The sequence below is a fragment of the Eptesicus fuscus genome, chromosome 11 (genome assembly GCF_027574615.1).
Source record: "Eptesicus fuscus isolate TK198812 chromosome 11, DD_ASM_mEF_20220401, whole genome shotgun sequence".
Taxonomy (NCBI): domain Eukaryota; kingdom Metazoa; phylum Chordata; class Mammalia; order Chiroptera; family Vespertilionidae; genus Eptesicus; species Eptesicus fuscus.
The window spans coordinates 10,850,507-10,994,685 of NC_072483.1; the positions used below are offsets into that span (position 1 = coordinate 10,850,507).

At 46.2% G+C, this 144,179-nt stretch overlaps 2 protein-coding genes across 4 annotated transcripts in view; one reads left to right on the forward strand and one right to left on the reverse strand.

Annotated features, from left to right (window-relative positions):
• The first annotated feature begins 10,391 nt into the window (after positions 1-10,391).
• On the forward strand, positions 10,392-102,145 carry CCDC93 (coiled-coil domain containing 93). Of its 2 annotated transcripts, XM_008143458.3 has the most exons (24): positions 10,392-10,571; positions 15,437-15,550; positions 17,015-17,109; positions 22,995-23,106; positions 28,017-28,115; positions 28,887-28,943; positions 32,898-32,998; positions 41,555-41,591; positions 44,039-44,131; positions 44,423-44,473; positions 45,310-45,396; positions 67,026-67,142; positions 74,469-74,531; positions 80,224-80,297; positions 81,438-81,519; positions 82,395-82,466; positions 83,753-83,806; positions 85,350-85,412; positions 88,631-88,739; positions 92,646-92,728; positions 94,760-94,797; positions 96,861-96,945; positions 98,708-98,821; positions 101,759-102,145. In XM_008143458.3, the coding sequence occupies exons 1-24, from the start codon at positions 10,530-10,532 to the stop codon at positions 101,810-101,812; spliced, it is 1,896 nt and encodes a 631-aa protein (XP_008141680.1). In that variant the 5' UTR covers positions 10,392-10,529; the 3' UTR covers positions 101,813-102,145. The 2 variants fall into 2 exon arrangements, with proteins under 2 accessions (XP_008141680.1, XP_054579199.1); XM_054723224.1 differs by lacking the exons at positions 92,646-92,728; positions 94,760-94,797; positions 101,759-102,145 and having other exon boundaries at positions 98,708-98,790.
• A 36,647-nt stretch (positions 102,146-138,792) lies between these two features.
• DDX18 (DEAD-box helicase 18) overlaps positions 138,793-144,179 on the reverse strand; it is an 18,428-nt gene continuing 13,041 nt past the window's right edge. The window contains exons 11-14 of one of the 2 annotated variants that reach the window (XM_028148130.2): positions 143,294-143,407; positions 141,937-141,993; positions 141,432-141,609; positions 138,793-140,407 (exon numbers count right to left, since the gene is read on the reverse strand). In XM_028148130.2, the coding sequence (XP_028003931.1) occupies positions 140,265-140,407; positions 141,432-141,609; positions 141,937-141,993; positions 143,294-143,407 (492 nt within the window). In that variant the 3' untranslated portion in view covers positions 138,793-140,264. The remainder of the gene's footprint in view (positions 140,408-141,431; positions 141,610-141,936; positions 141,994-143,293; positions 143,408-144,179) is intronic. The other variant, XM_054723153.1, reaches the window with a different exon arrangement.

Sequence of the window (144,179 nt, forward strand, 5' to 3'; positions counted from 1 at the left end):
GCACCGAACCAGGGGACCTCAGGCCACACACCCCATCCCAGCGCCAGTCCAGGGGACCTGAGGCCATGCCCCGGCCTGGCGGGGCTTGACGGGGGACCTCAAGGTGCACCCCCCATTCCGGTGCTGGGCCGGGAGACCCAAGGCTGCACCCCCCACCCAGCGGGGCTTGACAGGGGACCTGAGGCTGCAGCCCTCTCCCAGTAAGGGTTGAAGAGGAACTTCAGGCCACACCCCTCCACCTGGCAAGGCTTGACTGGGGATCTCAGGCCATGTCCCCCACCTGGCGGGGCTTGATGGGGGACCTCAGGTCATGCCCCCTGCCCTGACACCAGGCCGGGGGACCTCAGGCCGTGCCTCCCTCCCTGGCCCAGGCCAGGGGACCTCAGGCCACACCCTCTGCCAAGCAGGGCTTGACGGGGGACCTCAAGACATGCCCCCTGCCCTGGTGCCAGGCTAGGGGACCTCAGTCCATGCCTCCCACCCTGGCACTGGGCCAGGGGACCTGAGGCTGTGCCAGGGGACCTGAGGCTATGCCCCCCACCCAGCGGGTCTTGACGGGGCCCTGAGGCTGTGCCCCTGCCCAGTGCCGGGCCAGGGGACCTGAGGGTGCGTCCCCTAACCAGTGGCGCTTGACGGGGGTGGGGCCGGCCGGGTCTGTGTCTCACGTGATTTCAAGGCGTGCATGGGTGGGTGGGGACTTGACTCTGGGTCCCGCGGTGTACCCCAGACTCTGACAGGAGGGAGATTTTCATATACATTTTACTAATTTTCTTTCATCTCTGACACTTCTATTATAGAGAAAGGGCAAATAGGAATATTAAAATATTTCCTCTAATTAATTCCTTTTCAATGTAAACGAATTTCATGCACCAGGCCACTAGACTATATATATAAAGAAGTAATATGCAAATTGGGCCTGAACACCATAATGGTCATGGCCAACTCAGGAGGGGGGGCCAGGATCAGCCCCAAGCCTGAGAGAACAACACGCAGGGGGGCAGCCTGGCTCCCAGCAGCCCCACGGCCACAGCCCAGGTCTGCTGGGGCCCAGAATGAAGACAGACACAAACGTGTAGGGGGACCTGGCCCCCAGCAGCCCCTGAGCAGAGGCAGGGGGGCATGTCCAAGCCTCCACCACTGCCCAGCCCCAGCAGCCCTGGATCGGAGGCAGGGGGTTGTGCCCAAGCCGCTGCCGCCGCCTGGCCCAGCAGCCCCAGATCAGCCCACAGAGGGAGGCCAGTGGCTTAGGCCCGCTCCCTAAGCCATCAGTAGGACATCCCCTGAGGGCTCCCAGACTGTGAGAGGGGGCAGACTGGGCTGTGGGGACACACACCCCCCCCAGTGCACGAATTTCATGCACCGGACCTCTAGTGTTATATAAATGTAGATTATTTCAAAGTGCATTTCCTGAGTCATTGCTTCCTTTCCCTCCATTTTCAGACAGTGGAAGGGTTGGATTCCAATTGTTGCCATTTACCAAGCCCCATAATATGTACGGCAGTAGGAGTTGCAAATCTTGTCACTGCGGAACAATTTCTACAGACCAAGGGCTGACTTGACTCCAGTGATAGCACAGCATGTTTAACAAATAATGTTTCTTTAAGCCCTCTTATTGCTCTCACTGTGCCTAGGTGAAATCCAAGCCCCTTCCCATGGTCCCCAGGGTCCTGCCTGGACCTGGCCCCTCCACCTCTGCTCTCTGCACTCGAGCCCCCAGGCCCACCCACTCCTCCTGCTTTGCCCACACAGGTCCTTCAGCCTGCAACGCTTCCCCCACTCACAGCCTCACTCTTCCTTGACCCCAGGTCTTATATCCTTGTAGAAGCTGTCACTGACTTCCCATTCAAATTATTGCTACTGCTCCTCTCTCATCCAGGTTTCAACTTGTCATTAATGACACTTATTTCAACATACAGTCATACAATTTTTGGTATCAACTGTGCACATTCATCCACAGCTCCATTTTGTCCCTTTTCAGGCAGAGGATTAAAGCATTTGGAGGAACAATACTTTCTTGTTCTGTGTATTAGTTAGGTTGTGCTGTAATGACAGTGCTTAGCAAACACTCTCCAAATCTCAGTGATCACAATAAACACTGATATCCCACTCATGAGTCTGGCTTGGCTGGGTTTGGGCCTTTTCTCTCACATATGGTTCTCATTCAAGGGCCTCGGCAAGGTTGTAGTGGTTGCTTGGGTATGTTCTTGTGATGGATGGGAAGAACGTAAGAGAGTGAAGGAAACACATAACAAAAGGCTCTTAAAATATCTGCCCCAAACTGGTATAATATCATATCTTCCCACATTCCTCTTGCCAGAGCAATTCTTATGACTCAAAGTCAATGTAGGACACTTGATATCCATAACAAATGTTGGGTGCTAGATGTTGGTAATACCTCCCAGTCACTCTGAAAACTCCAAATGCCCCTTGGGTGCTGCATCAGTCCCCCTCCCCCAATGAGAACCCTTCTCAGTGCCTGGCACACAGTGGGCCCTCAATGAATATTTGCTGAAAAATTAACTTTGCCAGTTTGCCCTCCAGAATCCTTGCAAAAACTTAATGACTAGGAGTGCTATGGTGTTAATTCAATGTTCTTAAAACATTACTTCTTCCACGTAAAAAGGTACCTAATTTTAACTTTTTAATGTAAGGCTGAGAATCTGCTTTTTAAAAATATTTAGTGACAATTTCTTTTAGGTATTCTCTGTTCAAGTCTTTTACCGTATTTTCCGGCATATAAGATGACTTTTTAACCCAGGAAAATCTTCTATACGCCCAGTTGTCTTATACGCCAGAAAATACGGTACTCATTTTTCTATTAATTTTTTCCTCATTTGTAATAACTCGTCACAGATAATGAATATTTTTCCAGTTTGTCTTTTAAATGTTTTAAATGACTTTTTGACAGGCAAGCATTGCTAATATTTAGATAGCCTCATCTCTCATCCTTTTCTTTCATGGCCTGCTGCAGTGAATATTTTTACCGATAACACACTATAATGTATTTAACTATTTCCTTTTTATGGGCTATTTACATAGTTTCCAGGTTTTTCTCTCTTAGATAACATTGTGATGAAAATCTTTGTACATAAATACTAAAAGTGGAATTATCATATCCAGGGATAGCATTTAGGTTCTTGATACATTTAACCAAATCACGATTGAGATTCTCCTCTCTAGGCCCCATGGCCTAGATCTCTCCACCCCAGGATCCACACCCGGATCTTCACATCCTAGATGCCCACACTCCACATCTTGCTGACGAGGTCCTTCCTGGCCAGCCTTATATAGCAGCAGGCAGGGTGAGAGGGATGAGAGTGGATTTGGAGGGGCTGAGGGAAGACATCCGGACATCCTTCTGCCTGGAGTGCTTTTCCCTGAGACACTCCCGTGGCACCTTCTTGGGATTTAGGTCTCCCCTCAATCCTGAGAGTCTTTCATCTAAAGGAGCCTCTGATTTCAGCTACGCCCTATCACATTACACTGGTTTGGTTTTTTCCTACAGAGCACTTATTTCTACCCAACATTATCTTATTAATTTACATGTTTAATTTGTATCAGTAATTATCTTGTCTGGTTCGGTGACTGCAGTATCTCCAGCGCAGAGAGGTGTGGTTCTCAAACTGGCTGCTCAGGGGAATCACCTGTGCAGTTTTAATATTCACTCCCCCTCAATAAAAAGTGTGTCATAAACTTTTACTGTTTGAGAATGGATTGGCATACAATTAAGAATTTGCAGGAAGAACTCTTTTAACTTAAGGACTCTTAGTTTGCTTATGAATTTTAAATTTTGTGTGCCACTGTGCTCTATAAGGAAACATTATAGTAATGAGGTTACTGTTCACTACTGCATTGCCCAGGGTATATGTCTCCCGTATTGGTTTACACACTGAGTGGCCAGATTATTATGATCTCTGAACACATAATAATCTGGCCACTCAGTGTATATCCTATATAATAAAAGGCTAATATGCAAATTGTCCCCTCGACCAGGAGTTCGACTAGCAGGCAGGCCAGCCAACTGCCCACGTCCCCTCCCCATGGCCAGGCTGGCCGGATGCCACCCATGCACAAATTCATGCACCGGGCCTCATACACACACACACACACACACACACACACACACATACACACACACACACACACTGAGTGGCCAGATTATAATGCGTTCAGAGTTCATAATAATCTGGCCACTCAGTGTATATAAACAATACATATTGTCTTATGTATAAAACAATATATTTCAAAGAAAAAATAAATTTTATGTTCCTCCCCAGATCAATTAAATCAGAATCTCTGGGGGGTGGAACTCAGGCAATGGTAGCTTTTAAAGCTCCCCAGGTGATTCTAACATACAGCCAAGCTTGAGAGCCAATGACATAGAAGGATCTCAGAATACCTGTTGGATGAATGGGTGGGTGGATGATAGATGAATAAAAGGACATTGTAAATCAGAAATGTGGGGCTCTAGTCCCAGCACTGCCACTAACATAATATGTAACCTAAACTATGTCACTCCGCTTTTCCAAACACCCATAATTGTACTACATGCCTCCTGAAGTCCTCTCCTGCTCCAAGACCTCATGATTCCCCTCCTTAGTCACAGCAAGAGCCCGGAATGAAAGGACCAAGAGAAACAGGAGGAGAGAATGATTGAGACTATAGTAAACTTCCTCCAGGATAAAGGTGATCCTAACAGGAAGCTCTTTACTATGGCACCCTTTACACAGGAAGAAAAGTATCTGTGAGGTTCCTGAGAATCTTGCACTTAGAAGAACAACACATACCTCTGTGCTGGATGTGCAGAGGAGGGACAGGGGATCCCTCATCCCCAAATATCTCACCAGGGAGGCAACATGTGTGTATGGATACCCGGAGCCAGGAGAGAAGGAGAGAGATGCATTTATCTAAGAGAGTCCTCACAAACCTACATTGTCTCCAAGGTTGTGTGGGGTTTCTCTCTCAAAAGTGGGCTGCCCAAGCATTCTTGAGTTGTTTTGCTGGGATCTTAGGAAAAAAACAAAACATGCTGTCAACTCAAGTCTGCTACTGTGACCTTACACAGAAAGTTAAGGGGACAGTTTCTTATTGGGAAAGCTAGCTGCTCATGTTTTTTTTTTTTGGAAACAATGCAGAGGCATTTACAATATGGGACTCCTGTGTAGCCTACCGAGTCCTATTATTCTTTAAGCTCTATTCCCTGGGCTGCTTTATATACAGCTATTTAGGCTTGCCTGCTATGTGAGATTGTGCTACCTGTCCCTAGGCATCAATACCTGTCTGGTCATCCAACAGTGTCTACAAATTATCACCCTCCACTCTCCCTCATTCAATACCATTTCAAGGAAGGACAATTTTAATATTACAAAAAATAACACATTTGGGGAGTTATGAAAGTGGATTCCTTAGAAATTGAGTTTCATTGGCTTCACAATGGGTGGGAGCAAGCGGTCATTTCTATTTCATCATTTTGTTGTTGTTAATCCTCACCTGAGGATATTTTTCCATTGACTCTTTTTTTAGACAGTATGCAAGGGAGGAGGAGAGACAGAGAGAAACATCAATTGGTTGCCTCCCGCACATGCCCCAACCAGGGCCAGAGATCAAGCCTGCAGCTGAGGTATCGGCCCTCACCGAATCAAACCCGGGCCAGCGCTCCAACCACTGAGCAAAACTGGCTAGGGCTCATCATTTTTTAACACACATAAAACTAACATAACAGAGTTCCCATCTCAACAGCTTAATTTGCATATTCAATTTTTTTTAACCCTTGGTGTCTGGTGGAGGTGGCACACAGTTTGGGGGGGGGAGCAAGTATTGATTTGAGAGAGCGAGCAAGATATCGATCTGGGGAAACCAAGATGGCGGCATAGGTTGAACACCTAACCTGCAGCCTGGCACAACAATTTCAAAAATACAACTAAAAGTCAGAACGGACATCATCCAGAACCACAGGAAAGCTGGCTGACTAAAATGCCCACAACTAGAAGGAAAGAGAAAACCACAGGGAAAATCAGAGGAGCCGTAGGAGCCTGAGGTATGGAGACACGGGCGGAGACACGAGCACGCGCACGTGCGGGGAGGACGGAGCCGCAGAGGACGGGGCGGCTGACGGCCTGGCCGGCGTTCTCTAGCGGGAAGGAGATAAAAGCTCCAGATTGCGCTGAACCCCAGCTCCGACTGCACTGAACCCCAGTTCCGGGCGAGACCCTGGGAAGCCAGGTGCATGCTGGGGGAATCTGGGCTGTGGGGCGGAGGCACAGAGGAGCGGCAAAAGGCAGAGCTCCGGAGGTGCGCACGGGAATGCGTGCAGAGGACGGACTGTTGCCTGTGCCGCTGAATTGCCCTGGCGGGGAGGAGACAGGGGCTCCGGACCGTGCTGAACCCCAGTTCGGGCTGAGCTGGGCCCCGGTTCCGGGCGAGACCCTGAGAAGCCAGGCTCATGCTGGGGGAACCTGGGCTGTGAGGCGGAGACGCAGGGGAGCGGCGAAAGGCAGAGCACCGGAGGCGCGCACATGAATGCGAGCAGAGGATGGTCTGTTGACTGTGCCGCTGGATTGCCCTGGTGGGAAGGAGACAAAGGCGCCAGACTGCGCTGAGCCCCAGTTCCGACTGCACTGAACCCCAGTTCCGGGCGAGAATCTGGGAGTCCAGATTCATTGGGGGAGAGACTAGACTGTTTGGCGGCGGTCGAAGCTCCAGGGCGCCTTTCTCTCAGAGGTGCTTGCAGGGAGTACAGAGGGACACTGAGACCCAGGAACCTCATAGGGCGGGGCTGACGGGAAGCCAAGGCTGTAGGCTCCACCCTGAAACTCCGCCCCATCCAAGCTGAGCACAGAGGCTTTTACAATTTTGCAAGTCTAGTTGAATAAGGCGGTCTCCCGGTGTAGACACAGCTGATCCTCACAGCCAATTGGACTGGAGATCAAATCCTCCCAGTGTACCAACAGCAATCAAGGCTTAACAACACCAAGACTTTGCACTCAGCCCACAAAGAGGGGTACCAAGAGCGACCACCTAGGGAGATTGGGGAAGCTGAGCTACCGGCCCCTATAGGTCACTGACCACACAAAGCCACTCCATCAACATAGGGAGGCAGCCAAAAGGTGGAGACACCGAAGCAGGTCACAAATAGAAGGGATGAAGGAAAGTAAACTAATGGACAACACAGTGTTCAGAGCCACATTTATAGGGTTGCTTGGGAGTCTTCTGGAGGACCAAGATGGCAGCGTGGGGCGGATACCTGATTGTTGCCTACCACAACAATTTTGAAACTACAGCTGGAGGGCAGAGCGGACACCGTCCAGAGCAATGGCCGGGGGAATTGCTGAGAAGGAATTGACCGATGGGAGTTGGGATCGGGAAGACGAGGCCCTGCTGGGTCCCGGATCCGGGTGCACTCGCCTGGCGACTGGTCGCTGCTGAAGGCCCAAGTGCCACCACAGCGACCTTGGACCAGCCCGCCGCCGTGCACCGGGCGCACCGGAGCTTCGCCGAGCCCGCCACCCAGCGAGTTCCGCGGCAGCCGCCCCGGAGCTTTGAGAAAATGGCCAAAGGAATTGCTGAGAGGGAATTGACCGACAGGAATTGGGATCAAGAAGACGAAGCCCCGCAGGGTCCCGGGTCCGGGTGAGGCCGCGCGCCCCTGGGTCCGGGCGAGGCCACGCGCCCCTGGATCCGGATGAGGCCGCATGCCCCTGGGTCCGGGTGAGGCTGGGTCCCGGGTCCGGGCGAGGCTGCGTGCCCCTGGGTCCGGGTGAGGCCATGCACTCCTAGGTCTGGGGGAGGCCACGCGCCCCTGGGCCCAGGTGAGGCTGGGTCCCGGGTCTGGGTGAGGCCGTGCGCCCCTGGATCCGGGTGAGGCTGGGTCCCGGGTCCAGGTGAGGCCGCGTCCCTGGGTCCGGGAGAGGCTGGGTCCCGGGTCCGGGCAAGGCTGCGTGCCCCTGGGTCTGGGTGAGGCCATGCGCCCCTGGGTCCAGGTGAGGCTGGGTCCTGGGTCCGGGTGAGGCCGTGCGCCCCTGGATCCAGGTGAGGCCGTGTCCCTGGGTCCGGGAGAGGCCACGCACCCCTGGGTCCGGGTGAGGCCACATGCCCCTGGGTCTGGGTGTAGCTGGATCCCGGGTCCGGGTGAGGCCGTGCGCCCCTGGATCCGGGTTAGGCTGGGTCCTGGGTCCGGTTGAGGCCACGCGCCCCTGGGTCCGGGTGTAGCTGAATCCCGGGTCCGGGTGAGGCCGTGCGCCCCTGGATCCGGGTGAGGCTAGGTCCCGGGTCCGGGCGAGGCCGCACGCCCCTGGGTCCAGGTGAAGCTGGATCCCAGGTCCGGATGAGGCCGTGCGCCCTTGGATCCAGGTGAGGCTGGGTCCCGGGTCCGGGTGAGGCCATGCGCCCCTGGGTCCGGGTGAGGCCACGTGTCCCGGGGCCTGGGTGATGCTGGGTCCCAGGTCTGGGTGAGGCCGCGCACCCCTGAGTCCAGGTGAGGCCATGCGCCCCTGGGTCCGGGCGAGACCAAACCAGAGGGAGTCGGACCTGCATTACCACCATTTGTCCACCATCCAGAGCTGAGGGGTCAGTGCCGACATGTACACATAAGGAACTGGTGGACATTGAAATTGGGTCTCAAAAGAACTGTTGGTCCAGAAAGAAACTTACTACAGACTGATTCATTTGCCTGTCAGCATAACTATTATTGCTCGTCTTACATTCGGTTCTTATAAGTATATTTCTAGTAACACATGATATCACTCATCTAGGGGAAATGATGAACAACATAGACTGATGAACAAGAACAGACCCAGAAACAAGGAGGCATCGATCCGACTGTCGGGCCTCAGAGGGAGGCTAGGGGAGGGTGGGGGGAGGGTGGAGAGATCAACCGAAGGACTGTGTGCATGCATACAAGCCTAACCAATGGTTAAGGACAACAGGGGGGTGGGGTGGGGGATGGGAATGGGGGGATGAGGACAAATATGTGACACCTTAATCAATAAAGAAATAAAAAAATAAAAAAAGATATCGATCTGTTGTTCCACTTATTTATGCATTCATTGGATGGTTCTTGTATGTGCCCTGACTGGGGATCCAACCCGAAACCTGTTATCAGGAGGACATTCTAACCCAGTGAGCCACCCAGTCAGGGCTGGTGGCACAAAGTTTTGTCAGCAATATTTGCGAACTACATTTAAGAAGGAAATGGCCGTGCATAAGGTTCCAGAGACATCTCTGTTCGGTCAGGATAAACTCTAGGAGCACAAAAGGCATGAATTTCTTCAAGGACAAACACTTACCGAATAACCACTTGGAAAGCAGACAGGAAGCACACACGCACACACACACAACACACACACACACACACAAACCTTTTTGATCTCAAGCTCAGAGTCTCACACTCCTGCCCCTCCCCAAAGGCTCACAGGGAAGCATCCAAAGTTTTCACGTGCAGCCGTGACCGGGTGGCTCAGTTGCTTGGAGCTCCTCCTGTACAACAAAAGGCCACGGGTTCAATTCCGGTCGGGTGGCAGGCACAAGGGAGGCAGCCAGCTGATGTTTCTCTCTCATCGATGATGTTCTTTCCCCCCTCTCCCTAAAATCAATTTTTAAAAACGTTTTCAGATGCCATCGCTTTCTTCATCACTAAGAAGAAGAGGAAGAGAAGGAAGAGAAGGAGAAGGAGGAGGGGGAGGAGAAAACGCTGGAGAAGCCATAACGGAGCAGGTGCAGTGGCTTGTAGCCAGGAAGACAACTCGTTTACAAAGCTGCCATCCTCTGGGATACACAAGGGGTGCATCATGTAAGTGATGTGGCAGCTAAAATGACCTCAACACTGGAGTCGCATTTTCGAGAAGACCTTCACCAGAAGCTGAGGTAGTGGGGAGTGGGATGGGGGCACATTATCCCCGACGAGTTTTCTTGGGGAGCACGATGCACTGGCTCAGGCGTTAGGGAGGCAGCAGGCGTGAGGAAAGCGTTTTCGGGGGCTCGGCTCCTGGTCCGCATGTGAGAAGTCTGTCCAAGTGCGCGATTACGACGGGCAGCCGGTGCTGAGCTAGAGCCCGGCGCGGTGTGGAACCCCACGCTCTGACTCTGACCCCGAGCCAGGCGGCTCCCGAAGTCAGGCTGACGGAGAGAACCGAACCCGCTTGATTCATGCCCCTGAGAAGCAGAGAGGAGACCCAGGATGAAAAGTGTCCCCGATGCGGGAAGAGGCCCTTTTATAAAGCTTCTTGGAGGGAAATGCAGAACCCCGTTGCGCGGTCAGCCTCCGCCGCGCGGGACTCAACTCCGCTGCCCCCAGTCCCGCCTCCACCAGGGCCGCCTCGCGCAGGCGCAGTCGCAGCGCGCCGCGTTCCCGCCCCAGCGCGCATGCTCACCGGGCCAGGCGCTCCAGACCCGCGGCGGCGGCGGCGGCGGCGGCGACGGCGGAGGAAGTGGCCGCTTTGCACTCCACTTCGGTAGAGGCTTCGCGGCGGGGGACAGCCTCCTCCGGCCTCTCCGCGGACTTTGGTGCCTCCACACATCAATCCACTCGGATTATGGGGCTGCCCAGGGGGCCGGAGGGCCAGGGTCTCTCAGAGGTAGGAGTCCCTCTTCCTTACACGTCGGGTGCCCGAGAGAGGGCCAGGCCGCGCCGGGCGCCCCGCCCCCTCCCTCAGGTGCGCCCCGCGGGGAGCGCCGGCCCGTCTGTGGGGCGCTATCTGGTCCTCCCGCGGGGGAGGGCCCCGCCTCTCCCGCTCGGGGTAGTAGTTACCGGACCCTCGACGCCGCAGGGCTCGCCCGGAGCCCGGGGCTGCTGCGCCATGAGTCACGAGATGTGCTTTGGGACGGTCCGGGCTCGGGTTGTGCAAAGGGCGGTGACCTTCTGGGGCCTCCCGCCGCCTTGCGGGGGCCGGGAGGCCAGCCCACCCGCCTGTGTCTGGGGGGATGCCCCCCGCGGAGACATTTTGGGAGCCGTTCCCGCTGTAGGTCGTGTCCGGCGGGGTCTGCTGCGTGGCGGGGACCCGGCACCGCGGGATCGGTGCCGCTTCAGCGGAAGGTAACGGGTGCCTTTCCTTCCAGAGGCGTTTGTTACTGAGCACGGACTGAGTCTGGGGGCAGGATAACCAGTGGTTTCCGGATTTCCACGTTGGCTGGGAATAAAGGGGAAGTGCATTTCCTTCGGGGTGCAAATGTCACTGAGCTCGGTGGTTTACATCTGCCTTCTCTTCCAGTTGATTTACTCGAAAGCTAGTTTATCACATTCTTGAGAGAAATGGAGTCCGCGCCGCCCCCCTGTCCGCTCCTAAGGTTCTGAAGCAGGCCTTTGGCCGGAGACTGATTTCTGGACACAGGAGCGGCTCCTTCGCTCTTAGCTGCCCCCATTCTTGCTTCTCTGCTCCCCTGCCCCTAGGCCCTTTCATGTCCCAAGTACCCGCTAATTGCGCACAAAAGCCGGGGATACCGTGATGAGAGGATGGACTTGGCTGTCAGTGTGAGTTCCCAGAGTGCAAGTCCGTTTTGTTGTTGTCTTAGGAAATCCTAACAAGTGTAATGTCAGAGCCCTCATATCAGGTAAAACCTTCCACATGCGTTGCTTTGATGGAGCCAGCAATTTGTGAATATCGGGTTCTGTACTGTGATATTTTATTTGACATTTCTTTTTTGCCACTTCTTTATTCCAGGATGTCATCAAGTTTTTGCCTGGCCTTTGGCTGTAGAATCCTGTCTTATCTCCCTGGTTCTATCTTAAATTCTTCTGATTCAGTGTCCCACTACCAGTGGGGATTTTTCTAAAATAAACTTCGTTTAACCCTGCTCTAACTGCAGGGTCTTATTTGTCACTTTTCCAAGAGACTAGGACAGTTCTTGGCAATTAGGAGGCAGCCAGGGTGACTATAAAATCAAGTTATCATTTAGTTCAAAGACTAGTGCATATACTCTGTGTGATTAAGCTGTTACTAGTCCTATTAACTCATTAACGTCAGTTTTTTAAACCGTTTACGGTATGGAGGATATGCAGAAAGCTGGACTTGGTCCTGCCCTCCACCTTACATGAACTGCAATACAAGGCAATTGGAAATTTAATGTGCCTGGTTGAGGAGCTCAGTCATTCATCTTTACCAGAATTTTAAGCATTTGTGGGTGTTTTTTTTTTTTTTTTAACAAATTGGATGTATTAACCAATCTGGTGGCTTTTTATGGCTTCAGAGGGCATTCTTTCATGCTCTTTTCTATTTTGTGTCAGTGTTAATCTCTGAAATGAATTTGAAGTCTTATTGGCATTATCCATTCAGTGTCTTGTGCCAAAAAGTTATTTCGCAGGTTATATTGCAAAAGTACTTCTCTGCCCTAACTGGTTTGGCTCAGTGGATAGAGCATCAGCCTGCGGACTGAAAGGTCCCAGGTTCGATTCCAGTCAAGGGCACCAAAAAAAAAAAAAAAAAAAAAAGTACCTCTCTATTCCGGGGGTGAGTGGTTGGGAAGCATGGGCCATGCATCTTCCATGGGTGCTCCTTAGGTAGCAGTTGAAGCAGGGATGATTGTCCCACGATGTTCTGTCCTCTTCTTAGAAGTGTTTTTATGATAAATGATGACTGAACAAATGAAGGCTACCTGTCTTACATCCCAGGAGTTTGAAGAAAATACTTGTATGTGTCCTCCCATTTCCCCCCTGCTCTACCTTTGTGAACCATGACTGCTCTTTACCTTCTCTTCTGTTTGAGTTTCACCCATCACAGATCTGTTGCCAAGGAAGAGAGGGTGTGAATAATTAATATTACCTTATTTATACATGTCCACTAATAGGTGGTGAATGCTAATCTTCAAAATATTGGACAGGCTGGACCAGGGTCATCTGAGAGTTAAGTTAAATGATTACTAGTGTATGGTTGTCACCTCCACCCCCATTTCAATGCATTAACAGTCACTTTAATAATTCCTTGTTCAACTAATATCCGTATGTTAATAAGTATACTCCCTTTTTTAGCAGTTTGTACTTCAAAATAAACTTGACTTTCCATCATCAGTGTCATGACTATTAAAACATTTTGCTCATACGTGAATGGCTTAGGTCATGCACTTTAGGTAATGATTGAGCATGTCATTCTATAATAAGTGTGTTTTTGAAGCCAAAATGCTGTTTCATAACAGAGGAGTAAATATGGGTGAATATTATGGGTCCTTTCCTGAAACAGCTAATATAATAGTCTAATTGGAAAGATAGGCATGTTCATTAACACCAGGCATGTCACTCAAAAGAGGCTGTTACTTAATTGTATGAATGACAGAATATAAATAAAATATAAATGCAGAGAAATGGGTATTTCAGGCTGTATTTGCCGGCTTTGGCAACAAATAGGAGCTAGAATTTGCTGATGTTTGTTCGTCATCAGAGGATATTAAGAGAAGGAGGTTGGTCATAGCCATGTCAGGATTGTCGTGGGGGGAGGTGAAGGATGAAGCTGAAAAGATAGGTTGTAGCCAAAAATCAGGATGCCAAACTAAGACATTTGGACTTTATCTTATAGACAGTGTATGATGCATTAATGTTGAGGGCTGGGGGATGAGCTAACGAGGTAATGATGTAAAAGCTGTGATTTAGGAATGAATGAACAAGACAGATTACCAGAGAAGAAAGATTGAGAGGCAGTTGCAATAGTCCTGGCATGAAGTATAAATAAAAAGGAAGGGAGGATTAATGTGAGATGCTTAGTAAAGAAGATTTAACAGGTATTGTTGAGTAAGAGAGTAGTCCCAAGTGGTGGGTACAAAGATTTGAACCAGAATAATTTGGTGGTGTTTTATAGAGACGGTTGGCTTTTTATTTTCGGCAGTGACGCAAGAGAGGAAAGGGACACAGTTCATTAAAATAAATGGAGGCAAAAGTATTAAAATATTTTGATAAATTTAACTTGTAAATAAACACCTGGTAGTGAAGATAGGATATACCAGGTGGGGCAAAAGTAAGTTTACAGCTGTGAGTACACGAAACACAGAGTTTATTCTTGTATTATTATTTATTGTATTATTTTCCATACCAACAACTGTAAACCTACTTTTGCCCCACCCTGTAAATTTAACAATTTTTTATTATATCACGTACTAGAGGCCCGGTGCACGAAAGTCGTGCGTGGGTACGGTCCCTAAGCCTAGCCTGCGATTAGGGCCATCTTCTCCAGCTGCTGGCAGTCAGCCCTGCCCCCACTGCCACCCACCTGGGTTCCCAGTTTGCCATTGGGCAATTGAAACCTGACTGCCAGGGGGCGAGGGACCAAGAGGTTGGCCAGTCCCGCCCATTCGTGACCCCCCTCTGTGTGTGGGGCGACCGGTGGGGCAGGGGCCTTGGCCTGGCACTGCCTGCATCCCCTGCCACCCACCCCAGGGTCCCCGTTCGCCATCAGGGGATCAGAGCCTGCCGGCCGGGGGAAGGAACCAAGAGGTTGGCCGTTCCCACCCGCCTGCCAGCCCTACCCCAGCCAAGGTCGCCCTCTGTGTGTAGGGCGACCGGCGGAGTGGGGGTCTTGGCCTGGCACCACCCGCATCCCCCGTCACCCACCCTTGGGTCCCCATTCACCATCGGGCAATCAGAGCCTGTGGACTGGGGGGAGGGACCAAGAGGTGGTCAGTGCACCTCATAGTGACTGGTCGAGCGGTCATTCTGGTCGTTCTGCCGTTATGGTCGCTGGGCTTTTATTATATAGGATATTAGGTGATTTTATTATTTTTAAGGCAGTCCTGTTATATGGCAGTAATCACCCTTTAGTATTTCTGAGTTGAAAGCCTTCTTTATGTTTGTCTTAGAGAACAAAAAGAGAAGTGTGGAGAGGCATACATATTTGAATTCTTTGTTCTTGACCCTCTTTAAAATAATATGGACCAAAATGAGTATGAAGTTAAAAAAAAATAAAAACCACCTTGTTCCTCTTGTAAGGAATTTATAATCTAGTTGAGAAACCTGTAAAGTACACCATGTCTTAGAGAACAGGGTGGTAGCATGCCTTAACCTTCCTTTCTCTGGATTCCTTCAGCACCAGGTAAATAGGCTATGCTACCTGTGTCTTCTGCCCTCACCTATGATGATTAGAAGAGACACCTGGGGAGTCTCTTCTGTGAAACTCTGGTGGCAGCACTGTGGGCCATGCGCCTTCATGACTGCAATGGTATAGCCCCGTGGTCGGCAAACTGCAGCTCGCGAGCCACATGCGGCTCTTTGGCCCCTTGCTTGTGGCTCTTCCACAAAATACCACAGCCTGGGCGAGTCTATTTTGAAGAAGTTTAAGTTTAAAAAATTTGGCTCTCAAAAGAAATTTCAATCGTTGTACTGTTAATATTTGGCTCTGTTGACTAAAGAGTTTGCCGACCACTGGTATAGCCAATGTCACCTGACAATGTTGTGGTATCAGGAGATAAATCTGGTGTTTCTGTATTCAAGGTAGCTTTTACAGCTTTTCACCTTTTGTTTTAGGTAGAAACAAGAGAAGATGAAGAACAAAATGTCAAGTTAACTGAAATTCTGGAGCTCTTGGTTGCAGCTGGGTATTTCAGGGCAAGAATTAAAGGCTTGTCACCTTTTGATAAGGTAAGAGGACATATTTCTAACTATTAGTCCATTTTTTTGTCAGGATGGCATGGTTAACTATGGAAAGGAAGAAGAGATTGTATTTTTCCTTTCTCCATGTCCATGTTTTCATTTCTTCCTTATTCAGATTTATTATGGAAGTGTTTCTTATTAAAAGAAAATAATAATATATCAGTAGACACACTTTGAATTCCTTTTCTATGCATGAAACTTTGGGAAATGCAAATAAGCTAATGAAATAGTTCTTCATTTCAAGGAACTTACAGTTTGGGTGGGAAGATAAAACTTACGTAAAATAAAATAATCTGAGTTAATAAGGAGCCATCCCAAATCAGTGTGTTCACAGACAATTTTCAGGTTTCCTGTGGATGGATGGTAAATGCTTAGTTTGGAGGAGGGAGAAGTCACTATGGGGTGAGGTTTAATTCAGCAGAATCTTGAACAATTATTATGCTCAATGCATAGTAATAGGTGTTGAGGGCACAGAGGTAAGACAGACACCCTGTATTCAAAGGCCTTGACTTCTATAGCATAGGGAAAGGAGACAAGTATACCAACATGCATAGAATAAGTGGCATAATGCAGTAAGTACTACTGCAGTGAACTGTATTCTAGTACAGAAATGAATCATCCAGATCAGACAGGACAGGCCAGGAAAGCTTCCTGGTGGAAAAAAGTGTTGAGTGCTCCAGCGGGCCACAGTTCTACCTTCACATAACAGAATCACTGCATTGTTTCAGCACACAGATGTCTAGGCCTCACCCACTGAAATTCTGGTCATGTAGGTCTGGGCTGGGGCCTGGAATCTGTATGTTATTAGGCATTTCACATGGGTCTAAGCACAGCCAGAAGTAAGATTCTTTTTTTTTTTTTAATTTCAAAATGGATTTTTAGCCTTAGTCTCATTTGCATTTCAAAGAAATCATGTGGGGAAAGTAGAGCAAGAATTCACATCTCCTTTAAGTAGATGAAAAAAATTAGAGATATGAAAATAAAGTAATGAGCCACAAAATGTCAGTTTTGCTACTCATGTGTCTGGTCTATTAAACAGATAATCTCTCTGTAATCTAGCACTACTCAAAACTGGTTTAAGACTTCTCTCACCTAAGAATTAATGTCTGTCTCCTTCAGTATAAAGTAAGTCTATGTCCATTTAGTAATAAAAGTCACTTTCTCAGTCACACTAGCCACATTTCAAGTGCTCAGTAACCACATGTGGCTAGCAGCTGCTGTATTGGACCGTGCAGGTTCAGAACATTGCCATCATTGCAGAAAGTTTCATCCAGCAGTGCTATCTTAGATGAATTGTAGTTGATGATGTCAGGACATACATACTCTCTCTAACAATACATAATTTTGTATGTTTATTGAGTCTGTAAAATATATTTATATTTTGACTACCTTTGACTTCTTCCCCTCTCCCCAAGCTAGAAAGAGAAAACACGTATTTTCTTTGTCTTGCAGGTGGTAGGAGGAATGACTTGGTGCATTACCACTTGCAACTTTGATGTAGATGTTGATTTGCTCTTTCAAGAAAACTCTACAATAGGTCAAAAAATGTAAGTTGTTAGGGTTTGCCATGGAAGAGCCAAAAAAAGAAGAGAGTAACTTTTGAGTGCCTACTATGTGCCAGAAGTTGTGCTAGACACTGTACTATTTTAATTTTCATTACAACAGGTAATATTGCAGTTATAGATTACAAAATGGACTGAAATAAACCAAGTAGCATATACAGGTAGCATATACTAGGTATACTGGTTAATAATGATGGATTTTGTAATCAAAGAAAACACGATAATTTCAAGAGAAACATCAAAAGTGCTTTATTGAAAGTAATGTCCATCGCTAGCTACACATTTCCCCCATCTTTCAGGTAATTTGTGGATACTGTCCCAGTAGAACTTTTCTTGTTTTGAGGCAAACCATTCAGAAACCCAATTTTCCACTTCTTTGTACGTTTTGAAGTGCTACTCAGAAAGTGCGTGTGCCATCAATGGGAACAAGTGGTAATCTGAAGGAGCAAGGTCTGATGAATATAGCGGGTGGGTTAATACTTCCCAGGCAAGACCTTTTAGCATGTCTTTAACTGGTTTTGAAGTGTGTGATGGTGTGTCATCATGAAGCAAAATTACTTTGCCGTGTCTTCTGGAACATTCTGGTCGTTTCACAATCAAAGCGTGGTTCAAATTGATTATTTGTTGTTGGTAGCGATCAGTAATAATGGTTTCACCTGGTTTTAGAAGCTCATAATACACCACACCTTCCTGATCCCACCAAACACAGAGCATTGTCTTCTTTCTGAAGCGATGTGGCCTTGAAGTCGATTTTGATGGTTGACCTGGATCAACCCATGATTTTGTGCGTTTGGGATTCTCAAAATAAGTCCACTTTTCATAGCCAGTCACAATTCGATGCAAAAAAGACTTTCTTTCATGCGTTGAAGCAACATTTTATTGATGACTTTTTGGTTTTCCATTTGTCTTTCATTTGGTTGATGTGGCACCCATTTTCCTTCCTTTAAAATCTTTCCCATTGTTTGTAAATGATCAGAAATTGTTTGCTGAGCAACGTTTAATGTTTCTGTAAGTTGTTTTTTAGTTTGACACGCATCTTCATCCAATAATGCTTGTAATTGTTGGTCTTCAAACATTTTCGGTTGACCTGGACGTTCTTTGTCTTTCACATTGAAATCATTACTTTTAAAGCATTTAAACCAACGTTCACAAGTATTTTGAGATGGAGCATGTTCACCATAAGCTTCCCAAAGTATACGATAACTTTCTCTTCAAAATAAAGTAATGAATTAAAACTTCCCGCAAATGCTCTTTTTTTGGCACGAAATTCGACATTTTTAAGTGTAAAAATATCTATGATGTTAACACCTTCAGCAAATTTGACATATGAAGTTTTGAAGCTGGCTGTCAATACAACAAAATAGCATACATATCAAATCACATATATATCAACATATGTGTAACTCCATCTATTGAAAAAAAAATCCGCATTATTAACTGGTACACCTAGTAAGAGTCATTTCAGTGTTCAGGCTATTTCTAACACTTTTTAAAAAACTTTTTTCCAGTTTTATTGAGATATAATTGACACATCACAGTGCATTAGCTTAAGGTATACAACATAATGCTTTGAGCTTATATACACTGTAACATAATACCACAACAAGTTAACATCCATCATCTCACATAGATATAAATTTTTCCTCCTTATGATAAGAACTTTTAAGATCTCTCTTAGCAACTTTCAGATATACAGTGTAGTGTTGATAAAATAGCATGCTATACATTATATCCCCAGAACTTATTTATCTTATAATGGAACTTTGTATCTTTTGACCACCTTGACCCATTTCATCCACCTTTACCTCTGCTAAGCACCAATCTGTTCTCTCTTTCTATGAGATCGATTAAGAAAGACCACATAGTATTTGCCATTCTTTAACTTAGCACAGCGCCCTCAAGGCTATCCATATTGTTGCAAATAGCAGGATTTCTGTCTTTTTTATGGCTTAGTAACATTTCATTGTATGTATATACTACATTTTCTTTATCCATTCATCTGTTGGATTACTTAGGTTATTTCTATGTCTTGGCTATTATAAATAATGCTGCAATGAATATGGGGGTTCACATAATTCTTCGAGATAGTGATTTTCTTTCTAATATATACACAGAAATTGAATTGCTGGATCATATGATAGATCTAGTTTTAATTTTTTGAGGAACCTCCATATTGTTTTTCCATAGTGGCTAGTCGTACCAATAGTACACAAAGTTTCCTTTTTCCCCACATCCTGCCAGCACTTGTTATCTCTTTCCTTTTTTCTTTTTAATATATTTTTATTGATTTCAGAGAAGGAAGGGAGAGGGAGAAATAGATAGAAACATCAATGATGTGAGAGAATCATTGATCAGCTGCTTCCTGCATGCCCCACACTGGTTGTAGTTTGGGGTCCCAGCCACATTTTGACTGGTTATAGGGCAATCTGTAACCTTATTCAAACGCATAAATCTGTACCACTAGAGGGAGCTTTTCTCCTACTGAACCAAAAGATAAGGAAACCAAAAGATAAGAGGAAAGATGGCCCCCACATGTATAAATAGTTAAAACCTGCCTGGACAAGGAGACAGAGCCATTGGTAATCATTTTCATTTGCTAAGCTTGGAGTTGGAGAGCAGAGCCAATTAAGCACCCATTTCTTCCCCTCTCAAGTTTCAAGGTATAGAAGTCTTATAGAGATAAAAATAAAATTTATCAGAGAGAGAGCCTTAGATGATGCCAAATGGGTTTGTTAATATTTCCCTACTAAATTATTCAGTTTGAGCCCCAGGAACAGCTGGACCATGGGCTGCCCCACTGGGGCAGGGCACATATCTCATGGCAGAAGGAAGCACGTGACCCATAAGCTGCTCAGAAAGGAGGGGCTACAGGAGTGGCTGGGCCATTTGACAATTTTCTTTCATATCTCAGACCTTTTGGATAAATCACACCTCCTGTATGATTCCATTCTGTGAGGTGAATATTCCTTACCTTCTGTGCATGTGTCAGTAGAGTATCAGTCTTAATATTTTTCTCTTAACATTGCGCTTGATATTATTACAGATCAGTGGAGCTGGGATGTGGCTATTTCCCTCTGCAGTTTTAACCTTGATCCCACCTTGTGTAGCTACTTTCTGTATATAAATGTTTTTGTAGTGTGTTCTCCAGGGACCGTTCCCTGGGGAGCTATTTAGCTTTTGTCCCTAGATTACTTAGTTCCTACCAAGACTGAGGAGGTGAAACATACTAAGGGAACATAAGTAAGACAATAATTGCTCTCACCCAGGCCTGAGCTAGATTTTGGTCTTAAGAATGTCTGTTTCCTGGAAAGGATTATGGAACTGCAGGAAGATAAAGTTGTACAAGATTTATTTGAACCGGGAACACTTCTGGTGGACCCAAAACTTACTGAATATGAAGCAACTGGTAAGACCTGGTGACCTCATTGTCCATTAGCAAAGAGTCCTATACTTGTAGACAAGGCCACAATCCTATTTTATAATAGACAAATATGCAAATTGACCATACCTCCGACACGCCCACAAGCCATGCCCACAAGCCACGCCCACTATCCAATCAGAGCAAGTATGCAAATTAACCCAAACCAAGATGGCTACAGCCACAGAGAGCAAGGTTTCCTAGGTAACAGAGGAAGCCAAGCTTTCTGCCAGCCGTTGCAGGCCTAAGTCTCCACTCAAGCTACAAAGTTTCAATTATAGAAGGTAAACAAATTCAAACAAATGGCGGCAGAATGGAGCTTGAGAGAGCAGGCCAGGGTTGCTGCCGGCAACAGAGGAAGCAAAGCTTTCCGCACACCCTGGCCGGGCCCACCCGCTTAAGGCAACAAAGTTTCAATTATAACCCCAACACAAATGGCTGCCAGCCGGCCTCAGAGGGAGCCCCAGGCTTGGCTCTGCTCCAGGCTACAAAGTTTCAATTGTAGAAGGAAAATAAATTCCAGATACCAGGGCCTCTGCTTGCATTGCCAGGGTGCATGACCGGCCTGAAAACCACCACAGGCCCCTCACTCAGGCCGCCCCACGCCCCAAGGGAACCCCACCCTGATCAGGGACACCCTTCAGGGCAAACCATCTGGCCCCCATCCCTGTACCAGGCCTCTATCCTATCTAATAAGAGTAATATGCAGATTGACCATCACTCCAACACACAATATAGCTGCCCCCATTTGGTCAAAGATCTTGCCCCCATGTGGACACAAGATGGCCACCACAAGATGGCCAGCAGGAGAGGGCAGTTGGGAGGCACCCGGCCTGCAAGGGAGGGCAGTTGAGAGGGACCAAGCCTGCAAGGGAGGGCAGTTGGAGGTGATCAACCCTGCAGGAGAGGGCAGTTAGGGGTGACCAGGCCGGCAGAGAAGGGAAGTTGGGGGCAAACAGGCTGGCAGCAAAGTGGTTAGGGGTGATCAGGCTGGCAGGCAGAAGCAGTTAGGGGCAATCAGGAAGGCAGGCAGGCAAGCAGTTGGGAGCCAGCAGTCCTGGATTGTGAGAGGCAGGCAGAAGCGGTTAGGGGCAATCAGGAAGGCAGGCAGGCAAGCAGTTGGGAGCCAGCAGTCCTGGATTGTGAGAGGGATGTCCGACTGCCCGTTTAGGCCCGATCCCTAGGATCGGGCCTAAACGGGCAGTCGGACATCCCTCAAGGGGTCCCAGATTGGAGAGGGTTCAGGCTGGGCTGAGGGACAACCCCCCTCCGTGCACGAATTTCGTGCACCGGGCCTCTAGTATTTGCTATAACTGGCTAAGATTTTTTTTAAGGTTCTTAAATGGGGATATAACCTAAACTATCCATGTAGGCTGAGCCAAAAGCCCCATTTCTCTATATGGTCCCTTCAGGCCCATGCCTTGTAACTGTTTCTCAAGCTTCCTGATCTGTGTACCATGGCTTTGGGGTTTAGCAGAACCACTAAATAACCTTTATTCACTCCTCTGATTCAATTATGATAGACAAAGATTGTTGGAGATCAAATATCGTCTGATTAGAGAAGGAGGCTTAAATCTGTGGTAAAATGGACTTCTACACAAGTCCCTCTATCACTCCTGCCAGAAAACTGTCCCAACCAGGCCCTGTTTGAACGGAAAAACCTCTCCAGCAGGTGGAGGTTTACCTCCTGACTGAGATAAGAATGCTTCTAGACCTGGGAGCCTGATTCTTCCCCTCCTATTCCCAGAGCCTCTTAGGAGGAAGACTGACAGTAAGGTGTTAGAGAGAGATCAGTGTCCCTCAGGAGAAGTCGGAAATTTCTCTCTGGAAAAAAAAGAGTGAGGATGCATGCTTCTCTCAAATCTACCATGGATTTTAGAGTATCAAAAAATTAAAGGCTACTTTTTATTTTAAAAATACTTTTGTACCAGAGTAGAGAACTCCCAACTTTTTCTTGAGCTTGTGGCACCATGTTTCATCTTATTCTGGACCTGGCACAATTCTAGTAATTATTTCTTGCCTGACGTTTACAACAATTTTTTAAATGTGTAACCCAGTGGTTCCCAGACTTTTGGAAAAAGTATGTCAGTAAAATGAAATGTAAAAGAACATAGGGTACTGATAACTTTTTATTTTACCATGTAACAGTGTTAAAAAATAATAACTACTATTTCAAACATCACCATGATTTCATAAAGAATCAAAATATTTTAATATAAAAAAGTAGGAAGCACACAGTTTAGAATAAAGGATGAAGGCAGTTTTGTGGCCTTACATGCACACATCTAAATTGTGCTTATTTTTCCTAATTTTGCAGTCAGCCAGGAGAAACTTGGTCATGGTCTGGCATTGAGAAGCCTCAGATTTTTCTGGAATGCTGCCCAGACTTGAGAGATGTCATAAGAGCCACTTAGTGTGTTCTCACTCTTTGCTTGTTGTTTTTTCCAAATAGAGCTCTATCAGAAAAAATTGTCTCTGTTCTGCCAAGAATGAAGTGTCCACACCAGCTGGAGCCTCACCAGATCCAGGGGATGGATTTTATTCACATATTTCCCGTTGTTCAGGTGAGAGTCTCGGTGTGGTTCCTTGTCCTCTGAACGTTGAATTCCTGTAACAGGTCTGACTCCTAGACTGCCTGGCCTAGATCCTGGATTTAATGGGTGTGGTGTGGATTTGGTGGCAGCAGAACATGATGTTTCCTGATGTCATCCTCAGAAGGTCGCTGGTACTCCTCCTCCCCTAGTTTCTCACTGTCACCTGATCTCTGAATGTCCCCATTAGTTGCTTTTCATTGACCTTTTGGTAAAGATAAGACGCCACAGCCCCCATGCTCTGGTCACTTCCGACCTACCCAGCCTTATTCCTTGCTTTCCTTTGTTCTTTCTTTTTTAGTTCCTCTGACTTTCAGATTTTCTCATAGTTATTATGCTTCCTCCTGTCACGGGCCTTTCCCCCCAAGTTGGAAAGCTCTTCCCTTTTCTTCTTTTCTGTTTAATTCATACTTATTCAGACCTCATTTCCACCAAGCCTCCTCAAGAAAGCTACCTCTGACCCAATAGTCTAGAACATGTTCCTGCCATATCCATTCATATGGCCACATTCCCTTTCTTTACAGGAATAACCCTTACTGTAGTTTGTACCGTGTATATTCAAGTGTGTGATTATTTATCTGTCTCTCCATCCAATTGAAATCTTCATGAGGGCAGGCACCATGGCTGATTGCTCACTGTTGTGCTTCCAGCACCTCATGGACTGTCTGGCACTTTGTAGGCATTCAGTCTTACTTGATGACTAAATGTCTGTCGGGAGGCTTATGATCACCTCAGTTTTTCCCCAGGACTCTGTGATTAAGTGGTTCGTGCTATACAGCTCCCTGTATTCTCTGCAGTTCTTGTGTGCCTCCCCTCCAGGCGCTTGGAAAGAGGAGGAGCAAAGGGACTCACCTTTGTTGCCTGTGCTGTGAACAGTGCTTTGCATCTGATCCTGATAGAGTCTTTGAAGCTTCTGTTATAATCCCAGTCTAACATTTGAGGACAGTGAGACTCAGAAAGGGTAATTGATTTGCCTACAGGCAGAGTAGCAAAGCAAAGGTTCCAATCTAAAGGCTCTGTCTCCAAGCCTTGTACTTTCCCACTCCATCCATGCAGCCGGCAAGGAGAAAGCCATGCAGCTTTGGCTAAAAACATCTTCTAAGTCTGTGTCAAGGTTATATAGTTTAGGTGCATGGACTCGAGATTTCCTGGGTTCAAATCTTGGCTCTGATGTGTGATCTTAGGCAAAGACTTAACTTTGTTAAGTAGAAATAATAATATACCTACTTGATAGGGTGAGAATTATGTTACTTTGTGTAAAGCACTTGGCTGAAGGACTGGCCCAATTTAGTAAGTGCTTTAAATAAGTATTATATAGTTGTTTCTGTTGTTATTACTGTTACTGGGAATCTTCCCTGCATTAGACTTCAAATCACATACCATGAAATTTGTAAATTTGAGCCTAAGACTTGTACTCAAAATTTGATTTGTATCTTTGGTAGACTTTTGTCTCTCTGATTCAAGGAAAGGATACCTAATTCTTTTTGTGAAAACAAAGTAAAGACCCTGTGTTGATTGTTACTAAAACACTATTACGCTGTGAAGTTGTTGCCTTTCCCACCCCCAGAAGCCTGTATTTCTAGTGATTAGATCTACTCAACCATCTGCTGGAACTTTGAGGACAAAAAATCTAGTCCAGATGTGAGAAGGGATGAAAGGGAAGTGCTCTTCTCTAGTTTGGGCATTTGAGTGTCTGAATGAACAGTTCCGTTTTGTGAGTAGAATGCTGGAGAGCTTTCTGTCTTGATATGAGAGCCTAGGCTAGTGATTACTAGATTTCTTCATTTCATGGACCTGTAAAATTTAAAAGCAAAAATGGAGGTTGACTGACAGTTGCACCTGTATTTTTCCAGGTAAGTATGCTTTCTTCTTTTTTTTAATCCTCACCTGAGGATACTTTTTTCACTGATTTCCAGAGAGAGGGAAAGGCAGAGAGAAACATCGATGTGAGAGGAACACATGATTGGTTGCCTCCTGCACAGGCCCAACCAGGATCTGGGGCCAGGCCGGTGTGGAGTCTGCAACTGAAGTACATGCCCTTGACTGGAATTGAATCTGGGACCCTTCAGTCTGCAGGCCAACACTCTATCTGCTGAGCCAAACCAGCTAGGGTAGGCAAGGATGCTTTTTAAACTAATAACTGCCTTACTTTGATTATCATTTCCTAGAAGAAGTATCATTTAACCCCAATCTCAGACTAAGAACAAGTCTTCAAATTTAATACCTTTAGCATTATGAAAAACTCACCACATGCCTATAGTGTTTTCCTGTTTTGCTGGTGACCAATGAAAGAACAGTCATAGACCATTGATTGGGAACCATTGAATTCATTGTCTGTGATTCTAGAGGCTCACTCCCCACATTCACATAGGGAAGCTATAGTAGTAATGCATTCTGAATGCTAGCCAAGAGGAAAACCATCTAACTTCCAGCCACTGTTAGTTCTAGGTCACATCTTTTATCCCATAAGGACATGTGAATCCTGTGAGGGTAGGTATTTTTTTCTAATGGTTGGTCTGTGGCAGAGCTTGGTTGTCTAAGAAGTTCCCTCCATAATCCTTCATACTGGGAACTCCAAAACAGAGCATTCAGTTCTCTCAGGGAATCCTATAACTCAACAGGCTTTACTTTCCTTATCTGATCACACTCTCCAGGATCCAGCCACGTAATAACTCCAGTATAGATCTGATCAATAGAGGTAAATCTGAATAAGAAACATGTATGAAAGGCCAGAAACTGGCTCTCCCCATCTGAAGGAAATCAGAGCAAAATTGAGTTGAGGAAGAGTCAGCCTCCTTAGTTATCCTGGGCCATGGTGTTGCATGGGATTCGGGTAAGAGACTAGAGTAATTCTGAATGCTGTCTGACCTTCTGCCCTCCTTCTGGATTTTAGTCATTACCTGAGGTCATTGTTTGGAGTAATGGAAATAAATGGAAGATACTAACAAAAGAATATTCCTCATACAGTTACTTGCAGCTACCCCTATCCTGGGCAGCTTCCTAAACATTTACTTCCTAAATGTGACCTTTACTTGAGCTGGCCCCCTCAGTGAGCAAGCATTCTTTCCAGCCCTGTGGGAACAGCTTGTCATATGCTATGTCTCCACTTTCTTAGGTAGCTAAATTTTGCCAAGTTTGGCTACGCCCTTGGGGAAACTCAACTGTTATCCAAGAACTGCTTTTGAGATGTAATAGCTTGCTCTGGAAAGAGAATGACAACCCTGACAGATGGGATCCCTTTCCATAATATTCTTTAGTAATAAAGAGAATGAATGAAGAGCCAGGGCAGGAGAAGCGAAGGCCCTTTTTTGCTCTTTCGCTTCTTACCTAAGAGCACCTGGATCTTCCGAAGGTTATGGGGTGTGGGTGTGTGCATGTGTGTGTTAATTAACTGGAGTTTTAAGTAGGGAAAAATGAAGAGCAGCTACTTCTGCATATCAGCTCATTAGAACTGGGAAACATCCTATATAATAAAGAGGTAATATGCAAATTGACCATCACTCCAACACAAGATGGCCACCCCCATATGGACACAAGATGGTTGCCACAAGATGGCCAGCAGGGGAGGGCAGTTGGGAGGGACCAGGCCTGCAAGGGAGGGCGGTTGGAGGCGATCAGGCCTGCAGGGGAGGGCAGTTGTGGGTGACCGGGCCAGCAGGGGCGGGCAATTGGAGGCGACCAGGCCTGCAGGGGAGGACAGTTAAGGGCGACCAGGTTTGCAGGGGAGGACAGTTAGGGGTGACCAGGCCTGCAGGGGAGGACAGTTGGGGGCGACCAGGCCGGCAGGGGAGGGCAGTTAGGGGCAACCAGGCTGGCAAGGGAGGGCAGTTAGGGGCAATGAGGCCGGCAGGGGAGTGGTTAGGAGGTGATCAGGCTGGCAGGCAGAAGCGTTTAGGGGCAGTCAGACAGGCAAGTGGTTCAGAGCCATCAGTCCTGGATTGTGAGAGGGATGTCCGACTGCCCATTTAGGCCCGATCCCAGGCCTAAACGGGCAATCGGACATCACTCGAAGGGTCCCAGATTGGAGAGGGTGCAGGCTGGACTGAGGGACACACTCCCACCCACTCCCACCCCCACCCCCGTTCCGTGCATGAATTTCGTGCACTGGGCCTCTAGTTTATAAAAAAATCTATATGTCCAGTCTTCCGATGTGGAAGACTCTCCCAGTTGTGACTCACAGCATTGTGACTTGCTAGCTATGGATCAGTGGGCAAATTACATGGCTTCAGAGCTTCAGGTTTTGTAAAACGCAGCCAGTACCAACTGTTTTATCATGTGTGGATTAAGAGAGAAAATGTGAGTACCAAACTAACCCATAGTCTAGGGCTATTACTCAGTACACCCTCTTCTCAAATCAATATTTGGGGGATTTTTTTTATCTGTCAAATGAGGAGTTACACTAGGTGTTCTCTGTGGTTCTTCCCTATTCTCTGGTCTGTGGTGCAAGCAGCCCAGGAGAAAGTTACATTAAGATCTGCTAGAACCAGTTGGCTGTGGGAAATAGCTCTGTTTGTGTTGTGCTTCAGGTACTTACAGAGCACTCTAGTACTTGTGATTTCATGTGTTCCCACAGCTTCACCTCTGCTTTATGCAGAGAGGGAAACTGAGTCCTGAGGATCTGAGGTGAGGCTTTAAAGCTCCTGCACAGCTCCTCTGCTCTAGGTCCCACTGGGTCTTAGCATCCAGATGCCCAGTTGGTGGCTTTGTTTCCATTTATTTCCATCACTCATATGGGTTTTTTAGGACAGTACACGTTGATAATTTCTCATCACCTGGTCCATTAAAATATGGTGATTTGGATTCCCGAGTTGTGCCATCTCTGAATTGACCTTCACCATGGTGGTATTTCATCCTTACTCACATTTCTAACTTTCTTCCCCCAGTGGCTGGTGAAGCGAGCTATAGAAACAAAAGAAGAGATGGGTGACTACATCCGCTCCTACTCTATTTCCCAGTTCCAGAAAACCTACAGTCTCCCTGAGGTTAGTTTTTTACTTTTCTTGTCTGCTGAGACCATGAGTGCATACTTAGAGCCTCCCTGGGAAGAAGCTCAGTAAGCTTAGGCTGCCCTGCCTGCCCATCCCCTGCATGGCATCTCTGCCTCTACTGGGTCCGCATTGAAATGGGGCCTCCTGATTCATTTGAGCTGTCTCTTTTTGGGGGCGCTGAGTATAAAGCCCTACAATTTTGTCCTTTTGTTTACATTTTGGTACTTGATCCAGAACTTTTCTTAAATTACAAGAACATGAGTATATTTTTGTATAGTTGAGAGACCACCTGCCTAGGACATTCCTATATTAACAGTTTAATAATAATCTCAACAACAACAATAGCTGATAGCCATCATATCCTTATTTTATTCTAGTCCAAGGATATCACATACCTTCTACTCCTTAATCCTCTCAACTGCTCCCTGAGATGGGCAATGATGTCCCATTTTACAGATGGAGAAACTGAGGCTTAGAGATTAGGTAACTTGCCCAAGATTTCAGAGCTCATAAGCATTTGAAATGAGAACACTTGTCTGCACCTACAGTTCCCCTTTTTCTTACCGGTTATAGGAATCTGTTTTAAGACCTGCAGAGGCTCTAACTATTTCCCAATACACAATATGTTTCAATTTGTTAGAAAGTTGAGACTTCTTCAGGTGAAGTTACTATGTGAAGTCAGTTTATAAGACAGATTTCTGAGCAGTCCAGTTGAGTTTCAGTCTTCACACAAGATTTGTTTAATCCCTGTTTTTTGTTGTACAGGATGATGACTTCATAAAGAGGAAAGAAAAGGCCATCAAGACAGTTGTTGACCTCTCAGTAAGTTCCCCTGCCCTGATCCATCTGTAAAAGAAGCATATAGGCTCACAGCCTCCAAATAGGGCTTTGATTTAAATCACCAAGCCCTGCTGCCTGAGGTGTCTGTCTGCTGGGGTTGCCCAGGAGCTGATTAACCTCTGGTGGGTGTGAGGGAAGCCCTGCCTGTCTGTGTGCTCCATATTTGGACACCACCATTCATGGGTAGACTTTGCCACAACCACTACACTCTGTTTTTCTTAGCTCCCATTTTAATGGAGAAATTTTCGAAACCCGAAGTCCTTCCTCATTTGTGCCAGTGGCAGATGTAAACTTTGCATAACTCAAAAAAAGCAGATGATGAACTGGAGATGGTAAACTGAGATTATCACCCCTTTGGTGGCTTTGGAGAGGCACAATAGCTTCTGAGCTTTGTGTAGGAAACTCTGGAATGTCCTTTGTCACCATACAGTGTTTCTTGACATGGAGGACTGCATACATGTGTCCACTTCCCCCGTGCAAGAGGCAGAGGAGAGCTTTGGGCCTTTTCAAAACACTCTGGGCCAGAGTCCAGCAGAATCTTGTCAGCCCACCCCCAACCTCACCCTCAGCTTTCCTACCTGAACTGATGGGAACGAAGCCTCAATGCCTGGGTGTAAATTCTCTTCTGAAAATAATGTAGAGTGTTATTTTGCACATTTTTCACTTTAAGAATAAGTATGGGGAAAAAATAAATAAGTGTGTGGTCTCCCAAGAACAATATTTGATGATGAAAGACATGAAGTACTTGTTTAAAACGAACAAAAAAAGTCTCTCTCACTTTATAGTTGTAATTTGTATCTTTAATCAATTCCATTTTGGAAATGGAGGGAATGAAAAACCTTTAATGTAGTTATACTCTGCAGCCAGACACTGTTTTCAAAATGGGTAGCAGTATTAAGTAATAAGAAGAAAAAGAGCACATGACATGACATAGTACATTTTTCCTGGTTATGAAATAAGTGTTCAGTTTAGAAATTCTTTAAAGTTTGTTTTTTTTAAGGTTGGTAAATGCAGGGGAAGAAAATCAATCATGATTTCACAACACAGAAGCAGCCACATTTGATGGTCATGTATTTCTTCCATGTTTTTAATATGCATTTTTATACTGAATTAGAATTATACTTTAAATGTAATTTTGTAGGGTTTTTCTTTTCACTTATCAACACAGTCTTTAAGCTATTAAAGAATTTTCCTAACAGCATTTGTCATGACAAATAATAACCAGTTGGTTGGATATGCTGTGTTGCTTTCCCTAATTTTAAATGATGCTTCATTTTATTAATAATAATATCCATTTGTATGTAAAAATATGTATATTAGCCCTTACTGTATGTCAGGTATTGTTAATTAATTAATTAATCCTCACAACCTCTGCTTATACTTATTTTACAGATGGGAAGCCACAGAGGTTAAAGTAACTTGCCCCAAATCAGACAGGTAGTAAATTATGGAGTCAGGACTAAGCCCCATCTGCCTGACTCCATATCTTCATTTAGTAAGACTAATTGAGGATTCACTATGAACCAACCACACTGAACTCTAGGAGCTGAGGTGAAAGTGACATTACAGTTGTCAGGGATTCCACAGATCAGGGGCTCATCAAGTAAAAAGATAGGATCATGAGGTGGCTATAGCACACGCAGGTATTAAATGCCTGGCACATCCCTAGCATTCAATAAGTGGTAGCCATTACTGTTGCTACTCCAATAATGGCAGAAGAGAAGTTGATTTTGCATGCCTTTGTAAGAGCACAATTGTGTAAAGCATGGGTGTGTGTTTTTTTTTTAATTAATCTCACTTTATATTATTGATGAGATTATGTTACCAAGTCAGTATCTTTTTTGTTTGTTTGTTAATCCTCACCCAAGAATATTTTCCCATTGATTTTTAGAGAGAGTGGAAGGGAGGGTTAGAGACAGAGAGAGAGAAACATTGAAGTGAGAGAGACACATCGATTGTTTGCCTCCCACGTGTGCCCTGACCAGGGCCAGGGTTGGCACCTGCAACCAAGGTTCGTGCTCTTGACCAGAATCGAACCCGGGACCCTCAGTCCTTGAGCCAGCACTCTATCCACTGAGCCAAACAAGCTAGGGCCCAAGTCATTATCTTTACAGGATTAAAATAACAAAGATTGAGAGACTGAGAGTCTCCTTCAAGACCTAGTAATCCAGTCTTCATTTTATAGACGAGGAAACAGACCCACTGAGGGAACTGCCAAGGTCATGCAGCTAGTTAGTACGAGATAGGACTAGACATCAGTGTTCCTGACTCCTGTTGCTTTAAAGGGTGACTTGGTAATAGTTTTTGGTTGGCCTGGAACCTCTGCTTTTAGGTCAGTTTTACTATTATTATTAGGTCCAAGTCATTGTAATGATTCATATGCAGTATCAGATTGTATAGGGAATCCATGAGAGGGCTCAGCTGAAATGGCAGATATGTAACTAGAATGCCCATCAGAACCAAGTTAGTATAATGGGAAAACCTTGTGGCCAGCAGAGTACCTAGAACCAGGCCCAGTATTCTCCTAGCAATCCTGAACATTATTTAATCTCTGCTTCTTCAGAAGTAAAGTGGAGGTACTAGCATCTGCCTTGCCTCTATCTTAGGGTAATTATAATTTGCAAAATGTTTATGAGGTGCTTTAAAGTAAAAGGAATAATTAAACAGAAGCTAACATTGTCATTGTTTGGAAGAATAAAAGGTCCTAGTAGCTGTTGGTTCAGTATATTGTTTTGGAATCAATCTTTTTTTTTTTTTTTTTCAAAAGAATTCAATTTCCTGTCTTGGGTCATTGACTCTATAAATGGTAACTAAGGAAGATAGCAGTTAAGCCCAATTATATAGTACTGCTATAATAGTAGAGCTATAATAGGGCTCAGTGGAAATTTAAAGCATACGCAGTAACTGACGTCATATTGATTCATTATATTTTCATTTCCCCATAAATCTGTTTTATATTATTTATAGCTTCCTGTTCGTGTAGACACCAGTAGCAAACTAGGAAATATTTGTGGTCGTAAGCTATAAGAACAACCCTCTAGCATCATCTCAGACCCTATTCCATTCCTTTTCCACAAAACTGTTGAAATTATATAGTATATGTTACAGAAAGAACTTTTTTCTGTTTGAAATATTTAAGAATAAAAAAATAACATCAAGGAGGAAACAATTCTAACTAGAATAAAAATGTCACTATCTGGAGAAACCTGATAGTACTGCTTGTCCTGATGATGTCCAGGTAGAAATTAGATGTGGTGAACTCTCACAGTGGAGAAACAAGATACAGGGACACACAACTAGAATACCTTGCTTGTATAAACAACTACCTACCTGGACCCAGAGGCCTCAGCTAATATTGTTAAGGTATTATTTGACTGCCAGCTTGTCAGTCAAGAACATTCATTTAGGGTAGAATGACAACCCAGGTCATCTGGGGGTGAAGACCCACATTATGAAGTACATACTACTACATGCCACATACTTGTTTAGAAGTTGTGTGTGTGTGTGTGTGTGTGTGTGTGTGTGTGTGTGTGTGTGTAAAAATCCCTACCTTTCACTATGCCTACTCACACTCAAAATATGAATAGATGAAAAGGCTAAATATAACCTACAAAAGTAACAGACAACTTTTTTTCAAGCCCTGGATAGGAAGTAAGATATAAAGTGATTGATAATTTTGACTACATAAAAGATTAAAATGTCTTAGGACAAAAAACACCAAGTTATAACAAAGTTGACAAGCAATAGATTGGGTGGAAATATTTGCTACCTATATAAAAGTTGAAGGAGCAGACTCTTTGAAGGCGGCTCCCCTGAGTGCCTGCTGTTATGATGGGGACAATACCTATTCCCTGACTGGTTGTTCACATTCAGCAGCCAGTTCAGTGTGAAAGACTTCTCACACTTGGTAATTACTCTGTCTTGTACACTTCTTAGGATATTTACAAGCCCCGTCGAAAATACAAACGGCAACAAGGGGCAGAGGAGCTGCTCGATGAAGAATCTCGAATCCATGCTACACTTTTGGAATATGGCAGGTATGAATGGTGCCTATTTTATAAAACCATTGAAAAGAAAAGCTATTTTGAATTTCTTCATTGGAATTAGCTTGGTTGGCTTTTACCTGATTGAATTTACTATTTTGGGCCTAAGTTTTCCAGCATCTGGAACTTTTCTCTCTGGTATTGAATTACCCAAGTTTCTGGGGTTGCTTCCCTGATGTTGGTAGAGGCCTAATCTTTGAAACTCCTCTCTAGGAGTGTGTGTAACTGTGGGCCCTAGCTCTGCTCTCCTTGGGGGTTGGGAGTTTGGGCATTTGTGGAGGCTGAGAGTGGTCTGCCCTTCAGATCTCAGCCATTTGATAAAATCTTCAGGTAAACTAAAGAGTTTTTGTAACAGTTTTACTTTAAGTGTTAGAATAATAATTTTGGTTTCCTTTGAAGAATTGTCCTGACTAGGAAAATAAAGAATTTAGAAGTAGTTTTGTCACTTTTTAAAAACATTCTAGTTATTAAAAAAAAAAATGTTATTTTATATCTTCAGTTTTTATTAATGACACATGCATATAAGGAAGTACTTCTCCCCATTGAATATTTTGGTTGAAACTGGATATTAACCTTCATTTATGTCCTGCATTTTCTACTTAGGGTAACTGATTCCTTGATGTGAGTATATCTCCTTGGTTTTTTTCCTTTATGCTGGGAGTGTTTGCTGTGTGCTGCTCTGCTGAGTAACCCATCCCTCACTGGGTGGCTGGAACTAACAGCACTGCCACTAGCATCTCCCTGAGTGAGCCTCTGATAGCTTCCTCTTCTAGGTCCTGGAGAGAACCAGAAGGATACTAGGCTTAATTGGCTTAAGTATTCCATCTTTCAAATGGAATTGCTATTGCTATGTTTTTGTTTTTTAAGGGGATAGTGTGGGGTCAGGTCCTTCCTTCCTGAGAATGAAGCTAGTCTGTTTCATTCAAAGGAAGCTGTTAGTTCTGGCCCTAAGCCGGTGTGATGGCTGCCTGCACAGCTCACCAGTTGCTGCTGTGAATTGAACTCTTCTGAATGAGGCATCATCAGACCAGCTACATAATTTGCATGGCCCATTATAAAATGAAAATGCAGGACCCCTTGTTAAGAAATATTAATAACTAGCCGAAACCAGTTTGGCTCAGTGGATAGAGCGTCGGTCTGTGGACTGAAAGGTCCCAGGTTCGATTCCGGTCAAGGTCATGTACATTGGTTGCGGGCACATCCCCGGTAAGGGGTGTGCAGGAGGCAGCTGGTCGATGTTTCTCTCTCATCATGTTTCTAGCTCTCTCTGCCTCTCCCTTCCTCTCTGTAAAAAATCAATAATATATATATATTTTTTAAAAAGAATTATTAATAACTAGAGGCCTGGTGCACAGATTCATGCACTGGTGGGGTCCCTCACCTGGCCTGCAGGGATCAGTGGACCTCCGCGCCGCCACAGCCCAGCTTTACCTTCCAGTTGGTCTGGCTCCAGCCTGCTGTCCGCATCGATCCTGCACAGCACGAAGCAGCAGGTGGCTGGGGAGGAGCCCAAGCCCGGGCTGGGCACTGTGCTGCTCCCACTCATCCTGGCCCCACTGTGCCTGCTGCTGCCACTGCTCGGGCGCACAGGGGGAGTGTCAGCGGGAGAGGCTCACAACATCGCAGCTGCGCTTGCCAGCCGCCAGCCGTGAGCCCAGCATCTGGTGCCCACCTGTCAGTTGAGCACCACTCCTGCTGTGGGAGCGCACTGACCACCAGGGGGCAGCTCCTGCTTTGAATGTCTGCCCCCTGGTGGTCAGTGCGTGTCATAGCTACCAGCCGGTCGTTCGGTCATCTGATCGTCTGATCACTTAGGCTTTTATATATATAGATCAGTGATGGTGAACTTATGACACGCGTGTCAGCACTGACACGCGTAGCCATTTCTGATGACACGGGGCTGCTGAGGCGGCCGCATGCCGAGGATGAAACATTTGCTGCTCCTGAGGATGAAACATTCGCGAAATAATGTTTTTTCCTCAAAGTGACACACTACCCGAGTTATGCTCAGTTTTTTGGCAAAGTTTGACACACCAAGCTCAAAAGATTGCCAATCACTGATATAGATGATTAATATTAAGAATTTTGAGATAGCAAAAATACAAATGTGGGGCACTTCTGAGTGTTGTGCCCTTTGCGATTGGACAGGTTGCATGTCCTAGGCACTATGATGGGTCTTTCTAGCCATGCCCCAACTGCAGGTGGGCAGGTGAGGCTGCGCTGCTCAGGGAAAGCCAGAGCTGGAGAGGCACCTGCTTGTAGCAGCATGTTCAGAGCCAAGGAGTACTTAAGGGAATGTTGTGGCTTTTGTTAGTTTGTATTGTTCTTACTTCCAATTTGCCCATTACCATGGAAACGCCAACATTCTTGGGGCTGAAAAGGAGTCAGATTTAGTGAATTGTCCACCTCATGGAGACCATGCTGACAACTTTTAATATTCTATTTTGTTTTGAAAATCTGTTTCACATTGGATCTTTTGCATATATCATAGATGATAGTTGTTATCCTGGGTAAATTTAGGACATTCCTGCTCATCCTCAGGAGTGTTTGGGCCAGTGTGAGGCAGAGTCTAGCTTGTCTTTCTTTAGGGAAGGGAGCAAGGTTTTGTTTGTGGCTCCTCACAAATTTGGAGTGTAAGGAAGAGCAAAGTGTCTCAATACCATTCTTAGTTCCTGTTGCTGGGGCCATGCCTTCTAAGCCTAGGTAGGTAGGATGGAGGGTTTGTTGGTTTTGTTTATTAGGAGAGGGATTATTTTGCTTTCTTTATAGCTTTGCTGGTAAGGAATGGTGAGTTTTTGAGAGGTGAGAAAGAAAATACTGACTACATTTTTATAATTTATTTAGTTTATTTTTCTTTCTGAGACTGATAAAGACAGCATTCAGAAAGATTAAAAAATAATGTTCCCGAGGTCAACTAGTAACTATTAAGAGTCTTAAACTAGGACTTGAAATCAGGTTTCTTGGAGTCCAAAAACATGTCATTATCATTATCTACAATATTATTGCTTGAGCCTCCAATGAGAGTCTGGCTCTTAGTTTTAGAAGGACAGGCCCAGTCTTTGTTTTTTGGTTTGAGACTAAACAAGAAGAGAGTGATTACTAAACTGACAAGAGCAAACTGGATAAAACTTAAAGGCCCAACAGGTGTGTGTTTTATTCCCCATTCTGGAGAAGTCCCCTTCCCTCCTTTCTGGCTATGAGTCTCTTTCCTCACAGTTCTGTTCAGTACTTCCCACTGCATGGGGATCTTTACCACTAAATGAGGGTTACATAATTGTATGAAGAGCTTTCAACAGTTTGTCCTTTGTAGCAAACAGTAGATGTTAACTATTAGGCCCCAACAGTAGCAGGAGCAGCAGCAGTTTTCAGTTCTAAAATTCCCTTAAATATGATCTTTAGATTCAAATGAAGATTCCTAAGCCTCCCTTTCAGTTATCTTTGTCTCTACATACTCATTACTCCTAGGACTAGGACTCCCTCTAGCCCTTTTATGGGAAGTCTCAACAGTCTTCCTTCCATTTCCCATTCAATCAGGCTGGCCCTTTGCTGGTTCTGGGACTCATGCTCCATCCTGCCTCACCCCTCACTGTTGTGCACCCCTAATTGCTCATCCCCACCTAGAAATACAAATTCCTCATCTTTCATTAGTATTCTTGTCACTCATCAGCCTAGGCCCACAGTGCACCTGGCTTTGAGGTCAGCATTCCAGCTTCTTCCTCCCCCTTTTTGACTTTCATTGCTCAAATAAGGCTGGACTTTGAGCCTGGTCAATCATACTGAAGGCCTTAAGGATTGTGTGTCTATTAAAAAGATGTTTGGCTGTATTTGTTTAAATGTTATGGTGTTGGAAAAACAAGACTCATCGTTTTTATTTTAGACATAAACAGAATTGCCACTGTATATTTTTATTTTATTATGGTCCCAATCAACTTTTAGAAGCTAGCTTAAATACTTAACCATAATACAAAACTGCCACTGTGGGGAAATGCATTTTATATGCAGTATATTTGACTTGCAAGTGGAAATTTGAAGCCCAATCACTATGATGCTAGAGTTAGCCTCTTCCACACTATTTGAGGCTTAATTTTGAGTTGCCTTGAAGTCATTCTGTACTTAGTGCATCCCATATGATAGTGAGGCCTATGTATGCTCATAGAAGGTATATAGTAAATGCTTGTTTGAATGAACAAGAAACAGAGTTCACAGTCCTTAGTATTTAAGGCTTTCTTATGCCCCTGATTTGTTCAGATTCCAGATAGATTGATATGTCTTAATTTGTCCTGGGGCAATTGTTCTTGAAGGTTAGTTTGTTTTCTAAAACTGTGACATTCAGTTAAGGTAGCCACTAGCCACATGTGGGTATTGAGCACTTGTGATTAGTGTGCCTTATGAACAGAATTTTCATTTTAAATTTTAAAATTCATGCTTGACTTAGTTATTAGAATATGTTTCATTCTTCTCAGAGTCTATGAATCTACTTATTTAAAGTTACATATGTGGCTCTCATTATACCTCTTTTGGAGTGTGCTATTCTAGAAGATATACATCCTTGATGTTAAAGACAACTATTAGGTTTAGGTAAGAGGGCTAGAGCTCTGTTGATGCTGACATTGTAGGACATCAGCAAAGTTGGTAAGTCAGAGCTAACAAAGGGGAAGGCAGGAACAGATTGAGCACATGGCACTGCAACTCAGGTTGTCTCTAGAGAGGAAAGGGTAGGCCTGACTGGGCAAGAGGAAAGAGGGGTTGTAGGATAGAGCAGCATACCTAGGGAGAGGATAAAGAGAGGTAAATTCTTCTGTAGTAGAAGTAAATTGAAATCCCCCCTGCTCTTTGTGAGGGATGATGGGCCACAAAGGGAATATCATGTTCTGGTGAAGCTTAAACAACATTGGAAGAGTAATTAGTGTACACAATGAGGCATGCATTAATAGACAGCTGAAGGCATCTAGCTCTTCTTTGTCATAATGGAAGCATTGCCATAATGTCACATGGAGAAGGAAGCTTTTAGAAAAATCATCTGGACTCTTCATTCAACAAACATTTATTGAGTACCTACATTGTGTCAGGCATTGTAGTAGGTACTGGGGATACAAAAGTGAATGAAGCTGTACATGAATATTCATAATAGCACTATTCACAGTTGTCAAAACAACACAGATATCCATCAGCTGATGAATGAGTAAACAAAATGTAGTTTATCCATAATGGGCTATTATCCTATATAATAAAACCCTAATATGCAAATCGACCGAACAGTGGAATGACCAGTTGCTATGATGCGCACTGACCATCAGGGGGCAGACACTCAATGCTGGTGCCATCCCAAGTCAGGGCCAGTGAGCAGGCGCCAGGCCACCAGCCAAGGCGGGTGCCAGCGGGGGGACCCTGATCACCCTACAGATCGGCCCTGATCGCCGGCCAGGCCTGGGACCCTTACCCTATATATTGGGAACAGTCTCTTAGATTTAAAAATTAAAACCTGGCAAGGCTACTCTAACAATAAAAAAGCAGGATGATGCAGTGATGACATGCATGGACTCTGGCTTGCACATTTTGTGGTCAGCCCTAATTCTGGAGCTTATACTAGTAACTGTGTGACAAAGCCAATTACTTAACTTCTCTCTACTTCAGTTTTTCTACCCAAAAGATGGGGAAAATGGTACTACTGCCTCAGAAGGATCATGTTATGTACTACTTTTTATAATCAGGGCAAAAAAATGTAGCTGCCCATACAACAGCAAGATGCCTTTCACCTGTATGAAAAGTATAGTCACTGGTGCATGCAGCATCCCAGATTGCGAGAGGGCGCAGGTCGGGTTGAGGGACACACACACACACACACACACACACACACCCCGTGTGCATGAATTTCGTGCACCAGGCCTCTAGTTTAGTCATAAAAAGGAATTAAGTACTGATTTGTGCTACGTTATGGATGAACCTGAAAAACATGCTAAGTGAAAGAAGTTAGGCATAAAAGGCCACATGTTGTATGATTCCATTTATATGAAACATCCAAAATAGGCAAATCCACAGAAACAGAAGGATTACTGGTTGCCAGGGGATGAGAGAGAGAAATGGCACTGACTGCTAATAGGTGTAGCTTTCTTTGGGGCACAATGAAACTATTCTTGAATTCGTGGTGATAGTTGTACAAAATAGTGAATAGACAAAAAACTGCTGAGGTATATATACTTTACAATGGTGAATTTTGTGTTATGTGAATTATACCTTAATTTAAAAACGTAAAAAGAAAGTGAATGAAACAAATGCATTTCCACCCCTCCAGGAGCTCAAAAGGCAGATTCCACATAACATAGTTATTCTGCGCACTGTGGGATAAGTGCACTAGTGGTGTAAACATAGAAACACATAGCTGGGGACCTAACCTCGTTTTGGATGGTTAGAGAAGTCTTCCCAGACTCTTCATCTTTAAGGACAGAGTAGATTAATTCTACCTGGGAATTAAATTGCTCAGATTTAGTAGCTGACTGCTTTAATTTGGAAAATCCGCAGCGTTCCTGGGCCTTAAATAAGGGCTGTCTGACTAAGGGTATGTCTTCTGTCCTTAGGGTCTCCACAGACTAAAACCTGGAAAACAAATAAATACTCAAGGTGCAAAGACATCGCTAGGAGCAGAGACTTAGTGAAATCCTCAATTGGTCAAGGCACCCTGGTTGAGAACACAAAACCCTCCCCCTAGTTTCAGCTGAAGGATTGGTTACTGAGATCCATGGGCTTAAAACACAGAATCTTGACTGAGCCAGGGTCATTTCCCAAGCATCACATTGGAACTGGGCCTCCAAGGATGCTGGTGTGTACTCCACGAATTGGAAGCTGTCTAGAGGCCTGAGGAATTGGGAAGCTGGTGCTACAGCTGCTGACAAAAATATCACACCACTTCTGCCAAAATCAGGAAGCCACTGTGACAGCTGCTGGCCCCCAAACCAAGTTGCTTCTGTGATCCACACCACACAGTGAATCCTTTATGACCTTCCTCTCACCTCATCTAACAGTTGCACATTCAAAACTCCAGCAAATGCACCTAATTGGTAGAGCCAACCAGTATTCAGCATGCTAACTATAGGGAGTATGGAACACAGAGTTTTTTGTTTTCCAGCCTCCCCACTATAGAAAGATGCAATAGATATTGACTAAGCCAATTCACAGAATCTGCCATGAAGTCCTTTACAGAATATGGTTCCTAATCCACCTTTAATCTCGGTCTACTGCACTTTGGGTCTATAGATTTATGCCTAATGGATGGGAATGTTGTGCCCAGCTGTGACTTTGTGGTTTCTCCAATAGTATGACAATCTTATTGCATGGTCAGGTGATACTTTTGGCTTTCAGTGTTTTCTTTCACTTGTTTTAGTTTATTCAACATACATTGGAAATACCAAATGTAAAAGTAGCATCAGTGCCTCCAGGAGAAGGATGCAGACATGCAAATATCCGGGAAGTGGGGGAACGTGTACAGATCCAAGGCAGAGAGTCTGTGCATGAGGATGCTTTGGAGAAGAAGTGGCTTTAGAGCTGAGGTGTGGGGAGTGAGTAGGAAAGTAGGAGAGAAGAGGACAGCACAGTGTGTGCAAAGTTCTCTGTTCAGGCAATGGATTTACAAGAGCACGTAAGGTGATCTGCAGGAGATGAAGCAAAATGGTTGTTAGGCAGGGCAATAGAACGGAAACCCTAATGAGAGTGCCCAGGAGGTCCAGTTTGTCCTGAGGGACAGTGGGAAGTTGGATAAGAATGGGGAGGAGGAGTGGGAGTAGAGTGAGGCTGGAGGTCAGAGACCAGGTAAGAGGCCAGCACAATGATCTGTTAAGTAAGGCCTGGCATGAGTGAGAGCAGAGTAGGAGCCCTTAATTTGTTTGTTTGATTTTAATGGTTGCTTGTCATTTTTATGTCCTTATAAACTATTTACAGGTAAGTGAGGTTGGGTATTTTTCATCATGCTTTTTTATTTTAGGTTGAATGGTTTTGCATTATTATACTTGCTATAAAAAATAGATATTAATTAGAGCCAGAAAATAAACTAATTTAAATTAAAGAGCATTTGTGAATGTCTTTGAATTTAAAGTTGAGTGATGAGAACACTATTACTGGCAAAATGCTTCTGTATGCTTGAAAGGAAAAAAATGGGCTGGACTGGAGATTGTGCAGGTATGTTGGAGAGTACATTGGAGAGTATGTTTAGCTTGAGCAATACATTCACATTTGTTTATATAGATATTTTCAAGACATTTAGCTTAAATTGTGAATCTGAAATGTAGTTCCTTCTTCAAAAAGTAAAGAGAATGCACTTAAAGGGTATGTTGTACTCTGTACTGAGTTCCCGTTTAAGCATTTATATGGCAAATAGGGTAACTGGCTCTTTATTCAAAAACAATGGAATATATTTGTGGTTTGGGCACTTAAAATATTTTCTCCAGTCACCAAATAGCCTAAATTGGCTTTTAATATAAAAACTCAACTAAACTGCATTTGACAGACTTAATGTGATTTTTGAATAGTAATTGAACTCCCCTTTTTTGTGGCCTGCAGGAGATATGGATTTAGCCGCCAGAGCAAAACAGAGAAGGTAAGAAAAGCATAGATAATGGGAGAGAAAATTTGAGAGATGGAAGTGACCCACCCTTTTGCCTCTGTCCGATACTAACAGACTGCCCAGCATGGGTGAGAAGACAGGGCTGCTGCCAACCAGGCTCTGTTCCTTGGGCAAACCACAGGGCTGCAAGGATATGCCTCCCAGGCCAGGGAGCTGAATCAACAGCCTCATCAGGGGCTAGAAATGGAGGGTAATTGAAAGTCATGGCCCCTGGGTCAATCCTGTGGGCCCTAATAATTCTAAAAGTGTGAAGGTGAACTCTACCACCAGTGACCTTAGCACTCCTCATCCGGTGAGAGTGACCCTAGACAGGTGGAAGCAGGATGCTGGCAGTGAGATGGAACATAACCATAAATTACAGGCCTGCCTGTATTAATGTAACTAGGTGGGAAAATCAGGTAAGTCAAAATGGGTTTTTCTAACTTCACAAAGCAGTCAGCAAAGATTTTTCGTCATTTATGTATTAATGATCCTTAATGCCAGCAGCAGGGCATGCATATAAATCTTACAGTGCCAAACCTTTATTGTGCTCCAGGCTCTTTGTTCAGAGCTACATATGTATTTTTTCACTTACTCCTCTGAACAACTCTATGAGGAAAATACTTATTCCTGTTTTTCAGGTCAGAAAACTGAGGCCCAGAGAATCTCAGTGATTTGTCCAAGATCACACAGCTCCTTAAGTACCATAATAATAATCTGAATCCAGGTCTGTGTGACATCAAAGCCTGTGCTTTTAACCACTGCCTATTAAAAGAATAAAGTGCTAACTAAAGAAGTCAGTGGCCTCTTAAAAAGTAGAGTCCTGCTGCTTGAGGTCTATTAATAACCTTTTTCTCATTCCTCACCTAATCCCCAGATTTTCTTTAATGAAACACCTATTGTTATTCTCTATCTAGCTTTCGCATCTCTCAGTTTTTCTTTTGGGAGGCCCTTCCTGACCTTAGCCTCCCTCTTATTCCTGTGGTAATGGCTGTCTCTGTCATGAAGAGCCCTGACAATGACTAGGAGCATATGTTCTAAAGCAGGATTTGCTGCTAACTTCATCCCTTCTCTGTGTGACTTTGGACAATATGCTTAATTGTTGTGCCTTAATTCATAGCATCTATAAAATGGGGGCAGCACTGTTGTAAAGATTAAAATGTAAAGGACATGGAATGATCCAATACAGAGTAAACATCTAGTTATTTCATTAGTAATCAGTCATGCACTGATTTTATCTTTTTTGGTTTTCTTGTTATTTTTTTTCCACATTTGTGTTTTTCACTCAACTAAACAGTTATTTCCTCCAAAACAAGGTATTTTCTGGATTTAAGTATGTCATGTGGCATCTGGTATATAAGAATTTAATGCATACATTTAATTTGATATGTAATTTAAGTCTGAAAAGAATGTTTATGCGTATGACTATATTCTAAAATAAGACCATTTGATTATGATTGGAAAAAATCATAAAATGCCCATAAATGAGCATTCATTCCCATCTGGCTTGTCTTGTCAGTCTTATGTCAGATGGCACATTTGAACTGAAAGTCTTGTCCCCTGTAGATATACCCAGTAGTTGGGAGCTCAAGGTGTTCCCCAGGGACAGTTGTAGACTTGTTATAGAAAAGTATCCTAGAATTGGGATGATCTGAGAAGGGTATTTGAGACCAGTCCTCCCTTTCAACCCTAGAAGACCCTGGTATCCAGAGAAGGTAAGCCTGAGGTCACCCAGCTGGTGGATGACAGACATGGAATTAAAACCAAGAACTCAAGACTTGCAGCCCAAGTTTGAGGAACAGTAGTTAATCCAGGTATCTTGAGTGTGGTGTGGTCCATTTAAAGCCTGAGACCGGATACAGAACATGGAGCATGATCACCAGGTGAAGCAGGTTAGAATTTTATCCTTTAGGCCAGTGGTTTTCAAACTTTGTTGACTTTCAGTTTCACAAAGCAGTGCTTAACCTTTGATTACCTGCAAAGCACTCTGATCTCTTCTTTTCTGTAAATTTTATTCATTCTGTTTAGATGCTTGTCGTACCTAAATTATTTTCATGTCCCACTAATAGGTCTCAACTGGCAGTTTGTAAAAAAAAAACTCCTTTGGGTGGTGATCTGCTCTTGAAGGCATTAAAGTAGGGGAAAGACCCCCATCAAAATGTAAGGATAAATCAGGCAAATATGTACAATCTGATAGGGATTAATCAGCACACAGTTCAGTAATGAGAACAGGCATTGGCCAGGGCCTGAAGCTGGACCTGCTTGCTCTGCAGTTGGAATGGAAGCCCAGGTGTCTGGATTTTCCATTCTTCTCAGGGACTGGTTCAGCTCTCCAGATCTGTGTGTTTTCTTTCACAGACTCATGCCTCTTTGCAATGTTTTCTTTCCTCTACTGAGTCTCCAACTCTGATGCTTAGCTGCTTTTGAATTTTCCTTTCCAGGCTGAGGACAAGAAAACCGCACTTCCCACAGGGCTCTCGGCTGCAGAAAAAGCTGATGCCCATGAGGAGGATGAGCTTCAAGCTGCTGAAGAGGTATGTGGCCCATGTAGGTCCCTTGAGGTTTCTGTTTAAATCATTTGGGGAGAAACTTCACTTTCCTCCTCAGCTTTCCAGAATGGCCAGGTGTTTCTCACAGCCAGCTGCTGTTAGTTGGCCTTGTACACCCTTTCCAGTTTCCTTTTATCACCTCTCGTGAGGAAACCCATAAAAGGAGATCAATAAAATAACCCTTAGATTCCACCACAAAGACCTGTTTAGACATAATTGTGTAAGTCTTACATAAACAAATCTGCTCACTGCTACTTTTCTCCATTTCTCTCTTAGCAGCGTATTCAATCACTGATGACCAAGATGACCGCCATGGCAAATGAGGAGGTAAAGTGGGAGTGATCCTTGGGGAGGATATGGTATGGAGATGGGAACTTGGAATCAACCTCCTTGGCTCTCTGGGGCCTCTTCCCTGAGGGACTACCTTCAGAGCCTTGTCTTTTCAGCACTCAAGTGTTTCCTGTTTCCCTAGGAATCTTTCTTTTGAGAAGCTTTTACAGTATTCCCGTCCATGGGACCTCTAGGAGGAAGACTTGAGGGCTGGGACAGTACCATATGGTCCTCAGCGGAAGAGCCATGGTTCAGCCTCTCCATAACCATGAGTTAATCCCATGCCACAGGAACATTGTCTTGTTCCCTTCCTGTACCATCTAGGTAGAAAATGGAATACCAGATTTAGAGTTGGTCTTCTCAGAAGGCCTCTCCAGAAGGTTTAACCAAGAGCTTTGAAAGGATTATTTATCTGGAAGCAGGAAAGGCCTGTGATAGAACATTTTAGGAGTTCTGAGAGTCCTCTTTTTCTCCCATTTGCACTTTTTTTCCCTGGTTCCTATGTCTGCTAGTTCCCTGCAGGTTCTGTGTAGTGACCTTTAGGAAGAGAGACCTTAGGATGGGGTATATAGGGTGAAGAATGACTTCCCAGAGGTACCCAGGATCCGAAGAGAATCTGGCCCAGTAAGCCGAGTGACTCAGGAAGTAGAGGTGGATTCACATTTGTGCCAAGGCTTGTTTTCTCTCTTGTTGATGAATCCATAAACAAAAGCCCAACTATTTTCTCCCCTGGGAATATTACTTATTTTACTGTAATACTCAGAGCGTTAGGTTTTCCAATTCTGTGAAAGATAAGGAATGGTCTTGAGAACTCACCCTCCCTGTGATTGTAGAGCCGTCTCACCGCAAGCTCTGTGGGCCAGATCGTGGGACTCTGCTCGGCTGAGATCAAGCAGATTGTGTCCGAGTATGCAGAGAAGGTACGTGGGGGCTCAGCTGGAGTCTTTGCCTCAGGTAATGCCCCAAGAATTGGTCCTTTTTCTCTACACTCTCCCCCAGCCGTGATGGAGGCAGGTTATAATTCATTAGTTACATTTGTCAGAAACATATATGTCACACAAAGCCATCAGCATTTGCCATTAGCTAAATTAATTTTCTTTGCAGTGCCTATTTTTCTATAAATATAAAGAGAAAACCTGTCTCTCGGAGCAATTATTGTATCTGATAAATCGATGCCTGAGGTACAGCACAAGCATTTTTTCTTCTCTACCAGGCTTCTTATGACTTGGGCTCGGTTTGGTGATTGGGCTGAGGAATGAAACTTTGCCACAGAGGAGATAAACCCCATAACTCAGCCAAGCCCAAGGCAAAATTTTTTGTTCCACTTTATTAAAAGGGTATAGAACGAACAGAAGCCTGAAAGCCATTATTTCAGTGTTAGATTTTTTTCATCCTGAGAATAGGCAGCAGGACCTTGAATATCTCAGGGAGACAGTGATTAATCATTTTGCACATACTGAATCTGGTCTGGCTGAGATGTAGTATCAGTAAAATCAGATTTACAGGGCATTGTTTCACATCCTTCCTTCCCCACCATACTCATTCTGCCCCCCTAAAATGTTCATGTCTGTTACAGCGTCCAGCTTTGCTTTCCTGTCTTAGAAGGCTTGACAAAAAGTTAGCTCTGCTTCAACCCCTGTGCAATATTCTTCCGAAGTGATTACACAGGTGTTGTAATTGGGAAGGGATGCTACCTGTAATCTGGAAGATACAATCTATAAACACAGCACATGGTCATCTCCTACCAAATAAACTCAAAAGACTTAATAAAGATATACTTGTGTACTTTTAGGAGAACCTAAGTCCTTTTCTGGGCAAACCATAGATGGCATTCTGACCACTGTCACCTTCCCTATGTTGTAAATTGAAATAGAGGTCACTTTGGATTCTCTGAAAGTTGGATTAGAAAACCAATGTTAAGAAGTATTGGCTGGGGGGGCAAGAGAACCCCGCCCCCAGATAGTAGAAACCTGCTTACTCGCTGTCTTACTCAAAATGCCAGAAAAGAGTGAAATTAGAAGTTGTTTTGGACAGGTCTCTTTCCAAATACATATAATTAACTTCTTTGAATTGTAGGACAAGAGTTCATTGCTTTATCTGTGTTGTTTGCATTGAGTAGATCATATAGCATTAAAGATGATGATTTTTAAAATTAAATTGCTGTTAATCCTAATTCCATATCACATTTATTTCACACTAGAGGCCCGGTGCATGAAATTTGTGCATGGGGGGGCGGGGTGTCTCTCAGCCCAGCCTGCACCCTCTTGAATCAGGGAACCCTCGAGGGATGTCCGACTGCCCGTTTAAGCCCGATCCAGGTGGATCGGGCTTAAACGGGCAGTCGGACATCCCTCTCACAATCCATGACTGCTGGCTCCCAACTGCTTGCCTGCCTGCCTTCCTGATTGCCCCTAACCGCTTTTGCCTGCCAGCCTGATCACCCCCTAACCACTCCCCTGCCAGCCTGTTTGATGCCTAACTGCTCCCCTGTTTGCCCCTAACTGCCCTCCCCTGCAGGCCTGGTCACCCCTAACTGCCCTCCCCAGTAGGCCTGGTCCCCCCCAACTGCTCTCCCTTGCAGGCCTGGGTCCCCCACAACTGCCCTTTCCGGCAGACCCGGTTGCCCCCAACTTCCCTCCTCTGCTGGTCTGGTCACCCCTAACTGCCATCCCCTGTAGGCTTGATCGCCCCCAACTGCCCTCCCTTGCAGGCCTGGTCCCTCCCAACTGCCCTCCCCTGCTACCCTGATCGCCCACAACTGCCCTTCCTTGCAAACCTGCTCCCTCCCAGCTGCCCTCCCCTGCTGGCCATCTTGTGGCAGCCAACTTGTGTCCACATGGGGGCAGTCATCTTTGACCACATGGGGGCAGCCATCTTGTGTGTTGGAGTGATGGTCAATTTGCATATTATTCTTTTATTATATAGGATTAGATAGGATAGAGGCCTGGTGCACGGGTGGGGGCTGGCTGGTTTGCCCTGAAGGGTGTCCCTGATCAGGGTGGGGTTCCCTTGGGGTGTGGGGCAGCCTGGGTGAGGGGCTGTGGTGGTTTTCAGGCTGGCCCTGGGCAGGCAAGAGAGGCCCTGGTATGTGGGATTTATTTATCTTCTATAATTGAAACTTTGTAGCCTTGGGCAGAGGCCTGGGCCCACCAGGGCAGGCAGAAAGCTTAGCTTCCTCCATTGCCAGGGAAACCCAAGCCTCCTGCTCTCTCTGTGGCTGCAGCCATCTTGGTTCGGTTAATTTGCATACTCCTGATTGGCTGGTGGGCGTGGCTTGTGGGTGTAGCAGAGGTATGGTCAATTTGCATATTACTCTTTTATTATATAGGATTTTCATATTAACTTCAAGTGTTTGTCCCTGATACCATAGTTGTACCTAGTTGCAGTTATCATGTAAAGCTAAAAGAGATAGAACACTGTAGCTAAAAACACAGCATATAGAGTCATGTCTTGGTTTATATCTGTCTCCTCTACTCCCAGTTATGTGATAATGGCTAATTTATTTCACCTCTCCTCGCTCTAGTATCTTCATCTGCAAAATGGGAATATTATTACTTTCCTGGCAGAGTGTTGTGAAGATTATATGAAATGTGACCAAAATGCCTAAAATAGTGCCTTGCATATTCAAACTATTCAGCTAATGGTAACCTTTATTTGCATTTTTATAGTCTGTATTTTTTTGTCACATCAAATCCTAAACATTTTCTCTTTTAGCCTTCATGATTATTTTAATACTAGATAATCCATGTGTTGATACAACACAATTCTTCAAACATTTCCTGATTGTCAGACTTTTAAGTTGTTTCTGTTGTCATTGTAGATAATCCTAATATATAAAAAGCCAGGGGCCATCACGACAAAACAACTGGACAGACGACCGAACACAGGCTGCATGGGGCAACCAGGCCAACAGGAGGGTTAGTGAAGGACGACCAAATGACTGAACAGCAGGCTGCATGTGGTGACCAGGCCAGCAGGGGGTTAGTGAGGGACAACCAAATGACTGAACAGCAGGCTGTGTGGGGCAACCAGGCCGGCAGGGGAGTTAGTGAGGGACGACCAAAAGCAGGCAGGGGGGCAGTTGGGGGCGACCAGGCCAGCGGGGGAGGCAGCTGGGGGCGACCAGGCCAGCAGGGGAGGGCAGTTGGGGGCGACCAGTCTGGCAGGGGGGGTAGTTAGGGGCGATCAGGCAGGCAGGCAGGTGAGCAGTTAGGAGCCAGCTGTCCCGGATTGTGAGAGGGATCCCAGATTGGAGAGGGTGCACGCTGGGCTGAGGGGACTCTCCCCCCCCAATCACGAATTTCATGCACCAAGCCTCTAGTCCTACCTAATAAAATAGTAATATGCAGCCCTGACCGGTTTGGCTCAGTGGATAGAGCATCGGCCTGCAGACTGAAAGGTCCCGGGTTCGATTCCGGTCAAGGGCATGTACCTTGGTTGCGGGCACATCCCCAGTAGGAGGTGTGCAGGAGGCAGCTGATCGATGTTTCTCTCTTGTCGATGTTTCTAACTTTCTATCTCTTTCCCTTCCTCTCTGTAAAAAATCAATAAAAAATATTTTTAAAAAAGTAATATGCAAATTGACTGCACCTTCGCTATGCCCAAGCCACGCCCACCAGCCAAAGCCACGCCCACCCGCCAATCAGGGCGAGTATGCAAATTACCCAACAAAGATGGCGGTTAATTTGCATATGCTGAGGGAGGGAGGAGTGAAGACTGAAGACAACTTAGAAGGAAGAGGGAGGAAAAGCGGAAAGCAAGGTGGCTGCCAGAGGGAAAGCCCAGGCGGGATGGAGCGCGGCAGGGCAGAGAGGGGCGGAGCGGGGCAGGCGGCAGCGGCGCGCGGGTGCAGGCATGGTGGCCGCAGCGGTGGCAGCGCAAGCGGCCGCAGCGGCCGCTTGCAGGATTCTTCCTGCAAATGGGCTACTTGTCTATATATATAAAAGCCTAGCCACCAAATGGCGGAATGACCAGAAAGACCAGTCACTATGACACGAACTGACCACCAGGGGGCAGATGCTCAATGCAGGAGCTGCCTCCTGGTGGTCATTGTGCTCCCACAGCAGGAGCAGCCACTTAGGTCAGGTCCACAGCAGGAGCAGCTGCTCAGAGGGCAAGTCTACAGCTGCTCGGCCCACCAGGATGAGCAGCATAGAGCACCGATCCCCGCAGGCCACGCCCCCCCACCAGTGCATGAATCTGTGCACCAGGCCTCTAGTAGTGTTATAAAATCTGAGCAGATAGTTTCTGCTAAAAGGCTTCCTAGGGTTATGACTCTGTTGCCTTACAAATAAGTGGTAACAGTATAAAAATACTATCAGTAATGAAGGGCAAAGACCACTAGGAACACACCTATAATTGAACAAGTTGAGCAAGTTTATTGCTGGTTATTGCTGGGGAACCATACAGTAGTGGGAATCATACAGCATCTCAATAAGAAGGCATTAGAAAAGACATTATGGATTTAGACCTGATTTGGGGGAAAGTTCAAGAAAGTAGGGCTTTGCTCTGTGTTGAATGTTTTAAGGATGGGCAAGTCAATGAATGGCAGCTAAATAATATATAAGATGGGGATTGAATGAAGGTTAAAGCTGTGTACTTAATTAGCCAATATAGGGGGATGTTTGGTCTTTGGGGGGATTTGAACAGTGTTCAGGTTTTTGACCGTGTTCAGACATGATTACAAAATGGTCATGTTTTGCCTCTATCTTCATGACCTTGTCTGATGTTGATGTTTTTGAGGATTGTTTATGTTTAACACCAATGCCTAGTATAAGTACAGGCCAGCTCCAGCAACATCAAGGCCTTACTAAGGTTAGCTCTCAGACAGCAGGGGCTGCTTTTCTCTTTCTCTATTTTTTGTTTATTTAGTTACCTATTTTTACAAGCAATATTATCACAAATGTAGTGGCTTACAACAACACAAATTTATTATAGTTTGTGTGGGTCAACATTTGGGTAGCTTAGCAGGGTTCTTTGTTTTAGACTTGCCAGGGTGCAGTGGAGGTGCTGCCTAGGGCTGCAGTCTCATCTGAGGCTCAGCTGGGAAGGATTCACTTCTGAGCTGGTATGGTTTTTGGCAGCATCAATTCCTGCAGGCTATCAGTTGGAGGTTGCCTTCAGTTCCTTGCCATGAGGGCCTCCCCAACATTGTCACTTGTTTCATCAAAGCCAGCAAGGGACAGCCTTCCTGACAAGACACATTACAATTTCATGTAACACAGTTACATACATGCAATCACATCCACCATCACCTTTGCTGTATTCTGTTGGTTAGAAACAAGTCACAGGTCCCACCCACATTCAGGGGGAAGTATTACACAAAGACCTGAATACTAGGAGGCAGAGATTATGGGGCCATTTTAGGATTGTCTACCACAATGTATTAGTTTTTCTCTTTATTTTAACTGCCATAAACTGGTCTGAAACCAGGTCCTGGTAGTTTATCTAAAATCCATGCCCCTGCCTTCAGGATCTCAATCATGAAACCCTTGGCAGTAGAGATGAGATTGAGGAATGCCCAGGAAGGAAGCTTTCAGTGGTACTTGAAAGAAATATCAATTAGGCTGAAATCAGGGTAGACTTTCATTCAGTGAAGAAAAGGGACAAGGTAGTTTTGGGAAGATGAAAGTGTGAAAATTATTTTGTGTCCAAGGAGTGAATCAAACAGCTTGCCTGGTACAAGTGTATTGAAAGTCAACAGGCATTAGGATATAAACATGAGGTAAAAAATCCTATATAATAAAGAGGTAATATGCAAATTGACTGTCACTCCAACACAAGATGGCTGCCTCCATGTGGTCAAAGATGGCCACCCCCATGTGGACACAACATGGCCACCACAAGATGGCCAACAGGGGAGGGCATTTGTGGGTGATCAGGCCAGGAGGAGAGGGAAGTTGGGGGGGGACCAGGCCTGCAGGGAGGACATTTGGGGGGAACCAGGCCTGCAGGGGAGGGCAATTGGGGGTGACCAGGCCAGCAGGGAAGGACAGTTGGGGGGAACTAGGCCTGCAGGGGAGGGCAGTTGGGGGGAACCAGACCTGCAGGGGAGGGCAATTGGGGGCGACCAGGTCGGCAGGGGAGGGCAGTTAGGGGTGACCAGGCTGGCAGGGGAGGGCAGTTAGGGGCAATCGGGCTGGCAGGGGAGCAGTTAGGCATTGATCAGGCTGGCAGGGGAGTGGTTAGGGGGTGATCAGGCTGGCAGGCAGAAGCATTAGGGGCAATCAGGCAGGCAGTCAGGCGAGTGGTTGGGAGTCAGCAGTCCTGGATTGTGAGAGGGGTCCCAGATTGGAGAGAGTGCAGGCTGGGCTGAGGGGGACACACACCCCCGTAAACGAACTTTGTGCACCGGGCCTCTAGTGTATATATACACTGAGTGGCCAGATTATTATGATCTCTGAACACGTAATAATTTTTGGCCACTCAGTATATATATATACATAAACACACACACACACACACATACACATACACACACACATACATATATATGTACATATGTGTGTGTGTGTGTGTGTATATGTATATATGTGTGTGTATATGTGTGTGTATATATATATATATAATGTGTGTGTGTATATTTTAGAGGCCCGGTGCATGAATTCGTGCATGGGTGGAGTCCGGCCAACCTGGCCAGGGGGAGGGGACATGGGCGGTTGGCCGGCCTGCCTACTGTTTGAACTCCTGGTTGAGGGGACAATTTGCATATTAGCCTTTTATTATATAGGATATACACTGTATGGCCAGATTATTATGCGTTCAGAGATCATAATAATCTAGCTACTCATTGTATATGTGCAGACTTCTCTTTCATTTGTAAAGTTCAGAGTTACTTAGAACAGTGTAACATGATAAATACACTTTTCACAGCAAGTCTCTGAGAAATGTAACTCAATTTAATATGGTTCCTGCAAAGCATCAGGGAAGAGGAATGTGAAGAAGCTTCCAGATACATAATTCATGAGTGTCAGGAGGCTCTTGGCCAGGGAGCACCGTCTCCCTTTGTTTCCACAGGGTAGCACCCTTCCCAGAATGTGCTAGATGAGGCACCACTGCCTTTTGGTGTTGATGTCTAATGTACCGACTGCATTCTAGTGTTCGTTTTTATAGGGAAGGAGAGTCTATTACTGTGATTGGCAGAAAACTAAAAATCTTGACTGCCCCTAGCTGATTTGGCTCAGTGGATAAAGCATTGGCCTGCAGACTAAAAGGTTCTGGGTTCGATTCTGATGCCCGGGTTGTGGGCTCAATTCCCAATAGGGGGTATGCAGGATGCAGCCAATCAGTGATTCTCATCATTTATGTTTCTATCTCTCTCCCTCTCCCTTCCTCTCTGAAATCAATAAAAATAAATATATATTTTTTTTTTTAAAAAGCCTGACCAAAAAACTTCTAGTCTGCTATCCCCCACTAACTTGAGCCAGAAGAAAAGGAAAGAAGGTGAGCCAGGGAAGGTTCAGGGTCCCTAGAAGAGCAGGAAGGGACTCTTCCTAATGCCACATACTAACCAACCTTATACCATTTTGATTTTAACCAAATCATTCTTTAGTCAACATCTCCCTGAGACAGGATCTTAGAACATTTTGTTGATCCAGAGGCACAGATCTGTCTTGGGGAATCAGGAGAATTTACCCTGAGTGCGTTCTCTGTGCCTGATACTTTATATACCATTATCTCATTTAATTCTCAGAACAATGTGCGGCCTCCTTGTTTATAATCCTCTGCATTTCTCCATCATTACACTGACTCATATGCAACTGAAACCATCTGTTTATGTGAATGTGGACCACATTTCTCCATGACTTCGAGCCTTACCGAGAGCTTGACAGTGTTGGTACTCAGTACATAAGCAGATGAAGATACTGAAGGTCAGAGATGTTAGGTTACTTAGTCAGCACCATGTAGCTAATAGTTTCAGGTTTGCAGACAGGACTGTCTGACATAAAACCTATATTTTGGGGAGGTAAGCATCCTTAGGGGGAAGCGGGGAAGGCCTCCTTTGCCATTCTTCAGAATCTTTAGATTCTCCCACCATGCAACTGCATACCTTGGGCTAAGTGGAGAGAAGAGGCCAGATCATGTTGGGAACTAACTACAGAAATAAATAAAAGTGAAAATGGTGTAGCCCAGGCACTTAAACACAGTCACACAGTGTTGCAAGCTGTGGAAGTTTCTATGTGGGGTGTGTGAGTGGCTTTTATATCTGGAAAATACCACATTAAAATATTCTCATGCAACTAGAGTGTCACATCTTAGCCAAAAGACTATCAACATCTTGATCATAGTGAAATGAATTTTGGGTCATCAAGAGACTTGAGAGAGGAATTGTTTTTTCTTAGGGATTTTACAAGTTTTCTTGTCCAGCAATTAAGACATTTTGGCACCATTGTTTTTCACCTTTTTATTCTAAGGACCATTTTATGGCAATTCATTGGAAGCCCATACTTTGCCTTGAAATAATATCTTTCAGGTGCATCTAGGTCATCTCAGGTAATTAGAGCTGGGTGTGTACCACAGAGAGGTTGTGGTCAGGAATCCTACCTAATAATAGACAAATATGCAAATTGACCATACCTCTGACACACCCACAAGCCACACCCACCATCCAATCAGAGAGAGTATGCAAATTAACCCAACCAAGATGGCTACAGCCACAGAGAGCAAGGTTTCCTAGGTAACAGAGGAAGCCAAGCTTTCTGCCTGCCCTTGCCAGGCCTAAGCCTCCACTCAAGCTACAAAGTTTCAATTATAGAAGGTAAACAAATTCAAACAGAAATGGCAGCAGAATGGAGCTTGAGAGAGCAGGCCAGAGTTGTCCCTGGCAATGGAGAAAGCAAAGCTTTCTGCACACCCTGGCCGGGCTCACCCGCTTAAGGCTACAAAGTTTCAATTATAACCCCAACAGAAATGGCTGCCTGCCATGGAGGGAGCCCCAAGCTTGGCTCCGTTCCAGGCTACAAAGTTTCAATTGTAGAAGGAGAATAAATTCCAGATACCAGGGCCTCCGCTTGGGTTGCCAGGGGGCGTGGCTGGCCTGCAAACCACAGGCCCCTCGCTCAGGGTGCCCCACGCCCCAAGGGAACCCCACCCTGATCAGGGACACCCTTCAGGGCAAACAAGCTGGCCCCCACCCCTGTACCAGGCCTCTATCCTATCTAATAAAAGAGTAATCTGCAGATTGATCATCACTGCAACACACAATATAGCTGCCCCCATGTGGTCAAAGATCCTGCCCCCATGTGGACACAATATGGCCACCACAAGATGGCCAGCAGGAGAGGGCAGTTGGGAGGCACCCAGCCTGCAAGGGAGGGCAGTTGAGAAGGACCAGGCCTGCAAGGGAGGGCAGTTGAGAGGGACCAGGCTTGCAAGGGAGGGCAGTTGGAGGTGATCAACCCTGCAGGAGAGGGCATTTAGGGGTGACCAGGCCGGCAGAGGAGGGAAGTTGGGGGCAAACAGGCTGGCAGCGGAGTGGTTAGGGGGCAATCAGGCTGCAGGCAGAAGCGGTTAGGGGCAATCAGGAAGGCAGGCAAGCAAGCAGTTGGGAGCCAGCAGTCCTGTATTGTGATCAGGCCTAAATGGGCAGTCGGACATCCCTTGAGAGGTCCCAGATTGGAGAGGGTACAGGCTGGGCTGAGGGACAACTCCCCTCCGTGCACGAATTTTGTGCACCTGGCCTCTAGTGTGCATATAAAAGCAGAAAGGAAAGAAAGTCTATGGAGAATGCAGACAACCATATTTGATTAGAGTAGATTTTGTCGCCCATGATAATTTTTATTATACTTTATGATGCAACCAGCAGAGAAAACAGCCTAAGGTCTGTCATTCACTGACCTGGACAGTATACTTTATAGAAACTCTTCCATGAGTGACGGTGTAAGCAGAAGGGAGCCTGTATCAGCTCTCATTACTGGAAATAGCATGGATGCTCCAACAGCCTTGTCATATCTCTTTGCCCTTGCTTCACTTTCTGTTAGTACCTGGGAGATCTCACCACAAACTGTTTCAGTCTTAAGGCACACACCTGGCATCCGTGTGTAAAATCCTACGTAAGGACTCTTCCTGTGTTTAACATGGCTCAGGTCACATATTTATCCCTGGGACAGTTGTTGGGACCAGGTGACCAGCCTCCTGATTGGCAGCTCCTCTAAAATGGAAGAGAGTGTAAGATGATGGTTACCCAAAGGAAGGGGTTGCTATTGTGAAACCAAAGGATTCTGGACACTCATGACGGCTAGCACCTCCATAAGCTTTTGTTCATAGTAGGTCCTCAGGAGATTTGTCTGACCAAATTGGATGAAACTGAGCCAAAAGAATCCATTGTTTTATAAGGTTTCTCTTTCCATAGTTTCAGTTACCTGAAACAGTATTATAACAGTATAGTTATAATTGTTTTATTTTATTATTAGTTATTGTTGTTAACCTCTTACTGTGCCTAATTTATACATTTAAAACATATGTATGTATAGGAAAAACATGGATTATATAGGATTTGGTACTATCCATGGTTTCAGCATCCACTGAGATCTGGGAACTGTCATCTGCCCTCTTGAGGTAGCTGCCTTATTGTTGGGTTTTTTTTCTCTATCCTGGTTTTAATTTTTTGAATTAGTGTTATGAAGACTGCTCAGACATTTAAAAAGAGAGTTAGTGTAATTTGGGGGTGTTTTAAGTCTTCAGCTTGGTGTCTTCTTTTATTTTTTCCCCTCACCTGAGGATCTGCTGTTGATTTTTTTGTTTTGTTTTATTTTTAGAGAAAGGGTCAGAGAGAGAGAGAGAGAGAGAGAGAGAGAGAGAGAGAGAGAGAGAGAGAGAGAGAGATATGAAAGAGGAACATTGACAGGTCAGCTCCTGTACGTGCCCCCATTGGGGATCAAACACGAAACCTAGGTATGTGCCCTGACCAGGAAACAAACCTGCAACCTTTTGGTGTATGGGACAATGCTCCAGCCAACGGAGCCACTCGGTCCAGGCTCCAGCTTGATTTCTTTTCTGCCAAAGAACTGGCAGAATTGGTTCTCTAGATGGGATGATTTCCTCTTTCAGCAAACATCTATTGAGCATGTGCTTTGTCCCAGGCAGTGTCAGGTGTAGGGACAGGGATAGAGTTGTAAGACATGCATGCTGTCCTGAGGAGCTCCCAGTTAGGAGTCAGTCAGCCTGTAAGGAGATAAATTACAGGATAATATCATTTGTGTGATCTAAGTAGACATCACTTGCTACTTGGTGTGTGTTGTCAATTGAAATGTCAGTATGTGCCCAAAGAAAGTGTTTGGTATAGTTGATATTGAACTTTTTTCCTATTAATAATTAGGTAGAATAGATGACTTTTTAAAATTGTACCCACTTGAAGTGAAACGGGAGAGAATAGTTTAAGAGGGTCTAGGGCAGTGATGGGCAACCTTTTGAGCTTGGTGTGTCAAACTTCGCTAAAAAACTGAGCATAACTCGGGTAGTGTGTCACTTTGAGGAAAAAACATTATTTCGCAAATGTTTCATCCTCAGGAGCAGCAAATGTTTCATCCTCGGCATGCGGCCACCTCAGCGGCCGCGTGTCATCAGAAATGGACACGCGTGTCAGCACTGACACGCGTGTCATAGGTTCGCCATCTGGTCTAGGGACTGAGTAAAGATAACCATCCCCCAGGGACCTTGCCTGGACCAGAAGGTCATGGGAAGCTTAGCTACTTAATTAGAGAATCAGGCCTGAGCTGAAACCAGGATGGTTTCTAATAAGCTTAATGTGAATATTTCTAATCCCATCATCTGACTACAAAGATCATTTTAACATTTTCTAGCAGGACTGGTATATGGAGTGGGGGAAGTAGAATGGGGAAAAGGAGGAATTGGCCTTTTGGGAACCTCCTACTCTGGCCCCGGATGGAAAAACGCAGGTTGGGATCAGAAGGGTGAAAGCAAGGGTAAATTTTTGCCCCTTCCTTCTAGACTGTGTTTCTTTACATAAGGCCACAGGGATACACAAGTCATATCCTAAGTCCATATACTTTTGGAGGGCCAGGAGTTCATCTTTCATCTCTGTTGCCTAATACATAAGCGGTGTTCTGTAGAAGACTGTAGACTCACCCAATAGCCATGAAAGGTGACTTTCCTTTTTCAGATAGGCTCCTCTGTGATGATGTGTGGTTCAGCTCCTTGTTGTCTCCTTCACAGCACTGCTAACAATGCATCGTTTAATTTGTCTTTGCCTGTCTCCCTGGACTAGAATGTTTGTTGTCAACAAGGACTGGGATCTTTGTAGATCATAAACATTTGTTGAAGGGAGAAGAAGGAAAAAGAAGAGCTTTCAAAATGCTCTCTCTGTGGCACAATTTAGGCTTGGAGCGAAATAAGGTAGAGGATACAGCCCCTTTATTTATAAACTAGAGGCCCAGTGCACAAAATTCGGGCACTCGGGTGGGGGGGTTCCTCAGCCCAGCCTGCGCCCTCTCGCAATCTGGGAGCTCTGGCGGGGAGGGGAGGGATGTCTGCCTGCCTGCTGGCTGCTCCTTAGTGCTGCCACGGAGGCAGGAGAGGGTCCCGCCACTGCTGCTGCGCTCGTCAGCCGTGAGCCCGGCTTCTGGCTGAGCTGCGCTCCCCCGGTGGGAGCACACTGACTACCAGGGGACAGCTCCTATGTTGAGCGTCTGCCCCCTGGTGGTCAGTACGCGTCATAGCGACCAGTTGTTCACGTTTGGTCGATTTGCATGTTAGCCTTTTATTATATAGGATGAATCAGTTTTTCCTGACTAGACTGTGAAGGTCCAGGGGTAAGGTCTGTGTCTCTTTCCACATTCACACTGCCTACCACTGTGCCTCACACATAATAGGTTCTGAGTAAAAGTTAGTTGAACTAAACCAAGGAAGCTAGGGAGAGATATTTAAAACTATAATCAGAATTTAAAGATTAAGGAACCCAGTAAATCTGGAGAGAATCATGCTAAATGTGTTTGCATTAACAAACTGCTTAAAAATTTCCTAAATTCTGAGTGACCAATGAGATACACTGTAACTAACAGCAAGGAGAATGGTATTTCTAATGAATTGTCAACCTGATGGAATTGTCTAAAGCTTTATGTCACAGCCTATACCTTTCAGGGTCTTATCAATTTGGATAAAGACATAGGATTTAGTTTTATCAGATTTGATCATCATTTAAAGCTGGAAAAGAAAAGGTGGCTAGTACACTGGAGAATAGAATCAATATTCAAAAATATCTTAGGCCCTAGATGGTTTGGCTCAGTGGATAGAGCGTTGGCTTGTGGACTTGAAGGGCCCCAGGTTCGATTCCAGTCAAGGGCACATGTCCAGGTTGCAGGTTCGATTCCCCAGTAGGGGGTGTGCAAGAGGGTCTGCTTTCCATTAATAAAACCGGATACATAAACATTCTTTTTAAGATTCTTGACTCCTCCTAATGCAATCCCATACATTTCAAAGCCACATTCATATAACATTGATGAATCTAAGGCACAGCTCTGGCCACAGAGCATCCCTGCCAGAATGCACTTAACATTTAGGAAATGTGAAAAAATCACTGATGTTTCTCTCTTCCTCTCTGAAATCAATAAAAATATATTATTTAAAAAATTGCTATGAAAAATATATATATCTTAGATTGAAATTATGAGCCCAAACCAATAAATTCATTGTTTAAAGAAGGTAAATGTGAACTATTTTATTTAGTTTCAGGAAAACTAGTCATATAAATTCAGGATTTGATGAAGATACCATCTAACCTAACAGCAGTTCCTGGAGATAAAAGTGAGAGGTTTTGGATTTTTTCACATTTCCTAAATGTTAAGTGCATTCTGGCTGGGATGCTCTATGGCCAGAGCTGTGCCTTAGATTCATCAATGTTATATGAATGTGGCTTTGAAATGTATGGGATTGCATTAGGAGGAGTCAAGAATCTTAAAAAGAATATTTATGTATCCGGTTTTATTAATGGAAAGCAGAGTGTAGATCAGGGAAAGTGGATGGATGATCCCATTCTGTCTGCAGTTCTGATTCCATCTGGAGTACTTGGAAAGATCACTTATAAGCTAGGGTATTTGCAGAGGATAACAGCCAAGATGACAAAGGATACTGACATCTATGATAATAAAAGTATAATATGCTAATTAGACCAGACAGCCAAACAATCTTTTGGACGTCATTCCGAACGTCTTTCTGGACAAAGCCACAGGGGCGGGGGCCGAGGCAGAGGCGGTTAGAGGCGATCAGGCATGCAGGCGAGCAGTTAGGGGCGATCGGGCAAGCAGGCAGAGTGGTTAGGGGTGATCAGGCAGACAGGCAAGCAGTTAGGGGCATCAGGCAGGCAGGCGAGTGGTTAGGGGCGATCAGGCAGGTGAGCAGTTAGGAGCCAGCAGTCCCAGATTGCAAGAGGGATGTCCAACTGATCAGGCCTACTAGGTAACCTGCAGTCGGACATCCCCCAAGGGGTCCCGATTGCAAGAGGGTTCAAGCCGGGCTGAGGCACACCCCCCCCCCCCGCATGAATTTCGTGCACTGGGCCTCTAGTCTGTATAATAAAAGCCTAAGTGACTGTTATGGCAGAATGACCAGAACGACCGGTCGCTATGATGCACACTGACCACCATGGGTCAGACGCCCAACACAGGAGCTACCCCCTGGTGGTCAGTGCACTCCTACAGGGGGAGCGCCACTCAGCCAGAAGCCGGGCTCATGGCTGGTGAGCGCAGGCGGTGGTGGTGGAGCCTCTGCCGTGGTAAGAAGCGAGCGGTCCTGGACTGCAAGAGCCCCAGACTGTGAGAGCCCCTGATTGCAAAAGGGATGTCTGACTGCTGGCTTAGTCCCGATCCCCGGGGCCTCTAGTCTTGTTTTAAAAAGGAGAAAGGAAAGAGCTGTGGATGCTTCTAGATGAGATAAATGGAACTGTGAAAGAATGATTACATTTAATCTCCATTGCTTCAGGGAAGAATGGGTGGGTACTTGTTTGAGTCTTTACACATCTGATTTTATTGTCTTTTGCTAGCTCTTGCTCATGATACTTTGACTTGGTGTGTGCTTTTGATTTTTGACTGTGAATTCATATTCCTTGGAAATTTACCTGTAGAAATTCTTTGAGGCTTAGAGTTGAAGCTTTGTTCTATAGCAGATTTGCTTTTGTTTTTGACAGACACCTAGGGACACCCAGCCCAAGCTTGTACTTACAGTATTGACTTGTGGGTTTTTGGACCATCCCGTTAGTGTGTAAATTTAGATTGCAGATCCAAATGTGGGCCAATCTGTTGTTACAAAATCTCAATGCAGATATTTTCCTTTTTACACCTGTGTCAAGGTTTATGCATAGCAGGTGTTGAATTGTAAAAATCAAATGTTGAGATCACCTGGTTTTGGCAAATACGCTCAAGAAAAAAGCCAATTTCAGTGGGTATACATACCTTCCTGTATTTCCACTTTCACTAGTTTTTTGGCCATCCAGGATTTCATACATTCTAGCTAGCTTTAGATTTTTTAAAAGATTAAAAATAAATATTTTAACTTGTTTTTAATAGGAGGGTTCATCAAGGTGTCAGAAACTGAAGTTCATCTGTTCAGTAGATAACTTTGGACACCCTGCGATAGGGATCTTTATTATTGACAGCTTACTAACCATATTTTTAGGAGGGAGGGGGGTGACATAGGAGAGATTCCTGTATTAGCAAGTAATTCCTGTGTTGTTATATAAATAACCTTTTAGGTCTCTTTCATTATCAAAGTATGTAGTTTTAGCTAAAGTAATCATTTTTGTTTCTCTGAGGAATTTACTATTTTGAACTGGGTTAATATTGTTGAATGACATTTATATCTGATTCCACTCGAATGAAAGTTGTGAATGTGTGTCAGTTATTAGAAAACATTGAATCTGCACTGGAAGTCATCTAATCCATGTTGTAGTTTTGAAAGCACGTTCCTAATCTGAAATGGTTGAACAAAATTAGATTGGTTCTATAGCCCTCACTCCAGTGTAAACACAAATGGAATATTTGTATATGGCTGGTATTTTTTGAGAAATGTACTTTTCAAGTAGAAATCAGTTAAGATGCCCCAGGACTTAAATTTTTTTTCTGTCAAGGAATTATTGAAAAGCTCCCTTTCCTATTCTCCACCTGGACAATTTTATGTCATCTTTCAAGATCCAACTTGGTCATCTTCAGTGTTCTTCCCAGTGTGACTCTCAGTGAACATAATGTCAGATGAGACATACTGTTTTAAAAATATGCTTCTGCCTTCATCAGTCTGATGCTTTTAGTTGCATAGAGGTTATTGAAAGAAATGAAAAACTTAGATTGCTTAATTAAAGGTATGTTTGGAAAATTGAGCAATCAGCTTTTCCCTGACTAGGTTAAGAGCTCTTCACTGTTTAGCTCTGGAATAAATGACTTTTCTGTGCAAAAATAATTTCCCATTAAACAAGGCAGTTTGCATAGCACCATCTCTAATTTTTTTTATTTTTTATCCTCACCTGAGGATATTTTTCCATTGATTTTTAGAGACGAGTAGAAGAGAGAGGGAAAGACAGAGAGAAACATCAATCTGAGAGAGAGACATCCATTGGTTACCTCTTGCACACCCCCTGACCAGGGTCTAGGCTGGGGAGAAGCCTACAACTGCAGTTCATGTCCTTGACCGGAATCGAACGTGGGACCCTTAGGCCCTCAGGCCAGTGCTCTATCCATTGAGCCAAACCAGCTAGGGCTGCATAGCACCATCTCTAGACTCAAAAGCAAATGAAGGAACTCACAAATTTATATGTACTATGGACCTGTTCATTGCACATTATTCATTTTAATTGGGCTTGAGAAATGTCAGATATGGAAATGGCACTTACTTTTCTGATACTAGTGTACATTAAAGCTTTGCAGGTGCAAATTTAAGGGACTCCACGGAGCAATGAGAATTACTACCTAGCAATAAGAGAAAGGATTTTGAAAGCCTGTGTTTCTGAGAACATCCTATATAATAAAGAGGGAATATGCAAATTGACCATCACTCCACCACAAAGATGGCGGCGCCCACAGCGGAGGTTGGGAGGGTTCCATAACACAAGATGGCTGCACCCACAGCGGAGGCAGGGTTTGCATAACACAGGATGGCTGCACCCACAGCAGAAGCCGAGTTCCTGTAACTAGCCTTAACGAGCAATCAGCAGGGACCTCAGGCTGTGACCCCTGCCCAGCAGGGCTTGACGGGGGACATCAGGCCACGCCCCCCAGCCCAGGGGGCTTGACAGGGGACCTCAGGCCGGGGGACCTCAGGCCATACCCCCCACCTGGCAGGGCTTGACAAGGGGCGTCAGGCCGGGGGACCTCAGGCCGTGCCTCCCCCGCAACGGGGCTTGACGGGGGACCTGAGGCTGCACCCCCCACCCAGCGGGGCTTGACGAGGGACCTCAGGCCACGCCCCCGCCTGGCGGGGCTTGACAGGGGATCTCAGGCCACGTCCCCCAACTGGCAGGGCTTGACAGGGGACCTCAAGGCACGCCCCCTGCCCCGGCCCAGGCTGGGGGCCCTCAGGCTGTGCCCCCCCTCCCTAGCACTGGGCCAGGGGACCTGAGGCTGTGCCCCTCGCCCGGCGGGGCTTGACAAGGGTGGGACCAGCTGGGTCTGGATCTAGCCCAATGGGGGAGGGGGCCAGCTGGGTCTGGGTCTTGAGCAATTTTGAGGCCCAGGTCGGTGGGCGGGGACTTGACTCTGGGTCCTGTGGTGTGCCCCAGACTCTGACAGGAGGAAGATTTTCATATCCATTTTACTAATTTTCTTTCATCTCTGACACTTCTATTATAGAGAAAGGACAAATAGCAATATTAAAATATTTCCTCTAATTAATCCCCTTTTGCACTGGGCCACTAGTATATTATCATTGAGGAGATATAATAGTACATTTGGACAGAGACTTCAAGTCTTTCTGTGCACTGCAAGTATTTTCCCTCTGTATGGTTTTTTGAATCACCTGTCTAGTAAAAAAAGTAGAATCAGAAAAGAACTTTCTCCTCTGAATGTTGTATAAATGATGGTGGGCCCACACCCATGATTGGGACCAATACATTACTCCTGATTACGTCAGGCCCCATAGATTAAAGTAGAGATTCTCAAAATTTTGTTTCAGGACCCTTTAGAACTCTTAAAAATTACTGAGATCCCAATAGCTTATGTATTAATTCATTTACAAGTGACAATAAAAAATACATATTAACATCAAAGCAATGATATCACATGTCATGAAAGTTTCACTGTAAAATCATGAGAGAGAGAGAGAGAGAGAGAGAAAGGGAAAGAGAAAGAGAGAGAGAGAGGCAGAAACAGAGAGACAAAGAGAGAAGGAAGGAAGGGATGGAGGGAGGGGGGAAGGAAGGAAGGGAGGAAGGAAAGAAAATAGCCAGCCAGAGAGAGAAAAAGAAAGGCCAGCCTGGAAATCTTTTAGGTATAAAGATAGCTACTGGTTTTTTCCTCCATGAAGAGTTCTTGGAAGTGAAGTCAAAGGTCATAGTTCTAACACTTTGTACACCATAACCATCTATAGCCACAAACCTCGCATATCAACTCAGGTCACCCAATTTTTAAATCAGACTTGTCAATGACATCTCTGGGTTTGTAAAGAAAATTATGGTAACTTAAAATTCATAAATATTCCAGTGCACCTGAAAGAAAAGGGGATGGTTTCTGTTTTGGACAAATGGCAGTTAACGGGTTAAAACAAAGCTGTGTGTACCAGGTATCCTATCTAATAAAAGAGCAATATGCAAATTTACCATCACTCCAACACACAAGATGGCTGTCCCCATGTGGTCAAAGATGGCTGCCCCCATGTAGACACAAGATGGCCTCCACAAGATGGTTAGCAGGGGTGGGCAGATGGGAGGGACCAGGCCTGCAAGGGAGGGCAGTTGGGGGCAATCAAGCCTGCAGAAGAGGGCAGTTAGGGGTGACCTGGCCAGCAGAGGAGGGATGTTGGGGGCAACCTGGCCTGCAGGGAAGGGCAGTAGGGGGGTACCCAGGCCTGCAGGGGAGAGCAGTGGGGGGGGGGGGGACCAGGCCTGCAGGGGAGGGCAGTTAGGGGTTACCAGGTCTGCAGGGGAGAGCAGTTAGGGGCAAACAGGTTGGCAGGGGAGTGGTTAGAGGGTGATCAGGCTGGCAGGCAGAAATGGTTAGGGGCAATCAGGAAAGCAGGCAGGCGAGCAGTTGGGAGCCAGCAGTCCTGGATTGTGAGAGGGATGTCCAACTGCCCGTTTAGGCCCAATCCCGGTAGGATCGGGCCTAAACGGGCAGTCAGACATCCCTCGAGGGGTCCCAGATTGGAGAGGGTGCTGGCTGGGCTGAGGGACACGCCCCCCACCATGCACGAATTTCATGCACCGGGCCTCTAGTACTTGATAAGATGGTGTGGAACCTGGTGGAAAATGCAGTTTTCATTCTCTTGGAACCCAGGCCATAAAGTCAGTTAATGGGCAGGTAAACCTGCTAAGAGTTGAAGACATCATCCAGCCCAAGCCCAAGTGCAGAATAGTGCTGAATGAATGTGTGCTCACCCCTGCAGACAGGAGCTGTCTTACATGAACTGATCCCCCAGAGCCTGTCTGCCCACAGCTTGGTCTGCTCCAAAGCCAGGCAGGCAGCTGGAGGAGATCAGGGTACTCAAGAGGATCCGAAAAGCAAACAGAGAGACGTACCATATGGGATAGTTCCTGTGAATGGGGAATTAATTCTATTTCAAATGTCAATAAATCATGAGATAGAAGGCTTATGTAATTCTGCTAGTAAGGTAAAATGCCTTGAGGATATTCCAGTGACACTTTAGAAATCAAGGTCAAAGAATCTAATTGGGTGTTAAAACCCAAATCTGAAATTATCTACAAGAGAAAAGCAACTAAATATATAACACCCAGTTTAGGGTGATGCAGTCAAAGTAGAGCAGATATAATTATTTAATTATAATTCTGTTTCTGACAAGTGATTTGAAAATTGAGAAGGGTTGGTCTTTCCTCTTTCCCGCTCCTCCCCCCCCCCCCCTTTTTTGTACTCAAATGATTTTCAGAAACAACTCTTTTTCCCCAGACTCCATGTTGTGGATATCTTGTTGTGCCCAATTGCATCTTTAAAAGGTAACTCCAATTCCAATAAATCCAGATAAGCTGGAATATGTTACTTGACATTTTCCAAAATCCCAGGTTTCAAGGCTAGATATATTGCAAAACCAAATGCTTCGTTTATGGCCTGCCCACAAAATAGAAAATGATGTTTCTTACTATTTTATGCAACCATATCCTGCTGATTGTTTCCTACCTCCAGAGTTGTTAAGAAGCAAAAAAACAAAAACAAAAAAACACCTCATCATCTGTTAATAATGCTACTGAATAATTCAGGGAAGTCCTTAGCCAAAATAAATGATGACTATGACATCTGATTTCTCCTCCTCCTCCTCCTCACTCTCCCATCTCTTCCCCATGGGTAAGTCTTCCAGACTTTCAAGCTCATGATCACTGTTAAAAATCAAATACCCAAATTGTTTTGTTGCGCTTAGGTTTAAAGTCAGTGATTCGCTTGGAATTGAGATGCTTCCATGGGCATTTACTGTTTAATAAAGTTATCTATGATCATCCAACAAGTATTCTAAGTATACCTATTGCAACAAGGTCAGCTTTTTTGTTTCTTTTTGGGGGACTTCTCTTTGGTATCTTGAGGCATGTATTTGTATTCAGAATCTACACCAGGCTGCTTCCTTGTTTGTGTGATTTCTCAGTAATGTTGCTACATTTACCTCACTTGATCCAGAAATCTCTCCCTTATGACAGTCTCTGTGTCTGTCCAACCTTTCTTCTTCATCCCTTCCCTATATAATTCTGGAATTTCCTCCTGCCGTCTATCACCAACTTTTATCCCTCTCAAATCTATGCTCTGTGAACACCAGAAAAAGAGAAATAAGAAATGGTTAAAAGTGCACATGGGTGGGGGAGAAATAAGTTGGGAGAATGTTGCTTTTCGTTACAAGTGTTTCTGACTGGTTATACTTTTTTAACCACCTTCTATAATAAAAGTGTAGTATGCAAATTGTCCCCTCAACAGTGAGGTCGTCCAGGAGTTTGACCAAGGGGCAAGGCTGACCAGTGGCCAGGGGAAAGGAGGGAATACCCAGCTGGCAGCCGGCAGCCACTAGGGACCCTACCAGTGCACGAATTTTGTGCACTGGGCCTCTAGTATGCTTATAATACTTTATGAGATTAAATCAATTCATCATTCTTGACAATTCCAGAATTGTATTCTAAAGATGTTAATGTGATGATGTTATTCCTCTAAGACCCTTTGATGATGCTCCATTGCCTATATGTTATCAACAAACCACTGTTACATATTCTTGTGCTTCTGTACATGCTTGCCTCTGCCAGGGATGCAGATCCCATTGATAGGGATGGATCATTGTGCCAGTCTTCTTCTCTGGACCTGGGGTTTGCACGGGTGCTCTGCCCAGACTGAGCAGGGATGGAGCTGTCTTACATGAACTCAGGTGGACTAATGAAATCTTCTGCATTTGCCCTCCCTGTTTTCCACAGCAGTCTGAGCTATCAGCTGAAGGAAGTCCAGAAAAAATAGGAACCTCCCAACTTCATCATCGGAAAGTCATTTCCTTGAACAAGCAGATTCTGCAGAAGACCAAACATCTGGAAGAGGTTGGTGTTTTCCTTTTATAATTTTATTTATGTAAAATGAAACTATCCTTCATGAAGGTAAAAATTGGGGAAGGAGTTAAGATTGTTGTGGTAGAATGGTCGAAGGAGGTTCCAGGACAGGGGTCAGCATACTCTAGTCCTTATGCCAATCCAGCCTCCACTTCTTTTTGTAAGTAAAGTTTTATTGGAATACATGTACACCCATACGTTTGTATGTTTTCTGTGGCTACTTTCAAGCTCCAGTGGCAGAGTTGACTAGGTGCAGCAGAGACCACATGGCCTACAAAGCCTAAAATATTGATTATCTGGCCCCTTACAGAAGAAGTTTGCCAACCTCTATTCTAGAAGATTACAGAGCAAGAGTAGTATTTATTCACAAATAACTTCCTCAGTACCTCTGTGTGCTGGGAACTAAACTAGGCTATGTGGATGAATGAAGAACAAGTTATGATCCTGCTTTCAAGGATCTTCAAGTAATAATGAGAGACATACACTACATCATTCACACACCTCATTTAGTTACATCTGTGGTAAGTGCTTGAAGGAGGCGTCTAGAGAGCCGAGAGAGCACCTGAGGGGAGACCTGTTGAGTAGGTGCTGGCTGCGAAGGAAGTCTGCATGGGAGGTGTGGGGCTTGGGTGAGGACTTATGCAATAACATGAACTAAGACCTGAAAAAGGATAGGTCTTGGCCAATATCTCTTTTGTGGCTGGAGAATCGTGAGTGAGGCATCTAATTGGCAGAATATGATCAGACAAGATCTCTGAGGTGAAGTTAAGGACAGTGAAAGCCATTGGAGGTTTTAAGTAGGAGAGTAGCAGGATCAGTTTGCATGTTTCAAAGACCATTCTGTTTGCTGAAGGAGCATGAGTTCATTGTATTTGGGTGAGAAGGAGTTTAGGAAGAACCATTAGGAGGCTGATCCAGTGGTCCAGACATGAGCTTTTGGTGGCGTTGACTAGTGGTAATAGGGGAAATGGAGGAAACCAGATCATTTTTGAGAGAGCTTTAGGAGATGGCGTTCTGTAATACTTGATGATAGATGGAACTGTTTTAGAAAGACCTTCACATATTCTTGAAAAGAAGGCATAAGAGGAAGCTGGGGAGTTTGACTCCGGAACAGTCATTAGAAGACAAATGTTATATGCTTCAGTTGCATTGGCAATAACATTTAATTAGGAAAATACATGTAGCAGAAGATGGGAATGAATATGGCTTTCTAAAGAACAGTTCACCAGTAGTTTCTGTAACAATTGATTTTCCAAAAATGGGTGCTAGTTTGCATTATGAACTTGTATATTTTTCATCTTTTCAAATCCCACATAGTATATCAAATGGTCCTACCCAGTCATTTTTTTTTATTGAATTTGTTCGACCACAGATGAAAAAACAGTAGGCTGGATTTACCAAATGCTCTGTATCATAAACAAACAAGGATTCCAAGGTGGACTGTGATTTGGTTTTCATTTGATAATTTGTTTAGGCATTTTAATTCACAGTACAGAAAGTATTATCTTTACCTCTGACCCTTGCCAGTGAAAAGAACCTGAAAGTGATTGGTTCAAAAAGGACTCAGCACAGAATTGAATGAGCATGAATCAAGGATGAGGCTTTATCCATCAGAATGTCTTTGTCTTCTGAGGAAGGATAGTTTGGGGGATATTGCAGACCCCATGAACCAGATTATCTCAGCATGAGTAGATGTTTTCTTTCAACTCCTGTCTAAACTTGGAGAGAAGGAGTGCTGTGCGCCCTTCCAGTGGCAGTGCTGGCACATTCTTAGTCCAGGTGAAAGGGTAGCGTCTCTGAACCTGTTTACCAAGAGCCTAGTATTTTTTTGAATACTTCCTAACATGTAGTCAGTAAAGGACAGTGATCATTATTGCAGTGGCTAGTGTTGCTAAAAATAACCCAGCATGTGCAATAACCCCTGCCTATGTATCTAGGCCAATTGGATGAGGAAAATGAGGCAGGGACATAGACATTTAATCGGGGTCACATAGCACTTATGAGGTTAGGGGGTCTCAAATGATGATAAACATGTGCCTAGAGAGGTTGCTTTAAGGACAAAATGAAAAATATAAACAGGCATGCACTTTTTAATGAACCAAAGCTTTATGCAAATATAAGACACCAAAGATGAGAATGTTTCCAAATAAGCCTAGATGTGAATGTTTTATAAAGATTCAAAATCAACATCAAAATTTTCATAAACATTTTTTTCCAAAAAATTATTTGAGCTATAAGAATATACATTTTTTCTAGGTTACTTGCTAAATAAACCCATTTTAATTTGGAATGTTCTATCAAAAAAATCTGAAGCTTCTAAACTTTGTTACTGCCCCTAAATTTGCCCTGCTACAAAAGATTGCTCACCTCTAGGCTAGCTGGTCTACAGAATTGTTTAATCTTCTAATAGTGTCTAATTGTATCTGTCAGAAGTCACAGGGCAACAAACAACAATCCTAACAGCAAGCCTTTTGTGTAAGAATCCAGGTCTTTAGAGCTTCAACCCTAGTTCCTTCCATTCTCTCAACTGCCTCTCTGGCCACCTCATCTGGCCTTGTATTTCCATCTTACACTTATTTCTTGGTTCACACTGAATAGAGAGCCACAGTGAGGGAGTATATACTGTGTGTGTGTGTGTGTTTCACACGCGCACACATGCGTAAATGTGCTAAACACACATTTTTTTTCTGTCTCATCAATTTGTAAATGCTTCCAACACATTTTTGTGTTTGTTTTTTTTTTTAATTATAGGGATCATACAAGCTTACTGTAAATAAACCAAATAGTATAGAACTATCTATACTAATAAAAGGGTAATATGCAAATTGGACACAACACCCTCACAGTAACAACCGAACAGCAGGCTGCGTGGGGTGACAAGGCCAGCAGGGGGGTTAGCGAGGGACGACCAAACTACTGACCAGCAGGCTGCGTGGGGCGACCATGCCAGCAGGGAGGGTTAGCGAGGGACGACCAAAGGACTGAGCAGCAGGCTGTGTGGGGCGACCAGGCTGGCAGGCGGGGTAGCAAGGGACGACCAAACTACTGACCAGCAGGCTGCGTGGGGCAACCAGGCCAGCAGGGAGTTAGCGAGGGACGACCAAACTACTGACCAGCAGGCTTCACGGGGCAACCAGGCCGGCAGGAGGGGCAGTGAGGGGCAACCAGGCCATCAGGGGGGCAGTTGGGGGCAACCAGGCTGGCGGAGGTGCAATTAGGGGCGATCAGGCTGACAGGCAGAGGCGGTTAGGGGTGATCAGGCTGGCAGGGGGCCCAGTTAGGGATGATCAGGCAGGCAGGCAGGTGTGCAGTTAGGATCCAGCGGTCCTGGATTATGAGAGGGATGTCCAATCCTTGGGATCGGGCCGAAACCGGCAGTCGGACATCCCCCAAGGGGTCCCAGATTGGAGAGGGTTCAGGCTGGGCTGAGGGGGACCCCCTCCTCCTCCTGTACATGAATTTCATGCACCGGCCTCTAGTATAAAAATAAAAATGTTGCTCCGGCTGGTGTGGTTCAGTAGTTGAGTGTCAACCTATGAACCAGTAGGTCACGATTAAATTCCTGCTCAGGGCACCTGCCCAGATTGTGGGCTCGATCCCCAGTAGAGGCATGCAGGAGGCAGTCGATCGATGTTTCTCTCTCATCGATGTTTCTATCTCTCTATCCCTCTCCTCTACTTTCCTCTCTCTAAAATCAGTTTTTAAAAATGTTTTTAAAAATGATAAAAATGCCAAAACCGGTTTGGCTCAGTGGATAGAGCGTCAGCCTGCGGACTGAAGGGTCCCGGGTTCGATTCCGGTCAAGGGCATGTACCTTGGTTGCGGGCACATCCCCAGTAGGGGGTGTGCAGGAGGCAGCTGATCGATGTTTCTCTCTCATCGATGTTTCTAACTCTCTATCTCTCTCCCTTCCTCTCTGTAAAAAATCAATAAAATATATTAAAAAAAAAAAAAATGATAAAAATGCTCCACTTCTTAGCCCAGCCTTTTTTTTCTAGGCCTTTGCAAGCACTTATATATGCTTATTTACCTGGGGACACTGGGTTGTCTGGTTACAAGATTGAATTTTTTTTTAACCTCTTCTATCACAAATATCTCTTTTTCAGTAATAATAATGGCTAATAACATTTTTACTGAGTAATTACAAGGTGTGTGTTTTTAAATTAACTCCTTCAGTTCATACAACATCCTTATGAAGAAGTTACTGCTACTGTCCTCTCCCATCCAATTATTAACCAGTCCTGACCTTGCTTAGCTGCTGAGATCAGACAAAATCAGACATGTTCAGGGTGGTATGACTTTAGATTATCCTCAATTTACAAATAAGGAAATGGACACACAGAAGTGAGGTAATTTTGCCGTGGTCTCACAGCTTATGAGCAATGCAACTAAGATTTGAACATATAGATCTACCTCATTCTTTATAATGTCTGTTTAATGTGACATAGGATATATGTACCATAATTTATTTAACTTGTTCCCCATTTATGGGTATGTAGGTTTTTCCAAGATTTTTTTCCCAATTGCAAATTTATGTTACCATGAATACCTTCATGCCATCATCTTTGCACAAATCCTATATAATAAAAGGGTAATATGCAAATTGACCAAATGGTGGAATGACCAGAATGCCCCCAGCTTCTCGCCCCAGCTGGCCCTGCCCCTGAGCAGGGCCCCCCACCCCGAGCAGGGGTAGGGCCAGCTGGCAAACCGCCCACAGCCCCTCGCCCCAGCTGGCCTGCCCCCAATGGCCCCTATCAGGAGGGCTGGCTGGACCCCACCAGTGCACAAATTCATGCACCAGACCTCTATATGAAAATATTTCTTTAAGATAAATGTTAGGAAGTGGAATTACTGGATCAAAAAATATCTGCCTTTTCAATTTTGCTAAAAACTGTCAAATTATTCATAAATTAGCTTACCAATTTGCAGTTCTAACAATAGTATGTAAGAGAATCAAAACTTGACATCTAAGAACCTCTCCTACACGATAATATAGGGGGAAAGCAACCAAGATGCACCTGTGGAGAAGGTTTTAGCCCAACAGAGAAATGGAGAGGAGTAAAAGCAGGAGAAAGGAGTAGAGGACATCACAGGGTCCAACAAGAGAATATTTTGCAGTGGCACAGAACTGCAGTGCAGCTGGTAGATAACTCAGAAGACACCAGAGATTGAGGAAAGAAAGAGGAATCAAGAAAGAAAATATTGCGCTAGCCCGTTTGACTCAGTGGATAAAGTGTAGGCCTACGGACTGAAGGGTCTCGGGTTCAATTCCAATCAAGGGCACATGCTGGGGTTGCGGGCTTGATCCTCAGTTGGGGGTATGCAGGAGGCAGCCGATTAATGATACCCTCTCATCATTGATGTTTCTATCGCTCTCTTTCTCTCCCTTCCTCTCTGAAATCAATAAAAATATTTTTTTAAAAAAAGAAAAGAAAGAAAATATTGGCCCTGGCTGGTGTTGCTCAGTTGGTTGAGCATCGCCCCATGCACTGAGAGGTTGCCAGTTTGATTCCCGGTCAGGGCATATGCCTGGGTTGCTGGCTTGATCCCCAGTTGGGGGCGTGCAGGAGGCAGCTGATCAATGATTCTCTTTCATTGATGTTTCTATCTCTCTCTCCCTCTCCCTTCTTCTCTCTATAAAATCAATAAACACATATTTAAAAAAGAAACATTTTTAAAAACGAAATGAAAGTATTAAGCAGCAGCTGAATTTGGGGGCAATGAAGGTTAATGAAGAAGAAAATGGAGATAGGAGAATCATGGAGGATTAGAGCAAGGTGAAAACTAAGCCTGGCTACGGAGACATTTCCTTTTTAAATAAATATGATCAGATGCGACGAGGAAAACTCTTGGTAGTTAAGTTAATTGGAGGAGAGGTGAGTCTTCCATTCTTAGCACACATCTACTTCCCTGCCAAGATCCAGCCTGTGTGAGTCCGTCTTTGTACTCCCAGATGAGTAAGGTGACTGTTTCCTTGGGCATCCGTCCCCTGGGCCTGTCTGCTGCTGCTCTTCTCATACTTTACTTCCCAGTTTACTAGTCCAGCTCCTTGAGGGCAAGGGCTGTGTCATGTCCCAAGTCTCCTCCCACTCACCTCATTTGAGCAGAGCTTTGGGTAAATGTCAGGTGTATGGGTGCAGGGATTAGAGGAGGGCAGGATGGTGGGTGAAGGAGGTGGGGAAAATGCCAGGATCCCTTCCTGGAGCCCCAAAGAATATCAAGAGTTAAATCACTAGGATTTCAAGAGAAAAAACAAAAACAAAACACTTTCTCCAGAAATATTCTCATCTGCCAGTTACACAAACAGGTTAATAAAAGCTCTCATTACACAGGTGGCTCCCTTTGAAAAGGAAGAAGCCAGAGCAAACCTGCTTCCCTCCTTCATCACTTCTGCTCTCTGCTTGAGTTGGCTTCCTGGTAGGCTTTGTTGAAGTGTAACCATTCATCAGTCTGAAGACTGGTAATTAGAAGTATGATTGAGGAGTCATGATTTCTGAAGATGATACTGTTTTCAATAAGTTGCTTACAGGTTCAAGGATGGGCAAGTTATTTTGTCATAATTTTTGAGCTATAGGATAAAATTTCTCATTGTTAATTTGTACACAGGTAACAGTCTGCTACTTCCCCTTTTCAAAAGTAGAAACGTACAAACCCTTTGAACTTTTAATGGAACGTTTTCAGATTTCTACAAGTTCATAGACAGCACAAGGCTATACCTTTTCAGTAAGAAAAAGAGAAATGACATTTTTGAGATTCAAGTTTACAATTTATGTAACTTTGAACATAAAGGTAATTGATTTTCTTTCTGTTAGTGTTGAAGTCCTAAGTCCTTTCTTCTATCTTGCGTTATTTGCCAGCCAGTCATATTCTGTGCTAGAATCATGAGTGCTGAAATGCAGTGTGTATTCTGTGATGGGCAAGTTGGTTAACTGAATCATTTGTAGCCAGATAGAAAAATTAGACCTGAATGTAAATCCAGGCTTTATCAGTTATCAGCTATAAAGCAAGTCACTTCACCCTTCTGAGTCTCTATTTCCTTATTTGTAAGATAAGGATAATGTCTTCTCCCATTGAATATTAGGTTCAGTGATAGGATTTATGCAGAATATCTAGCATATCTTATGACTGTACTTGATACTAATTATATATGAGTTTTCTCTTCATTTGTTCTTGGCAACCTTTCTAAAATTCCCATGTTTGCTCAGTTTAAATCTTTCTAAGCTTCCATTTTTTCATCTGTGAAATGGGGATTTCATCCATATCTGTGTTGTAAGGATCAAATGAGAGCCAATGTCTTCTATCTTTCATTTACAGCTGCAGGCAAATCATACCACTCTACAAGCCAGATACGATGAAACGAAGAAAACACTGACACAGGTGAGCAGATTTTCCTTCCTCCGTGGGCCATCTTAAGAATCATGTTGACCTGCATTATTAATGGAATGCCGTGTGTCATCTGTCTGTGTGGAGGAGTCATGAGTCCCTTCTCAGGGCTCAGGTCCATTTGGGGGCATAGGACAATCATATGACAGTGCCTGACCCATGCCACTAGTTTATCCATGCTTCCATGTTCTAGCCCATCCACGATTTAAGTGGGAGAGATCACTGAGTTGGCTTGCTGAGGAAGGCAGGCCACATAGGTGGGGACAGGCCACATAGAAAAACATGAGGGGTCATTCACAGTAAGTGGCCCCTGCTCCTCAAGCTGCAAGTTGTAGAATAGTTCCAAATACTGAATTCCATGAGAGTGAGGCGGTTTCTGTTTGTAATACGAGAGAATCACAGTGATATAATTTGCTGTTCAAACTTTCTTAGTAAGCCTAGGTGGGGTGGTTGGGGTTGGGGAGGTGTCTCAGGAGGAAGAGAGGGTTTTGGTATATTTTGAAGCATATGATTCATTTTCTAATCCAGGTTACAAGTGTACCACCTCACATCATCATTAGAGTGTTGCTTCCCTCCATGTCTGATATCCTAGGAAACAAATACCTCTGACACCAGCTCTGTCGTGAGGGGAGTGAGATATTTATGCCCTTGCATACCCATAGAACTACCCTCATCTGGATCAGAAAAGCTCTTGTTGGGACTAGGGAGCTCAGGCTGTGGCTGTACTCCACAGGGCCTCACTGCAAGTGCCCCACGTACTACTTTTTGGACTTGGTGGAAACTGGACTGATGTTTAAAGACATTTCTGAAACCAAACCAGTGGTCCCTATTTTTTAAAATTTTACATGAAATTTACCCATTTAAATTCTTATAGATAGCAGTATGCAGCACTTGTAAGCCTGAAAACCTGACGAAGCTTTTTAATTCTGACCTGGACTCAACTCTTTGATTATTATCAGAATGCTTAAAAAGGGAAGTTAGAGTAAATTGTTTAAAATTCTTTCTAAAGATGCCTGCATTGCATTAGGATCAGCTTTCTTTCCACTTTTCTGTGACTATATTCCTTATGGATTAGATGGCAAACTCCTGGTGTGGAATTTCTACTGCTGTCCTTTAATGCTGCAAAGTCCCTAACGTGAAGTTTGCAAAGTCATGGATCAGTCTTTATGTAATAATCTGGGAAAGATTAAAGACAAAACATCTTGATATCAATTTCCTAAAACACATATATGCCTTAGGATATAAATCCTAAGTGGCTATAAAGTGGCTTTTTGTACTAAACATTAAATCAAGTATTTGTTGAGCCCCTTTCAGAAAGATAGACGTGTGATTTAAGTCAATAATAAGAGATAGTCTTCCTACCCTCAAATAATGCAGCCAGCATTAGTGTGTGCTGGGTGTGCTCTGGGCACGTCACTTTTATTAGTCCATTTTATCTTCCCAACAGCCCTAACAACACACTGTTACCATCCTTGTTCTGTAGATAGGGAAACTAAGGCAGAAAGGTCATGCACAGGGCCAGCTGGCAGTCTGGCACCAAAGACCTCTCGGAGACTAGTGGGACAGTCAAACTAATTCCCATCCACAAAAATGGGAAGCTCTACAAAACCTAGTTCTGAACTACATAGGAAGGAGCCTGATTTGGTCAGAGTACTAAAGACCAGGCCCCTGCATTAATAATGAGCTTCGTGTTTGGGCCTCAGTCTCCTTATCTATTCTAGGCAAAGATTGGCAAAGTGAATACTCTGTACCCTTTTAACCAGTATTCCCAGGCATTACCTTTTCAGCAAAAGCTACCCTTCCGGGATAACCTAGTGGCACTAAAAAAACGGGGAGACACGTCTTTCCAGTAAATCAGAGAAAATAAAGCAGAGCATGATGGATAGAGAACAGGTGACTATATAAAATCTGTGGGGGCCCTAGCTGGTTTGGCTCAGTGGATAGAGTCTGAGCCTGTGGACTGAAGGGTCCTGGGTTCAATTCCAGTTAAGGGAGGGTACATACCCAGATTGCATGCTCGATCCCCAGTAGGGGGTGTGCAGGAAGCAGCCAATCAGTGATTCTCTCTCATCATTTATGTTTCTATCTCTCTCTCTCTCCCTCCTTCCTCTCTGAAATCAATAAAATATTTTAAAAAGATAAAAATAAAATTTGTGGGGGAGGCTGCACACCATTGTAAGAAGACCTGAGACTGGCTGGCCCCTGCATTGGCTGCCAGATTCTAGCCTGTCCACTTTTTAATTTCAGTAATCCTAACTTTAATTTCCTGTATGTGAGCTTGAGCCTTTCTAATGTAAGCAGTATCTTGTCCTCTCTCTCTAGGGATATTAATTGTCTGAAGTTTTTCTTATAAACTATTTCTTCAGATCAAAATTCATGTTGAGTTGATACATCTTTTTTATGGCATTATCTTTCTTCAGATGTTTGATAATTTTTTATGGTATGTCTATCTTTGATTCTCAAATTTCCTTTTACGAATCATGTGGATTCTGTATCTTTTTAAAATATATATATATTTTATTGATTTTTCACAGAGAGGAAGGGAGAGGGATAGAGAGTTAGAAACATCGATGAGAGAGAAACATCGATCAGCCGCCTCCTGCACACTCCCCACTGGGTATGTGCCTGCAACCAAGGTACATGCCCTTGACCGGAATCGAACCTGGGACCCTTGAGTCCGCAGGCCAACACTCTATCTACTGAGCCAAACCGGTTAGGGCTCTGTATCTATTTTATGCAGCTTGCTTCATGTGATTATTCTGGAAGGGTGGGTCCTACTCTTCGGTGGGATCAGCCAGTGGTAACTAATATTCGGGGTTGGAGAACTCACCCTTTCTCCTGGGTACCTTGCCCTGCCTCTGTGACTCAAGCACCAGCTCTTGAATTAGCTCATGGGTTGAGGGCCATGATGCTTGATCCAGCTGGCTGTTCCTGATGCATATCAGTCCTTCTGTGTTTGCTAATTCCACACAGTAGGCCACCTCAGTCCATCTCTGTCTCTTGGCCATTTTTCTTGTCCCTTGTTCCAACATAATAGTATGGATTTTTAGGACCTGAGGCAAGAAGGGGTTGCTGCAACTTTTACTTGGTCTTTCATTTTCAACTAAAATCCTTGGAACTTTTTTTTTAACGTTATTTTGAATAAGTAACCCATTTACATGGTTCAAAATTCAACAAGTACAAAGGGTTCACTCCAGGAACTCAGCCACACAGTTACCTTCTCCAGAGGTGACTGTAGTGTGACCAACTTCTTATGAATCTTTCTGGAAGTAATGTATCTATCTAATAAAAGAGTAATATGCAAATTGATCATCACTCCAAGACAAAAGATGGCCGCCCCCATGTGGACACAAGATGGCCACCACAAGATTGTCTACAGGGGAGGGCAGTTGTGGGTGACCAGGCCAGCAGAGGAGGGCAGTTGGAGGTGACCAGGCCAGCAGAGGAGGGCAGTTGGGGGGGACCCAGGCCAGCAGGGGAGGGCAGTTAGGGGAGACCAGGCCGGCAGGGAAGGGCAGTTAGTGGGCGATCAGGCCAGCAGGGGAGGGCAGTGAGGGGTGACAGGGCCAGCAGAGTAGGGCAGTTAGGGGTGACCAGGCCGGCAGGGGAGGGCAGTTAGGGGCAATCGGGCCAGCCGGGGAGCAGTTAGGCATCGACCATGCTGGCAGGGGAGTGGTTAGGGGGTGATCAGGCTGGCAGGCAGAAGTGGTTAGGGGCAATCAGGCAGAGGCAGGTGAGCGGTTGGGAGCCAGCAGTCCTGGATTGTGAGAGGGATCGGGCCTAAACGGGCAGTCAGACATCCCTTAAGGGGTCCCAGATTCGAGAGGGTGCAGGCTGGTCTGAGGGACACCCCCCACCACCACCATGCACGAATTTCGTGCACCAGGCCTCTAGTGAATATATAAGTAACCTGCACATTCTTTTATACATGTATACATTTAATGTATATACATTCTTTTTTTTTTTTTAATATATTTTATTGATTTCTTACAGAGAGGAAGGGAGAGGGATAGAGAGCTAGAAACATTGATGAGAGAGAAACATCGACTAGCTGCCTCCTGCACACCCCCTACCGGGAATGTGCCCACAACCATTGTACATGCCCTTGACCGGAATCGAACCTGGGACCTTTCAGTCCGCAGGCCAACGCTCTATCCACTGAGCCAAACCGGCTTCGGCTATATACATTCTTTATACTAATTGGAAGCATATTATACTTAGGGTTTTGTACCTTGTTTTCTTAACAGTAGATATTAGAGTTCATTATAAAAACTGCATTCTTTTTAATAGTATGTTAGTATTCTATTATATAATAACTAGAGGTCCAGTGCACGAAATTCGTGCAGTGGGGGGGCGTGGCGAGCCCTCAGCCTGGCCTGCACCCTCTCCAATCTGGGATCCCTCTTGTAATCCTGAACCACTGGCTCCTAACTGCTCACCTGCCTGTCCTCCCGGGAAACCCAGGGCCAAGGGCTTCCTGCTGACACCATCTCTACTCTGGTCTCCCCCCAGTGCAGCCCAAAGGCCCAGCTCCTCCCGCACCCCAACCCTCAGCCTGTCTCCAGTCCCTCCTGCCTGCCAGGTTAGGGATCTCACAGGTCAGCCCTCTGGCTGCTGGGATCCAGGCCGTTTCCTGGTGCAGGAGCTTGCTGGTTAACAAAACCTTGGCAACAACTTTCAATCAAGAAGCAAATGGTTGTAAAAAGTCAAAAGTAATGTTGATAGCAGGTGCCTTTCAGTAGGAAGGGGGGAATAAAAGGAGTGGCTGTGTACAACTATCTATACTAATAGGGATAGTAGTACCCTACTCTGCTGGCCCCGTCACCCCTAACTTCCCTCCCTGCTGGCCTGATCACAACTGCCCTCCCCTGCTGGCCTGATCGCCCACAACTGCCCTCCCCTGCCGGCCTAATGGCCCTAACTGCTCTCCCCTGCTAGCCTGATTCCCCTAACTGCCTATCTGTTCTCCCCTCCTGGCCTGATCCTCCTAACTGCCTATCTGTTCTCCCCTCCTGGCCTGATCCTCCTAACTGCCTATCTGCTCTCCCTTCCTCTCCACGCCCTTCCTCTCCACACCCGGCACAGGCGTGCTGAGAGCTCTCTGCCATGGCCCCGCCCTGTCCTGATTGGTTGTTACATGATGGCGTCCCAGCCAATTTGCATACTCCTCTATTATTAGTATAGATAGTTGTACACTTTAGTTTATTTTTCAAATTTTCTTTTTTAAAAACCTCACAATCTGACTCAAAATGGAGGTGAAATAATTCAAGAAGATAGGAGATTTAACCCTCTTCCCTGTTAATTAACATTCTGAAATTTAAACCCAGGTCTGTCTTTCACAGCCACTCCTTTTATTCCCCCCTTCCTACTGAAAGGCACCTGCTATCAACATTACTTTTGACTTTTTACAACCATTTGCTTCTTGATTGAAAGTTGTTGCCAAGGTTTTGTTAACCAGCAAGCAATATGTGTCAAGAAGGGTTTGGTTTTGACCTGCCCATGTTTTCCCTCTACCCCCATCCTATTTTTCTTGTTCACCTGTTTTCTCAATGTACAGCTAAATCCTGTGGGCTCAGCCACCTGTCAGAAGTGGAGTTCAGGTGGAACCACGGGGAAGGAGAATGGCAGCGCTCCCTCTTCTGTGTTACCAAATCTCTAGCAACAAGGCCTCCATTCTCTCTTGCAGTTGAAGAGTCATAGTGAGAAACTGGACAAGGAACAGGCAGCTCTTGAGAAGATAGAATCCAAAGCTGATCCAAGGTAAGAGGTTTCAGCATGTGTTTATTTTCTCTTTGAAGAAAGGGACTTCGCTAGTACCTGTTGGCTTAATTGGTTGGCTCACAGGACTAAGGAGCCAGAGGTCATGCTTTTGTCCTTGTACAGGTCAGTTAATTTCATGTGCTACCCAAAATGTGCCTGTCGCTCAGGCACATGCTGAGATGTGCTTGGGCTGCCTGTTCCTCCCAATTGCCCTGGAGATCAGAAGCAACATGTTTGGAGTTTTAATTATTTTTTCATTTTTCTGTTTTTAAAAACTAAGTAATACATTCACAGTACAAAAAGGCATATGGTGAAAAGTCTTTCTCCCACCCCATCCCCCAGACACCCAGTTCTCCCAGGAGTCAACCATTGTTACCAGTTTTTAACAGCACTCACTTCAGCCGTGTCTCCTTGGGAGTAAAGATGCAATTTGCAATTTTTTCTGCCAAAAATCAGCCTCTTTTTTTGTGGGGGTTTTTCCCCCCACTTTAAATTAAACATCTTTAGGCTATTCAAATTATACAGATAAAGCACTTACATTTGATGTTTTTGTCACCAAGCTGTTTGGGTAGTGAAATCTCCGAAGTGTCTGTCACTCACTTGAATGAGATAGTTAAATCATTAAGCTTCAGGCCCAGATTGAGCAGTTCTAGGTTCGATGGACATTTTAGCAAGGAAGTGCCCACAGCTTACTTGGCTTTATAATTAGAAAGCCCTCTCATGATATGAAGAAAAACTACTATTAGATACTTGACATTCTTATATTCAAATTAGTGTGTTTAATGACCTTAAGCAACGTGTTTCCTTTTCAGAATGGATATTAAAAATGGTTTTCCATATGCTTTGAATACGATTGAGTAATTGGTATCGTTAAGTATATCCAGTATTTTGAAATTAGTTGATGTTTCTGCAGTTGACATTTTAATTCTGGTTTCTGTAATGTTTGTTTAGATGTAGCTAATGGACTCTGGCATATAAATGAATAATAATGTCAGTCTTAATCACTTGTGGAGAACCCATTAGACACTTGGGAGAGACAAAGGAAATTAAAAGGGAGTCCTTTTTTAGCTGGGGACTTGGTTTTAGCTGTGATTCATAAAATCATAATAGCTTGCCATATGTCATTTTTTATCTTTTCAGTATTCTGCAGAACTTGAGAGCTCTTGTAGCCATGAATGAAAACCTAAAAAGCCAGGAACAGGAGTTTAAAGCACATTGTCGAGTAAGTGTTGCTTGGTGTCAGCAGACATTAAACCAGGGATCTTGTAAAATCTCTTGCTTTTCCTCCCCTTGCCATGATGTGGCATCCTATCCAGGTGCAGTCAGAAAAGGAGATTCCTGTCCTAGCCGGTTTGGGTTTTGGCTCCTCAGAGCTTCGGCCCTCAGACTAAAGGGTCATGGGTTTGATTCCGGTCAAGGGCACGTACCTTGGTTGCAGGCTCGATCCCCAACCCCAGACAGGGCATGTGCAGGAGGCAACCAAAAATGTGTATCTCTCACATTGATGATGTTGCTCTCTTTCTTGTCTCTCCCCCTCTCTTCCACTCTGTAAAAATCAGTGGAAAAAATATCCTTGGGTAAGGATTAACAACAACAAAAAAAAGAAAGAAAGAAATTCCTCAAACAGTTGTGTAAGATGAATAGAGTACTGTGGTAGGTACCCTCTGAGGACACCAGCTGTGCCAAACAGTCTTATAAACAATGTTTTCTAATTTACAAATGTATTTAAAAGAAAAGTCTTACCAAATATAAAGGAATAATATTATATAAAAGCAGGGATGTCCTGAAAACCTGGGATATCTGTTCATCCTGTGTATAAGTCCTTGTTTCTGCTGTCTGAGGACTTGATGTCTAGTAGTGGGGGTGATGTGTGCACAAGTGCCCATGACCACAGCAGGAAGCAAGAGATGCAAGCTCTGTGTAGCCTCCTGAAAAAACTGTCCCAGACTGACGGAGATAAGGGCAGCTAGTTCCTAATAGACTTTTTGTCTTAGCATAAACTCACAAAATATGAAAATAAGACTCTGGGTCAAGTTAAAAAGTGCATCCAGTTTCTAGCTTGTCCAAGTTTCATAAACATTTGTATCACTTTTGAAGGAGGAAATGACGCGGCTACAGCAGGATATTGAAAACCTGAAAGCGGAGAGAGCTCCAGGTGGAGAAGTAAAGGTAAAGGCCCTGCAGGAGTGCTCGAACTGTGAGGCGCTGTTATGACTCAGACTGAAAAGTTTCCTGGAGGACTAACCAGCAAAAGGACTGGCTGGAAAGATGAGTTTCCTTAACTTGGTCCTCTGAGTACAAATTTATCAGCTGTTTTCATCACATGATTTATTTAGATTTCTATCCCTCTCCTTTCTCTTCTTTCTAGTGGGTGAAAGACAGCAGTGGGTGTGGACGGCAGCTACTCCAAACGAGAATGGCCTATAAGTCTTCTTCTTCTTCCTTCAGGGAAGGGGTGTTTTCAGGAGCTGCCTGAGCTCTGCTTCCCACTCAACCTATTCTTCTCTAAATTTGGGACCACTTTACTCCTTTCACCCTCCATTCCTGCTAGGGACATGCCCCGCCCTTAGAAGGCAGCACTGAGCGGAAGCAGGGGAACAGTGCTGGGTTACTATCAGCTCCGGCAGCAGAGGCTTCCTGCATTGAGGGGCCTGCCTGGCTCTCTGAACAAAGACTAGGTCTCCTGAGGATCTAGTATGGGTTTCCATCAAGCATAGCACAAGGACAGAAAAGAGTGTCACCAGTATAAGCACTGCTGTGTTTGTTTCCCTTCTCACACTTGATTCAAGACTTATTTCCTGAGCATCCCTGTGCTTGGTGTGAGAGTTGGACATGATCTCAGACTCATCAATTGCACCATCTCCCTCATAAAAATAAGGAACTTGAGGCTCAGGGAGGGGAAGAAACTTGTGCAAGCCAATTAGCAGGAGTGCTCTCCAGCCCTTTTGCTTAGGGACTGAGAGGGACACTGCATATCAGTGGGGAGATGCCGCCTGCCTGGCATGTCATTTCAGCCAGACCACACTACTCTCCCCACCTGTGAGAAGGGGGAATACCAAAGTGTGGCCGTGCTGGGCAGTGGTGTCTGGGACCATCATCACACTGTCACCTCTCCAGTTGTTACTAAAGTTTTGAACCTTTGAGGCTCAAATCATCAGCTCCGTCAGCTTCTGAATTTGCATACATCACATACTCTTAGGATCCCGTTTCTTTTCTCATCAATCACATCTCCTTAGAAGGATTATTACATTCAAAGACAAAGTTAGCTTATTTGTAACTGACAGATATTTAAGAACAGTTTAAAATCTGGGGCTCATGTAGCACTATTCCCTTTCTGTTCCCTGACCAGACATGGTCGGTGAACTGTCCCCCACACCACTCCTTCCTACATCTAGACCCTCAGCTTCTATCCATTTGCCTTCCTCAGAGTTGTTTCTTACTGTTTACTGTTTCAGACCCCCTCCAGTGGAGAGCCGAATGATGCCCTCGCCCCCGTGATGGCTCACAATGTAAGTACCTTCCCGTTACCAGGACTGCCAGTGTTCTCTGCAGGTGTGGTGGCCAGCTTTATACTCTCCTGTGGCCCTTTCTCATGCCTGCTTTCATTTTCTCTGCGGCATCTCCTCATCTGGAATGTTGGGAGCATTGCCCCATTTTGCACACCTAGTCCCTCAGATGGAGGCAGGATCTCACCAGGGCTGGCCTTGAAGGCCACCATTCTAGGGAGGGTTTCTCCTAGCACCTTGTGCAGGAGTGCTGTCTTTACTCTGGCATCTCTGCTGAGAAAGGGGAAGCCTGCATTGGCCGTACATGCTGGTCACAACCCCTAGGCTCTGGGGGGTGGGTTGGTGAGAGGGAAGAACACCTCTCTTCATTGTACTACATTCCAGGGTCAGCAAACCATAAAGGACCAGTAAATATTTTTAGCTTTGTGGGCCACTCCACTGTAGTGGTCATAGTCAGTAGGTAAATCAAAGGATGAGACTGTGTTCCAATAGAGCTTTACTCACAGAAATAGGCAGAGGCAGATTTGGTCCAAGGGCTGTCAGATTTGGCTCTTGGGCTACAGTTTGCTGACCTCTGTGCTGAGTTAAACTAATGCTTCCAGGACTCCAGCACGCCAGGAAACCTTCAGGAGAAAGAGAAAAGGGAGAGGAGGAGGAAGAGAGAAGCAGGAAAACCTCTAATCATTTTCCTTCTTTGGGGATTCTTTTCCCTTTGTGCCCTTAGAGCATGAGCTTCAGGACTCCTGTGAAGTCTGTGGGGTTTGCCTGCAGCTGAGCCCTGTGGAGGAGACTGTGTTGTTTCTTTCTCTCTCTCTCTCTCTCTCTCTCTCTCTCTCTCTCTCTCTCTCTCTCGATCTGTGTGCCTGTGTGTGCATTTGGTAGGGGACACTTGTGGCCCCCTTGTAGCTTCCTCTAACTCAGCAAACCATCTAGCAATGTCTCTTACCTCATTGGGTTCAGTGAACTGGCTAGTTTCTCTCTTAATCCATTGTTATCCAAAAGAACTGTCCGCAGTGGTGGGAATATTCTGTATCTGCACTGTCCAGTACAGTAGCCACTAGCTTCATGTGGCTACTGAGCACTTGAAATGTGGCTAGTGCAATTGAAAAACTGACTTTTTATTTCAGTTAATTTTAATAACCACATGTGGCTGGTGGCTATTATATTGAACAGTGCAGCTCCAAATAGAAACATAGAAAGCAAACCAGCATCACCTCCAGACACAAGAGGTTCTTCAAGTCATGATCCTCTCCTCATAGTTTGGTTTTGGTGTGGGGGAGGGAAGGGCACATGGATATGGGGGATATTTCTCTTAAGAACACTGGATTCAGCCTGGATCCCAGAAGAAGGAAGAATTGTTATAAAGTGATGTTAAAGCGTGTCAAAGGCCTCACATGACATAGGATACAGACTCTTGGCCATTTGAGAAAAGAAATTTGGGGCCTCAGGATTGGGGAGAAAAGGTTAAAAGCATTCAACTTCAAAAGACTTCATCAAGGAATGAAAGTTCTCTATTCCCAGATAACTGTCCTCTTTCAATTTTTAGGAAGACCTAGACAGACGATATAATATGGAGAAAGAGAAGCTTTATAAGATCCGTTTACTACAGGTGAGTAAAAACAAGAGCACAGAATTACATAAATTCATCTCGCTAGGTACAAATGTCCCATAGCAAAACTCGAAAGTTTCAGTCTCTGAGAACCAGAGAGACTCGGTACTAAGGCTGCTGTTGCTACCCTTCTCTCTGGAGGGTAACTCAGTGGTTTAAGGTGTTGATAATAAGGCCTTATGTGAGTATGTTACTTTCACCATCATCTTGTTTGATTTGACCCTCACCCTGGGTGGAGAGGAGGTATTATCCTCATTTTCTATGTGAAGAAATTGACTCAAATCCATTAAGTACTTGATCGTGACCAAGCATCTGCTAAGTGCCAGAGCCAGCATTCAAGTTCCCGTGTTCTTGTCTAATAGTTTCCTCTAAAACTCAGTGCCCACTTATCTGTCTTAGTTGGTAACCTTGGAGGTTTGTGAGGACATCAGATATGGGGGATGTAGGTTTTAAAGTTGACTCTGAAGCCGAATTCACATAGAGTCAAAATCACATTGTACAATCCCTTACATTGCCAAGACCTGGCTTACGGTAGCTCAGAATCCAAGGATCAAGTTGTGTTGTACTCTGGCCCAGGCCTTCTTTCTGTTCTCTGGGAAGGGAAGGCAGGTTCTGGGAGGAATGGCCAAAGGGCTATGGGGGCCAGTGGGACCTTGATTTTCCTATCTCTGGCTCTTGCTTATTTGCTGAACTGTTTGGTTAAATTCAGGTGAGTCAAATTTGTCCTTGATATAAAGGCACTATACTAATCTTTAAAGAAACAAAGAAATAAAATCAGGACAGTACAGCTGTGTATTTGGAATCTTTTTTACTGTGTGATTTCTGTATATTTAGTGTTGCATTAGGTCCCAGGAATAGAAAATGGGATGGCCCAATTTTTGGGAGCTGGCTGGTTCTTTGAGGACCAACATCTGGACCAAGATATGCCCATACATCAAAGTACAAGGGAGCTTATATGCAAATTGCAAACTGTACAGCTTCAGACTGGCTAGAGGGAAGCTGCAGTAAAATCATAAGGGCCTGAACCAGGGCAGGATTGGTGGGATGGACAGAAATGAACCACAGGGGAGAGATTGGGGAGCTGTATCCGATGGAACTGATTGATGGGTGAGAGAAAAAGAGGAGTCAAGGATGGTGCTCTGGTTTCTGACTTGGGCAGTTGGGTGGATACCTGTGTTATTCATTGAGAAAAAGCATTAAAGGAGAAAGAATAGGGCTAAAGCCGGTGGGAGTCTGACTAAGTGTTAAGTGAGATTCGTTTGAGGCTTTTTAAAGGTTGGGGTACTCAACTATATAGAAATCTCCAAGAAGTGATGGGTATTGGGTCTGATGCTCAGCATAGTCTGGACTGGAGATCAGGTGTCAGCTGTGTAGGTGATTATAGAAGCTGTGAAATGTAGGCCAAGAAGAGACCAAGGAAAAGCAGGAGTCATAAAGCAAGAGCCCACTTAGTCCTGAGACTGGAAATGTTGGGGGGGAGGAGGGGCTGAGCGACTTCCTCCAGGCAGCTGTTCAGACCATGTGGGCAGCCCAAGGCAAGGAAAACATGAGCACAAGGTCTCATGGGAGCTGAGCAGAGAGCTCAGTAGAGAGAATAGTAAATGTTGCTAGAAGTCAAGAAAGCTAGAAGCTGAGAATTGCCCGCTGGCTGTATTGCAAAAAAAGATGACATTGGCAAGAACAGTTTCAGGGGGGTCTTTGAAGAAGCTAGCTGGAGTGTGGGGTGAAGGATGACTGGAGGGAAGTGGAGAGTTAGAGGAACAGAGGGTATGTGGCTCTCAAGAAGTTTGGCTGTTCAAAGGAGAAAGGTTGGCAACTGAAACATGGTTAGGGTTTAAGGAAGGGCTTTTTAAATAGTATTTAATATATTTGTATTGATTTTCAGAGAGGAAAGAGAGAGCGAGAGAGAAACATCAATGATGAGAGAGAATCATTGATTGGCTGCCTCCTACATGCCCCACACTGGGAAACAAGCCCACAACCCGGGCATGTGCCCTGACCAGGAATCAAACCGTGACCTCCTGGTTCATAGGTCGACACTTAACCACTGCTCAACCACTGAGCCACGCCATTCGGGCAGGAAGGGCTTTTTTTATTTTTAAGAGTGAGATACTTGAACATATTTAAGTACTGATGAAGAGGGAGGCAGTAGAAAGGGAGAGGTTAGAGATATATGAAAAAGAATGGAGAGTATCTTTAGATTCCTAAAATAAAAACAGGAGTCAGAGCCTGAGCACCCATGGGGGATGTAGCCTTGGCCAGAAGGAGAAATACATCTTCCCCTCGTACCAGAATGGATGATGGGCTTCTCATTTGGAGGCTCGTATTTCCCCAGTGATACAGAGCTCCACCTCTGCCGTTGTGAGTGAAGCAGGCCTGGGGAGTGGAGGACAGGTTGGCACAGAGGAAAAGCAGCCCCAAGAGCCCACTTAGTCCTGAGACCGGAAATGTGGAGGGGGAGCTGAGCGACTTCCTCCAGGCAGTTGCCCTGCTGGGGAAGATGGTGCTCAGAGCTGCCTACCTCAGGAGCCTGTGAGCTCCCCTGCACCACACCACACTGCTGTGTCTCCCCAGATGCAGTCAGAGAGTCACTTTGGCCAATATACCCCCAGTCCATGGTAGAGAGAAAATACTGGAGAGGTATTTTAGATTTTAATTGTGGGAATTTTTCAGTCAGATGAAGGGATTTGGAATTTATATGGAGGCAGCAAGGTGGCATCAGTTCCTTTGTAGCAAAACTCGAAAGTTTCAGTCTCTGAGAACCAGAGAGACTCGGTACTAAGGCTGGAAGGAGAGGGGGAGCTGAGCGACTTCCTCCAGGTACCTGCCCTGGAGGAAATGTGGAGGGTGAGCTGAGCGACTCACTCCCCACCCCGGCATCAGTTCCTTGTCACTTAGTGGAATTGGCTACCCTAGAGTCCTTTAGGGCCTAGTAGGCTGGCTGGGTGCTCTGGCCACACAGCCCATCCCATTCCTTATCCTCCTTCCTTGTCCATTAATTTGATGCCTCTGGGGTTCCAATCACAATCACACCTTCTCCGTGTATTGCAAAATCAGAATCTGAGACAGGGACCGCAAGCCAACAGCAGAATTTGGGGCCTGTATTCCAGGACATGTGGCTGTGCTCTGGGTGGGTGGTGGGCAATGTTTTGGCTTCCTAGAGAACACACAAGGCCTTTTATCAAATAGTGTTGTCTCACCCTCCCTTTTGCGTTTAGGCTCGAAGAAATCGAGAAATAGCAATTCTGCATCGCAAGATTGATGAAGTGCCCAGCCGAGCCGAGCTAATACAGTATCAGAAGAGATTTATTGAACTCTACCGCCAGAGTAGGTGCATCAACCACTGATGAGCTCTGGAGGCTGATCCTGGGAGGGCCAGGAGGCAAGGGTCTGTGTCCCACTTTAGGATAGTGGAGCATGCACCATAGCACAGTCTATGAAACCAGTCTGCAAAGGGCTCCGTTTTATCGTCAGGCCCACTCAGCACTCGTTCCACGGAGCCCCGGTGGGTAACTGACAGTCCCGAAGCAGCACTGAGGTGCTCTTACTGCCCTCTCAACAAACAGTTACTCTAGTTGAGTTCTTAGAATATTTTGAACCAGCCCTCATCTCAATCAGCCATTTGGCTCCACTGAGCTCCCCATCCACTTTCCAGCATTGCACAGAACATCATGACCTCATTATCTCTAGATCAGTTCTCACTCCTTGTCCTTCTTCTCTCCAGACTTTCTGGCTTATGTGATCCTTGCCTTTTACAGCATCGTATTCACCCAGTAATCCAGGCCTGATCATGACTACATCTCAGGCTCAGAGTGGCCCTCAAAGCTGTCATTGCCTTTCTGTGCTACTGCCATAGCTGTTCTTATTTGCATCACAGCTCAGCTGAATGACTGTTGGCTGGTCTGCAGCCCCTTCTGCAAGTCTCTCATCCATACATCTGACTATGTCACTTCTCCCTCTGCTGAAAAAATCTTCAGGAGCTCCCCAGAGCCTTCTAAATAAAGCCTCTCCTTATTCTTTTCGGGGTTCTCCCCAGTCTAAGTGGCTGCTGGGGGGCCCTTTCTTGCTCTAAGTCCACAGTTGGCCTCACCAGTCCACACACTGCCTCTGAACACACCATGCATTTGGACACCTGAGGCCTCGACTCCTGTACCTGACTCGGACCCTTCCTCTTCTGTCTGACAAAATCCTTCAAGACTCCTGGACCATTGCCCCTTCCTCTAGGCTCCAACTGGACAGCTCACGCTCTATAGCCTCTTGGCCCTGGTTTTACTCTTGGTCACTGGGGTCACTGTTCAGCCAAGCTGGGCCCCCTTAGTCCACTCTGATTCATGCTGCTCTGCTCCATTTCTGAGTCATGGTCAAGTCCATTCCTTCAGGACTTGTGCTATAGCTACCTTCTCATCACTGCTTAGAGTCTGACCCCTTCTCTGCACTCCTGCCTGGGAGACCTTTCTCAAACATAAATTTGATCATTTACATTCTTGCTTTAATAGCTCTAGCATTTAGTAATTCGCCATAACTTGTTGGATAATCTTCAAAATCCTAAATGCCCGGATAAAGTCCTCCATCGTCCAAGCTAGAGTCACTGATTGGCTTTCCCTACAGTCCTTCAGTGCCTCTCCCCTCTCAGAAGGATATCCGAGTCTTGGCCAGTGAGCTGGTCCCCAGATCCAGTTGAAGTTTGCCACTGCCCTGCAGGTCCTGGCAAACTTCAACTCTTTAAAATCCACCTCATATTTTGCCTTGAGAACTTGGCCTCTGAAGAGTCTTCCTGGTTTGGTCTAGAGCAGTGGTCGGCAAACCGCGGCTTGCGAGCCACATGCGGCTCTTTGGCATGGCTCTTCCAAAAAATATCACGTGCTGGCGCACACGTACAGTGCGATTGAAACTTCGTGGCCCATTTGGTTTTCCGCCTGGGCGAGTCTATTTTGAAGAAGTGGCGTTAGAACACTCAAGGGGCCAAAGAGCCGCATGTGGCTCGCGAGCTGCGGTTTGCCGACCACTGGTCTAGAGCACTGTACCTGCTGGAGTCCAGACTTGTGCTTCCTTTCCCATTTCTACCCCACCATCCTGAAGGTCACAGTCTTCATCTTTGACCCAGGTCCTTGGCTGCAGGTAGCAGCAACGGCAGTTTCTCGGCAGAAAATAGCTTCTGCCTTTAAGTTAAATCTTTTCCCTTAATTTTCTACCCTGCCTACTTTAAAGCTTTTAAAAATATTAAGTAACTAGAGGCCCGGTGAACAAAATTTGTGCACAGGTAGGGTCCCTAGGCCTGGCCGGCAATCAGGGCCGATTGGGGCCTTCCGGCTGCTCGCCAGGACCTTCCTTCCGGCTGCTGGCTGGGGCCTTTTTTCTTTCCGCACCACCCTCTGGTGGTCTGCGCACGTCATAGCGAACAATAGAAGTCCCAGTTGAACTCCCGCGGGGACACTTTGCATATTAGCCTTTTATATATATAGATAATACCTTGTATCTGTATAGCTCACAGAGTAAATTTCACATGTTAAGGTCATTTTGATAGGACATTTTTAAAATATATATATTTTATTGATTTTTGCAGAGAGGAAGGGAGAGGGATACAGAGTTAGAAACATCGATGAGAGAGAAACATCAATCAGCTGCCTCCTGCACACCCCCCTACTGGGGATATGCCCACAACCAAGGTACATGCCCTTGACCGGAATCGAACCTGGGACCCTTCAGTCCACAGGCCGATGCTCTATCCACTGAGCCAAACCAGTCAGGGCTGATAGGACATTTTTACACCAAAGACTTTTTAATCAGTTGTATCAGAATATTTACATCATTTTTTTTAAATTATCATCAAATACTTGCATCCTCCAACCAGTCCTTGAGCTGGATGGAGTAATGGTGCCAGCTACATTCCTGAGCAATTAAGCTAAAAGTTGACTGGTGCATTTACAACAGTGACTGTTAACTTTGGCCACCCATTGTAATCACCTGGGTCCCATCCCCAGAATATCTTATTTAATTGGTCATGGAGTTTAAAAGCTCCTCGGGTGATTCCCCTTTTCAAGCAGGATGGAGCACCACTGTTCTAAAGCTTTTAGCAAGAATAATAATACTCTATATTGCCGAAACTGGTTTGGCTCAGTGGATAGAGCGTCGCCTGCGGACTGAAGGGTCCCAGGTTCGATTCCGGTCAAGGGCATGTACCTTGGTTGCGGGCACATCCCCGGTAGGGGGTGTGCAGTAGGCAGCTGGTCGATGTTTCTCTCTCATCGATGTTTCTAGCTCTCTGTCCCTCTCCCTTCCTCTCTGTAAAAAATCAATAAAATATATTTTAAAAAAAATAATACTCTATATTGACTGGTTCATAGTGTGATTTTTATACAAATTATACATTTTGATGTTGGAAACATTTTTTTCCTGTTCCATCAAAGCACTTATATCAGATTATTAACTTCTGTTACCAGATATGTTCAGCAAATTTCCCTGACCTTCCCTGTCTTTGAGCTGCACTGCTGGAGGAAAATACAGCTCTTACTGGATATAAAAGTTAAAAGTTGACTGGTTTAAAGAATTGGATGTTAATTTTAATGGTAGTTGCCCAAGGAAACCAGAATTGCCCAGGCCTGCTCTGCTTCTCTTCTTTCCTCTCCCAGTGTGCTGCTCCAGAGGCAACCTGCTTTCAGGGACCCAGAGCCCATGGCATAGACCCCTCGTAGTCTTGGCTGTGCCTGATAACCATGCGGCATCAGATCGTTAGCTACAGCTATACTGGTGTGCTCAGCTTGGGCTCAAAGCCTGGCTGTGAACCCAGGTCTTGGGGTTTTATCTCTCTCTGGGTGGCTGTACATTATGGGAATTTAGACCCCTGAGGAGGTCACCTAGGCTCTGAGCTTTGTCGGTGTGGGAAGGGAGGAAGCCACACAAGCAGAAAGAGTTTGCTTGGCATTTCATCATCCTTGTCACCTTCCTCCCAGGGTTTCTCACCTGAGGGACTTCTGAGAAACCCACATCTGACCAGGAGATTTCTCCAGCCCCTGCTCTTGGCCAGAGCAGTTTCGACTGGCTGCGTGCCATCAGCCTGTAGCAGCTGTGCACAGGCTTGTGTGCCCTGTGGGCTTCTGTCCAGCCTGCAGGTCCAGAGTACCAGCCTGACAGGTCCCACTCTTGAGGGGGTGCGGGGTGCCTTACGCGGAGCGGGTGCTTAGGGTTGTTTTGATACATTTTCTTATTCATGTGCTGATTTCTTTGCATTTGCAGTTTCAGCAGTGCATAAAGAAACCAAGCAGTTCTTCACTTTATATAATACCCTGGATGATAAAAAGGTTTATTTGGAAAAAGAGGTAAGAACCTTTGATGAGCAGCCACCAGTGCTGTTGACCCCAGGAAGTTCAAATGAACTTGGTGTCTGGGATGCATTCAGTTTCAGCCGAAGGAGTGCCTGGTGTATGCCCAGTGCTGGGATGCAGAGTCGGAAAGTGCAAGATTCCATGGAGCTCACCTTGTTTGGGGTGAAGTGAGGCAGGTGGACAACTATCTTATAGTGCATGGGAGACATGCCTCTTAAGAGAAACACAGCGGGCGCTCAGGAAGTGCATATGGAGGGATCCTGGAGTTGGTGAAACTTTAGAGTTTTAAAGGAAGGAATCAGCTAAACGAAATGGGGATGGTGGGCTTGTCATCGTTTACATGGGGAAATGTCTGTTTAATTATTAGTAGCAGACAGAGGCACGAACTAAAAGGATCATCAATGTGTGAAAGGGGCTTCACATGGCACTGACAGCCTCTCACTATTACTGTCAGGTAAATCCATTCCTAATTCAGGGCTCCCCAAAGTCGGATGACAAATGAGTGGGGTGGGGTGTGCAACTACGTATATAAAAGAACAATGTGTACTCGTCTTCACAGTAGCAGCACAGTGTGGTGGAGAGAGCATGAGCTTTGGAGTCAGACAGATTTGGGTTGTAGCCTGGCCTTATTTTCCTTACCAGGAAAATGGGAGCACAACTTTTCGTTTGATTATGATGGGAACAGAATGGGGGAAATGTGATGTTCCTTGCACATGGTGGTTTTCAATACATATAGTTCCTGCTTACCCCCTCACTTTGACAGAATTTGTTTTCATGTTATCACCTTGCAGCCTGCACTGATTGCCACTTTAATAAGAACAATATTACAGATGTATCTTTTACCTGAGCCCACATGGAGGCATCTATAATTATCACCTTTATTGCTTGTTGCTAATCAAATGCGATAAATCTCTCTTCTAGAGGGGCTCTCCTTGAGGAGGACTGAGCTCTCATTTTCCCTGTATCCAGGGCCTTACACATAATGGGCATTTGATAAATGTTTGGATAGATGAGTAGATGGCCTTTGGTGGGATAGCTGTGCTGCACATCCTGGTCTTGGAGTCTTCTATGTGACGTGGGAAAGACTTGCCAGTCCTAACATAGGGATGGGCCAGCTCCTGAAAAAACCTTGAACTCATTGACCTTCCTTCATTAGCAGTATCTGAAGTTGTTGCATTCTTTTAAAAACTAGGAGTATATAGGGGAGTGAGGACTTTTTAATTTTAATCCATATTATTACAGAACTTTGCATTTGAATAAATTATGCATTTTATTCCAAATCTATTTATGCCTGTGATATTTTAGCTTTCAAACATCCCAGTAGAATCATAAGGACAAGAATATAATTTCCATGTTACAGACTGAAGCTGAAGTCCAAGTATAGTAGGGGCAAAGTCTTGAGCTTACAAGTTAAGGAGGAACTAGGTTTCTAGTTTCTCCAGACTCAGAGCTCTGCCCTGGACTGTATCATTGGGGTAGATAAAGAGGCATACTGTGTGGCTGAAGGCAGTTCCCTTGGGAATGGAGGCCTTGAATGATGCACTCTCTGTGGAGCCTCTTAGAGCCCCCCAGCAGCTGGCCACATTGGCAAAAAGATTTTGTGGGAAGGAATAGGATGGACAGTGTTCTCACTCCCCACCCCGATTAACCCTGTGCTCCACTGATAGCCTTCAAAATAAATTGCAAAGTTTGCAAGACAGAAAGGGCAGTGGTGGCAGTTTGCCCAAAGAGCCCTAATGTTAGCTCAGCAACTTCTCTGTGGGGATTTAGGTTTCTTCAAGGAGCCCTCTTCCTACAGTCCTGTGGCCATATGGTGTCCAGGTAGATTTCCTGGGGAAAAACTGTAGGGCTAAGAACATGTTGCTATTTGTGTTTTTTCATGTGACTTTAATCTCCATGAACAAGGTGTGCTCTTTCAGAAGTGCTGTCCAGAGTAGGACAGGCTTTCAGGGGTTGAGGCAGGACAAGGATCTTTCAGTCTTTTGCTTATAGTTTTTTCTTTTCTTTTTTTTCTTTCTTCCTCAGATTAGCCTGCTGAACTCAATTCATGAGAACTTCTCACAGTGAGTACTGTCAGACTTGGTGTGCGCTCCACTTCTCTCGCTCACCTTAGTGCTGCAGTAGTGCGACTGAGCAAGACTTAGTGCTCATGGGTGATGCTGATACTTCTCCCCTGCTGCTAAGTGCAAATGTGCTCAGCCCTTGAGTTCTTGCAAAAACACAATGATATTAGAGTGAATTTTAAAAACAAGGAATAGCTTAGGAAAAAGTTAACTTTCAAATTAGTTGACTGCCCAACTACTATAATCTCTGTATATTACTTTTGTCTTGCTATGATTAGATTAATACCAATTGTTCTTGAGGACATAGAGATGTTTTAAAATTTAGGTAATGAATTATATAATATTTTTAATCCTTACCCAAGGGTATGTTTTTATTGATTTTAGAGAAAAAAGAAGGGAAAGAGAGAGAGAGAGGCATCGATGTGAGCGAAACATCAATTGGTTGCGTCCTGTACACGTCCCAACTGGGGATTTAACCGGCAACCTTTTGATGTACAGGACGATGCTCCAACCAGCTGAGCCACCCGGATGGAGTATAATCTATATAATTTTTAAAAGATTTTTAGAAATCTTGTGGTTGACTTTGTTTTAAGTTAATGTGCATCCTCTAAAGTACTTTATTCAGATATGAATTTTTTCTCCAAAAACTGGATGTACCAAACCTGATACATTGAAATCATACCAGCCTTGAGGCATGCATGCCCATTGGCCCACCCACCTCCAGGCAGCTCCAGGGCCTGCTCTCTGTATAGCAGGCTTCCTTTCCTTCCAGCACAAATCTCTACTGTCCCTTGACAGGTGACTAGTAACTTAAGATCTTAATAGATTACAAGCTCTAGATTTTAAGCTTAATTTCTAATTGAAAACACCCATAGCTCCCTGATAAAAACTCAGTTAGTGACTTGCAACTGTGTGACATTTCTAAAAATGGTGCCTTCATCTTTCCTTTCTGGCCATTGAGAGAGCCTGCAGTTTGGGTGTTTTTGTGACTGTTGACATTTTTTGGAAGAATGTCTAATCCTGGTATGCATGTGCTCTGACCCCTCTGATGTCACTTCCTCTCTGGAACTGGAGGCGAAGGGGAATGTTTTAGGACATCAGGGAATCTACTCATTTAGCTGCTGCTTCTAGAAATACCAGGTTTCCCAGCCTGGTTTTAGGAAAATCTCAGAATATGTCTACTAATCTTGAGCAGTGTCTCAAATCCTCAGATTTTTAAGAACTAATAAATGAAATTCATTTTTTTAAATTTTTTTATTAATTTCAGAGAGAGGAAGGGAGAGGGGGAGAGAACTAGAATCATCTATGCGATCGAGCCCACAACCCAGGCATATGCCCTGATAGTGACCTCCTGTGCATGGGGTGAAGCTCAACCATTGAGCCACACTGGCCAGGCGAAATTCATTTCTTTTTTGCATTTTTTTTTAATTCTTTATTGTTGAAAGTATTACATAAGTCTCCTTCTTCTCCCATTGACCTCTCCCCAGTCATTCCCATCCCTGAGGACATGCCCTCACCCCTTACTGTCTGTGTCCATGAGTTATGCTTATATACATGCATACAACTCCTTTGGTTGATCTCTTACCGCCGCCCCCCGCCCCCATTCTCCTCCTGCCTTCCCTCTGAGGTTGGATGGTCTGTTCAATGCTTCTATGTCTCTGGATCTATTTTAGTTCATCAGTTTATGTTGTTCATTATATTTCACAAATGAGTGAGATCATGTGATATTTATCTTTCAAAATTTATTCCTTAAGCAGTACCTACTATCATTCAAAGTAAAAAAGTTTTTGTTAATTTTAGTGGAATTTTAATTAAAGAAAATACATGTTACTGAAGAAAATTGTAGGAAAAATGAAAAAAGGTTAATATTCAATTATAAAATCAGGTTCAATTTTATGCCTTCAGAGTTTAGAATTCTTAACTTCCTGGGCTTCCCACGGGTCCACTTGCAAAAGCCTAGTTGCCTCTTGGGGGATTGTCTGGGTACCAGGCTGACTCTGTGGTACCTCCCCCTTATTCAGAGCCCTGTGTGCTAGTCATACCTATGCTCGTTTTTCTTTCAGAGCTATGGCTTCCCCTGCTGCCCGGGACCAGTTTTTACGTCAGATGGAACAGATTGTCGAAGGAATAAAGCAAAGTAGAATGAAGGTTAGAAGGCGGGTTTTACACTGGTGATGGAGAAGAGAAGGCCCTGGGAAGAATAGGCTTCTTCTGGCTGTTCTTGGTCATGTGCCCTCAGTCCTGAAGACATATCTTCATGCCTCTGCAGCGGCAGGGCGGGCTCCTAGGGCCTCCTGCACTGCTGGTCCAAAGGCAGCTCTTAGGAATATCTCCCACGATTGACCACCTGCTTTGTGCCGTGGACTGTGCTAATCCTCTTAAAGCCCTCCTAAGTGAGTGGTGTCATACCCATTTACAGATGAGAAACCAACTTGATCAGCATCACTTCCTCACTGCATCTTTGGTTCCTGACATTCTGTCATTAAAAATTGATTCCTTAGGATCTCAGGCACATTGTAGTTTTCAGGAACCTCCTATTTAAAAAAATGCAAATAATTGCTGAACTGAATTCTACTAAAGTGAGAGGCTATTGAATGCCTCAGAAGTCAGAATAGAAAGTAGAGGAACTGAAAAGGGTGGTAGCTCCAGAGGTTGCTTTTCAGATAATCACCCAGTAACACGGAGTTTTCCTCCTTGTGGCTCTGCATATGGGCCCTTTTGTCAGTAGCTAAGCAGATTTGCTGACTGTCTAAAAGCCAGACACAGCTGCAGTTTCCTGTTTAAAAAAAAATAAAATGTATCACACCAGAACGATCCTCAGGCAAGGCTGTAGAACCTCCTGGGGACTTAGGATATCTCCTCTAATGATCTTGGGGCAGAGTAGTCCAGTGAGGGATGCCAGAACGTAAACAAACAGAAGAAAGGGTTGCCTGTGGGACCTGTCATCATAAAAACCCACTTACAGAAGACAGACATCAGGCTGCCTATGCTCTCATCTCACAAGTGATGAAGTATCTGAGGGCAAAATCCCTCCGTATCATTTTCCCTGTAGAAAAATATTCATCTCAAAGGAGAAAAAAAGGTGTCACTAGTGACAAGACTTTTTATCCACAAAAATGAGAGCTGATGTGAGGCAGCGCTTGCCTGTACACAGATACTTAACCAAGGTGATGGGCTCTCTTGCAGAGAATGAATGGAGTCCCTTTTTGATGGCCTGTGGTATGAGGTAGGTGGAGAGCAGAGAACCTGGCTAACCATGAGCCTGTCTCAACCCACATCTCAGTGTGGTGGACCTTCCCACCTCCCCATGCTCCTCCTTAGCTGCTCTTGCTAAGAGTAAAGAACAACAGAAACTTACTGAAATTTTTCCTTTTGGTTTCTCCTTGCTATTTACTAGGCAATGCCTTCCTGGGGAAGGTATATTCTGATCCCTCATTCTCTCCACCCTCCTCCAGGCTTCATGCTGTTGGCCCCTCAGTGCTGGATAACTTCTTGGTGTATAGGGGCTGTCTGTGTATTGCAGGATGTTTAGCAGCATCCCTGGCTTCTACCAGTAGATACCAGTAGCACCGCTTTCTCAAGATGTGGCAATCTAAACTGTCTCCAGACATTGTCAACTACCCTCTGGGGGCAAAATAACCCCTGGTTGATTGTGAATTGTTTTTAGTCCCACCCAAAAACAATTAAAATAGAGCAGTTAGTGCCCAGTGATAGGAGAAATGATAGGAATAAATAGAGCCTCTATGCAATATCATGTAAAGAAATAAACCAACCTAAAAAATGATATAAAGAAGGAAAATACTGGAAGGAAATCTATAAAAATATTAGTAATAGTTGCCTTTTGAATGTTGCCAATAGCCCTTGGTCAGAACATGTCTTTTCATTACCATTTCCCAAAATGTTTCAACAGATGGAAAAGAAGAAGCAAGAGAACAAAATGAGAAGAGACCAGTTGAATGACCAGTACTTGGAACTGTTGGAAAAACAGAGACTATATTTTAAGACTGTGAAAGAGTTCAAGGAGGTAAGAGGGAGATTGGCCGGGCTTGTTTAGCTGGAGGGAGATTTATGTTCACTTCCACATGAGCCTTTAGAAACCAGAGCACTTCCTTGGTTTTCTATTAGTCTGTGATGGGAAAGAGAAGGTGGCAGTGAGATCTGACCATGAAGGGTGGCATCTGGGTATCAGGATCACCTTGTTCTGAAGCCATCCTGAGGCTCTAATTGAATGTTCCAGGAGACTTAACATCTTTTTTCATTTTCCTAACACTTAACAAGCACATCCATCCATCCATATATATAAAAAGCCAGGGACGTCCTAACCGGTTTGGCTCAGTGGATAGAGCATCAGCCTGCGGACTGAAGGGTCCCAGGTTCAATTCCGGTCAAGGGCATGTACCTTGGTTGCAGGCACATCCCCAGTAGGCAGTGTGCAGGAGGCAGCTGATCGATGTTTCTCTCTCATCGATGTTTCTAACTCTCTATCCCTCTCCTTCCTCTCTGTAAGAAATCAGTAAAATATATTTTTTAAAAAACAAAAACCAGGGGCTGTCACAACCAAGACAACCAGACGGACAACTGAACAGGCTTGTGTGGGGTGACCAGGCTGGCAGGGGGGTTAGTGAGGGACGAGGGACGACCAAACGACTAAACAGCAGGCTGCGTGGGGTGACCAGGCCAGCAGCGGGGGCAGTGAGGGGCGACCAAATGACTGAACAGCAGGCTGCATGGGGCAACAAGGCCTGCAGAGGGGGGCAGTGAGTGGTGACTAGGCCGGCAGGGGGGCAGTTGGCAGCAACGGGGGGGACAGTGAGGGGCGACCAGGCTGGCAGGGGGGGGCAGTTGGGGGCAACCAGGCTGGCAGCGGGGGGGCGGGGGAGGCAGGGCACAGTTAGGGGCAATCAGGCAGGTGAGCAGTTAGGAGCCAGCGGTTCTGGATTATGAGAGAGATGTCCAGGGATCTGGCCTAAACCGGCAGTCAGACATCCCCCAAGGGGTCCCGGATTGGAGAGGGTGCAGGCTGGGCTGAGGGTTTCCCCACCACCACCACCACCACCACCACCCCCTGTGCACGAATTTCATGCACCGGGCCTCTAGTTAAATGTATAAAATGGTAGCATCAGCCCACCTCACAGGCCACCTAGAAACTATGTTTGTTATGGATTTAGACCTAGAGCTTTTCTCCCCTCAACCTTAGGATGTGGGGGGCACCTTGAGAAGCCGTGTAGGACAAGTGAACTTTGAAGTGTGCCAGGCTTGGGTTGGAATCCTTCCTTTACCACTACCAGCTGTGCCCTTGGGCAGTTACTTAGCCTTAATTTCATCATTGGTGGGTTCTGTTGGGTCAGATGAAAGACGATTGCATCTGGCACTGTGTCTAGCACCTGTGACACCCACTAGTTGCTGAATTTCATTTGTCCCAGTCTTTTCTTCCCTGCATTTTGGCAGGGTTACTCTCCATTGTTCCAGAAAGAAAAGTGTATGCCCTTTACTTAAGAGATCTTCCAGAAAGGAGACTACTTTGTCACTTCCCAGATCTCAGTAGCTTTATTTCCAGGAATATCTATCCCCATTCTAACCTAAATCCATGTGGTTTGAATGAGTTTAAAAGTTGCTGAAAATACAGAGGCACTAATGGTAAGTTGTATCCTGGTGTTTGGTCTACAGAATAAAAAAATACAATCTTTCCATAGTGATAATTTTGTTCTTGTACAGTTTTAATACCTTCCTTCCTTTCCTCCTTCCTCATTTTTTCTTTCCCTACTTCTCCTTCCCCTTTTTGTAGTTTAGCTTTCGGGGGCTATGGGCATTTCAGAATCTTGCATCTTTTCACTAAAGGTTCTTCCAGCTCCTACCATGCATGCCCCGGGGGATATATCAGGGTTTTTTTTCTAGAATGAAAGGGAAAATGTCATTTTCTGTGTCAAGGGAGCGTACGTGCCCTTGACTGGGAGTCAAACCCAAGACCCTTCTCTGCGCATCCGGTGCTCTAACCATTGAGAAACACTGGCCAGGGCAAGGGGTGGAGATTTTTGCTAGCAGATGGATGTGTTCTGAGCTATGAAAGCCATTGGGAACAAGAGGGCAGAAGGACACAGTGAGAAGCCTTTGAAGATGTCTGAAAAATGGAATATAATGCAGAGATGACCTTATACCACTATATGTCAGTTACACAGGCAGGGGATGGGGCCAGTGACCTCCCTCAGTAATGTCCCTCAGCACATACAGTAATAGATCTCACACAGCTCATTCTTAAGGGGGAAGGTGTCCCCTGATGCATATTTCTCATCTTCCGTGAGTTTCTGTCTTTCTTAAAGTTAAGGATATTCTGAACCTTCACTATTGTCAGAGTAAGAACTTGCCTACTGCTTCACCTGCTGTGTTCCTTAGTCTGTCTCCAAGGACCTCCCCTCCTCTCCTTGCTGCCTATAGTATCCAGGATTGGCAGCTTTCAGCTTCTGTCCCCTTGAAGGTTTTAGAGGCTTCAGGAAGTCTTTTGGAGTGACAGTGCCTAGTCCAGGCGTCCTCAAACTACGACCCGCGGGCCACATGCGGGTGTTTTTGCCATTTTGTTTTTTTTACTTCAAAATAAGATATGTGCAGTGTGCATAGGAATTTGTTCATAGTTCTTTTTAAACTATAGTCCGGCCCTCGAACAGTCTGAGGGACAGTGAACTGGCCCCCTGTTTAAAAAGTTTGAGGATCCCTGGTAGTCTTATCATCCAGTTTTCAGTCTGACAGTGCAGACAGTGGTTGTCATCATAGCTATTTTGGTATTGAAGGTCAGCATGTCGCTGGGAAATTTCACCACACTGGTGGCAATGTGGTAGGAGGCTGGTTTAGTTGGTCAGCAGTTATGTCCCATGGGACTGGAGGAAGGACAGCAAGACCATCTGGGCCTCATATGGGTACTAATGTAGCCACCACTTCTCCATACACACTCTCTCTGCTTCCCCTCCAGGAGGGCCGCAGGAACGAGGTGCTGCTGTCCAAGATGAAAGCCAAGGCCTCCTGAAAACTCCCAGCCATCATCGGACGTCATTGATTTATTGTGAACACCATGTATCAGCCACAGGATCATGAGATGTTCTGAACGCTACGGTAGAGAGATGCAGGTGTAATGATTTCCACACCCTGGATATTTTCTCTCTCCTGTTGGCTTCCATTCCAACTCTGTGATGGTCATTGATGGAATCAGACCGTGTAAACATTGTGGCTTAGATAACACTCATCGTCTGCAGAAGTATGGGCAGTATTTGTTCTCTGTGTCGATTCAACTTGTATTTCTCCAGTAACTTTGCACATATGAAGGTACCTGTATGGACTCTCTGAATAAAGAGAAATTCATTTGTTCAGCAAATATTAATTGAACAACCATTAACAAGTAAGCATTGAGGGAGATGGAAGTATCAAACACAGTTCCTGCAGTCTGGCACCCAGCCAGTGGGCCAGAGAACAGATACAGCTACATGACCCCAGAGCTTGGCCACCTTGGATTTTCTATAGTAAACAAAGGCTTTTACAGCTTAGGGAGCAACCCATGTGAGTGTTGGTCACTTGAGCCCTTCACTTGCCCGTGGGGCCTTTTGTTCCTGGGTCCTCAAATTGCCAGCCAGCAGGCTTCATGGTCTGTTAACTAGAAAGAAAACTCAGTGTCTGCTTTTGGTTTAATCCTTACATACTACTCAAGTTCATTTCACCAAGCATTGAAAACTAGCCTCACATTGAGGACTTAAATAAGAAATGACACCTCGTCATGCTCTAGTTCTCATTTCAGTCATAGCAACATGTGGATGGCCTTGTGCATCCCCTCATTCCTCGTGCCTTACACTGTGGAAGGGCCATGGTCTGAGCCCTGAGAGGAGACACACCGTTCGCTGCAGTCCAGGGCAGGACGTGATAAATCGCAGAGTGACAGGCGATGACCAGATGTCAGGAGAAAGAGCAGTGAGGTGTGCAGAGATCCAGGAGCTCATGGCGGAGCCAGGCTTTGGGCTACATATGAATGGGTCACAGCATTTTAATAGGCACAAATAGGAGGGAAGGCCATTTGGATAAAGATGCGATTCTGACTAAAACATTCCAGAGGGTGTGAGAGAGTACAAGGCATGCTGGAAGAGCAATGCTGGTCTGTGCAAGAGGCTTTAGAGACCAGTCCAGAAATACAGGCTAGGACCAGACTTTGGAGGGCCTTGGAAGGAAGGCTGAATAGTTGTTTGAACCTCTGGAAATGAGCGGTCCAAACCAAACACTGCTCCTGCCCTGGCCCCAGCGATCGGCAGCTCAGTCAAGTTCAGGAAGCCCCAGTGTGAGGTTTGCACTTCATTCTGCATAAACCTTGCACACATACCTGTCAGTAGGTTTGGACCATAAAACATAAGAGCTTAAAGGTGGTGGACAAATGGATGGGTCACAGCAGTCACAGGAAGGTCATGTTCATTTTTAGTTCCTGCATGTATGTGATGAAGCAGGGCTGATGTGTCTAGACAGTGAAGGAAGCTGAATTAACAGCAGCCATTGGTTTCTGTGCCAGGGTCAGCAAGGCCTGAATGGCAGGGATGGCTGCTCCCAGAGCTGGGTGGAAAGCAGTATTTGAAATGGTATTCCATGTGTTGAATTGTGGACATCTCCACTTAGGCTGGTCCCTGGACATGGTCATTGTGGACTTCAATATCCGTGAAGTTAAAGAAAGAAATTGCTGAAGAGCAGGTGGCACTTGGAGGGCAGAGGAAGGAAACAGCTGTTAGTTTGAAAATTATTTTAGGTTCAGGAGAACATCATTATTCTTGTTGAGAAGCTTGTAGACCTCCCTAATTGACAACTTTTTGAGGAGTTAGGAGGTTATCTGGATATTTGTCCAAAGGTGGTAGGGAAGAATAGTGGGTGACATTCTGGGGTTACTATAGGCCACCTCTCTGTGTTATTGGAAAAGGTATGGCATGACCTATCCAAAGTGGGGCATTTATGTTGGTCTATGTTTCTAAAGAGTTTTATTTGGTTTGGTTGGTTTTGGTGCAGGGAGGTCTCAGTAGAATCTTTTCTCTTTTTTTGTCACCTACAAGGCCTAATACAAATAATAAATTAGTTTCCAGTCCTTGAACACATTTTGAATCAGCAGAAGTCAGTCTAGAAAATTCCATGTTTGCTACAGTTGACCTACAGAGTAGATGATACCTTTGTGAATAACGGGACATTACGTGTGCTTTACACTCAGGCCTTACAGGCTGAGGAGGTGCCCCAGGCCCATTTCAGAAGCCAGCAGGGGTTTCCTTCAGGACCATATCCTTCCCTGTATGGCTGGGGGTTGTGCCAAGCCCACATGCTTCCCAGAGATAAGAAAGAAGAGGGGAAGCATCCTTAAGTGGCTTTTATGAAACACTAGAGGCCTGTTGCATTAAGAGATTCGTGCAGTAGGCCTTACTTCCCTTGGCTTCCAGCACCGGTTTTCCTCTGGCACCCAGGACCCAGGCCTTCGCTCCGGCCTTCTTCGTCTTTGCTGCAGACTCAGGCCGGAGTCTGCCATCTTCGTCTTCATCTGCAGTCTTGTCTTCGCTCTGGCACTCTGCTCCTGTAGATCCCTTCGCCCCCCGCCCTCCCTCTCATAGCAGGCATCCTGCCCCGCCTGGCCACTCCGCGCCTGGAGAGCTGGGCTGCTGCCATCTTTGGCCTTCTAATTTGCATACTCACTCTGATTGGCTGTGGGCGTCGTGGAGGTACGGTCAATTTACATGTTTGTCTATTCTTAGGTAAGATGTGCATTGGATGAATGAAATTTCCTCAGCAAGCATGCAGTGTCCAGGGCAGACTTCCCACGGCTGGCCATGCCCTAGGGTTCTCAGCCAGCCTCTGGGCTGGGCGCTCCCGTACTCCCACATGTGTCTCATGCAATACAGGTAGCTGCTTTAGTTTAAACCAGAATTGAAGCTGCTGTGAGCAGGACAAACTAGAAGAGGCATCTGGGGAGACACTTGGGACATACTGTTCTTGGCCTGGGTTCAGTCTCCCATGGGTCACTGGGTTCAGCTACTAGCACTCTCAAGGAAGGTTCCCAGCGTTAGAGAGCAGCTGCTACAGTTAACATGAAGGGTCTTCTTTTTTACAGGGAGCGTAGAGTCCAAGATTGTTGGGACTAAGCTCTTGATAGAGTCGGGAGCATGTGGTTTTAACTGGGTTCTGGTTTGTAGCCCCTGTTCTCTGGGTAGCTGGGTCCTGCCAGCAGAACCAGGAGGTAGAGGGACTGGCCCAGGCTGAAGAAGTTATCTCTAGCAAAGACCTTATCTCTTGGGACCTCCTGAAACCAGGAGCAGCCTGGGAGAAGGCCTCAGGCAGCCCTCTTACTACCTCACAAAGTGCCCTTTGGCTGTAACATCGATGGGCCCTCACTTATTTAGTGACCAAGGCAAACTTGCTTGAAAGGCCACTTTGGACAGTAAGGAGTGGTCTGTAAACCTGTTCCTCCTTGATTTCTGTCACCTCAGCTGGCCATCTTGTCCTCTCTGCAGGTGACTAATGATCAGTGTAAGAGGTAACTAGATATTCTAGAAACAAATCTTCATAATTTTACTAGAGTTGGGGGGGTTCTTCAGCCCGGCCTGTGCCCTCTCACAGTCCGGGAGCCTTCAGGGGATGTCCAACTGCTGCAGAGGCAGGTGAGGCTCCCACCACCACTCCTGCGCTCACCAACCATGAGCCCGGCTTCTGGCTGAGCTGCGCTCCCCCTATGGGAGCACACTGACCACCAGGGGGCAGCTCCTGCATTGAGTGTCTGCCCCCTGGTGGTCAGTGCGCATCATAGCAACCAGTCATTCTGCCATTCAGTCTATTTGCATATTAGCCTTTTATTATATAGGATTTTTAAATTACAGTTTGCATTCTATGTTATCTTGTATTAGTTTCATGTATACAGCATGGTGGTTAAACAACCATATACTTTAAAGTATTTTCCCTGATATTTCCAGTACCCACCTGGCACCATACACAGTTATAACAGTAGTATTGAATGTACTTTACATCCCTGTGACTACTTTGTGACTACCAATTTGTACTTCTTAATTCCCCTTCACCTTTTTCACCCAGTTTCCCTCTCTGACAACTGTCAATCTGTTCTCTGTATCTATGAGTCTGTTTCAATTTTATTTATTTTGTTTTAGATTCCACACATAAGTGAAATCATGTGGTATTTGTCTTTCTCTGACACACATTTCACTTAACACAATACCTTCTAGGTCCATCCAAGAAATCTTACCATGCTGTCGAAAATGGTAAGATTTTATTTTATTTTTTTATGGCTGAGTAATATCCCATGTGTAAATATACCACAACTTCTTTATCTACTCATCTAATGATGGGCACTTAGTTTGCTTCCGTATCTTGGCTATTTTAAATAGTGTTACAGTGAATATAGAGGTGCATATATTTCAAATTAATGTTTTGGATTTTTTTTGGATATATACCCAGAAGTAGTATTGTTAGGTCATAAGGCAACTTTGTTTTTAATTTTTTGAAGAAACGTCATACTGTTTTCCACAGTGGCTGCACCAATCTGCCTTCCAACAACAGTATTCCCTTTCCTCCAGATCCTTGCCAACACTTGTTTATTGATTTATTGATGATAGCCCTTCTGACAAGTGAGATGATATCTCATTGTGGTTTTAATTTGCAATCCTCTGATGATTAGAGACATCAAGCATTTTTTTCATGTCTATTGGTTATCTGTATGTCCTCCAGGGAGAAGTGTCTGTTCAGATCCTCTGCCCATTCTTTAATTAGATTTTTTTGTGTGTGTATTGAGTGGTATGAGTTCTTTATAAATTTTGGATATTAACTCATTTTCAGATGTATCATTAGCAAATATCTTCTTCCATTCAGTAGGTTGCCTTTCCATTTTTGGGGGGGGACTCTCTGTGCTTCTGAACTTGTGTTTCTTTTTCTTTCACCAGATGAGGGAAGTTTTCGATTATTATTTCTTCAAATAGGTTCATAATCCCTTGCTCTCTTCCTTCTTTTTCTGGTACTTCTGTGATGTGGATGTTGTTGCACTTGTTTTCCCAGAGGCCCCTTAAACTACCCTCATTTTTAAAAATATTGTTTTTCTCTTTGCTGCTATGATTGGGTATTTTCTACTACCTTGACTTCTAAATTGCTGATTCAGTCCTCTGCTTCATCTAACCTGGTGTTGGATTCCTTCTAGTGTGTTCATTTCAGATATTGTATTCTTCATTCTGACTTTTTTTTTTTTTTTTTGGTTTCTATGTCCTTTTTTAATGCTTACTTCTCTTTAAATTCTTAATGAGATCATCCACTCTTCCCCTAAGTTCCTTGCACATGTTTATAACCATTGTTTTAAACTCTATTTCTGATGGATTTCTTGCCTCTATTTCATTTAGTTCTTTTAATGGAGATTTCCCCTGTTGTTTCATTTGGGGCATGTTTCTTTGTTTTCAGGTGATGATATTTTTCAAGAGAATCAATGTGGGGATTTCTTGTATCCTCTAGTTTAGCCATCTTAAAGTTTCTTGATGCACTCATGCAAGAAGGTACAGTCAAACCTTGGTTCTCGAACATCTCCTATCTCAGACAGTTCACTTCTCAACCTGACCACCCTTTCATGCTGATACCTGTATGATCAGTTACATGTCTCTCAGGTGATAAAGGGAAGAATCAACGAGTATGAGTTAGTTTACAGTTAAACCTCACGTTAACATCTCAGAAACTGTGCTGTGAATATTTTTGTGGTGTTATTGTTTTTTGGGGGGCTTTTTGTTTTCATTTTTACTACATTTTTATTTTTACTATACATTTTATTTTCTTTTTGTTAAATTTTTATTTACATTTCATGTTCTTTTTGTTTTCAAAGTGTTTATAGATTAAACAGTACATTAGATATGTATAATACATAAGAAAGGTTAAAACAGGGAATCCTATGGGGGTTTGGAACGTATTAATTCAATTTACATTATTTCTAATGGGGAAAAATTGATTTGATTTTCAAATAGCCTTCCGGAATGAATTAAGTTCAAGAACTGAGGTTCTGTATATAAAACACATCTTCTACTTGTATATTTAGTATATATTTTTCTCTTTTATCTGCAGCTTTAGATAAATGCTGAACATACTTCTGTGGAAGACTTGCAGCAAACTGTCAGAATCCCAAGGTGATTCTGTGTCTTCCTCTAATCTTAATGCTGACATTTTACAACTTCTATTATTTTTGTGTGCTCCATCAACGTAAGTCAAATTGTCATTATTTATTTGCTCTTATGGAGCACTTTTTTTTTTTTAAATATAGTTTATTGATTTTTTTTACAGAGAGGAAGGGAGAGGGATAGAGAGTTAGAAACATCGATGAGAGAGAAACATCGATCAGCTGTCTCTTGCACACCTCCTACTGGGGATGTGCCTGCAACCATGGTACGTGCCCTTGACCGGAATCGAACCTGGGACCTTTCAGTCCGCAGGCCGATGCTCTATCCACTGAGCCAAACCGGTTAGGGATTGGAGCACTTTCAATAGTATCAGTACCATCTTGTTTTCCAGTTGCTGGCTTTGTTGTCCCTTCCTTTCTTTCTTTTTCCTTCCTTCCTTCCTGCCTTTCTTTTTAAATATTTATTCTTGAGAGTATTACAGATGTCCCTCTTTTTTCTATGGTCCCCCTCCACCCAGTTCCTGCCCCACCCCATGCCTTCACCACCCTATTGTCTGTGTCCATAGGTAATGCATATCTATACTAATAATAGAGGAATAGGCAAATTGTCCGGGATGCCGTCACAGTAACGACCAATCAGGCTGAGCACACAGCAGGCGCGGGTGGGCAGGGACTTGCAGCATTGGGGTCGGGGCCCCCACGCCTGCGCTGGGGGTCCTGAGGCATGAGGAGGTCCATAGGCTTCCACCGCAGCCTGGCCTGGGTCGGGTCCTTGGCGGGGGCCTCCATGTGCCTGCGCCGGGGAGGGCCTGATCAGCAGCCACTGCAGCTGCTGCAAGGACCAGAGAGATAGGGCCTGATCAGCCGTGGGGGCTGCCACGAGGCCTGGAGAGAGAGGCAGGGCCTGATCAGCAGCTGCGGGGGCTGCTGCGAGGCCCAGAGAGAGAGGCAGGGCCTGATCAGCAGCTGCCGCTGTAGCAAGGCCCAGAGAGGCAGGGTCTGAACAGCAGCCCCCGTGGCTGCTGTACTGTGGGCCCAGGTCAGGGCTCATGCAGGAGGCAACCAATCAATGTGTTCCTCTCACATTGATCTTTCTTTTTGTCTTTCCCTCACTCTAAAAATCAATGGGAAAATATCCTCAGGGAGGATTTAAAAAAAGAAAGAAATGTCATATCCTATGAAAGAGACATCTTAAAAATGCCTAAAGAAATTTGTTATTTTTGGGGGGTGAAGGGACTGGAGTCCACGTTGATGAAAACACCTTGGCAGCTGCGAGGTCCGAGGGCCGGCAGCTGCAGCGGCTGGCAATGGCAGTGGCAGCAGCAGCGGGGTGATGGGGGTAGCGCCTTCCCTGATCAACCTGGTGGCCTCCCACAGACGGTGGCAAGACTGCAGCTTAGGCCATCAGTAGGACATCCCCTGAGGGCTCTTGGACTGTGAGAGGGGGGCAGGCTGGGCTGAGGGACCCCCCCAGTGCACGAATTTTCATGCACCAGGCCTCAAGTCTACACTAATAAAAGAGAAAGATGCAAATTGAACGTACCTTTGTGACGCCCACCAGCCAATCAGGAGTGAGTATGCAAATTAAACCAACAAATATGGCGGGTTAATTTGCATATACAGGCGCTGAGCGGCCAGGGCCTGTGGGAAGGTGGAAAGGTGGCTCCGGGCCGGAGCGAAGGCGGTGCTGGCAGCCAGGGGAAGGAAGGCCCATTCTTGCACAAATCTTTGTGCATTGGGCCTCTATATATATAAGAAGCCAGCTACTGTAGCATCCATAATGACCTAACGACTGGTCGCTATGATGCCCACTGTGGCCAGCGAACCAGCCCGATCAGGGGGTGGGGCCAGCCGGCCAACCTCGCAGCCCCTCCCCGCTGCTGGCCTGCCACTGATCGGACTCTGCCACCCCGATCAAGAGCAAGGCCAGCCAAACGCCCCCTCTCTTCCCCCACCCAGCCCCGCTCCCAATCAGCCCGCCCCAACACAGTGGGCCTTCAGCCCCTCCCCCTGGCAGGCCCGCCCCTGATCGCACCCCCCCCCCCAAAATCATTAGATTTCTTATTTATTTTGATTTTTAGATTCAATTGTTGATATGTATTTATTGCCTTTTTATTGTTAATATTTTTTATATTTTTTTCTTCTTCTTCTTCTTAAAGAATATTCTTCAATATTTCATGTAATGCTGGTTTGGTGATGATGAACTCCTTTAGCTTTTTCTTGTCTGTGAAGCTCTTTATCTGACCTTCAATTCTAAACGATAGCTTTGCTGAGTAGAGTAATCTTGGTTGTAGGTCCTTGCTGTTATCACTTGGAATATTTCTTGCCACTCCCTTCTGGCCTGCAAAGCTTCTGTTGAGAAATCAGCTGATAGTCATATGGGGTACTCCCTTGTAGTTAACTAACTGCTTTTCTCTTGGTGTTTTTAAGATTCTCTCTTTGTCTTTAACTTTTGGCATTTTAATTATAATGTGTCTTGGTGTGCATCTCTTTAGGCTCCTCTTGTTTGGGACTCTCTGTGTTTCCTGGACTTGTAAGTCTATTTCTTTCACCAGGTAGGAAAAGTTTCTCATCATTATTTCTTCAAATAGGTTTTCAATATCTTGCTCTCTCTCTTCTCCTTCTGGCACCCCCATAATGTGAATGTTGGTACGCTTGAAGTTGTCCCAGTGGCTCCTTACACTAACTTCATATTTTTGGATTCTTTTTTCTTTTTGCTCTTCTGATTGGGTTTTTTTTGCATTTTTTTTCTTCCTCATATTCCAAACCATTTATTTTATTCTCGGGATCCTCTACTTTACTGTTGAATAACTATAAATTATTCTTTATTTCAGTTAGTGTATGCTTAATTTCTGACTGGCCCTTTTCATGTCTTTGACATTCTCACTAAGATCCTGCCTTGAAAGTCTCACTGAGTCCCTTGAGTAACATTACAACTGTGGTTTTGAACTATGTATCCAATAGTTTGCTTGCTTCCATTTCTTTGATTTGTGACATGTTTCTTTGTCTTTTCATTTTGGCTGTTTTCCCTGTGTTTGTTTCTATGTATTGGGTAGAGCTGCTATGTCTCCTGGAGTTGCTAGAGTGGCCTTGTGTAGTAGATGTCCTGTAGGACCCAGGTGCTCAGCCTCCCCAGTCACCTGAGCTGGGCACTCTAGGTACGCCCCTGTGTGGGCTGTGTGCATAGTCTTTCTGTAATTGTGCATTGATTGCTGTTGGTGTCACTGGGAGGAATTGACTTCCAGGCCAAGTGGCTGTGAGGACCAGTTGTGACTACAGCAGAAGAGCTGCTGTGCAGGAGACAGCCCTGTGGAGCAGGACTTGCTTCAATGGGGCCTTGGTGCTCACTGAGTCTGCCCCTTGAGTGTGTCACTTGTGGATGTGTAGAGTTGTAATCTGGTATGGTCTGAAGTTGTCCACCAGGTGCACTGGCTCTAGAGCGTCCAGGGAGGTGCAAAGTCAGCCACTGCCTGGGGCCACCCAGCAAGAGCTACGGAGAGATCTGCAGATGGCTGCTACTTGTATTAGGTTTGGAAATACCCTGTCAAGGCCCAGCTGTGAAGCAAGGCAGGCTGGTGCTAGTGCCCAGTCTTGGGCCTTTTATTGATAGGTTTGGGGCACACTGACACCAGCTGCAACTTGTTTGAGAGATTTTAGGAAAGTCTGAAGCCTGAGCCAAGACAGGCCATTCATATGGAAAAGCTGCTGCAAACAGCTTGGGTGGGGCTGTAAATTGGATGGGGTGGGGTCTCAGGGAATCATCAGGGCAGAGGGAACAGTGTGGGCCATGCTGTTGGAAACTCAGACACAACTGCCAGTCAGCTCTGCAACAGGGGCAGTCCCAGCACAGGAACAATGACCCCTTGTGAGCACCCCAGTCTTGGGAGAAAGCCACTCCCGAGTTCCTGCCCCAATGCCAAACAATCCTGCTCCTCCCCGTACCGTATGTGTCTGGGTCCCTCAAAGCTGCCCAGTGCTGGGAGTCGAAGTAAGTTCGTGCGCCAGCCCTTTAAGAGGAACACCTGGGTCTCCAGCAGCCTTCGTGTCCCTCAGCCAAAATCCCTGCTGATTTTTACAGCCCGAAGTTTCAGGGACCTCTCTTTCCAGCTTTTGATCCCTGGACTGGGGGGTCTGGTTTGGGGTTGGAACCCCTTGCTCCTCACGGGTGGCCTCCACGGACACCATGCTCCTCCCAATTAAAAAAGCAGCTCACATGGGTGCTGGACCAGCCCGTTCTGTGCCTCTGCCCCTCCTACCAGTCTCAGTGTGCTTTCCTCTTCTCTAGTTGTAGGACTTCCATTCAGCCAGCTTTCAGGCGGTTCTGTATGATGGCTGTTCTGTATTTTAGCTGTAATTTTGATGTGGCTCTGGGAGGCAGTGAGTACTGGCGTTTACCTACGCCACCATCTTGGTTCCTCCTCAAAAGTCACGTCTTTCTTTGTAAGACCAACAACTGCCAAAGATGTGAAAGAAGCTTTTAGAAGAGGTTCAAGTCATGGAAAGGCAGGATGAGAAGAGCCCTGGGCTTTTTTTAATGTGTTGGGAACGTTGCCAACCACATCTTCATTTTCATTATGAAAATTGTCCTCATATGAGGTCCTGTTCTCTGGTCTCACATGCCATATTTTGCTTCTATGTTTTTCTTGAATTGCTGAATAGCAGTTAGTTTTGCTAAGCTTGGTTTCACAGCATTCTTGCTATCAAAATTGAAATCTTCATTGTCTGATGTGGGCCATGAGTCGTCATTGCCAGGTGTATGCTGGGAAGCCTCCTTAAAGCGTCTGCTTCAGAACTCTCGTCCACAATATTGCTACTTTCAGAAGTCTTTTTAGGTTTCCTTTCTTCTTCATGTTCAGAAATTAGTTGGTGTTTGCTCCAAGGCTAAAACGAAGGGACAAAAAGGAAGCCTCTGGTCCTACTTGGGTATCACATAATGGAAGTGCTAAAAAGTCCTCTAAGAGTCTGTTCACCCTGAGTCACCACACCCTCCGCCACTTTCAGGCCCGCAGCCTGGGCATCCGCCAGTCACGTCTGTTGGTCCGTTGGTCCGTTGGTGAGCAGCCTGTGCCCCGCCCGCTGGCCTCCTTGCACTAGCAACAGGTTCTAACAATTACAAGGCAAGTGCCTTGTGTGATGCACCTTCTGATCCCCCCGTTCAGAGCGTTCCTTCATACAGCACGTGGTGATAAGCTAAGAATACTACATGAAATATGTTACCATGGTCTGTCCTTAGAATAACAATAAATGTGTAAAAACATTGGCAGAGGTTTAGTAGCTGGTCTGCAGCCTGTTGAATGTGGGGATACTGGGGGTTCTCCATGCCAGCCTACATCAGTGCCTCAAACAAGCCAAGCTCATGCCTGTCCATGGTATTGACCTTGATTTTGCCACACCTGGACTGCTCTCCCTCCAAAGCTGTGGGCAGCGGCTTTTCCTGACCACCTGATGCTCATACAAATCCATTCAGTGTCAGGCTGCCGGCCTGATCACATTCTGTCCTTTCCCTGCTGTCTGTCTAGGTGGCACTCGCTGGCAGTGTTTGCATCATAGTCCTTTTTGTAAGAGCTGTTGCCTCCCCTCCCTCTGGAGGGTAAGAGCCACACAAGCAGGGACCTGGCCTGCGTCACTCATTGCAGTCTTCCAGCATCTGGCTAGTCTGGAGAGTCAGGAAGTTTTGGTTGGATAAAATAGCTTCTTCAAATTGCATCTTGGCATCCCTGCATTAACAAAGTTTAGATTTTAACCTTCCATCTAATTTATGCTTAGTTTGAAAACAGGTAGACAACTTACTGAGCTGCTTTAGAGAATCTCAGAGTGTATTTGTTTTTTTCTCGCCTTGAAGGTTGGGAAGAAAAAGGTGCCAGAGGTTTCATATTTACCTGTTACAGATGTTTTTTCTACCCATGCAAGTGGGGAGGGTAGGCGGAGAGAAGGGGAGCACACTCATGTCAGAGATTAGACCAGGCGTGTGTTCTGGCTCAAAGTGTGTCATGGATCTAAAGGTAACTTGTCTGGTTGAACTGACTCAGCCACAAAAAACAAGCCTTGGAGCAGCACTTAGAAACGGTGTTGGCAGAAGCAGGAATTCTACCACCTCGGGAGGGCGAGTCACAGTCTCTCTCAAAGGTGCAAGTGCACAAACCTTTCCAGCCAGCAATGCTACTTCCAAGAATTTTTCCTTTGTACAGGGATTTTTATTGCAGCATTGTTTCTAATAGCAAAAAGTTGGAATCTGCCACCATCATAAATAAATAAATAAATAAATAAATTATGGTGACTCTACACAATGGAATATTAAAGGAACAGTGCCATTCTGTGTACTGCCATGGAATGAACCCCAGGATGCCTGGTTAAGAGGAGGGAAGAAGTGCATAGTACACTCCCTAGTGCTAGTTTATAAAAAGAGGAAGGGGGTGGAAAAAAAATGTAAGCCTGTGGGTGTATGTGTGCATCGGTATCAACACATAACACACAAATGTGTCTCAAACACACCTGTGTGCATAAGCCTAGGAGATCGCTGGGGAGACACAGGAACCTGGTGGCCTTGGTTGCTTCTGGGAAGAAAGGTGGGAATTACTTTTCACTGTACCTTTTGTACCTCTTGAATTTTGTACTATGTACATGTATCATCTCAAAAAATAAAGTTTTTAAATTTTGGCTTACTTTTTAAAAAATAGAAATAAGGACATTCTCATTTAATAAATCTGTTTTCCTTAAGAGAGCCCTTGAGCCAACAGTAGTTAAGCTCGCCTTTTCTTGCGTCTTGGAGGAAATAGGGTCGTGAAAAGAGGGCTGTCCTCTTCTGGTGGGACAGCTTTGGGGAGACAAGCAGTGAGGATGGTTCTGCTCTGATTGTGTGGGAATGTGCTGGGGGAGAGGGGAGGAAGCGGGGAATGGATTGTGAAGTGGCTGTGCTCTGAGAACAGACTAAGGCTGCCACGGGTTTGTCTCTCAGGAGGATAATAGCACAGTTCTGGCTTTTGGGGTTCAAAAAGTAGAGATGGGGCTGACTGGTGTGGCTCAAGTGGTTGAGCGTTGTCCCATGCACAGAGAAGTCACTGGTTCGATTCCCAGTCAGGGCACATGCCTGGGTTTCGGGCTTGATCCCCAGTAGAGAGCATATAGGAGACAACCCATCAGTGTTTCTCTCTCATTGGTGTTTCTCTCCCTCTCCCTTCCACTCTCTAAAATAATTTTTAAAACTATTAAAAAAAAAAAAGTGGAGATGGTACCTTGAGCCATGGCCCAAGGGGAGCTGTTAAATGTGCTCCAGAAGCCGTGTCTGTCCTGCGTGGAGACCTCTGTGGGTGACTCTTATCAGCAGCTCTGGTTTTGTCCAGCTCAGGTGACTGTGTCTGGCCCCAGGAGAGGAATCATGACAGCTGTTCTAAAACAGTCCTGGGAATCCTATTTCTCTTTCCCAGGAATTGGTTTACACATGGGTATCTAACCCACTTATGGCCAATACCTGGTATAGCTGCGCATGTTGACCAATAAATATTCCTCTTAAAATGTTTTCCTGATTGTGTATTTTAGGAAAGGAGGTATAGGGACTAAGATCAGTAGCATACCTGGAAGGGAAAATCCCCAGTAGCTTGAGCTATAGCCCTTAAAATACAACGGGTGACTAAGAAGGTCATATGATTGAGAAGTGCATACCTACCTGCCCCCCTGCCTCCGGGTTGTCAGCTTAGAGAATGGCTAAATAGAAAGCCTAATTAGTAGGCATCCAGCCCACTTGCAAAATCAGGTAGACTGTGGCCAAGATGATTTAGTCCAGGTGCCCGCTCGCCCTGGCCCCTGAATTCTTACACACATACATATATTTAATAAAGACAGGAAGGCCAAGGTTTGCCATGACAGGTGTTTTTTTTTTTTTTTTGGGGGGGGGGGGGCGGGCAGGGTTGGTGGTGGTATTTTTTTTTTAGTTTCACAACAGGCATTTTCCCCATCTGTAGGGTGTGTGTGTGTGTGTGTGTGTGTGTGTGTGTGTGTGTGTGTGTTTTGAATAGGTAGGTAGGTAGGTAGGTAGGTAGAGTGGTTTATTGATTTGCATGAATATACACACACATATGAATGATTCTGAACCTGGAAACGAATGCTTCAAAAATATTTTTATTACACATACAAGTCAGTACAATGAAGTAATGGGAAACTCACAGCTGCTCTCCCTTATGGTACAGAAGCAGAGAAAAGACCCCCCTCCCCCACCCCACCCCCCCCCACACACACACACACACACACACTCCCTCTGACAGAAATGCCAAGTTATTTGGTCTGAAGAGCAGCCTAAGCATCCAGCAATCTCTCGCTGACAAAAATAGTCTCTAGAGCAGTGGTCGCCAACCTTACGGAGCTCACGGACCACCAGCCCTCTCCTCTGGAAGTCTGATTGAGTAGATGCAGGTTTCAGTGAACACTCTTAATACTAAAACTTCAGATGATCCTCATCTTGCAAATAGGAATATACGGCCTTGGAAGTTGGGGAACAGGAGTTGAATTGGATGGATAGAGGGTTAAAGGGTCGGGAAGGGCTGTTTCATTGAGACAGTTTTCTGAGTGGGACACAAGGCGAGCCCGCCAGCCCGGGTCCTGTGCTGAGGAACGTGGTGTAGAAAAGGAAAGGCGAGCCCTCTGCCTATTCCAGCAGTTAGCAGTGACGGCCTGCGTGCTGTCTGGACAGGGCTCTGAGGCAGAGTTCCTGCTCAGTGGGGAAGCGGGCCATGCCCATTCTCAGTGTCTGCCACATGCATGGGAGCAGGGTGACCGCACGTGCCAACCTCTGCTTTCCTCCAAGCCAGGTGAGAGAGGTGCCGTCTCTCCATTCACTCCATTCGTGCTCGGCTGTGGGGAGGCTCTCGCAGGACTGGTGATGGGAGCGACACAAGCACCCTCCCCCAGCCTCCATCTGTCCTGCACTAAGTTGAGCTCTGCTTGGTGAAGAGGCTTTTAGGGTGTTGTAGTTCTTGTTAAATGCTATGTAAATCAGGGGGGTGAAGAAAGAATTGGAGCCACCAAGCCCAGGAATGCACTCTTCCAGGTCGGGGGCAGGCTGCAGGCACAGAGGGGCTGATGGGCTCGGTCAGGAAGAAGGGATCCAGCACAGCACAAACATGCTAATGTGGGGCCCAGCATCAGGGCCGCCCTCTTCTGCTCCCGCCACAAGTCCCAGCTTGCCAGAAAGGCCACCGCTGGGCGAGGCATGGCGAACACCATCTCAAGCTCCTGAGGCGCCTCCTTCACCTGGAGCAAAGCAAACACAGAATTAAAGTGTAGCCCTGGCTAGTAGCTCAGTTGGTTAGAGCATCGTCCTTATATACCAAGGTTGCAGGTTCGATCCCTGGTCAGGGCACATGCAAGAAGCAGCCAATGAATGCATAAATAAGTGGAACAACAAATAGATATGGGTTTCAGTGATATCTCTCCCTCCCCCCTCCCTTTCTAAAAAAAAAAAACAACAAAATGACACAAAAATATAACATTGGGTGAGTAGTACAGCGACTGGGTGAGTACAGTGACATGGCCACCACCTCCCTGCAGCCTCACTCAAGCCGCATTTAAGTGAAAGGGTTCCTAAAACTGTAGCTTCAGATCAGGTCTGAAGGCTCTCTAGGGAGTGAGTGTGGCGGTCCCACAATGTCAAATGTGATATAAAAAGGAAGCAAGGCAGCTAAGGGCAGGAACGCCGTGGCGTCAGACCCAGGCTGGGTCCCAGCTCCGCAGACTGCTTCCCGTCTATGAAGCTGGGTGCCCAGAGCCCCTCCCCTGACCTAGGCTGTCACGGAGATGAACTGGGACTGGGTGCTGGGTATAGACACAACCCCTGGCCCATGCACTCACCCATCCACCACTCATGGAGTGGGCTGGGTGCTGCGACTGGGACCCCAAACAGAACAGACACAGGCCTGCTCCTCACAAAGTTCACAGCTGAGAGGCAGCCTGTAAATATTAATATTGAAAAAAATTGCATAATTATTGTGCTAAATGGATTCAGAGTAAATCATGGGATAATTCTGTATTGCCTAGCTTTTAAAAAACAATCTGTAAATGCTTTTGTGGTAACAATTAGCTTCCATTCAAGGAGCCTCCGGCACACACTCCACCCCTCACCCCCGTCCTTCAGTTAACTCCTACTTACCTCTCAGGTCTCAGCTTAAGGGCCACCACCCCTCTGCGTGGCCTTCCTGACCCTCTTAACTCTCACATTTCCCTGTTTGGTGCCATGTTCTCCTCTTTTCAGCGATTTGTGTGATGATGGGTGTGATGTCTGGTCCAAGCTGCATGCTACCTGTCTGGCAACAGCACCGAGGCACCTGTCAGGTACCCAGGAAATGGCTGCTGAATTAATGGCTGAGCATTACAATAGGAGGTCCACGCCTGCATTTATCTTTTTTCCCCGGAATGTGGTCAGGCATGGCCGTAAATGCTGCCAAACACACACAGGCCTGAGGCTCCAGGCCACATGGTTAGCAGCTGTGAGGACAGCCACACAACCATGGGCACTTTACCGTGTCCACGCACATCCATTGTCTTTTCTCACGCTGGTCACGGTGGCAAAAGCTGAGTGGGATGAGGAGTTTCCAGGAGGCCTGCCAGGCCAACCAGGACTCCTCACTCTCAACACTTCTTTCAGACTGGGTGTCTCCTGCCCCTTCCCCCACCACCCGGCTCTGTTTATTGGAAAATCACTAAATCGGCCTGCAAACAGGTCACAAAGATGTGGACAAAGAAGTCCTTCCCTTGGCATGTGTCCACCCAGCGCCCTGCGCCTGCCACTTGGAGAGAGAAGGAAAAGGCAAATGATTCCAGCAATAGAACAAGCAGCACATTCCCCCCTCCTGCCCTCTGCCCCTCCGAGGCCTGGCTTGGCAAACACACACCCTCGGGCCATCAGAGGTCTCCATGCAGGTGGGAGCTGCTTGTCACCTTCCCCTTTTCCAAACAAAACCAACCAGTTCCCTCATAGCAGACCATCATCAAGTCACCAAAGGAGTCTGCGTGATCAAACCCGGCATCGGGAAATCAATCGCCTGTGAATATTTAGCCATCTGATGTCCGGAAGGAAAAACAGTATCGGAATGTGAGAGGAGGTGGCAGATAATTTGTTTGTTTTCACTAAGCTCATTATGGGCACTTCTCCAGCCATTTCTCTGCTGACCTGAAGGACCTTCCTGGATTTCCCCTACTGGGTAACGCAAACCCCAAATCCTTGTTATGTTACTGAAGCGAAGAAATGGGGTAAATTCATTTCAGAGGATCCTGGGGGAAGAGAGACAGGAAGGTCTAGTCCCAAACGCTCTGGCCCCCACCAGAGCAGCCTTTAGAGCGCCCGCCCACCGGGGCTCCACCCGGGCCTGCTGGAGCTGTGCTCACAGCTCTTCGCCTGAGCCTGCCATGCCCTCTGCAGTGAGGCAGGAAGACAATGGAATGTCTCCAGAAACAGACTCCAAATCAACCAATCAGGGATGATGCTGGTTTGTGAGGAGGCTGGCTCGTTTGGCTTTTGTTTTTTGAAATGCAATATCCAATAAGAAACCGAAAACATGAAGAACAATGGCCCAAGAAGCTACTGTAAACCAGCCACTATGCTAAATACTTGTCATAGGTGACTGATTCATCCTCACCAAACCTTTGAGGTGTTATCTCCATTTCACTGTTAAGAAAACACTCTGAAAGGTTGGATGCCTTATCCAAGGTCAAGGTTTGCTTATTGTTAGAGCTGGAAGTCAAACTGGACCCTGCATGTTATTCTGCACCATAAGTAAAAGTGATCCATCTGAATGGGTTCCCACAGAACCTGCTGTGAGGGTCATGTTTATGCTTGGGATGCCTTCAGAAGAGATGTCTGTAGCTTCCTGAGCAACTTCTAGGGCCTCCAGCAGCCAGCTCTGGAGCCAGCCTGAGTAGTTCCTCCTTCGATATAAGTCTCAGTGGCTCACACCCTGACTTAGTTATAATAGCAACCGTGTGAGGAAGAAATGAGGAACCCAGGCTCAGATCAAGTTAGTGATTAGACAGGATTCCCATCGGAGCGGAGCCCCCATTTCTACACCTCTAACCCTGAGCAACCTCATCTGGGCAAAGGGCTCCGTCCAGTTTCTGGTTGCTCCGGGCTTCTGTGCTGCTTGCCGACAGCACTTGCCAACGTGAGCATAGAGGACTGGCTTAGAGAGGCAAGTATTTTATACTGTGGCATCAGATCCACGTTGCCACAAGCCCTGCATGTCAATCCGGCACATCTGTTTTGCCTTTTACAGTTCACAGAGTGCTTTCTGCTCACTGTGCAGTCTTCCAGCCCACTGTACTCCGGGCAGACTTGTAGCCGAGCACCTGTAAGCCTTCATTGCACTTGTAAGCCTATTTGCGAGCTACTAAAGTTAATCCCTGGAGAGCACCGGCCTTGCTGGCTCACTCTTTGAAAACCTGAGGCTACCACATTGCCTGACACATAGGTCAGTAAAAGTCAACCAAGTAATTTTGAACACCATCTGCGTGTCTTATTGTGGTGTTAAAATCTGTCCACAAGTTCACTGGCACTTCTCCCAAAGGCGGAGCCCACACCCCTTCCTGTGAGTGTGGGCTGGAGGCAGTGACTCGCCTCCAATGAACAGAATATGGGAAGTGATTGTATGCAACGCCTGAGGCCAGGGTCCTCCTCGCTTCACTGTTGGGTTTGGGATGCCAGCTGGCTCTCAGGCAGGCCGCGGAGACCTCCTGCCCAGCCCACGTGAGTGAGATGTCTTGGAAGCAGTCTAGTCCCCGGCAAGCCTCGGAATGACTGCTGCCCCCCTGACCACAGGAGGCCTTGGGCCAGAAACCTCCAGCCGTGCCCTTCCCAGCCTGATCCACAGAGCTGTGAGCTAAAGCATGTTGGTTGTTTTAAGCCAGTAAGCTTTGGGGCAAGCTGTGAACACCAGCAATAAATAGCTAACCCGCCTATGATGTGAGTGACAGCAGTAAGAGGAATACAATAATACTTCATTCATTGGGATTTTAAAAGATAATGAAAATAATACAGCAGCTACTCCACATACACTGTTATTTCATTTACTCTTTACGACAATATTAGGAGGCAGGTGGCAGTATTTCCTCTTTTCCGAGAGGGAAATGCAGGCTTAGATTAAGTCACTCGGCTAAAGAGCTAATGAGTGGCACGAAAAGAGCTGAATCCAGGTCTCCTCGTTTCCACCTCCCATGCTCTTAACCCCTGCACACCCTGTCTCCCAACACGTTTACTGGCTGAGTGAGTGGACGGAGGCCGTCGCCCAGGGCCGCAGGGCGATAGCCACGAGCCCCAGGCCTCTTTGCCGCTGTGGGCCCCTTCCTCCACTACAACCTCTTAAAGTTACATTCTACGATCGTGTTATTATAAAGATGAACACAACCAAGGCCGGGGTCATTTTTATGCATTCGTTAGTATTACATTCATTTTTCTTCTAGTCTTAAAAGAAATGAAAACTAAACCATTCCCCTGGACCCCTATAGTGCTGCGGCTGAGTAGTGGGCCTACTGTGCCTAATATTGGCATACGTGGGCTCTGGTATCGACCTGGGCACAGCCATCAGACAAACAACTGAAAGAAAAAATTGTTTCAAGTCCTGTTTTAAAAGTCAAATAAATAAGCTCTACTGACCTGGCTTTGTTTTCTTTCACCAGGAAGGACACAGGGCAGTAGGAAGCAGTGTAACCCGTGGGGTGGCTTTGGGGAGGCAGCGGAAAGCACTGTCTGCACCTGTGTGGTGCTCAGCTGGGAGGGGTGAAGGACGCAGGGCGGGGTTAGCCGTCTCCTGGGTGCACCGCTGTGCCCAGCTCTCCTGGAGGGGAGAGCTCGCTTGCCTGGTCTTGAGATCCCGCTCCCTGTGACCCCCCTTCTTCCCCCAATCCCCCCCCCCCGGCCCACACACACACACACACACACACACACACACACACACACACAGGGATCTGACTGCCTCATTCCTAGTCTGGGATCCCGTGAGCACGGCACAGCGCTCAGAAGTTGCGTCGCTGGAGAAGGCATGGACTTCTGCAAAGGGATGAAGGAGCAGCGAGTGGCTCTAGGTCTGGCACAAACGTCAGCTTCTCCAGCCGACAACCGTATGCGGCCTTGGATGGACCGCCTCTGTGCCTCGGTTTCATCTACTGTAACCTCTACCAGACCCTGCACGTACTGTGTCTTCCTCACAGCAGGCCCATGTTTCGTTCAATGTCCTTTCATCATAATGTTGACTAGAAGCTGTAGGAACTTAACTGCTGTTTGTATAAATTAGCTTGTGGTAAACTGATTTCCTTGAACGTCTTTTCACTGAAAGTCGTAGAACCTATTGAGGACGTTGAGTGAGGATGCACGTACTCACCTTTCGCCTGAAGGAAGCGCTTTATGGCACCTCTGGCAAATCGGAATCGTCAGCATCACCGCTCCTGCGCTTCGGGACGCTGTGAAGTGAAATAACGTGACTGACCACAGGCCCTGCGATACTGCGACAGTCCCTCTGACCACGAAGAGCCGGCTCCTCGGTGACCAAGGGGCGGGAAGCATCTACTGCTGGGATGCTGGACGGTGTGTGCGTGCATGTGTGTGTGTGTGTGTGTGTGTGTGTGTGTGTGGTGGAATGAGTCACAGCCAGGCAGGATGGAGCAGACTCCTGAGACTTCCTCACGCTACTAAGAATGGCACACAATTTAAAACTTAGGAATTGCTTATTTCTGGAAATTTCCACTTAATATTTTCAGACTGCAGTTGACCTCAGGTAACTGAAACCCCACAGGTACGTAAAACTGTGGCTGAGAGGAGACTATTGACTCTCCACAGCAGTCATGGAAGCCACATGTTCAAAGCGGCAGAGCTAAGAAGTGGCAGGTGGCCCAGATCCACGAGCTACCCTAGAGGAGAGCCAAGCGGAGGGCCAGCAGGCCTCACTGAGCCCCGTGGGAGTGACATAAACAGCAGGTCGCCCAGAGTTTGGGTGAGAGCTGCCGGAGTCTAACGAAGCAGGGTGCTCATGAGCACCATCTCAGCTACCCTCTCAGCATCATGTGAGTCAAGACTCGGCCATGACTGTGGTTATCGAAGAGGAAACAGTGGGGAAGGGGCTTGCCCACGCCCACTCCCGTGAGTAGCTGAACACCAACTCTGCCCGCCTACCAGGGCTCCTTCTCCCCACCAATGCCCCTCCCCGCCCCCCGACCCCGACCCCCCGACCCCGGGACTGGCCAGGCTCCTGTTCAGTCACATCTTTGCATCACCTGCCTGAATGGGGTCCGTCAAAAATGGACCCAGGCCGGCCTTTCGGACGTCCATTTCCATGATTTCTCTGGGTGCACGTGGACTGAGGTAGCTTTTAGCAGTCAGTCCCACCTCGGCAGTCAGGCAGAAAAGCTACCACCGCGCCAGGCATTTCCAAGGGGCCTTTCAAAGAGCATCGTTAATTCCGAATAAAGCACTCCCCTAGCAACACTTTCAATTAGAATCTGACATTCCTATTTCATGCTACAAAATCTCTCAGCCACTTAATGACGGGGAGGGAAGCCTGCCCTTTAAAACACATGATCTTTGAGTAGCCTAAGTATCTGAGTTAACTTTCCAAAATTAAAACAAAACTAACAAAAACCCTTTTCCTTTCCTCCCTCACGTTCCCTTTCCCCCTTCCCTGGTCCCTATATTGTGTTTGGAAAGGGGCAGTGAGTCCTGTTAGTAGGCAAAACTGTGAGTCTGAGACACACTCACCGCCTCTCCCATCCCCGCCCCAAAAGGAAAATGTGGGTCTTCCGGGGTGAGGGAGGAGCGGACATCTATGAGGGCCTGGCCAAGAGGCAAAACGCCTGGACCTTAAATACAAACCAGAGAAGTTCTGCCAGATGCAGGTTCCTCCATCCCATTCATCTCCAGGGTAATGCCAGGCCGCGTGCAGAATGCGGGCGGCGCTGTTACCTCCTTCCTCCAGCCAGCTCTGCCCCCCCGCGTGCCAGGCCGCGTGCTAGGGGCTTCACATTGTCATCTCCTGGCATCCTCCCCAGGGCCCCGTGGAGCAGAGATCAACTTGTTTGAAGATGAGGAACCAAAGAGGCCCACAGAGGGGAGGCAGCTGCCTCGGTGTCCCCAGCTGGGACTTGACCGCAGGGTACCATTTCCTGCCAAAGTCACTCGAGGAGAGCGCCGAGGTCGGGGAGGTGAAAGGAAAGCAACACTAGATGATTGGTCTCGGCTGCAGCAGATGGACTGGGACGTGGGGGGACAGAAAATGAGGGGGGATGGTCGCAGGAATCCACTCACCCGCGGGAGGACTCCGAGGCCCCGCGGGGCCGCTCGGTTAGCCGGGACCTGGGGGGCGGCTGCAGCAGGATTCGCGCGGACTCCGTCGCTCGCTCCAGGGGAAAAGCTGGGGCACAGCTGACCAGACACCGCTACCTGCAAACGCCGCCCTCGCGAGCCCCCTCGCCGCGCGCTCCCGGCGTCCGCAGCAGCCCGTGCAGGTGCTGAAGGCCCTTCCCGAGGCGCCGGGTGCGGTGCGCTGTGCGGGGTGAGCCCCTCGGGGGCACTTCCCCAGGAAGACGGCCAACCCCGCTGCGCCCAGGTGCGCCGGGGCCGCCTTCCTGCGCGCGCCCCACGGGCGCGAGCTCCGCCGGGCGCCTCCCTCTCGCCAGGGCGCCCCTTCCCGCAGCGACCTCTTCCCCGCCCCGACCCCCAGCGGCGAGGGAAGCCTGGCCGCCTTCAGACCTTCCGGTAGACCGACAGCCCCGCTCCGAGCGGCAGGTAGAACGCCCCGCAGGTGAGAAGGCCGTGGGAGGGTTCCTGGCTCACCTGGCACCCCGAGCCCTGGCCCCGGCCCGGGAGCAGCGGCGCCGGGGCGCTGAGTGCGGAGGGCGCCCCGCGAGCGCGAGCCGGGTGCGCAGCGGGCACTGCCGGCGGCGCTGACGGCCCAGCCCACCAGGGGTCCGGGCTGAGGCCGCACGTTCCAGATGCTGGAACCCCGGGACGCAGCCGCTGTCCACGCTGGAGGGATGCTCCCAGCCGCTCCCCGGGGGTGGCGGGCCGCGGGGGTGGAGGTGGGGGTGTCTGGAGAAGCTGCCAAGAGAAGCCAGGTCTGGGCCCTGCCGCCGGGCCTCCCCGCCTGCGGTGCGGAGGACACCCTAACGGCGGTGGTCTCGGGAGGAGGCTCACAGTCGCATAAGAACCCTAGTGGCCCCCGCCCTGGGCCCCTCGGAGGCGCCTGGGGGCATGGTTAGATCTCAGCAAAGAGAGGGGCCGGGCCCCCTCCCAGACGGATGGGCTCTGCTTTCCAGGAACCTGTAAACCTGCAACAGGCGACTGGGGCGCTGGGATCTATAGCACAGGAAGCTCCTAACCGGCTCCATCCTGCGCCTCACTCGCAGCGCTTCTGCCGGGCGAGGGCTTTCTGGCACCTGGAGTAGTTGACCCTCGGGCTCCAGGCAGGAAGAAGGCGGCTTCTGGGCAGTGAGGCCGAGGCCTGGGAGCGGAGTGTTTGCAGCCTCTCGCCGTCCTCGCCCTGCCCGTCCTACCCCCCTGCCCCCCTGGCAGGGGCTAACATTCCGACTATATGCCTTCCAGGTCTTCATCTCCCCGTTAAGTCTGGAGTTATTATTTTGTTAACCTTTAGACAAAGGTAGAAGCCAATTAGACTTTTTAAAAAATAGTTCAATCATAACTACATCAGCCTAAAGCTGCGGGACTTCTGTACCTGGGAGTGGAAAGGAAACAAGGAACCCAGAGCCCAAACTGCCCCTTCTCTTGTTAGGGCAGCAGACGGCCACCCACGGCCTTCCCACTCACACCCTAGGACAGTGATGGTGAACCTATGACACGCGTGTCAGCACTGACACGCGTAGCCATTTCTGATGACATGTGGCCGCTGAGGCGGCCGCATGCCGAGGATGAAACATTTGCTGCTCCTGAGGATGAAACATTTGCGACTAGAGTCTTGGAGTTAGACTCTAGTCGCAAATGTTTCATCCTCCCCTATTAGACCCTCTGTGCCGGAGGTCTGTAGGCCAAAACAACAGAAGTCCGGCACAGAGCGTCTAGTTCTGGGACTTCCGGTTAAGCCGGGATCTTTGCCCTCACTTCTGCCGGCAGAGCAGGGAGCAGCGGAACGCAGCGGGGGACGCATCTCTGGGGGCCCTGCCATTACCAGTAACCAAATAACAGTTAAACACAGCAACCATTATCTACTGTTCTGGGGTGTCATGGATTTCTAATCCATCATTACTGAGATAAGTGAGGGGGAGGCTGGGAGAGGCAAGGGTTTGTGGTGTGCTATGGGTGCCGGTTCCCGCCATTAGAAATAGCGGCAGCCATTTTAATTCACATAAGGAACACCATCTTGCTCCATAGTGCAGACTCCATTTCACCACTATTACTCTTGTGCATCCTTATTAATGCCTATTTCTGCTTATTAACCCTGCCCTTTCCTAAAAGACAGTTATATGCACCATTTTGTGGTTAGTTAGGCTAGTTAATCCGTAATTGCCTGCAGGCCTAACAAGCTATCTATAATTCTATCTTCTGTCACTGCCCCCCTGATGGAGAACCCAAAAAATAAAAAACTAAGATTAAGTAAAGGAAGTGGTAGTAGCAGTGGCCGACCCTTTCAAGAGACATGGACCGAGATGTATGGCTTTATAGAAAAAAATGGCAGATCATTTTGCGTTCTATGTACTGAAACGGTAGTAAGCAGAACGTGGAATATAAATAGACATTTTGAAACTAATCATTCCAGCTCTTGGAAAAAAGTGAGGATGAAAGGAAGGAATACATTTCCAGGCAGCTACACCTTTATAAGAGCCAATCTAATTCCATCCTTAAATTTATGAAAGGCTCTACAAATTTAACATCTGCAAGTTTGAGCATTGCTCACTCTATAGCTCAGCATGGAAAAGCGCTCAGTGAGGGAGAATTTATTAAAGAAACTCTCCTAAGATGTGCACCAGTTCTATTTCACGATATGCAGAATAAAGATGCAATTATTAAGAGAATATCTGAGTTACCACTCAGTAGAAATATCATAAAAGACCGAATAATGAGACTGAACACAAACGTACAACATCAATTAAAGAGAGACATAAGGAAGTGTAAATATTTTTCGATCTCTCTTGATGAAACTACTGATGTCACATCACATGCTCAGTTGGCCATTATTGGTCGATATTCTGATAGTCTCACAATGAGAGAAGAGTTGATAAAGTTAGTATCAGTGTCAACAAGTAAATCAGGAAGCGAAATATGTAAGGTTGTTATACAAACATTTCGTGACCTAAGCATTGATATCTCTAAAGTTGTGTCAGTGATGACAGATGGGGCACCAAATATGGTGGGGAAAAAAGTCAGATTTGTCAAATTGTTTACAGAAGCTATTGGACATCCGATTGTGCCTTTTCATTGTATTATCCATCAGGAGGCTTTATGTGCCAAGGCAGGATTCACCGACTTAAACGACTTAATGTCAGTTGTTACAAAAATAGTTAATTTAATAGCTGCTCACCCCCTTCACAAGCGAGAATTTTCAGCACTTTTACTGGAGGTTGATTCCACCTACAGTGGACTGCTGATGTACAATAATGTAAGAAGGCTGAGCCGAGGCAAAGTTCTTGAGCGCTTTGTGGAGTGCTTTGAAGAAATTAAGGTATTTCTTGATGATAAGGATCTGGGAAACTTTCCTCAGCTTAATGATGATAAGTGGGTCAACACCCTGATGTTTTTTACAGATCTCTCTGTTCATATTAATGAACTGAACTTAAAGTTACAAGGTTTTGGCAAAAGTATTGACGTTATGTTTGGATACATAAAAGCTTTTGAAAGTAAAGTTAAAATTTTCAAGCGAGATGTAGAAACTAAAACTCTAAGTATTTTCCTCGAGTAACAAAGTATTTTGAGAAGGCCAGTGCAGCTGTACAAAATGAAATGGAACTCTTGCATATGAAGTACCAGCATGTTTTAGACTCGTTACTTGACCAGTTTAGTGATAGATTTAGTCAATTTAGAAGTCTAGAACAGACCATGAAAATAATTAAGTATCCTGATGTAGTAGTCTACAGTAGTTTGGAATTAAATCGTTTCCAATGGATGCAAATTGATGATTTGGAGATGCAACTTGCAGAATTTCAAGACAGTATCTGGGCTCAGGTGTTTGTCGATTTGAGGTCAAAGCTTGAGAATCTGGAAAGGTGCTGCTTGGAGAATCAAGAGGAGTGCCACTACGAACAGGAAATTTGGAGTGCCTGGAACCGACTACCAGACACTTTTAGCACCCTGAAAAATATAGCAATGGCTTTACTCACAATTTTTCCCCTCTACATACTTTTGTGAGGCTTTATTCTCAGTGTTAAATAATATCAAAACCAACAAAAGAAACAGGTTGACAGATGAAGTTAGTAGCACTTGCTTGGGCCTGAAGTGTACAAAATACCAACCTTCAATTGAAGATTTAGCCAATGAAATTCAGCAACAAAAAAGTCACTAATAGGCAGGTTAGTTAAAGAATTCCCCCTCCCCCTCACTTATCTTAGTTCACGGCACCCAACACAAGCTAAATAATATCAAGACCAACAAAAGAAACCGACTGACGGATGAACAAAGAAGTCACTAAGCAGGTAAGTTAAATATTTAGTTTTTGGTTTATTAAATACAATTATATATAACAATTATACATTTATGCTATTTAAACTATAAATATCGCGAAATAATGTTTTTTCCTTAAAGTGACACACTACCCGAGTTATGCTCAGTTTTTTGGCGAAGTTTGACACACCAACCTCAAAAGGTTGCCCATCACTGCCCTAGGAACAGCCTAAGGCTGAGCAGTGCTCAGGGGAGCCTCGGGGCCCTGCAGTCCCAGGGCAGCGCCCAGAGAGGGGGGCTTTCTGGAAAGGCCCCTGGGCTGCCGGTGAAGGTGGAGGGGCTTTCTCCACTTGAGCAGCCACCCTGGCCCTCGGGCAATCTTTGGGGATCTGGACCCCGCAGGAAGGACACCCCAGGAATGTCCTCCTTTACTCTCCCTTCCTCACCCATCACAGAGTAACTGCTTTCTGCATACTGCGTATGGCAGTTCTCACACACGCAGACTTGATAGCACACTCATGGGGCATAAAAAGAACATGCCAAGGAGCCAAAATAAAAATACAGGTGTAATTGTCAAGTGATTGATATAAACGTCAGAAACAGTGAGCTATCCAGACACCACAGAGCTGGGGAAGCTGCGGTCAGAGTAGCCCTTACACGCTGAAGTGTAGGGGGCTATGGATACTGGATGAGATGGATGGAGGGCTGCACCGGCAGGAGTGTGAACCGCTGGGGGCAAGGCAGCAGGAGAACAACATGCAGGCAAATGCTGAGGACCAAGGTTTGGACTTGATCATGGAGAAAACGGAATGTGGATGGTTTTGAGCAAATTGACACGATGAAGGCAATCCTTTAGAGCAGTGGTTCTCAACCTTTCTAATGCCGCGACCCTTTAATACAGTTCCTCATGTTGTGGTGACCCCCAACCATAAATATCTGTGTTTTCCGATGGTCTTAGGCTCTACAGCAGTGGTTCTCAACCTGTGGGTTACAACCCACAGGTTGAGAACTGCTAGCAGGGTCGCCTAAGACCATCGGAAAACACAGATATTTACATTATGATTCATAACAGTAGCAAAATTACAGTTATGAAGTAGCAATGAAAATAATTTTATGGTTGGGGGTCACCACAACATGAGGAACTGTATTAAAGGGTTGTGGCATTAGAAAGGTTGAGAACCACTGCTCTAAAGGATTGCAAATTATATATTTGATATGACTCCAGTATTCAAAATAAAAAACTCTTCAATTCTAAACAACAATAGGATAACCCAGTTTTTAAAAAAGCAAACAGGCCACAGACATCTATGACTAAACAGACATAAATAAACATGCTGTGTTTTGTTTGTGGGATGATGAGTGGCTGGGACAGAAAATCTTTTTTAAAAAGGCAAGCAATCTGAAGAGACATTTTTTCAAAGAAGGTACACAAATGGCTAACAAGCACATGAAAAGATGCTGAGTGACATTCATCACAAGGGAAAGCAGATAAAACTCACAAGATCACTTTACACCCACAGGATGGCTACAATTTAGAAACAGGACATTCAATCAAGAGAAAATGATCTAATAAGAGACGTGGTGTATACGAGGTGTGGGAGGCTGCTTCTTGCAAACACGGCATAGTTTTACAGCAATTGTTTTAGTAAGTAGACAGAGTACGTTCTAAAATAATAAAAGTATAGTTTAGTACGTATATAAACCAGTAACATAATTGTTTATTATCAAGTATTGCATACTGTACATAATTGTATGTGCTATACTTTTGTACGACTGGCAAACACCAGCATCACCACAAACGTGCGAGTAATGTGTTGTGCTATGACATTTCGATAGCTACAATGAAATATTCCAACATTCTAAGACACCGGAGGGTACCGGAAGCTGAGGAGAGTATTTGAACCCTATATGTACTATGTTTGTTCCTATACATACATATCTATGATAAAGCTTAATTTATAAATTTGACACAGTAAGAGAGTAACCACAATAACTAATGATAAAATAGAGCAATTATGACAATATACTGTAGGAAAAGTTATGTATGTGGTCTCTCAGTTAAACGACCTAGTAACAGAGAGGGCCTCTAAATGGCTAAGGGGCGGGGCCTGTCCAGTGTTGGACACACGGGACAACGCCTCATGGTATATGATTCCACTTGTCGGAAAGGTCCAGAAAATGCAAATCTATAAAAACAGAACAGAGATGGCGGCTGCCAGTGGCTGGGGCAGGGGGAATGGAGAGTGAACGCTAACAGGTACAGGGTTCCTTTGAGAAAGCAGACATGTTCTCACACTAACTGTGGTGATGGAAAACACTCCAAAAGGTGAGTTGTCTGATAAGTGAATGAGATCATAACATGCATCTCAAAAGAGTGCGAGGGACTCGGCTGCTCCGCTCCCCAGACCCTGTGGCAGCGCCTTGCCCGCCTCAGTGCTGGGGGAGCCTCGCCTGCAGCTGCTGGGCTGACTGCTCCCTCCGGGCTGTGCAGGTTGTTCTGCTCCTAGTCCCCCCCGCCTCTGTGTGGAGTCTGCTGCTCCTCCTGCCCTCTGCCACCGGCTGCTGCTCCTCCTGCCCTCTGACAGGTCTCACAAGCAGGTCTCCTGCAGTGTGGTGCTTCCTCCCACCTCCTGCATTTTAGGATCCAAGGGGCTACCTGTCACTTACTTTTGCTGTCATTATTGTCCATGGAGTCTTAGCTTTGTCTCCAGCTGCTCTGCTTTTATGTCAGGGTTCAAAAAATCCAAAAATTATTCTGGCATCGCTGCCACCGTCTTCCCAGAATCCCTGTGGGTGAGCTTTGTGAAATGCCCCTTTTAAAACATGAATGACAAACATTTCCCCCAGTTTGCCTGTGTCTTGTCATTTGAGTTCTTTGGATGGGTGACCTGGAGATGAGGAGGTGGGCTGAGGGGGCGCCCCGCAGCGCCCCACATGGTCTGTGTGAGCTGTGGCAGCACTTTCTCATCCGCCGGGAGTTCTGCCCCGTTTAACAGCCTCGAGGCTCCATGGAGCGATGGCACGTTCTCAGGCTGTTGTGAACCTTTCCTTCTGGGTTTCTTCTACAGCGCAACCCAGGTCCCCTCCTGCGCAGAGGACATCGCCATGGCAGCCTGTTCGGGCGTGTAAGCAGTACTTGGAGTTGAGGAAAAGGACGGTGGACTAAGAAACCGAGCCCGGCAGCCATGCAGTCGCCACTCACGACCCGAAGGCACTTGAGAGAATTAAGCGACACGGACGCGTGGTTCTGGTGCCGCTCTGTGCCCGCCCAGAGGAGAAAGGGCTCCCGGCCGCTGCGCTTGTGAGAGGACAAACCTCTAAACAGGGCTGGTGAGGGACGGAATTGCTCGCCACCTGGGATTTGAGAATAGTCTGTAATGGGCTGCAAGGTGTCTCGTGTGAGGTCAGCACACGGCTTGTTTGACAGCTTCTTCCATCCCGGTGAGGCCATGGATAGTTACGTGTTTCCATAGCTGTGACACATCGTCCAGGGCTGCGGGCAGTAGCCCGGAGGTTTACAGCTTCTTTCTTCCAGGTGGGCCCGGGCCCTGGGACACCTGCACAAGCACAGGAAGTCCTGCGACTGGAGGCGGGAGAGAGCTATCGGCCTTCGTTCCCTGTTGCTGCTGTAACGACCCCCACCCGCTTAGAGGCATAAACACAGTTACTGCCTCTCAGCAGTCAGGCGGCCACGGTGGGCACCGAACTAAAATCAAGGTGTCGCAGAGCCTTTGGAGGCTTGAGGGAGAGTCTGTTCCCTTGCCTGTGTCCGCCTCTAAAGTCCACCTGCAGTCCTTGGCTCATGGCCCTGCTTCCTCTTCAAAGGCAGCTGGTGGTGATGGGAGTCTCTCCTTGACTCCCCGACCGCTGTTTCTGTGGTTGAATCACCTCCTGCCTCCCTCTTGTAAGAACCCTTTTGACCACATGGGGCCCATCTGGATGGTCCAGGATGATTATCTCAAGACCATGAACCTAATGACATCTGCTAAGTCCCTTTTGTCAGTTGAGGCACTATATTCACAGTTTCTGGGGATTAAGTTGTAGACATCATTATGGTGTGGGGAACGGTATTCTGCCTGCCACGGATCCCAACATACTGTAGCTATGCCTGTCCCAAATCCTAACCAGAACCTGGTCTTTTCCCAGGGGATCCTATGGAGCTGAAAACTTCCAGAGTCTGGTGCCAGGAGAGCTAGAAAGTAACCTTACCCCTTAAAGGCAGCGATGCGGGGCGGGGGGGGAGAGGGGAGGGGATGGCGGGGACGACGACTCTTCTGCAACAAACACTTCCTAAGCACATGTACAGTAGGGAAGAGGTCTAGTAGGAAAACGTCCCATTCCAATTCAATTACCTGCCAGTCTTCTCTGGGACTTTGCTTCATCAACTACCTTCATTTTCTTCTTCAGTCTCTCTCTCCTTTGCCCAAGGAGACGTCTAAATCTCTTCTTTCCCAAAGAAGCAATGAACACTACCTCCCCGTGACGCTACGGCAGCCCTGGACCTAGAAAAGGGGGCAGTTCAGGATCCATTTTAAACAGGAAATGCGTGCTCACTGCACCGGACACTGACACCGTGTGGCTGCTGTACAGGACTCTGCACTGCCCTCTGTCTCCATGTCAGTTACCACATACCCAAGGTTCTCAGTGGGGCGTCCACATGGCAGAGCAGGTCTCAGGCCCACGGCTTGGCACAGGGAACAGGAAGAAAGATCTTTAACCAGGAGGCAATGCACAGCCATTTCATCAGAACTGTATGCTGCAGGGAAGTCCTTCCTGCCTCCCTCCCCCACCCCTACCCTCATTATCAGATAGGCTTCACACACACACCCACACACACACACACACCCCCCCGAGATAATAAGGTTTAAACAAGATAACTTCATTTCTATGTTACATAAAGTCTGGAGGGAGGGAGCCCAGTCATGTGGCCGCTGCATGGTCACCAGGTCCTGCAGTTCCTTCCAGCTTGTGTGTGACCTGTCACCTCACAGTCCAATATGGCTGGCTGCTCGCAGTCCAGACAGAAAGGCAAGAATAACACAAAGCAGGCAACTACACGGGGATGTGAGCCATGTTTCTAGGCTACTTTTCAGAAGTTGCACATGTGTTTCCTCCGACATCTCATTGGCCGGAACTTAGTTGCATGATCACACTAGCTGCAAGGGAGGCTGAACAAGGTTGTCTTATTTGGTGCACCCATGTGCCTCAGCAGCTCTGTACCTGAGGAAGAAGGGGAAGTGGACTTCGGGGGACAAGTAGCTTTTTTTTTTTTTTTTTTTGCAATACCCACAAAATAGGAAGAAGCCCACAACACAGGCATGTGTCCTGACTGGGAATCAATGAGCCACACCGATGGGGCAAAGTTTCCCATTCTGGACACTACTGACATTGGGGCTGGATAATTCTTTGTTGTCCTGTGCACTGTGGGACGGTTAGCAACATCTCTGGCCTTGACCCACAAGATGCTCGTTACACCCTGCCCAGCCCTAAATGTCTCCAGCCCAGCCAGCATGGCTCAGTGGCTGAGCATCGACCCATGAACCAGGAGGTCACAGTTCGATTCCTGGTCAGGGCACATGCTGGGTTTTGGGCTAGATCCCCAGTGTGGAGTGTGCATGCAGCGGCCAATGATTCTCTCTCATCATTGATGTTTCTATCTCTCCCTCTCCCTCCTTTCTGAAATCAATAAAAATACATTAAATTAAAAAAATGTCTCCAGACATTGGCAAATGTCCCCTGTGAGACAAAACTGACCTTAATCAAGAACCTCCCCTCTAAATGGAGAGATATGAAGACACAGAGAGCCCTGGCCGGGTAGCTGGACCGGTTAGAGCATCACCCTGATACTCCACGGTTGCAGGTTTGATCCCTGTCAGGACACGCACAAGAATCAACCAATGAATGCATACATAGTAAGTGGAGCAAAGGGTCAATGTCTCTCTCTCTTTCACGCCCGATGTGTGGCCTTGTGCATGTAACTAACTCACTAGTTTTATTTAAGACAAAACTGAGCATGTTTTGTCTTAAATAAAAAACAAAGTTTTTAAAAAAGAAACAGAATGAAAAGTTTGCAACATGAGATAGATATAAGCACAAAGTACAAAAATGGTCTGTAAGGAACTTAAATTGGAGACTTTGAAAATACTTGTAAGAGCACTGATGAACTGGCCAATAAGCTAAAGCTTAGCCACACGAGATCATTAAAAGACCATGTAAGACAGTATTTTTCATAATGGGAGGTAAAGGGGCTAACACTCCTTCCGTCCTCGCTATGCAAAAGCTGCTTTGCAGTTGCTGACTGGTTTTCATTCTCACAGTACCCCGGTGGGCAGGGATTATTTTGGACTGGAGGAGGAACGTGAGCTAGTGAGTTAGTTACATGCTCAAGGCCACACATCGGTGTCTTTGTGTTTGCTAATGGGGCCACCTTCCTCTCTACCACCCCATCTCTTTGGTCATCACACTTTCTCATCTTCTCCGAACCGTCCCAGCTTCCCCTCAGCAGCGACTGGTGTCTGTCAGGAGGGCTGCAGTGCCATGGTCTCATATCCACTCCTTCTTTCCCTCTCGGATTCCGTTTTCCCTACCTCCAGTTTAACCCTGATCCTCTCCGCCCTCACCATTAGCCAGAATGAGTCTCAATGCAAATCGGATACTGCATCTCCTTTCTCTCCATTGCAAACCAATTCAAGCTTCACCACCCGACCTCGCCTCCTTCCTGAGCTCCCACTGCCTTCCCAAGCTTGGGTTACAGCAGCCACTGTTCCCGAAGTGCTTACAAAGCGCTATTGGTTCACAGGGCCCTTGCAGTGGCCCAGCGAGGCTGTCGGTGCTGTTCTTACTTTACAAGTGATCCCGGGCTGCTTCCTCTCCTCCTCTGCCCAGCTGCTCCACCTCTGCCCAGCTGCTCCTCCTCTGTCCAGCTGCTCCCGCCTCTGCCCAGCTGCTCCTCCTCTGCCCAGCTGCTCCACCTCTGCCCAGCTGCTCCTCCTCTGCCCAGCTGCTCCCGCCTCTGTCCAGCTGCTCCCGCCTCTGCCCAGCTGCCCCTCCTCTGCCCAGCTGCTCCTCCTCTGCCCAGCTGCTCCCGCCTCTGCCCAGCTGCTCCACCTCTGCCCAGCTGCTCCCGCCTCTGCCCAGCTGCTCCACCTCTGCCCAGCTGCTCCCGCCTCTGCCCAGCTGCTCCCGCCTCTGCCCAGCTGCTCCACCTCTGCCCAGCTGCTCCCGCCTCTGCCCAGCTGCTCCCACCTTTGCCCATGCTGCGCCCGGTGCCTGAACACCTTGTTTTCTCCCTTCTTCACCCAGGTTGCTCCAGGTAAAGCATCCTGCAGGCTCAGCGCTGATGTCACACCTTCCCAAAGCTGTTCTCCATCATTTAGTCCTTGGAGATGGTTATGTTCTCCTTTTAGCACACTGTTCCCCCATATTTGTTTCATCTCCCTCTCACAGTAAACTTCGAGAATGGAGTTGGAATCACCCCTGCACCCCTAGCCTCCTATTCTTTGTTTTGTTGTTAATCCTCACCTGAGGATATTTTTCCATTGCTTTTCAAAGAGAGTGGAAGGAAGAGAGAAAGAGAGGGAGGGGGAGAGGGGGAGGGGGGGGAAGAGAGAGCAAAAGAAACATCAATGTGAGAGAGACACATTGACTGGTTGCCTCCCACACGCACCCTGACTGGGTGTGGGGCATGAACCACAACCCAGGTAGTGCCCTTGGCTGGGAATCCAACCCGCTTCCCTTCAGTAGGCAGGCCGAGGCTCTAACCACTGAACCACCACCAGGGCGCGTCCTACCCTTAGGACATGCTCAAGTGGGGAGTTGATTTTCCTCAGAGCCGCCAGGCAGCCATGCTTACTGCGCGCCATCTGCCCTCGCCCAGCACCCAGCACTGTTTTGGGCCCAGGTTCAGGGGCTCTGCGCCTGGGACACAGCACCCCTCCCGGGAGAGCAGAGCCTTAGGGATAGCTGCCTTAGGGAGAGCCGCCCACCCCTGGAGCTGCCCCACCGCCGGACCGTGGTCTCCAGGCCGCCGTCCACCTCTGAGCGACCACGGCCCTCCGGAGCGCTTCCCCTCCTCTTTGTAACACCGGGACACTGCCGTCCTGGCCCGGCTGGGCCGCGGGAGGCTTCCAGTTCCAGTATGGGAAGCAGGGAGCTTGAGCCTGGCCTCCCGGGTCAGAAGAGTCCTCCCAGCCCCTGCTCTGAGGACGGCCTGGCAACACTCAGTCCCTGCTCTTGCCCTCCGCGGCCCCTTTCCTCCAGGTGGGGAGAGGGCACCCTAGAGCCCTCCTCTGCCAACAAGAGGAAGACCAATCCACCCCCAGCCCGCCAGGACCGATGTGGAGGCGCCTCTGGCCCAACGCCCTCCGCCGGGAGATTCCGGAATCACAGAAACAGACTCCCCCAGACGGGAAGTCCTGGAAAGCACCCTTTCTTCTTTCTGACTCCGGACCCGCTTCCCTGCACTCTGGGTGATAGCATCATCAGTTGTCATTTCTGAGAGCCGCCCTCCCGATTCTGTGCCGAATGTTCCCGGGGCATCAGTGCCTGCAATCCTGCCGATCCCAGTACTTGCTCCCTTTGTACAGATGAGGAAACTGAGGCACAACGCGGGACGTGACCTGCTCAAAGCCGCACAGTGGTGGTGGAGCCAGGGTTCACACTAGCCCCGCCAGACCTGGAACCGCTGCCCTGGGAGGTCCGGTGACTGTCAGCCCTGCCACTCCAAGGTGGGGGCTTGCCTTGGTCTTCCTTGGACACATCTCTGCCCTACAGGTTTCAAGGCCTGACCCTGCTCCAGATCAACCATCTCCCTGGGACAAAACCAATCAACTGAATTCCAGCGGAAAGGAGCAGAGTCCTTCCCTTCAACCAATTCCAGGCTTAGCAACAGCTGGACCATTTCTCTATGTAGCTGCATCGAGCCCGCTTGGAAAACATCACCATTGTTTCGGCACCTCTGTACCTTCCTAGACGATAACCAGGCTCCTGAGGGACTCAGGAGTGTGCGTGTCCCCTGCACCCTTCCTCACACCCAACAGGCTTTACCTCACGACTTAGGGTTATCCACAAGCAGCAGACCGACACCCAGTGACGGAGTAGCCCCGAGAACTGCATTCACCCACTTGATAGCTGCCTTAGGGAGGTGCTGCAGGCCTGGAGCACTTCCCGAACCCTGGGTCTGATCTCCAGGATCCCGGGCACCCAGACGGTCAGAACTCCTGACTGTGCCCCAAAGGCCCACGCTGGCTCAGGACTTGTGATGGGTCCCCGTCCCTGATACTGTTGGGCAACCAACTTCTCATGCAGGATGCACATGGTAACAGACAGGTACTGACATAAGCACTTCACGTTAGCTCATTCCTTGGCACCACCTTGTAAGGTCCGTTTATTGCAGTTTTACTCCTTTAACAGGCCCAGAAAAGGAGGAGGTACCGCTAGAATTTGAATCCAGGGACCCTGGTTCCAGAGCATTCATTTAAGTGCTACACACAGCTGAATAAATAAGACCCTCTTTTGGGTACCTTGAATTCCGCTCTACTTACAATAACCTGGCCTGTTAAGATGACAATAAAAGATACAGCGCCCTAACCGGTTTGGCTGTGGACAGAGCGTAGGTCTGCAGACTGAAGGGTCCCAGGTTTGGTTCCGGTAAAGGGCATGTGCCTTGGTTGCAGGCATATCCCCAGTAGGGGTGTGCAGGAGGCAGCTGATTGAGGTTTCTCTCTCATTGATGCTTCTAGCTCTATCCCTCTCCCTTCCTCTTGGTAAAAACATCAGTAAAATATATTTTAAAAAAAGTTAGATATAGCAATGACTTACTGTTTGCAGTCCGGAGGACCCACAGGTTTCCTTTGCATGTGGTCTGCTGGCTCCTGTCCAACGCCACTCAAGCCTGCCTGCCGATAGCAGCACCTGCCTCAGCACAGGAACCCGAGGCGCCTTCTGCTCGCACAGGTAAGCATTGCCGGTGTTGCCCGGACCTCGTATCTGATTCTAGCACTGGCTCCCTCAGTCTGAATCCTGGCCAGCAGGGTCAAGTCTGGGTGCCCCCAACCTGGACCACCCTGCCAGCAGAATCTCACATAGGACTTAGTAAGTACCTGAAATAAGGTACTTTATTATAGCAGGGACAACCTTTATGATAGTAAGAACGATCTTGATCTTCTCTCAGACGCACTGAGATAAGGTAACCAGTCTGGGACAGGCAGGTATCTAGAGCCCAAATCCTGGCAGACCCAGCATGTTTAACAAAGCATCTTAATAAACGAAACACAAAACTGATGTAATTATTTAATGACATGGGAAAATAACGTTATCAAACAAGTTGGTCGCAAATAGTGGGTAGAGAATTTCACTTTTGATAAAAACATTTAAAGTACGTATATAAAACACTGGAAGGATATAACAAAATATTCAGTCTTTATTTCTCTTCAGTGATTAAATATTCTTCCCTTTGTACATATTTTTGAAACGTGATTATTTCTGAAACAAAAAAGAAAAACAAGTTACTGGATAGAGAAACAGTTGTTAAATGTCTGGAGTCCAGCAATCCAGGTCTGCACCCAGCACAGGCCAGGGACGTGACGGTGATCGGGCCAGCTGCAGGACACCATTCCTTCCGGTCCCTCCGGAATGCTCTCCATCGGACGGTTTCCTCTCCATCTGATGTTCTCAGTGTCTTTGTATTTCACAAGTCTACAATATCAATGGGCACAACAGCAAAGCGATGCCAGCAACTTTGGTTTTAAATTATAATAAACATTTGTAGTTATGAAGCACAGTAGAAATAAAAATAAAACACAGATCAGGAGCTCCCACAGCAGAAAACCACATGTGACTAAACTGCTCTCTCTGACCCCTGCTCATGTTTCATGGATCTGAAAGAAGCAATTTTTTCTTTCTCAAAAAGATGCTTTACCAAAGGAGTCCAGAGTTGGAAGAGCTCACTAAACCCCAAACGAGCAAGCCCCAGCTGAAACAAGTCTGACAGAGGTGCGTCGTCCCCATTTGTTTTAAAAGGTCTTTTAATTACACATGGAGAGCAGCAGACTATCACACCTACGTTGGTGCAGACGAGGCCAGGAATCTCAGCTCTCCTCCAACTCCAAACAGGAGCATTTTATTCAAAGCACAACTCGTGTTTCTTGCTCTTAAAACAAAATGGGGAAAGGCTGTTTTAAGTCTGGCAAATATAAAAATCGATGCCACCTTTAGTTGAAGGTGCTTCTTAGGTACTTCAAAAAGCTCTGTCCTTGTACACGGCGGCATTTTCAGGAGGGACCAGGCACTATCGTTAAGGCCTCAGAAACAACAAAAAACCCAGACAGTTCCCTGCACCGTCACCCCAAACCACCTCCAGTGTACGGGGTGACCTGCCCGTTTCAGCAGGTTGCTACAGCAATCCATGTCGCAAAAATATTCAGACACCAGAAGAAAAGGTACAAAAAGAATTAAAACAATGACAAATGAGATTTAAAAAAAACAACTTAACCTTAAAATATTCTTTAATCACAACAAAGACCAAAAAAACCCCTTTGTGTTGTCCTTGGGAAATCAAGAAAAAATGAACTCTTGTTTTTGTTTTGTAACTCAAAATAAACAAGACTTGCTGGAAAGTGCTCATTGCTTGCAATCCATGCCAATGCACACTCTTGTTAGATCAGTCCCAATCCTACAGTAAAAAGTCCTTGTTAGAGCAAGAAAAACCCCTCCTCTCAGGACTAAGCCCTGAAGGCAGAAGGACGGTCTTCAGTGAGAGAACTGCCTGCCGTCGGAAGACTTCTTGCTAATGTGCTTGAAGATTTTGGACTTCTCCACTTTCTTGGGCTTCTGGTAGCCGAATCCACCGCCGCCTCCTCTCTTCTTCAGCTTGCCTTCATTGCTGTTCACGTCTAAAGTGCATGTTAAGGGAATCAAGCAACACGAAGGTAACCTCCAACCTTACATCGCCACGGGCACCAAGCAGCACACCCCCTGCTGTCCCTCCACCTCACCCTCCCTGAACAGGGAAACGTGTAACATGAGCCTCCGCAACACATTTGCAGGAAATCAGGAGTGCCCTGTGACTGTGGACTAAAATTAGGGGAATGAGTTTAAGTCCAGTATGTTAGTCATTCATTATTTTCTCCACACAATAGAACTCAAGACAATTTACTTGTAAGAAATAAAGAGGTAAATCAGCAAATTTATAGGGAGCACAAAATATACTTCCTGTGTCGAAACAAATGACTTTCACCTCCACTGGGGCTGACTCAGGAATGCTTAAACAAGTGAAGATTCAACATGCAGGCATTTACTCAACGCCCACTGGGGATGCAACCCAAATCCGGCTTTCTCCTTCAGGAGCTAAGGCCATAGCATTAATGAACAGGCCTCGCTTTAGCTGCTGTTTCTTCTGGCAAAAATGTGATTATAAACTGCAACAGAAGCAACTGAGATACCCCCTTTGCCTTTTATCTTGAGTGGCACTTAAGTTTTCTTTTCTTTTGCTGATCTTGCAACTTCCTTGTATGAAATCCTTTAATGGCTCTAAGGACAGCAGCTCTTTAAAGGTTCTGTCTTCTCTCTTTGGCTTCAGGGCATCCTAACCTCCAGACCTCACACAGCTAACCTGAACCTGTACAGCAGCCCGAGCCCTGCAATCCCCTGGCCTCTCCCCAGACTGCACAGCTCCCTCGGGCTCTGCCAGTGAAATTCCTTTGACTTTCCTAAAGGCCTAAGTCATAACGTGTCATGTTTCTGTCATCCTCACTCCCGCCACTATTCCTGCCTGACATGCAGTGACCAGGGCGAGCAACGTGCCTCCATTCCCAGCCAGAGCACACAACCACCCACCCAGTGCTAAGCCCACATGCCCCACACAGGCTTTTGTCCCATAATTCCTGCACCAATTCATAACAACAAAGAAAAGGATACTCAGATCAACAAAAGGAGGCACCTTGAAGCCAAATGACAGAGCAACGTGAGGCAAATTTAAGTTGTTAACATTAAAGATTTGTTTCAGAGAATGGGAATCATATGCTCGAATGTATGACTTATATGCTTCCTGGGCTGACTTATGAAGGAAGTAGTTCTTTTCAATCAATTTTTCAAGCTGAAATGGAAAGAAACATTGGTTTTAATAAAATAGCAGATTTCGTATTAGAAAAACCACCCTACGAAAACATTTGTGCCAATACACTTGTTCCAAGCTTTGCAATATTTGCAAAATCATGCCACAGTAAGAATAATTACAAAGCTCCCGTGTGGCCTGGCCTGAGACGACGCAGAGCAGACGTGTGGTAACCGGCACAGCGAGAAACCAGACTGACCACGGTGCACACTTGTCAGGGATAAAGGAGCCCTAGGAGGCAATGCCCGCCAGCGGAGCACGGCAGAGGCAATGCTGGGACGAGGCTGAGGCCGCCAGAAGAAAGCATACCTGAGACTGAATGTCAGAAATCTTGGACCAGGAAAACTCAAATTCACTTAATGGAACCTAGAAAACAAAAGCGTGAAGATTAGTAAACTAGGATGGATCACCATGCCCATGTTTAGATGAAGAGAAAGTGAAAAGCCCTACAAACAGCGGAGGGAAGGTGAGGAATTTTACAGGCATGTGTCAAGAAGCCCTCACTCTAGACAGGCTCTGGGGGATGGAAAGGCCTGGAGCTCTTAGTTAGAGGACCCCTTCTCTCCATGCCAGAGCTGCCCCTTCGCCACACCGCCTCTGACTGGAGTGTGGGACTCCAGTCACGATGACCACAAACCCCCAGAGGAGGGCCCTCTTAGTGCCGTCACTGACTAGGTAAGTGGAAGGAGGAGGGCCAGACCTGTGCTGGGTGCTGGGAGGACACAGCTGCCCAGCCTGCTGTGGGGACATGGAGGAGGAGGTCCGGGCTGGCTTCCCAGAACAGACACAGCTAGCTGAAGCCAGAGGCGTCTAGAGGACCAGGAAAGGGCATTCCAGAGAAAAAGTGCCAAGTCTAGCGGCAATTGTGGAAAGCTGCACTGAGTTGTGGAATGAGGAAAATCCACCTGGTAAGACTGTGCCGGGAGCTGACAAGGAGGCAAATGCAGGGACGAGCAGGCCTGGTGAGCATTCACCGCACCCAGCAACGGAGGCCACCCAGTTATAATGAATTCAGGTTTGGTGGATGGGCTGGACCACAGGGTGAGTGGAAAAATGGAGAAAACATAAACCGTGATTCAAAATGCAGACAGAAGAAAGGCAAGTCAGTAGCCAGACTGGAGGGGTGGTAGGAGAGTGGGTTTCGGGTTGAAGTTATTTTTCTTAGTGAAAGACTTGAGCTGGGAAAGAGCTGATTGCAAGGGAGAGACTGAAGACAAACCAGCTGAATGAGGGACAGAAGAGGAGGAGAAAAAGGAGGAAGAGGAGGAGGCAGGAATGAATGAGGACCCCCACTACATAAGCGGGAAAGATGGCCAAGAAAAGATGCAGAGAAGACTGCAGGGAGGAGAGCAGGAGGCGGCGATGCTCAGGTGTGAGGGGTTTAACAGGAGGGGAGGTGGTTTCAAACAGGCCGCAGGACTGGGAGAGGCGGCGAGGGACACAGATGCATTGCTGACCAACATGGAACTCAAGGATTAAGCCATCGGATCACATTTCCTGGGCCAGCCCCCCACAGAACCTCATCTGTTCAACATCTGTAACAACTGTTCCAGTAGCACTGCAATGCCTCATGACTCCTCGGACACCTCGAGGCCACCTGCACAGGCCAACAATTCCACAAAGACGATCTGTTCCAACTTAAGACTTCCCAAGCAAAGACCTTTACCTTGGATTGCTTCAAGTAACGAAGGAAACCCAATTCCTCAGGACGCAAAATGAGCAAGGCATGCCCCCTTCCGTTTAGGCCCCTGGCAGTTCTTCCCACTCGGTGAATGTATTCCTTTGGTAGAGAGAGAACATGTGAGTTCACACAGCCTGACAGGCACCCTGGCAGCCTGCATTCCCGGGACTGGTGGTGGTGGGCAGGTCAGCATTCTTTATGAGGGGGTGCCCCTCCCCATTAATTCCTCTGCATGTCCCATCCCCAAAGAGGTATTAGGACGATGACCGAGGCCAAAGGAAAGCTGGACATGAAATTCACATTAGCTCCATGGTCTAATAAAATGACCAGTAAGTGTGCTTCGTCCTCAAAATGGCTTTTTGAAAAAAATTTAAATGCCAGTTGACAATTTATATAATCTATTAGAGGCCCAGTGCATGAAAATGACTTGGGGGGGGGGGGGGGGGGTCCCCTCAGCCCGGCCTGCACCCTCTTGCAGTCCAGGACCCCTTGCGGGGGATGTCCACCTGCTGGCTTAGGCCCGATCCCCGGGGGAGCGGGCCTAAGCTGCAGTCGGACATCCTTAGCACTGCCAAGGAGGCGGGAGAGGCTCCCACCACCGCCACTGCGCTCACAGTGGTCAGCCCAGCTTGTGGCTGAGCGGAGCTTCCCCTGTGGGAGCGCACTGACTCCTGGTGGTCAGTGTGCATCATAGCGACTAGTTGTTCTGCCATTAGGATCAATTTACATATTACCCTTTTATTTTATAGGTTTGTTGAAAATACTTAGTAAACTTATTTTATTACATATATTACAGTCTTATATATAAGCAAATTTTATTTCCTTCTGAGACCTACTACTCTTAGCAAATCATTCCAAGCATATAACAGTC

Bases quoted from the DNA above. Each gene is read 5' to 3' on its own strand.
- CCDC93 (XM_008143458.3), top strand. From the start codon at position 10,530: ATGGGGCTGCCCAGGGGGCCGGAGGGCCAGGGTCTCTCAGAG. The intron at 41,592-44,038 runs GTAAGAAAAGCA...TTTCCTTTCCAG, and splicing joins GCCAGAGCAAAACAGAGAAG to GCTGAGGACAAGAAAACCGC. The intron at 44,132-44,422 runs GTATGTGGCCCA...TTTCTCTCTTAG, and splicing joins AGCTTCAAGCTGCTGAAGAG to CAGCGTATTCAATCACTGAT.